General features: G+C 38.4%; 2 protein-coding genes across 5 annotated transcripts; both read left to right on the forward strand.

Annotated features, from left to right (window-relative positions):
- The first annotated feature begins 2,999 nt into the window (after positions 1-2,999).
- LOC106931207 (myocyte-specific enhancer factor 2A-like) lies at positions 3,000-59,164 on the forward strand. Of its 3 annotated transcripts, XM_015009193.2 has the most exons (11): positions 3,000-3,163; positions 12,389-12,474; positions 26,130-26,319; positions 31,832-32,035; positions 46,635-46,766; positions 47,052-47,262; positions 48,079-48,132; positions 53,367-53,512; positions 56,220-56,352; positions 56,868-56,970; positions 58,241-59,164. In XM_015009193.2, exons 3-11 carry the CDS (start codon positions 26,266-26,268, stop codon positions 58,596-58,598), a joined length of 1,395 nt encoding a protein of 464 aa, XP_014864679.2. In that variant the 5' UTR covers positions 3,000-3,163; positions 12,389-12,474; positions 26,130-26,265; the 3' UTR covers positions 58,599-59,164. The 3 variants fall into 3 exon arrangements, with proteins under 3 accessions (XP_014864679.2, XP_087860250.1, XP_014864681.2); XM_088004124.1 differs by lacking the exon at positions 12,389-12,474; XM_015009195.2 differs by lacking the exons at positions 3,000-3,163; positions 12,389-12,474 and adding an exon at positions 21,593-21,802.
- Positions 59,165-61,860: 2,696 nt separating this feature from the next.
- mctp2b (multiple C2 domains, transmembrane 2b) lies at positions 61,861-108,473 on the forward strand. 2 transcript variants are annotated; one of them, XM_015009188.2, is made up of 22 exons: positions 61,861-62,027; positions 75,454-75,987; positions 81,933-82,050; positions 84,696-84,838; positions 85,127-85,203; positions 85,962-86,076; positions 86,544-86,570; positions 88,744-88,911; positions 89,091-89,221; positions 89,911-90,097; positions 92,616-92,709; positions 92,792-92,894; positions 92,984-93,086; positions 93,263-93,364; positions 93,471-93,545; positions 96,286-96,405; positions 101,875-101,988; positions 103,800-103,841; positions 105,631-105,740; positions 105,836-105,945; positions 106,740-106,837; positions 107,711-108,473. In XM_015009188.2, exons 2-22 carry the CDS (start codon positions 75,463-75,465, stop codon positions 107,756-107,758), a joined length of 2,610 nt encoding a protein of 869 aa, XP_014864674.2. In that variant the 5' UTR covers positions 61,861-62,027; positions 75,454-75,462; the 3' UTR covers positions 107,759-108,473. The 2 variants fall into 2 exon arrangements, with proteins under 2 accessions (XP_014864674.2, XP_014864675.2); XM_015009189.2 differs by lacking the exon at positions 86,544-86,570.
- The last annotated feature ends 258 nt before the right edge of the window (positions 108,474-108,731 follow it).

Genomic DNA, 108,731 nt, shown 5'->3' on the forward strand with positions numbered 1-108,731 from the left:
TTGAGTTCCAAAAGTAGAAAATTTTCAACTTTTGTCAATTTTCTGAGTTTCAAAAGTCAAAAAGTTTTGACTTTTGAAACTCAAAATTTTCAACATTTTTATTTTTCTAAAAAAACTTCTGAGGTTAGTTTCAAATTTCAGATTTTTTTGTAGCAAATTTTCCACTTTTGTTACTCTGACATTTAGAGTTTTTTCTGGAAAACTTCAGAGACTCAAAATTTCTGAGATTTTTGGCAGAAATCTACCCTTTTTGTTCTCAATTTCTATCTGTGAGGGCCCTGATATGTGCATCTTTACACCAGAGACGTAAAAACTCGACAATACAAAAGAAAATGGTGAACAGAAAAGAAAACTACTGGTTTCTGAAAATGAAAAGTCTGTTTTCATCTTTCTTAGCGCCACACGATGGCGCTATAACCTTCTATATTCTGAAGGTGCTATTGGAGGAAATAACTATAAACTCCACAAAGGCACATCACTCCACTGAATTACAAAAACTACTTTAAACCATTAAAATGATTCTAATAAACTGAATCGCTCTCTAATCCGTTTTGACTCTCATGACTGCATTTCTACTTTTGTGTGAACTCTCCCGATGAACTTCTGATGGTTTGGTGTTGGAAGACAGATGCTCCCTTTGTTCCTCTTTACACCCCGCCAAAAAAAAAGAAAAAGAAAATAAAAGATTAACTTGTCATGCTTTTCCAGCTGAAGCATCAAAGCAAATAAAATTAAAGAACCAAGATTTTAAAAAAAGGGAGAGAAAAAAAAGAGCCACTGCGAAAATAAGAACATTAAGATGGTCACGGCAACTCAGACAAGACACAAGTTCTGCTTATACATATTGGAGTTGAATCTCCCCTGCAGCTCCTCTGGAACAACGAGGAGCTCAGTGATGTGCCTGGAACGTTCCCGGCGGCGTGGCCCACACTGAGCCCGCTGCTGCTGCCTCTCGATTTGCTCTGGTGCACAGTCACAAGCTTCTCCTGCAGGCTGAGGCTGGATAAAATTATCAATAGATCAGTTATTACCCTTGGTGTCTGCATGCTATCATGCTGAGGGGTGTATTGTCCCAAAAAAGAAAAAAAGGGAACAACTTTCCAAACATATTCTTTTTTTTTTGTACTTCTCATTTTCTCCTTGGTGCTACTTTGTGATTATTTTATCGTTTCTGTAAGTCGCTTGCGAGGATTTTTCTTCCTCGGCTGTGTGACTCTTTCGAATGGAAATAACGTCCTTATTTAAACTCCCTTTGTTGTGATTGTTCTCATTCTGAAATGAGGGAGGAGAAAAAAGACAAAACTGGGAAAGGTTTTCCAGAACAATGCTGATGGTGCAGACCTATCAATCAATCAAGTTTATTTGTACGGCACATTTCAGCAACAAGGCAGTTCAAAGCGCTTTACATCATAAAAACAGAAAGACAAAGTCATAGAATGCACTCAACAAACAAGAAAACCAGTAAACATTGCATTTATGTCAAGTGCCATTATTACACATCAAAATGTTTCAAAAGCAACTCTGAACAGCTGGGTCTGTAGTCCAGATTTAAAGGAACTCAGAGAAGAAGAAGAGTCGTGACAGCAACCATTTAGTTTCACGCAGAGAAACGGAGCAGCAAATGTTCTGCTTGTTCGGTGAGTACTAATAGAAATACTCAGAATCAGTGTTTTGTAGACCCAGCGAGAGTATACTGTAGGTACCAAGAGAGGAACTGTGCGCTGGATGAGGAACTAAGTTGTCCAAGTTGTCCGGCGAAGGCCTCACGGGTTTCTTAGAGAACATTAGCGAACAAACTGCAAAAAGAAGACAGAGGAACTGAGCAGGTAGAAGAAGAGGGACAAAGTTGTGGAGGAGTTTCAAATCAAGATGAGCTTTGTAGCAAAAACCTACCAAGACACGGCTGCCTAAAGCAAAGGGAAGCTAGAAAAAGCTCTCAGACTGTTGTGGAGGATCAACTTTCAGCAGGATGACCGAAAACGCAGAGGTGACATCATCAAGATTCAAGCGTATTCATGTTGACCCAGTCAAAGTCCAGACATAAATTCAGGAATATTAAAGCTTGACAATGACTTTTTACAGATCTTCTCCATGCATTTAGCCTGAGTTTGTGCCTTCAGAGTAGAGTTGGGCATTTATTGTAGCGTTTATTATTTATCATGATAAACTTCTACTCGTGATTTTGATTTATCACTCTCACAATAAATCCAAATTATGTTTAAAAGCCCATAAAACTCTCCGTACCGTCAGGATTGTTAGTTTTACTACTTTCCTCCACTTTTTGTTCAATAAGGGTGTATCAATAAATATCAATACATTTGAGTTTGAGAATAAGATTAAAAGCAATCTCTGTGTGCATTACAGTGATATACATCATGCTCCTTTAAGTGACTGGTGTCCTAAAGAAGTTTATTGCACATTATTTGTTTTTCAAGAACAGCATTTGGGTTTGTGAAACTATGAGTTTCCTAAAAAAAAAGTAATAAATAACTTGTATCGTCACTTTTATCGTTATCATAATCGTACCACAAAATGTCTGTTAGTCTGTTGATACATTCCAATTAATAATGAGACAGCATCAATTAATATCACTCAAATGAAAAAGTATGATTAAATGCAGTTAACTTACTATGTGCTGCTGTTTAGTAATTTGAAATCACACTTTATGTAAGGGGTACGTTTATTAAAAGTAGTTTTTGTACTGAATACTGAAAATACTTAACTTCTTATCGTCCACTCTCAAAAATAACAATAAAATACTTCTAAGATTCTGGCTGTAGCAGCATGATAAAGTGTGAAATTGAGTGTCAAGACGTTAAGTGCGCAGATGTGGATGCGGATGGATGAAGGAAGGTGTCTCCAGATATTTTCATACACATTTTGTTTTTTAAATAGTTCAGGCTTTATTTTGTCCCTTTTATTTAATTTTCTCACGTGTAATTTTCAGACCCACTCTTACATGATAAATTCATGTTGGACGTCTGTGTGCGGACGTAGCTGCACGCTGGCTGCGAGTGGGCGGAGCTAAGCGCGTAGCTGCTCGGAGTTTGTCAGTTTCCTAAATATAGCGGACGGACATTGTCAGTGTGTCTGTCTTTCTGCCGGGAACGCTTAGAGATAAAGACGGCATTTATACAAGCTGCTTTTGGAGGGGGGCAAATTGGTAAGTGGAGCAAAACGCCGTTTTTTCCCCTTTTTTCTTTCTTCTATTTTTAATAAGTGAAAGTCCGTTTACAGGGCTGCTTTCTGTGCTGTAGGGAGTGCAGGGGAGGGGACCGCTACACTTCATCCACCGCTCCGATACAAGTCTTGGTTCAAATATGTCACTGAGTTTCTAACACTCACCTTAACTCGCTTTAATGTGAGTATCGCATGGTCGGTGCTGTCGCGTGCCGGAGGATGAGTTTCTGTACATGCTGTGATCAGCCGATACATCAACAGGATCAAACACTAACTTATTACTGACACGCGCTAAAGTAGCCAGTCAAACACTGCTTCACACCAAGGGAATCACTATGACGACCTGACGAAACGGGTTAGAGCTCCGGGGAATAGTTGTTCAACTCACTGAGAGAAAATAAATAAATAAATATGTATATTCTCTCTCTCTCTCTCTCTGTCTCTCTCTCTCTCTCTCTTTATGTGATGCATCGGACCAATCTAATAATAAATTAAAATTTCCATGCATTGCGACTTGAGAGTTAAGATAAAATGCAGCCCAATTGCCTAATTTAGTTTATAATATCAAAAAAGCAATGCAATAAATAGAAATTAAATAAATTATAAAGAAAAAAGTAATCATACAATGAATGGAAATCCAATAGGGAATTGCTTTTCTGCCTTTTGGATAAGATCAAGCATGGAAATCCAGTGAGGAGATATTTTTCCCCAGTTGTAATGTATTGAATCAGTTGTTTTATCATAGTTTTTATGGTAGCATAAAACTAGCATAGTAGTAGTACACTAATATGCCACCTGCTAGTAGTATACTGCTACTAGGACACTATTCAAATATGGTAGTTTCATACTAGTATATTCTACAAGGTAAAGGGCAACTACGTGTCACTTTTAGGGTTAAAATTTAAAGGCAGTGGAAGCAAAAATGTGTCGCATCAATTGAAAAATCATCCTTAAAACTTATTTACTGAAATTCGTAATAATAATTATATATTAGCTTTTATTATGTAACCATGTGTACTCCTGATGTATAAGGTTGGGTGATGTGACAATGTTTCACCATGAGGGATTGGAACAGGATGATTAGTTGCCAGATTAGAGAGATTGTGTTGCTGTCCCTGCAACACATTCATGGTCATCCTTTTCTGCTTTTCTTTTTTTAAATATATGTTTATAATAAAGCAAGACTGCAAATAATGTCGTCATTGTCAATATTCTTTTCCTTTTCCATGGCTATACAAGGTTACGTTTCTTTTTTTCCTTTTTCTTTTTTTATTAAAGTTTGTCCTATCACTTCTGTTTTGGGAATGACTCTGTTTTTAATATGTAAAGGAGAAGATGTGCTGACACTTTGGAGTTGTTTTAATGAGATGTATGTGAATGAACCGTCTGAGACAATAGTATCAGTTGCATCTCATGTGCTGCGCAGCGTTTTGGGCTGGTTGACTGCTGCAGGCAGTTGGATTTGGACTTTATCAGATTTTTTCCCCAGTGATGTTTACATTCAGCTTGTTGTTCCAGGGTAGTAATTGAGCTAAGTTCAGAGTGAGCTACATACCTCACTGCTAGTGAAAAATGTGAGCGCTGACATAATGCTTTGGTTTGGTCCACCTTTCTTTCTGCACTGGAGTTGCTTGAGAAATCCTGATCATAAATAGCAGAGTTTAGCGATAGCTTTAAATTCTCTCTGTTTTCTTCTGGTGTCACTTTATAAATTTGCTCTTTTAAAAGTTTCATTGAGCACTCAGTTCCACGTGTAAACAATTTGCATATGTTCTGCTATAAAACAATCTGTATTTGTTCGTTCCTGATTAGAATTAAAATTAAATGGTATTAAAATCTGTTCAAAGATGTTCCTTCAGCTTAGCCCTCTGTTTGTTTTTTCACATTGGGAAATTGTAGTAAAGGACTGCTCATGATTATTCTAAAATCATATGTTTTTTCATACTGCTAAAACGCACTCATAGATGAACCAACTACACATAGCGTAGCATATGACAATATATTCATTTACCACAACAAAAACAAGAAAGTCTTGTTGACCACAAACCTGTAAATCATAAGCCACAATAATAACTTTTGCTGGATGATAAATTGCCTCAGTAAGTATTGTGTTAAATGATAATATTGTTGCTTTGAGACCATTTTCAAGTAATGTTAATAATGGCATAATAATACAAGTTCGCCCTGTCATATAAACTTTAACTCAGTAAAGACATTGGAACTGGAGGACACTTAAAATCTCCAGAATAAAACTCAACAATCAAAACCAATAAATAATATGGAAATAAAAAAGTACTTACAACCGAAAAAATAAAATCTCTGCAAACAAAATTTACCTTCAAAAAATATTAATCGTCAGAGTGGAAATTATTGCGCTCATTTTAATTTTGCATACGATTAACTGATTAGTTTTTTACTGCGACAGGCAAACGCCAAATCAACGTACTTTTTTTTTTTTTTTGCACAAAGAAAATGTTCATTTGGTTTTAGTCTAGATGAAACCAGAACTGGTGCTTCTCAGCAGTGTTTTACTTAGAGCGCCGGTTGTTCTCCTCTCCAAACGCTCCGGTTGTTGCATCATTTACAGTGTTACATCGGCTCTCCAGTACACAGTTCCTCTCATGTTCTTGAAGCAACAGTGCAAAGAGTTTAGACTAAATTGTCCAGATGTTCCCCAAAACATCTGCGTCGTTCATGTGTGAAAACTGCTTAGCCCTGTTTGCAGATCTGTGGTTGGAGCTGACAGACTAATAAAAACAGAGGGAAAACTTTACCATCAAAGGGAAAATGAGTCAATTACCGTAGTTGGGCAGTATATGCCGCTGCTGTTTAAGGGCTTTAATTTAGCCCTTTGTGATGGATTTTCTGCACAGAATGGAACCCATGAATCCCCCATCTGCAATATATTTTACGACCAATTAGAACGAGGCATAATGCTTACTAAGGGCTTTTTTCAAAAGTATAGTTATAATACAAATTTGAGGGATTTGTGTAACTTAAGTTGATCTGAATGTCCTGCCAGCTAACGGTACGTAGTTGGTATTTTAAGATGATCTCCAATTCCCCACCACGCTCTTAATTTCATCCCCTTTCCACAACATCGACTAACAAAAAAAAAAAAAATCATTACATGCTAGCACAACCGCTATGGCTCCATGTTCCATGTTAGAGCTATTTTTTCCCCTACGTAATCTGCTGAATTGTGACAAGCCTTTGAGAGCATTGCAAAAAAAAAAATGATTCTGAGCTCTAGCAGCTTGATGTGGGTCTGAGAGCTATATATTGCCATTTTCTGATTACAGTGGTCAGAAGAATGAATATCTGTAACAACTGATTGTAGTGAATTCAGTCAACTCTATGAAAACATTTGATGAAATTACTTTGCTCTGATTTTTTTTTCTTTTAGAAGTTTCCGACAAAGTATGAAATTAAAACACAATATTTTTGAGCTTTGGTTCTAGAGGTGAAGCCACAATATTTATCTAGGAAAGTATTATTTGTTCCTGTCCGTATGACTTTGCTTGACTTTGATTCTTATCCTGAAGTAACAAGCTAACATTTCCTGAATTGGAAAGCTAACTTTTCGAGGGCGTTGACTATAAAGTCTTCTACTTGGTCACATAAACACTGAAGAAGCTACCGTCACTTTTAAATCTCAGGTGTGGCTGAGTTTTTATGCCAGGTAGAGATACAAAGACAAAATACAAACAATTTGTTAAGCTCTGTAAGAAAATATTGCCATACATTTTGCCTGGTTAGCAACACTGAAGCTAGCATCTGAGGTTTCTTCAAGTGATAAAGGATTATTTCAATGGGTTTTTTTTTTTTTAAAGGGTACATATAATTTTTTACAATTTTTTTCTTTTCGGCCTGGCTCAGGACTCTAGTTAATATTTAAATTCCCTTCCAGGACGTCAAATAAAGAAATATGCAATGAGTAACAGTAAGACCAAAGCAGTCGTGAAAGGATGTTAGCAGTGTAACATTAGCCGTTAGTAGTTACATTTGGATCGCAGAACATTGGCTGTATTAAAATCAGTCACGCCTTTTCGGGTCATAGTATTGACATTCCTGAAATCTAAGATTCCAGCTGTTTCATAATCTGGTGGGAAAAGGGGTTTCCAGCAGATTTTGTCCTCAGGTTTTGTGGATAAGTAGAAATCCATCTATCTTATGTGCATTTACTTTTCGCAGAACTCCCCCAGATTTCCCGAATAAGTGATATCTATAAAAAGTGTTCACTTTTTTCTTTTTCTGTCACTAATAAGCAGCCACGCATCCGCTCGACATATTCAGTTTATTTTTTAAACATAAAAACAGTCCAGGTCATCTTTACAGGAATGGTGCAACAAATAATGCAGATGGAGACACATCATCCAGATATAGTACTCACCTAATTTTTTTAAAGATTTTGTGTGGGACTAGTTTTGTTTATTCACACAAATCAGGATTGGGGAGACAAAAATGCACTAAAGGTCCCCGGGCGGGAAATCGAACCCTAAATGGTTATGTTGAGGGCTAAAATCCTCCTTAAGTGTGGCATCCATGCCTCACACTCCCTCTCTTACTTCCTGTTAAAAAGTTCTGCTAAAATTACTACGATCATAATGCTTATGTTTTATTTTTGTATCATACATTGAAGTTCATGTCTCTAAAATATGACAGTGGCCCTTTAAATGAATCTGGACTGTTTTTGATCAGCTCTTGTACAAAATGTTAAATGACTGGTCAAACCTGTACAGCTGGACCAGACTTTAGAAAGGAGGCCCAAATCTTGCTAGTTGAATTAGTTTAATTTTTTTTATAAATATAAGCAATATTCAAGTATTTCAAAATGTTGTTTCTTTGGGAACAACATTGCATCAATTAATACCGGCTGATATTTGGATTAGGGCTGAAACAATTCATCGGATTAATCAGGTTAATCATGATTAACTGAGTATTGAAATAATCACCAACTAATTTAGGAATCAAATAATAGCATAGAGACTGAAAAAAGTAAATTTGCTGAAAAGACAATGTATTCAGAGCAGGAATTAAGCCAAAACTGTACAAAATAAATATGGATTTTGCATGTAATGTATTTCATAAAAAAAAAAAAACAAACAAAAAAAAAATCGGTTAAGAGGTTAAATAAAAATAGCTGTAGAATTTGCATTTTTTTTTTATCTGAACAATTGAGTAATCATCAGAATAATCGATTACTAAAATAATCGTTAGCTGCAGCCCTAATTTGCATTAGTAAAATAATTTTTTCACCAGTCCAAAGGCCCACATTCTTGTAAATCCAGCCCTGCTAATCTGCAACTTACAAATTCTTTGAACACTCAATTTATGATTTGAGAAGCTTTTAAACCACTTGTGAAATTTTTTAAAAGTGTCAATATGAGCTATAATCTCTTCATAATGAAGCACATGAAATCACTGATAGTTAAAAATTGCTGGTCTTACAGTAAAAGAAGGAAGAGTTCAGTGCCCAAGGAATTATATTACATCATTTTTGATGAGACATGAATGCCCAAGTAAAAAAAATAAATAAATAAAAAATCTCCATTCTAAAACATGGTGCATCTTCCGGTCTATCCAAAAAAACTGCAAACTGTTGGAACGGTTAACATTTATTGCACTCAAGTCAAATTTATTGTTAAAAATTTCCTCTCCTTATGAGAATTTTGAGTTATCGTCATAAATTAAAATTTTTTAGGGTAAATATAAGAAAAAAACAAAACTGACAGTATGGTCGGAAGTGTTATATTTACCATTTTCTCCACTTTTTGTTCCATGAGAATTTAAAACATATGAAGTGCAGTTAATGTGTGAGGCTTTTTTAAGTGAGTGGTGTCTAAAAGGTGCCTGTTTAAATTGGAAAAGTTTTTCAAGAACAATATTTGTGTTTGTGGCACTACATAGTCACGGCCATACAGTTACCTACGGTAAAAAAAAAAGAGAAAGAAATGTGTTTTTTAATAATAATTTTCAATGTTATCACAATAGTACTGCAAAAATATCAGGATAAAATCTTAAGTCCATATCGTCCTTCGCTAGTGAGAACGCATTTTCAAAAAAATGTGCAACTGCGAGTGAAGGCTTCCGTCTTTATCACTTCTTCTTCTTCTGCTTCTGCTTCTGCTTCTTCTTCTTCTTGTTCTTCTTCACTGCTTTTAGTTTTCATATTTCATTGGCTGGGCTGGCAGCATGTTCCATCAGCTTCAATTATCCTCGCTGTCAGCCGACCGCCGTCGCCTGTCTGCTGGCTTTAGTGATTACAGGCTTCAGGGGACAGGTAATCAGGTCATGGTTACTCTGTCACCGTGACGATCCGCTGAGACAATAAGGAGCATGTGGGATGAAAGAGCGCTTCCGTCTTCAGCCACTAATGTCACGGCAACCGAATACATCTCTGCCATGAGTCGTGCCGAGGTACAGATGTTAGCGGAGGCTTGTTTTCTGACAGTGTTCGGACTCTGACCGGACTGCTATGTAGCACCAATGCACAACATTTCCCGATGCAAGGGCGGGTGGAGAGTTTCTAGCTCGGTCCGTTTGGCATTGTGTCTCTGCTTTTCGTAAATGATGCAGTCCTGTTGGATTCACTCGATGGAAATCCGACGCATGCAGACAGGCTCTTTGCAGAAGAGTGCGAAGCAGTCACACCTTGAACTTGGTCACCAAGGTTTTGAGCCTTTCAGAGTTTTAAACCGCTGAGGCTGTGATGTCATGGTAGGTGGTAAAATGTACTGACACCACTTGAACAGTATCACATTTTGTTGCATCCAACAGTGTGTTTCTCTGGTAATTTACGTGACAACCAACGAAAAGCTCAAGTTTTGTCTACTGAACGAGAGCATGTATAAACAGCTCTCAGTCTTCAGATTTTTATATATATGTATGGGAAAATACCTTAACAGGAAGTCTCACATAAACAGAACATGTAGGTGTGAATCTGTGACTCATGCCTTTTTGGATAACAGTGTTCTTCATTCAGTGAAGTTACACACAGTGGGTAGATTATCTGGAAAATTTACTCTAGTAACATTAGCAATGCTTCATAATAATAATAATGCTCAAGTCAAATTAACTATTATGGTGTAGTAAAAATAATCTTAAAAGTATTTTTTCCCCTCAAAAAAGTTACTCAATCACATATAACCGAGTCACTATAACTGCCTCTGACTAAAGCATCTTGTGTTGTTTTCTGTGTTCCTTGACTAACAGGTCTACTGAGGTACTTGTGGTTTTCTTTCAGCAATAGGGTTCTTCTTACCACTCTACCAAGTTGAGTACTTTTGCAAGAGACCGTAGCAGGTTTTGGTGTTAGTTGTTCCTTACACTAACTATTTCTATAGAACATGTAAATTAATAAATAAATCTTTTTTTTTTTTGCCCAGATTTAAAATTGTTTGTTAATCCCAATTGATGGAATGGGGATGTCCAACTTCAGCTGCTCTTTGTTCTGCCAACACTCCATTCGTTTGATTTAACAAGACATATCTCAATTTTAATATTTTGTTTTAGATATGATTATGGTGTTCCAATCAGGATTTACCCTGATGAAATAAACCAGTGGTGCATTCACACCATTAGTCTGCTTTAATCAAACTCCAGTTTGTTTACCTAGAAAGTGGAGGTGTGAAAGCATAATCAAACTCTGATGTGGACCAAAAAATGTAAACCCTGGTTCGCCTACAAACTTCAGTCTCGGGTCAGCTAAAGTGAACTTTGCAGCAGTTTAAATTCATAAAATGCTAAGCGGAATGGAGATCACTCTAAAAGCAGGAAGTGGACTATGGTGCATGGCATTCTGGGTAAATACAGCCAAAACAAACACACGAGTCTAACTCTGGTGAGAGAAATAAATGGCTTGTGGTCTTTTACCAAAGACAAAAGAGAAATGCTACTACCACTAAAATCTCACACCACTCCATTTTTCTTTACGTTTTGTGAAGAAGGAAGTCACGGTCTGTGTCGTCTTCTGAGGTTTTCGTGTTGTTTCCTTCAGTGGTTCTTGCTGAAGCACCGCACCAAATGAAGGGTGTGGGCAGGTTTTTAAAGGGTTTGTTTTGTTTGACACAGTGCAGTGAGAAAGTGAACTGTCCCAGCTGAAAATAACACAAATGTTGCAATTTTGATCCCCAGTCCAACAGAGTCTAGTGAACTATCAGGTATGAAGACATCCTGACTCTCCAGCTGGTTACCGTCTAAGACGGCAGACAGTAAACTGATGTGACGGTTCCTTTTCAGACATGATGGAACTGCTGACAGACTTCCTGTAGATGGAAAGACCAACTTTTAAAAGCAAAGCTGTTGCATATATATTGAACCTGTTCCTGGTTATGAGAACTATTTTCTCTATTCAAAGCATTTTATTCATTTCTTTGCTGTTTTATTGAATAGAAATATCATTTCTGTAACTTGCCCTGCAACAGACTGGCGACCTGTCCAGGGTGTGCCCCACCTCTCGCCCGAAACGTTAGCTGGAGAGGCACCAGCAACCCTTCTGACCCCAAGGGTGTACAGAAAATGGATGGATGGATGGATGGATGGATTTCTCTAGCTTGCTGTCTCATATTCTACCTTACCATCATGGTTCATTTTATCACCTAGAGTTAAAATGAGGTGATATTCTATGGCAACAATATTGCCATGGAAGTAGAAGTTTTGTTTCTTTCCCCCCCCTTTTTTTCTCTCATCATAGGCTATTCGGGGCCATGTGGTTAACAGTAAATAGCAACACTTTGGAAGGAAAGGCTTAACTGTTTTTAACCAAAGTCAGAGAAAACAGAGGCTCCACTGTTGGTGTCTGCTTGTCTTAAGTATTTTCATTGAGGGACTAAATTGACTCTTCAAAACCAGTTTTTCTAGTCAACTATATGGTCTCCTACTGCAAATTCAAGCTCATTCGGGCTGATTACTGGTGTTTACAGCTGAACTATTCTGCATCACTCCCAGCAGAAGTGATTCAAAGGTCTCTTCCTGATCTGAATGTCTGGACTGGCGCTGAAGTTCAGATCAGTCTTTGTATATTATTAGAGTTGGTTCTTTCTCTCTCAAGTTCCCAGTTGAGAGCTGCTTATGAGATTTCTCCTTCACTCCAATTAAGAATCAAGTCTGTTCCTTTCTGGTTGCAAAAGCTTATAGTTTCATTACTTGGCAATCAAAAGTTAGAAAGACATGGACCTAATCTCTTTCTGCCTCTCCTCTCTTTCAGAATCACATTGTTCTGAGGAAGTTTCTGTGCAGTTTCTTCACAGTCCTCTTTCCGTTTTCACTCCAGTCCAGCTGCCTCTGGCCAAGGTAAAAAAAAACTTTAATGCGAGTGTTTCACTTTAAACTGTTATATTTTTCTCCACCAGGATTGAAATGCATTTCTAGGTGGTCTGTCCCCCTCTTTGCTCCTAAGGTCATGGATGTTAAACGTCCTACATATCTTGGAAATGTTTTCAAAGCTTTCATGGTGGAACAATAGTAACCTTTTGGGGCCATCCAGTTTGGGGTCAGTCTCACTGCAGTCATTTGCAGTGAGATTTCAAAATGTCTTGCCAATTATTCACCAAACAAACTCTTATTTCCCCCTTGAAACTAATGCACACAATCATAAGCTCAGGAAGGTTTTTATCATTGTTCATGGTCCACAGTGTCTTAAAATGTGTCTTATTTGCAGAATAATTTGTAAAGCTTATATGAAATATTTGAATAAAAAAAATACAGTTTATGAAGTTGAAATACTTAGCAGAATAATATTTCATGTTCTAGACTTTGGTACTGTTTTTATTTTTGTGAATAATTTTGTGAATCCCTGAGTCTAATCACTTTCTAAGAGATTTTTTATGGTGTCATTGCAAAATATGATTTCTTTTGGCCAACTTCGATTATGATTGCTTGATTGTTACTAATCCAAAGATTAGTAACGATCCTTGGATTGTTACATAAGAAACATGATTTGTTTCTCATGTTGGCAGGCAACAGAAAATACCACAATGGAGTATAGAAAATAAAGCAAAATAGAAACGCAACAAAGAGGTGACGAAGAACATTTCCAAGCTGGCAGGCTTTGTTAAACCACTTAGTTGGGTTGGAACGGAACCAGTATCCCTCTCTCCTTATCCAAACATTAAGTCTTGCTAACATGGGTGCCGACGCAACATGGTGCTGTGAGTAAATCGGTGGCAAATGAAAACATCATGGAAAAATAGACAGGCTTAGCAACAACCTGATGGCTGTCAAAATACAGACATTGATTTTAAAGCATTGGACAGTGCTTTAATATCAACGTAAAATAAACGCACAAATGGTGTGTACATCCCAATACTGTGGATGCTTTGCTCTCCATCTACTGGAGCTGCTGTGTTTGGATTTGCATGTTGCATTTACAGCTATGCTAAAAGTCAGCAATGCCTTAAAACGGATTTCAGTGATTATAGAAGCCCACCACAGAATGCATGAAGGAGCATGAAAACTTCAAACATCACAGAAAAACAATGCTGACATTACACTATGTTAAGAATATTAATTACACTGCGCTATACTTTAGAGTAGGGGCCAATCTCTTCTTCTTTGCACCGTGCCCTACTGTGTACTTCCTTCCTCTTCCTTGTGTTTAATGGAAATGTTCTGGTCTGTTGGAAATGAAGACTCTTCCTGTTCCAGTTGAGATGCTCTTTCCACACTCGGCAGACCACTGACTGCGTCTGACCGCTGGGCCTCACACCCAGACCTGGATGCTAAAAATGCAACAGAGCGGCTTAGAAATGACACTCAACAAATACAGAAATCAAACAAGACAATGTCCAAATATTAGCCTTGCCGTCCACTTTGAGGCAGTCGCATAAACCCGCCTTTGTCAATTGCCGTAAATAGGTCGTCGTTTGCTCTGCCAGTTGAAACAGCAGTGCCCGGTCTAGGGGTAGATGACTTGGCTCGGTAAACGTTCTGTTGATTTGAAAGGCTTAGGTCCAGACCAGAGTGTGGTCACTGCCCGCTTTGGGCTTTTGCACTGGTCTTCATGATTCAAGTGCTTCATTACTTCAGGTTCTGCTTCTAGAAACCCTTCTTTGGTACTCTGCTGACGACTGATTTGTTGCAGCAGCGCCCCCTTCTCAATCCACTTTGAGTGTGTTTGACTTTTAGGAGTTTTCCTCTGATCCCTGCTTTGCCACATTGTGTGAACACAAGATTCTACACTGCTGCATGGCTGCTCCAAACCCCTGCGTCTGTTGTCTTGCTTTGCAGCTACACTCAGGTAGGGTAATCAAGCTCAAAACTCACCGTTCTGATGATATTAAAACCTCTAAACTCTTTTTGCCCTGTGCGTGAACTTTAAGAATCCCTCTACTGTGTGACTCTGTAATCTAGGAGAAAGCAAAGCAAAGTTGTAAAAGATGTGAGGGTGTACGGGGGTGGAGTGGTTGAGACAGAGGGGAATAGTTTGAAGATCCCTGATGATGACGCTTCAGAACTGCTTAAGATTCGCTTTACAGCATTAAAAGGAAGTTTTTACTTTGCTGAAAGCACTGAATTTTAATGAGATCAAGAACAAACATAAAAAATAAAAATAAAAAATTCATTATAATATGTAGCAGATCAAAAGCTGGGGTTAGGGCTAAAGATACTTCATATTGTACGTCTCTTTGAGCATCTCCACTGAGTGGTGCAAATCTTACAATAGAAATGTACAAGAAGACTTCAGAATCTTCTCTGTGCTGGGTGACTAGAAGCCTTCAGTCTTTATTTCTGCGTTGTACTACTTACTGGATAGTTGGACTGAAACTTTGTTCGGGCAGCATGCAGCAGCATGGAAAAGTATTCCTATTTCTTTGTCAGCCACAAGCTTCAATGTATTTCATTGGAATGTTATCCTATAGATTGGGAGTTTACTGGTAAATCGGCTCCCATTTCCTTAATTTTGGGTGATTGGTGATTGGCCGATACTTACACAAGAAAAAGGTCTTTTAGAACCAACTTATCTATTTGCAAAGGTCTGAAAACCAGTCACTATCCCCTTTTTTGTTTGTGATAGAGAATTGAATAATGAATTAACTAAATAATGTTAACTATTGCTAATGTCCGCTGTTAACAATAGTCACCCCACTTTTGCCAACTTATCAACTTTGTTGCAATATTTAGTGACTTTTCAGACAAAAATATCAGTATCGGCTAAAATCGGATTCAGCAGGTCGGACTTTTTAAAGATTGATGATCGGTCAGAAAACTGCAATTGGTGCTTCCTATATAGACCAACACAAAGTACCACACAATTGTGACATGGATTTCAAAAGGTTTTGCAAGTGAAAATGTAAAAAGTGTGGGAGACCTTACATGTTCAACCTCCTTTCATTCTAAGGCAACTGAATAAAATCCAATGCCATCAATCACCTTCAGAAATCACCAGAAGAGAAATGTGTATTTAAAGTTGAGCAAAAATACCTCAAAGTTTGTTGGCATGACAGCTACCCAGACCTCTTAGAAGAATAGCAAGGGGAAAGGCATTGATAAAAGAAAGCCATAAAAAAATTAATTTACATTTTGTCATTAGGTATAAAGGAGCGGGGAGTGCAGAAAAAGTTTTTGGGGTATGAATACTTTTGCCAGATGCAGTAGGAGACAAACAAACCTTAGTTTGAATTCTTTCCATATGATTTTAGTAAAATCGTGTCTGTTTGGAAGCAAAACATAGCAATTAAATATAAATAGCTCCCTTAAACCAAAGGCCTCGTCTAGAAAAAATAAGGTCACTCTTCTGTATACCTAGAAATCGTTGCTTCTTTGCAACTAGAACTGGACTAAAATCCAGTATAAATCCAATTTAAACTAGTTTTATCCTTTCTTTATGTGTGTTAATCTGAAATGTCTGAAATAGTTTACTCAATGGGCCAAACTCCAGTTCAACAAGTGGAAGCTGGATTTCTTGGTTTGTTTTGGATAAATAAAAAGAACGAAAGCCTCGCCACATTTAAAATGGCAGCTTGAGTTTTAATCTTTGTTACAGGCATGACATCAGTGTCTCTGTGTTGAGACAGGAAAATCTTAGCACACTGCTGCTGCCATAAAAGCAACACAATAATGAAATGACATCACAGTGGGCCAGTAATTAAATGAGCAGACTGCTGTCTTGGAGGTTTTACTGGGTTGGAAGATTGTGAGTAACACTGTGGTGTACAGGAACACGGTGGAGCCCTGGAGCAATTGACTGAAATTCACAGATGCATTTTCCTCTTTCAATTTTTCTCCAAATTTAAACAGGAAGATGCGTAAATATTTTTTGTATCCTTATTAATTAAAGTTAACATTAAGATCTGAAAAATGGTTGTCTAAGAGTCAAAAGGCGTAGCAATATCAAGTCATGTTATACTTAGTAAATGTTCATAAACCAATCTATAATAATTACTCTGAATGAGGAATTATTTACTTTTTGACTCTTCAAAGAGTCAAAAAATATGTAATATTTTTTCAATATTACATATTGAAAAAAAGAACCTGGAGTTTTCTCTCTTCAGGCATAGAATTTATTTTAAATCAAGACTCAAATACATGTCGTCCTTAGTGGTGTAAGAAAACAGAGTCTTCAGAAACTTCACTGATACAATGTTGGCAAACAGAAAGTTCAATGGCGCTCTTAATGTTTCATATTAGAAACATGATGACTGACTGTGACAATTCTCTCTTTTTTGGAGTAAACCAATCAAATGAACCCTTGATGCTCATGCGACTCTCCCAATGCTAACCCATGGTTGACCTTGCTGCCATTATCCATTAGGTTCAGTCTAAAAGTCTCCACAAATGCTTATTCTGGCCATAATAAGTACGTCATGACTGATCGCCTGTAATCTCAACTATGTAATCAAGTCATTGTGAACACATGTATGTAAACACATTCTTCACACTATCAGATTTTATGGAATCAATAAAATTTAGCTACAACAAATCATAGAATATTTCAAAGCTTTGTCAATTTATACATGGGAAAAACATAATTATTTATTTAGGAAGAGCTTTAATATGTATTGACAGAAACAACAAAGACCTGCGCTCCATGGACCCAATCTAAGATTTGGGCATTAGGTGCCATGACGGTCAGTGTGACCAGTCAAATACATTACTGACATACAAACAGTGAAGGAATATTATTTGAAACAAAACAGCAAGTCAAATACACATACATGCAGTACTGTAATCCATTGTGATGGTTGCATTGGGTGGTTATTTACAGTCAACCAACATTACTTACACAGGAAACAGTGGTAGGAGGCACAGAGCCACCATTTATCTTCCTGTGTGAAACATGTACCGAGAAGTGGAACATATACAGTGTTTCTTGTACGTACCTGCTAGATAAGTGAGGCAGTATTAAGATAAATGGAATACTGCCTGTATGTTTGCTTTTTCTGATCATTTTGTATCAGAGACTTATCCTGATTTTCAGTACACGTTTCAAGGAGGAAGACCATTGATGATGGCCTCCCATCATCAGTGATAGATGGATGGACCTCCAACTCTCACTTACACATCCACCCTGTGCAACATGATGGTTTCCTTAAACTGCAGTGACATTTTTGAGATTAAATTCAGTTCAATTCAAAAATACTTTATATTATCCGAACGGGAAATCAAATATTGTTGTAACTTACATCATCCAAGTGTCTTCAAAGAGTCATTGTGGACGGTGATGCTGTGGGCAGCAAGGATCTATGGTAGCAGTCAGTTTGACAATGAATCTGACTGTTTGCTGTATGACTGCCTCATGACAGCTTAATTTCTAGGCAGCACAGATGATATTTCACAGCAATAGCTGACACCATCAGTTCCTGATAAGTACTGCTAATCCACCTCCTTTGCTTTTGCCTCCCCTCTTTAGATCTTCCGTATGGTTAGAAAGTTGGGCAGAGAGACAATGGGAGTCGGGGAGACCTAGGGTCGTAGTTCAGGTATTATTTGAACTTTTGAGATGTTGGTTAGCTGCTCCCAGTTGTTCAAAAAACCCAAAAACCTTGTCACTGCATGTACTGCGGTTATGCATTATAACAACTGTACAGATAAAAGTAAGTGCGAAAAATCCTTCCAGCTGCAAAGCATCCAAAACCAGAAGGAATAATCGTAAAACATGCAACAACTCAACCCAAAAAATGAAGAAAAGCCTACAAAAATCAGAACAAACATATCAGAGCCACTCCTACATAATGCTACAATTTAAGAATTCATTAGAGGGATTGGATCTGTTTGAGATCTTAGAAGTCCACTTTGGCTTGTCTTGTACTAGCCATTAGCTTTAGTTTCTAGGACCAACTAATCAGGACTTATACTAAACGAAGACACAAGAGAGTCATTTATTGGAGGTAAGATTAGCTTTACTGGGTCTCAGAAAACAGTGTAGCCGAATGTTTTCAGATCAGTTTTACTAAACGTTCTGCTCTGTCATTGGGTAGATTTATATGGAACCACATTTGCCGCTTCAAACTGGTGACACATGTGCTGCTGTGTTCCCTTTTAGCCTTGCTCATATTGAGAATCATTTGCATAAACAAATGCTAATTTCATTGTTGCCTCCTCTAAGTAGGTCTAACGCTGTCATGTTTAGCATAAATTGTCATTTTCCTTCCTTACATCAAAGGAAACTCAGATTAACAAGTGGGCATGTGGAGAGAGTAGCAACATAAACAAGGACGTGTTAAACACTTCAACCAGTAAACAAGCCGGCTCTCCCTCTGCCTCCCTCAGGGATCTGGTCCACCACATAGACTTGCCTGTTTACTATCTAGAAGTTCCTCCAAGAACTTCCACAAAAAACTCCATTTATGGGAACTTCAAAGCTCGTCCAGGCTCGGTGAGTGTGTGTGTGTGGGGGAAACTTTTATCAACCCACGTCTTTATGCCCTGAGCTAAAAACTTCTCTTTGCCTGCTTCTCTCGTGGATACAATGCAAATAAGCCGCTGCAAGAAGGAAGGACGAGCCTGAGCCTAAAGGGAAGGAGAAGAGAGCAAGACGGTGAGCAAGAGCTGCAGGGAAGGTGAAGCTGCAAATAAAGAAAGCAATCTCAGTCAGTATGTACTAGTTCAGCAGTAAAAAGTAAAGGGTGGATTATTTTTTTGTATATTACTAAGGCTTTTTCCACTTTGACAGTCGGGCTCACCTCCATAATTTACAGAAAACAAAACACTGTACTGTCCCTCAAATACTGGAGACAGAGATGTCTTTATTCTGCTGCAAGCAGAGGATTTGAAGTTGGGGGGGCAGTGTTTGTGTTAACTAGTGGTGTGTGCTGGATAGCACCCACTTCAAGCTTCATTGATTCACTGTTGGAGAGACCCGGTGCACAGATCATGTTTGGGTCATCCCAATTAGAGACGAACTCAAGGTCTTTAATGAGGAGAGGGGATGAAAGGGCTTGCCAATTACTCTCTGGCACTTTGTTCTGAAAACAACCTGGTGCTGTCAAGACCCAACTTGATTAACCTTCAACGGGTCTAACATTGTTTATTCTTTACGTGAAGAAAAACTTGAAAGGGGGTGGAGGGTAGTAATTAGTGCGCATGATGCGTCAACTGCCTTTTCAGAAAATGCTATTTTTACGCTTCAAGTGATACCCTTTTGATTGGGGTTTATTGGGATCAACAGTCCAGTGTCACAGACGTCTTGCTATGTAGGGCTGCTTTGACACTGACTGAATGCTAAATGAACGTACATGGTGTCCTTGAGTGTCTGGTTCACAGAATGTAATGCAAGTGCTAACATTGAAACCCCTCTTACTTGGAATCCCACATGACAACAAAAAAATCATAGATGCAACAGGTCTGGTCGTTCATTGTGTGGCGTACAGCCATGTAGAAAAGGCAATGCATCACACACAGACAGGTTTAACTCACCAACTTTCAGATGTCGGGGGGGGGGGGGGGGGAAATCTGTCAAAACCTCTGAAAATCAAACATGAGCCAAATATGGCCGGCTTGACAGAATGGAAGAATGATTATCAGAGAAAATGGTAAATGGCTTGTACTTTTATTTCATTTTATGAAGTCCAGAGGACCCCAAAGCACTTCACACTACATTCAGTGATTCACCCATTCACACACTGATGGTAGCAAGCTACTGAATTGTAGCCATGGAGCAGTCTGACAGAAGAGAGGCTGCCATTAATCGGCGCCACTGGGCCCTCTGACCACCACCAGGAGGCAAAGCAGGTGAAATGTCTTTCCCAAGGATTCAACAACAGAGGTTGACGGAGTGGGGATCAAACTGGCAGCCCTTGGATTGTGGAACAAACTTTTACCACTGTCACCACCTTCTTCCCACGAAAAGATGATGATGGCAACAAATAGAAAATACAAAAAAAATGTCTCGGGCCTAGAGCAACATGCTGAAATATCAGGCCAAGACAATCCAACATGTCAGATATCTCCCGATGTCCTTCTGGGCGGAGCAGGTCACTCTTCACACCCCACAAACAGCAGGAACATCTCATAAGATTATCTTTAGAGCCATCATGATAATCATAGCATCTTCAAGATTGTAAGAAATTGGCATTATTATCTTGCCATGTGAACCAGGCAGAACTTCCTTTCTGGTTCAATGAAGTTGTTCAATCTGTGGTCTCTAGATATGTGGTCCACTAGACCACACAAGCTTTTTACTCTGTGCGCAATCCGGCGGTGTTGCACCAACCCCTCATGCAACCACCCCACGTCTCCGCTGTCCGACCGTGACATTTGCTGCTCTCCTCTTGAACGACGTGCTAAGACCGAGGAAGAGGTAAAAAGCAACAATCAGGTGAAATCCATTGAAGTACCAATTACAAGTTGATTTCATGCCTTATGAATGCAGGGTTAGTCATTATGAAGGCTTCTACAATGTATTTGAATCTTGACATGCTAACAGCTTGCAGGAAGCACTACTAGCCCACCAGCATCTCTGTTTTCATCCTTATTTCTCAGGGAAGGTTTTCAGATAAAATCATCTGGTAACTTTGTGTAAAAAAAAAATGCAGCATATTTCACACATGCAGGTGCAGTCTGTGTGACTGCAGCAATGATAAACGAGACATTGCCTGATGTAGAAACTGACTGACTGAATGTTTATTGCAGCTTTACCGTACTGCGGCCTTAAATGGAAGAATTTCTCTAGCATGAATCTAAAGCCAGTGGAGGGTTTGGCATAACTATGTTAATGAATTATCACCGTTATTTATTGATGCCGCTGTGAATGTTCAGGATGTCATCTGTTGCTTCTGGCTGGTTTGATGTGCTGCCTCCACGCACAGTGTCACAATGATGCACAGCTGAGCCAGAAAATGTTATCTGCGTGGTGTGTGTGTGTGTGTGTGGGGGGGCTGCGGTCGGACAGATGATATCAGCACTCCCCCTCTGAGAGTCATACAGTTCACAGCACAGGAAGTGATGTAGTAGACAGTGTTAACAGGAAGCTGGCTGTTTGGAGGAGTTTACATTGGGTTCTCTCCACGTCTCGTAGATTTGTCATTATTAAATCAACTGTTCCTTCCTTTCGATTACGGCACGGCGAGACTGTGAGGCAGTCATCATTTGATTTGTTTCTCGTACGTCTTTGTTTCTTCTGCTGGAAACTTACTGAGGAAAGAAGAACACACTGAAGATTAGAAAACTCATCCAACAGGTGGTATGTGACTGCACTTTGTAATCGGTACTCTTCACCTAACCTGACCTCATGACAAACAACTAAATTAGCAACAGTGATACACATTGCATGTTGACATTATTAAATGCCATTGATATGGGTGTAATGATACGCTCTGCTCTTAAGACGAGGCAGTGTATGGATCCGGATTCATAAAAACAAGATGAGATGGCGGTTTCAGCAATGTTCATGGGGAAATTAAGAATCCCCAGTATTTGTTGTTACAAACAGAGTAAACATCTCACTGATTTTGAATTGTGTTTTGAACCTTCTGCAGTCAGCATAGAGTGTTTCAGTCAGTGACAAACCTGCTAATTGTGCTAAAGGCAGAGAAGCAATTCACCGTTCCAGGAAAACCGTTTTATATGCCGTCATCATTGGCGATGCTGACTAGCTTAGCATTCATGGCAGCCTGTTTTGTGGGAAACTAGCTGTTGCATAGATGAGAGTGTGAGCAGCGCATACTTGAGAGTGATTGACAGCGGTAAGACTCTCCTCCTGGCTCTGATCGGTTGTTTCTGACGGAGCAGTGTTTCGTTTACTGTTTCCGAAGAAGAGCATTGGGAGAATACAAAGAAGCTCTTTTTGTTTTTCACTGATTGTCTCATGTTCCACTGTCACGACATAATTACAATTTTAACAAATGTGTAAAAAAAACAACATATTTTTATATAAAAGTTTTCTACAGCAGTTTTAAATTTAAATTCAAGTAAGATTCAGAAAATTATGTTGGATGTATAAGGTTATCTCTACAAACGTTTTACATGTTTAATTATAAGATCTGCAAATCAATTTGACCAGAAACAATGGGGTTACGGTAATTACATAAAAATAATATTGTCAAACTTACCAGCATAAAATAGTGCCTGTGTGATTCTTCATTGTAAAAGATGCAACTTTACTAATGGTTTTAGTATTATCATAGGTCTTAGTAGAGCTCAGTTTAGCAGATGTTTATGTGAGTGTTGGTTGTCTTCCAGTGTTCTGGGTCGATTTTTGCATCAGCCGGATAGAGTTTCTGCCATAGTAACAAATTGCATCCACATTGATCAGGACACGCTGTCTGGGAGGTGAATGTAAAAAGAGTTGTGGGACACACCTCAGTTTTGACTCTCAGGCTGAACCCGATTTATAGTCGCTGGGTTCTGTTCATGTTTAAAATACTTTATTCACAGTTCCAGAAACAACTTACCATCCCAGTTATTTTTTCAAACTAAGTATGTCTTTTTATGGACTTAATAATAATAGAGACATACATTAGTTAGACAAGTTACAAAATTAGTCTTTAAAACATGACAGTGTCTTAAACAATGGAGACACTTTTTTCCCTACAGCTTCCTGTAGCGCATTTTCATAAGAACAGTGTGGTTTTACACAATGAATCACCGATAACATTTCTTGGTATTTATTGTCATTGATAAACCGTTGCAGCCCTGCGTGTCTTTGGACCATATGAGTTTGTGCCAGCCCACAAAAAGCAGAGCATGATCTCCTTAGACAAGAACCGATTTAGCTTGAACATATTCAGTGGAACATCATTTAAAAGTTCCACCTATCCACTATGTATAGAAATTAACTTATTATTCTTGTACAGTGACAGGAAGCTGGAGTACCTGGAGAGAATCATGCAAACTCTATGCAAAAAGTTTGTGGCGCGACAATCCCACATTAATATCTGTGTCGGTCCTGATATTGGAAAGAATTCTGTATCAGTGACAATTTGCCTGACCCATAAAGGCAAATCTATTCAGTCTAATTCTATGCTTTTTGGTCTGACTGACGTCATGCTTTATTATTTATTTGACATTATATTTAGAATTCCTAACTACACTTTCTGAGGCATTTCAATAATGTTTGTTGTAGTTCATTTTCTAAATTTTTATCAGTTTCAGTTTCTTTATTTATTCTACATTAGCTTGTTATGCTCTTAATTGCACTGGCTGAACAAATTAAAGTTGTTTTTACATGTTTGACCAAATTTGTGAAGCTCTTGGTGTAAGTGTGCTGTACTGGCGTAGAGTTATCAAATAAATTTGTAATTCACTAAATGTATGTGTTTTAAAAAGAGAAACATTTTAAGTCAATTCAGCACTGATTTTCTGTATCGGATCAGTATCTGTCGACACTTTACCTCAGATATCAGTATTGTAAATGAAAAAAGTGGATCAGTGCTTCCCCTGGTGGAAACAAGATTCAAGGAATACAAATACTTTGGCAAGGCGCTGCGTCCCACAATCCATTTACTTACCAAAGACAAACTCGAATGTCTAATATTTAGCAGAGTCCTGCTATCATATCAATGCAGTAACTCAGTTACTGTGGCCCTTGAAAGGGCCTTTTGTGTTTCACGGACTATCATACTTGATCAAAGTGATACAAAGTGTTCTTTTTCACCACTACAGCGACTCTAAGATGTCATCCCGTCGAGCACGTTGAGGAAGAAACACAGCAGTGTTTGAAGATAAAACAGATTTGTTTTTTATCTTCTCCCTCAAAATATTTAGGTTTTTCCATCCAATCATCCAGACTGTAAAAAGGATGAATCTAAATCCCTAATATGTAAGGAGCATTTGTCTGTTAGGGGAAATAGCAGAGAGAATGGGAGATGCATTATAAATATTCTCTTCATTTCTGTTTATTTTTCATTTTGTGGCATTAAGTGACTGTCACTCTGCTATATTGTCTTTCATGGAACACAAACCATGTAAATCAGCAAATAGTGGCCAAACATGTTGATGTGATGAAGGCCCATCACATTAGTCCAATCTCAGGAGGGGCATGAGGAGGGGCCTCGAAGGTCTGCAGACGTCCAGGGAGGTTTTCAGTCTAAGCCTGGCTTCGTTTCGCTCTCTGCCTCCTCCCAGATCAGGTAAGATTAGGGAAAGTGCGAAGGAGCTCTGCAGGGACAAGGCAGAACGCAGAAACACTGAAGCTGAGGAGAGGAGGGACGCAGCAGAGCAGGTGGGCACCAGTGCAGCTAGGGAAAAGAAATGAGCAGAGAGCATGCTGGTGCATCCTAGATGGCTCCTGCAGACGGAGGAGCATTTGGAGCCCGCTGTCTGAGGTTTGAAATGGAGTAGACAAGCAAATGTTTGGTTATTTTTTGTTTAGCTGTTTGCTATGTTTAACGCAACATCCAGCGATTACAGATTCGTCGGAAAACAAAAAAAGACTGAAGTTTTCAATATAGTATGCTCTGTTTTCTGCTGCTAAAGCAGGGTATGCACACACCCTTAAAAAAATCTTAAATTCATGCATCTAAAACTTAAGGCCTTGAAATGTCCTAAATTAATTGAAAAACAATGTTGATCTTAAATGTTAATCAGAGGGCTGACTTTTTATTTTGTGGCAGGACTATTTAATCATATGTATTTTTATGCAGCTTTCTTTTTTCTTGTGGGACTTTATTGTTACGCAAAAACTTTGAGTAACATCCTCATTGCGTTCTGTGACTCAAAGTGGTTGTGGCTACTGAAATGAAGTGAAAGATTTTATTGTCATTGAACTGAAAATTCAGGATTGAATTGAAGATGGTACAAATGATAAGAATCAAAGTAGAACAAAACTAGCTGCTTATATACTCCTGCTAGTTAGCTAGCTCTTACCCTTGATGAATGTAAAAAAAGCTTGCTAGCTTTACCCTCATTAGCTAACTAGCACTTACCCATGATGGTAAGTGGTTTTTTACGTCCGAGCTAAAAGGACATAGCTAATTAGTTTTTACCTCTGCTAGTCGGATAGCTAACAAGAGTAAAGCTAGCTAGCTTTTTTACATTCCTAATGGGCAAGTGCCAGTTTATTGCCAACTGGCTGGGCGATGTCCGTCTTAAATGGGTCACTTCTGTCGCCAACTCGTATTATTTGTTTATTTGTGATTTTCTTTTGTGCATTTCTGTCATGATACAAATACCAAATTTTATTCTTATTAGTCTTAAAGAGGTCTTAAAGGTTTTAAATGTGAGTTGCTGAAACTTACAGAAACCCTGTAAAAACTCTGTGTCTGTTGACAAGAAGCTGGTAACATTTCCATTGTTTTACTTTGATGTTAAAGTGACGCATGAGGATGGAGTTGGGGGGGGGGAATGTCTGAAGTTGTTTTGCTAATGCTTAGTGTTTATTCAACGTCGAGGAAATCACAATTTTCTCCCGTAAATGGCATTAATCACAAAGGTAAATGCAGTTGATCTTCCAAACTCCCATCATGTCTGGTTAAAAAAAAAAAAAGCATCTAAAAGCATTATAAGCTGAAGACGGGCTGTGATGGAGTGAAAATAGGACTTGTTTGACTCTGTGTGTGTCTCTCTTTCAGCAGGCCGATGGTGAGCTGATGCCGGTGTAACAGCAGCTGACGTTGGGACTATGTGTTAAGGATTGCCTTTTGAATTTTTAACCACCTTGAGCCCGCTGGTATACCTCTTCGGCTGTTAGTGGAGTTTGTGTCGGCCATGGGGAGGAAGAAGATTCAGATCAGTCGGATCCTGGATGAGAGGAACAGACAGGTCGGTGCCTCCTTCCCTGTCTGTCTTCTTACGTCATTTCTTCTGATTACATGTTGTTTTCTGGAATATAGAACGTGACAGCATCATCTGTGCTTCTGAACATCTGTGCAAAACTGTAATTTTACTGAGAAAACCAAGAAAAAAAAAACAACCCATCCAGCTTTGAAACGGTCTGATGCATGATGTGGTGGAAGGAAAGTTCTCCTGAAAACATCCGATTTACATCTGTAGAAGAGCAACTGGAACAGGTGGAGCTGGTGTTTTAGAAGAGTCTCAGCAGGTTTGGTGATGATGTGCTACAGACTGAGTTGAAATCCAACATCTAGAGCTGAGAGGATTAGAATAGAAAAACAAATCTTTACTCGTGTACAGTAATATGGATAACTAACATCATGTGCAGTGATGCTAATCTGTGTAAAAATTAATTTACTGGCATACCTCGAGCTACAGTACCTAATCCAATTTATACAGAAATACAAGAAATACCCAGATTTTTTCACTCATTCCCAACTTTTACAGTTGTCACATTTTGTTGCATTACAGCCATACATTTTAGTGTATTTCATTGGGATTTTGTCACAAACCAATGCGAAGTAGCATACCTGCAAACTGGAAGGAAAACAATGATTTTCAAAGAGTTTTAATCATTAAAATCATTTAAAAAAATAAATCTATAAACAAATGTGGCATTACTCTGACACTCATTCATTAAAATTCAGCAATCAGTTGGTCAAAACCAATGTATCTAGTAAATGGAATCGATCTGTATAGTATAAGCTTAGTTGAAGGTTTCAGAGGTTTTTTTTAGAGAACCTTAGGGAACAAACATCTTAACATAGAGCAGACAGGTCAGGGTGGATGATGTGGAGAAGTTGAAAGCAGAGTTAGGTTAAAAAACAAGAAGGCTTTGATTGTCTCACAGAACAGTTAAATCCATCATCTAAAAATAAAAGAACTGTGAGACAGCTGTCGACTTGTTAAGTTGTAGTTGTTTAATTATAATGACTGGCTGGTTAAGGAGAGCATTAAATGGAAAAGCTGGAGGAGCTGCAGATTAGGCTAAATAATCTGTTGACAAGACGATCACAAATTCTGCCCTCTGCAAATCTGGTCTTCATAAAAGAGTAGTGAGAAAAAAAAAAAACGTTGTTGAAAGAAAGTCAAAAGAAAATTTGATTACGGTTTGCCACGAGCCATGTATAGAAAATGGTCATTTTTTTGGTTTGGTCAGATGAGGGAGAATTTAAACTCTTTGGTAGCGGTCCACTGATACATTCACCCTTATTCCCTTAATTTTGGACGATCAGCTATTGGCCGATACTTCCATGAAAAGCCGATCTTATCCAAAGATCTGAAAATCAGCAACTCTTCCCTTTTGCTCTGCTGTGAGACAGACCCGCCCTCCAGGTCATGTCTTCATGACAATAGTCACCCCACTGCTGCTATACTTATTAACTTTTAAGACAAAAATAATCGATATTAGCCAAAAATGGAATCAGGAGTTAAAGACCAGTGATCAGCCAGAAAACTACAGTCTGATTGCCCCGGGTTTCTGATCTACAAGCCAAGCTAATAACTTTCTGCACATCATCATGCTGTGCTGATGCTTTTCTTCTGCTCAGAGTCTATAGGGAAAAATAAATGAAGCTCAATGCAGGAGAAATTGGAAGAAAACCCATATATGTTAGAAGGGCCTAGTCAAAGTCCAGACCTAAATTATTTGAAAATCAGCGTCGAGACTTGACATTTGCAAAACTGTGACATTTCTAAAAATACTCGCTGGTGTATTTGCAACTAAAGGCAGTTGAGTGAAGAATGGATGAGGAGGACTTGAAAGAAATGCACTCCGCACTTTTCAGCTTATGATGGGGAAAAAAACCCCATTGAAAACATGCTTTATTTTTCTTCTGTTTCACAATTATGATTTGTGTTCTTCCATCACATTAAATCCCAATAAAAGTTGTTGAAACTGATGAAATGTGGGGGAAGAAAAAAGTTGGAGAATTGCGTGTCATTTAGCAAATCACCGCAGATCAGATCTCCTGTTACAAAAACAGCATTAGGCCTCTGTCCCGAGGAGCTCCTGGGCCTTTCTCTACTCTTACCCTTCTGAGACAGCAGTGTGCGCAGCTGCTGGGCGGTGAGGGCAGTAATTTCTGGTTAGCAGCGTTCGGACAGCACCCTGTCATTAGCAGGGCGGGTCAGCGTCGGGGACACACAGTGGCCCTCTCTCCTCACGTCTCCTTACGTCGCCACGCGGCTGGCCGCTGGAATCCTTCACTGTCTGACTCCTCTATATATACTTATAAATATATCTGTATATATGTATCACCCCCCCCTCAACAGTACAACAAATACCAGCCTGTCTGGAAGGATTGCACAGGCTCTGGAAATATGGATGTGGCTGGAAAATAAATATCTGGGAAGATTGTTTACATTTGATGTTTGGTTGTCTCGGCCTGAGCTGTTTGAGAACGGACACTGCTGCAGTTGTCTGGCACGCGCTATCGGCCCCGAGTCTTATATTTAGATCCTTGGCTCTATTTTAGGAAGCTGGCTTGCGGTTTTGTTTTATCTGTCAAGCACATCATCTGTTTTTAGCCATTTTTTCTGCTTTCTCATTTTATCTTTCTGGTACACATTTTGCTTCATATATATATATATATATATATATATAAATTTCACATTTTATCTAAGATGTTGAAGCACTAGATGTTCCAATTGAATGATGGTGAAACGCTGCCAAAACACAAAATCTTACCAAGTATTTTTTTGTTTGCTTTCTAGTGCAAATATAGTAAACCTGAAATACGAAAAAACAAACTTATAATTAACTTTTCAGGAAGATATAAGAGCTTTTTTAAATAAATAATTCTTTAATATTGATGAAAAAGTACTAGTTCCATTGGCAGATTATTTCACTTATAACTTGGGAAAAATGTTTTGTTATAAGTGAAAACATCTGCCAATGGAAATAGTATTTTTTCATCAATATTAAAGAATTATGGACTTAAAACAAGCTTCCCAAAAAATTACTTTTAAGTTTGTTTCGTCTTATTTCAACTTTTCTATATTTGCATTAGAAACTAGACCAAAATTACTAGGTAAGATTTTGTGTTTGCGCAGTGAAAACCACCATCACTTATCTACCAACAACGAAGAGATGGTTATTTATTTAGTTGTGCTTTCTAACCTGAACATATTAGAGCCTAAACAGAGTCCTTAAGCTCCCCTCACCTCTGCAGTCAGTGGTCATCCTTGGTGCTCCAGTCCCAGGTGAGGTGCAGGAGGATTGGTCCCACTCAGCACTCTGCACAGCGCGTTCTGGGCCGGTCGGGCCAGTATGCAAATATGCTCTGATCCCCACCGAGAACCGTCTGCTCAACTGACTGGCTTTCAGGTGGTGGAAAACAACAACATGTTAAGCAAATCCCAGTGCAGTGAGGGGGCGTCTGGTACCAGAGCTCAGTCAAATGCATTTGTTGGATCAGCCTGTCGTCAAAGTGGGATTATGGGTAATTTTGTGCTGCTACTAACAATTAATTGCCACGTTTTATGTTGAAGTGATTAGTCTACATCTCAAATGAAATGATTTTGATTTTTTTTTATAGTAAACTAAATTTGTTTTGTATACAAATTACAATATAAACAAAGTCTGAATTTTAAAAGCTTAATCAAGTTAATTTCAGGGTATGAAATTAACCCTGAAATTTCATAATCCCAGTCAGTCGCATTTTAGTTCAAAATCATATGTCGAGAAAATTAGCAAAGTGTTCAATTCAAAACCCCTTTTTGCTGCTAAATAATTGAATAGACAGGTGAGCTCAGCAAGAAAATGTATTTATTATTTTCAATCTGTTAGGTTATTGAAGCATCAGATTGGTGCTCTTATACCAATTCAGCTGTCAAGGCTTCCAGGAACCCCTGATGACTCATGGGAGTTCTGTAGAAATAACTACTTCTTTAGAAATGTGGCCTGTGAAAAAAATGCTGATATCAGGATTTTTTTGCATTGAGATGCTATTTTAGGCTCCTTTTAAACTCTATTTAATTTCACTCTAGCACAATTTGAACACAACAACAGTCTGTTCCAGCGTCCAATCAGATCATATTTTTAAAAGTAAAAAATGAAGCCCCAGTTGGCCAGGAGAAGCGACTTTGTCATCCGTTGTTGTTGTTTGTCGATGTCGTTTGTGAGTCAGATTTATCGGTGCACCACGACCAGAAACTCACAAATAGAAAGGCTGTGTTTATAAAGTTCATAACCATGTTCATTCTGAAACATCAGAATCAGGGATTTCATCAGACACACATGAGGAATGAAAAAAAAAATCTAAATATAACGTATGATCAGACCTTTGGTGTCAGGATCCCAGAAGGTATGATCACAGAAACATTTACCGCTGTCTGATTCACAGCAGGGAGTGAGCTGCTCACTGTGACAGGGATGAGAAAGAACGTCACCTGGTGCTCACTGTCAGCTGTAAAACAGACCCTCCATACATGAAGGCGTTGAGAATATGAGTCATCTTTCCATATGATTCTGTACAGTTTATCAGTTGAAGAAGTGGGGGAGAAGTTGTTACAATAAAGCTGGGATTGATTCAGTCAACACATTAGCAAAAGGTGACCTAATGAACAGGTTAGGACAGGTCGATGAGCTATAAAAAAATGCTCATTACATTTTTTTACACAAAATCATTCTTAGAAAATGAGATTTCAGTCTGCTCTGTCCTGCTGACTTTGAGTTCCTGCTTTAGGACCGCTTGTCACCTTAAATTCAAGTAAACTGCTGCTGGCCACGCCCTCCAACTCAACACTTACTCTCACATGTGAAAATGGCTACAAACAGATGCACAATTATACAACCAAACATCTTTGAAAAGCAGAAGTGGCGCCTCCCAGTCAACCAACAAGAATGCAGAAGGTGGTCTCTGGATAGTAAGTCAACAATAAGTCTTTTCGAGGTTGCTGTGGTGATGCATGGGTTAAGCACAACCCACAAAAAGAGGCCTTATGATTCATGGAAGTTCTGTAGAAAAAATACTTCTTGAGAAATGTGGGCAGGTTTGATTCCCAGCCTGGTGGCCTTTGACCCCTGTCTTCTCTCTCTCTCATTACTCTACTTTCCTGTCACTTTCAAATAAAGGCCACCAGAGCCAAAAAAACAATAAGTCTTTTCCAGCAGCCATTGTACAGCAAATACAGTGGCAAAACCAGCTGACCAAACATGCTGGAGCTCCACAGTTTTGCTAATCTGCACTTGGCTGGGGGGGGTGAGATGGGTATCGATTGTGAAACAACAATTGGGAGGTTTTTGAAAAAACTCACTTTCCAGACACCAACAAACCCAGTGGAAGGATGAAACGCTGCAAAAAGTGAGTTTGCAAAGTGAGTTTCAAATATGAGAGGACATCACAGGTGCCGGTGGTATTCAGTCATGGATTAGGCCACCAACAGAGCAGTTGACACAAATCCATTTGGTTAATTTGGGTTTGCTTTGCTCCTCCAGGTGACTTTCATGAAGAGGAAGTTCGGCCTGATGAAGAAGGCCTACGAGCTGAGCGTTCTCTGCGACTGTGAAATAGCCCTCATCATCTTCAACAGCTCCAACAAGCTGTTCCAGTATGCCAGCACAGACATGGACAAAGTCCTGCTGAAGTACACCGAGTACAACGAGCCCCACGAGAGCAGAACCAACACCGACATTTTAGAGGTAAGGAGTCGACGGCGCCGTCTTCAGAGGATTCGCTTTGCCTGCCGTTCGTCTCATTTACTCCGTGTGCGTTCTGTTTAGAGAGAGGATATTAGTTTTGATTAAAAGGCGTGACATGCAAATACGCCTCATGTACAACACGGCTTGTTTTGCATCAGCCGCCATGAAGCGTGTGAATGTACAGTTAGTGAGAGGAGGAATCTGTCTGACCGACGTTTTCTTCGTCCATGTCAAGAAAAGGGAAGGAAGTGACAAAAAGGATGTATTTTAAAAAGGGGAATTTTGTGCTACAGTGTAGAGCTCAGAATTTCATCTTGATGTCTTCTTACTTCACTGTTTTTCTTTGAAAATGTAAGGAAGTGAAATGTTCATAAATTAAAAAAGAGCCTAAGCTTTTGTGTGACAGAGACGAAAATATGAATAACAGACAGGCAGATCGGTTTCATTTCTCAAATTCTAACTATTTAATCAGATATTGTAATGTCCACTTTTAGGCCTTTAGAGATGCTCTCACTGTGGTGTATACAGTACACACGTCACTATTTATCCTGTGAGAAGCATACAGTATTTAATGTGGCTCTAAATGTGAGAAAATAAACAAATACTGTGAAAGCTCAAGTCCTGCTCGATGTAAAGTATGTATGGTTTTTATTTGCCTTCTGTTTTTTATTATGTGTATACTGGAATGAAAGGTGCTCTACATGTGGTATATTACAATCTTGTTTTATATTTATATTTTTAAAAATATATTAAGAATTGCCATATGAAAGTTAAATGTCCATCATGCAGCCTGCTGAGTGAACGACTTCGTTCCTGATGCTCGATTCCAATTTATTTTTTGCAGAAAAAGTTTTGTTTTCACATGGGCAACGTTGCCAAAAAATGATATCTCGATATATATTTTTAAAATACCTCAATCACAATATCACAGATGACATCCCACATTTTCTGCTTCCTCTATTTTATTTTTTCTTTGGCTAAACAAATATGTAACATCAAAACATAGTTGTTGTTGTCTTTTGCTTTTCTTTATAAACAGTCACAAAAAGTAAATAATTTATTGATAAGTATTGATACAAAATCACAGAATATGTTTAGTGCATCAACGAAAACATAAAGTAGATACATATAAATGCAAACTAATTCTGGCCATAAGTAACAAAACTTAAAAACTCAAAAGAAACGGAGAGAACATTTGTTTTTCTAGTTGTTAAAAAGTGTTTGTTTTTTTAAAGAAGTGAAAAAAGTATGTGGACAAGTAAAATTCTCTTTAATATAAAAGGAAATCTGGTGCCATTGCGAGTTATTGTCGAGCATCGTCACATCAACGACGTAAAAAACTGCAGACGAATTGAAAACTATTAGACACGTATCTGATTTAGAACAACATATGGAAGCTGCAATATTCAAAAGATATTTTTTTGAGTGAAAAGATTGGAATTGATCTGTTCAGACTGCCTTGAAAAAATTCGATATGTCAAAAAGTGGTCAAATATTCACCAGCTAAATTAATCAAAAAGTAGGTGGGGCTGCCATCAGTTGGAGCCGCTCCAAACGTTCGGCAAACATTTGGTATCAAATTCTCCTGCACTAGCGCACATCCTTGGTCTACATGGCGTCTAGAAGTCGTGTTCAAATTACAGATGTTGCCATAAAATGAGCGGCAGTCTGACTCGACTTATACGGTGGCCGACAGGTGCAAATGCGCAGCAAAAGAGAAAACATGCAAACAAAAGAAAAGACACACCCCCGAATCAAATGCAGCAAACAAAAAAGAAAACACCCCCGAATCAAATGCAGCAAACAAAAAAGAGAACACCCCCGAATTAGAAAACACCCCCGAATTAAATGCAGCAAACAAAAAAGAAAACACCCCCGAATTAGAAAACACCCCCGAATTAAATGCAGCAAACAAAAAAGAAGACACCCCCAAATTAAATGCAGCAAACAAAAAAGAAAACACCCCCGAATTAGAAAACACCCCCGAATTAAATGCAGCAAACAAAAAAGAAAACACCCCCGAATTAGAAAACACCCCCGAATTAAATGCAGCAAACAAAAAAGAAAACACCCCCGAATGAAATGCAGCAAACAAAAAAGAAGACACCCCCGAATGAAATGCAGCAAACAAAAAGTGTTGAAAACGGAAGTGCTCCAGACCACTATGGGGAGTCTAACAAAAAATAGCTGTGTCCGAATTCAGGCTCTGCATCCTTTAAAGCGGGTGTTCAGAAAAGCAGCAATGGCGACAAAATAATTTTTGCTGTATTACACTTAAAATTACACAAAATTATTTTTTACAATGTTTTTAGGCGAGAATGTAGATGTGTAGATCTGAAATATCTGCTCGGTTCATTAATAAATCACCTACTTCCAATATTGCTCCGACGTTTTCGGAGATGTCTTCTCCCGCTGCATTAACAGCCAGCTTCACTCGCAAGCTGTCAGCTGGCCGGGCGCTCCATGTAGATATTAATAAAGTATTTAATTTATTCCTGAGCAAATGGGTTTGACTGATTAAAGTTAAGCCTTCAAACATAGTTTATTTAACTGTAATGTCTTACTACCTGAGATCTGGAGAGTATTTGAAAATGAATAATATCCCTTGTATACATTAAACATTTTAGAATCAGACAGATTTTCTTTTTACTATGGAACAACCTTTATTACAAAAGGTGAAGAATAATACAGAAATAAAGAGTAAAAAACAACTGAGTCCGTTTTTTTTCCTTCGCTGCTCTGTGCTTCACGTTGTCACTGTTGCTAAGCAACATAACGCCGAGATGGAGGCTAGGCAGCTAGCCGGAGGCTACAGCTTCTCTCTTCTGGTCGTCCATATTCGTGGCCTTCGAAGGACCCGTCTTCTGTAGATCGGGCCGTTTCTCACATAGACATAATAAAAGGACAGACGCCTAATGGACCGCTCTCGTCTTATCAATACATACTTATATAAGTATACAAACATAAATAAATAATCATTAATACTGAATAATATACATTAGGCTATGCATGATTATGCACGCACACACACACACACACACACACACACACATATATATATATATATATATATATATATATATATATATATATATATATATATATATATATATATATATATATATATATATATATATATATATATATATATATATATAATGTTTTCCAGCCTACGAGTTCTGGTTTAAGAGTGATTCAGCAGCTGAGATTGGGTACAAAATCCGATACGAGATTCATCCGTGCTGTGCAGTGAATCTGTCTCTCCCTTCTTCCTCACGTCGTAGGAAACCTTCAAAACAAAAACGGGACATTTTCGAGTTATCCTACGTTGACTGAGTTAAATAATTAAATAATAGCCATTGTCATCTGTGTAAACTTTGCTGGTGAATGTTATGATTTTTATAATATTGTTTCATTTCTATAGTAGGCTCTTGTATCAGATAATCTAAATGTTGGAGAATGACTGAAACATTTTAAGATTTACGGAATCTCGGTTAGCTGTCAGAGCGGGGGCTGAACACCAAGCACTATAGCTAGCATTAGCTGGTATTTCGCCAGTGGACATAAATACAGTATAGTAATATTCTAATCACAAAAATACACAGTAATATGTCCATCTTACTTGCGAAAAGTCTGTCGAGCCCTCACGTCAGTAGTCCGTCGATCCGATCAACAATATTCCGCAGTGCTGAAGGCATCTTCTGCTGTTTTGGTTGAGCAAAGCAAAGTGTATTTGCGCCGGAGCAGCCAATCGTGGGGGGGAGGGTGTACTCTTTTATTATGTCTATGCTTCGAAGGATCAGTTTCTCAGGGCCCTTGAAAGGATGCAGAGCCTGAATTCGGACACAGCTATTTTTTGTTAGACTCCCCATAGTGGTCTGGAGCACTTCCGTTTTCAACACTTTTTGTTTGCTGCATTTCATTCGGGGGTGTCTTCTTTTTTGTTTGCTGCATTTCATTCGGGGGTGTCTTCTTTTTTGTTTGCTGCATTTAATTCGGGGGTGTTTTCTAATTCGGGGGTGTTTTCTTTTTTGTTTGCTGCATTTGATTCGGGGGTGTTTTCTAATTCGGGGGTGTTTTCTTTTTTGTTTGCTGCATTTGATTCGGGGGTGTTTTCTAATTCGGGGGTGTTTTCTTTTTTGTTTGCTGCATTTGATTCGGGGGTGTTTTCTAATTCGGGGGTGTTTTCTTTTTTGTTTGCTGCATTTGATTCGGGGGTGTTTTCTAATTCGGGGGTGTTTTCTTTTTTGTTTGCTGCATTTGATTCGGGGGTGTTTTCTAATTCGGGGGTGTTTTCTTTTTTGTTTGCTGCATTTAATTCGGGGGTGTTTTCTAATTCGGGGGTGTTTTCTTTTTTGTTTGCTGCATTTGATTCGGGGGTGTTTTCTTTTTTGTTTGCTGCATTTGATTCGGGGGTGTTTTCTTTTTTGTTTGCTGCATTTGATTCGGGGGTGTGTCTTTTCTTTTGTTTGCATGTTTTCTCTTTTGCTGCGCATTTGCACCTGTCGGCCACCGTAGACTTAGGACAAAATCTCAGCAGCATCAAAGTTTGTTCTCGCCGTTTTCGAAGCACACGCCAGCAAACACCCCCTTTCCTGAAACGCAGGTGTTTCAGTGAGATGCTTGTCCTGTTTCAGAGTCTCTACTCATTGGCTCTGCTGCTAGAAACGAATGGCCACCATAACTCGTGTTCTGTTTATTTAAACTTCCACTGTGTGTTTGCCTTTCTTGGAGCCTGACTCTCACACTTGCACTAAGTTGTGATTTTACTCCTTCAGAGGAAATTAGATACATTTACTTCCTCAAAATGTACAATTAAGGCTCCACTTTGTGGGAGCCTGCAATGTGGAAAAGCCTTCAAGCTTCAAAAAAGTCCCTACTTGCCCAACCTCTCATGTCCAAAGCCAGTAACATAATCCGTAAAGTCTCTTCGAGTGATTGAACAATTTCTAAATGAAAACCAGTTGCAGTAAAGATGATCAATATGCACAATTCAAATATTGATACTAAAGAGTGTCTGTGTAAACTCTCTTGCTGTGAAACCACAACTGGACACCTGGGGAGGCTCCGACAGCCATTAGCCGTGCAGAATTTGCCTTCTCTCCACCTCATTTTGTTTATTTCCACAAATGTCATGCAGACAGACGAGCCGGCTAAGGCAGCGCCTGATGAATTGAAAGGCTGCTTGTTTACATATTGGTCTGTCTATTTGCAACATTTAAGCATGAAATTTGACTATATTTAAAGGACGGGCCCCTCTTGCTACAGCAGGCGTCCCGTGTCGGAGAGGTCCCACAAGAAGCTCAGTTGGATCAAATGATTATGATCAGGCAGGAAAATAAAACACCCAAATTTTTTTTTCCACACAGAACAAACGTATGTACAAATATTGTTTAATGTATATAAAAATGACCAAACATGATCATTTCATTTTCATTTAAATGACAACAAAACGTCTTGTAGATGTCGACAGCGTGTTTGGAAACAGCTGCTTCAAAGGAATGTTTTGCCGCCACTATTGCATCATCTTCTCTTCAAGTGTGGGAGCTGAAGTCACCAGTAACTGTTTAACACACAAACAGTGGCACTTTTTTGCCATACTGAGCATTTAATGTACCTTTTGGATTGGTAATGGGAATGACGGGCACAGCCTGCCGTGAAAGCGTTTTTAAGACAATGCCACCACTTTTAAATCATTCGTTTTGCATCTTTTTCATGCGGCGGTGCAAAAACAAGCTGGCAGACTGTCAAAGGAGGCACAAATAATTATTAAGTACAGTCAAAATTAAGATTGCTGACTGAAGGGGTGTGCTGTGGTGGCGCAAGGGTCAACCAAAGTCCACATATGGAGGCCTCAGTCCTCGATGTGGCCGTCACAGGTTCGATTCACGGCCTGGCGACCTTTGCCGCATGTCCTCCCCTTCTCTCATTACCCACTTTCCTGTCAACTAACTATCAAACAAAGGCCACTAGATAAAACCTTAAGAAAAAAGATTGTTGACTGAAACTGGCTAATGATGCCAATTTATTTGCAGTTAGAACCACCATAGATTGAGAATCACAAAACCCACTCTGTTTGAAGAACAGACTAACATCATACTCAGATGAGCCTATTGAAGAAATTAAAATTTATTAACTTGAGCAAATGACCTTTTTTTTTTAACAACAAAAAAAAAAAAACCCTAAAGGAAGAAAACCCACATTTGTACTTGTTTGTCATGGTTCATCATTGTTTGTGGTTTTCTATCGGCTCATCTTATCTCTGTGTTTTTAAAATAGCTTTGTTTAGGGCTTAATCACAATTAGAAATCACTGGTAACGGCAACTGTGGTGACGGAGCAGCTTTTAATCTTTAGTAATTTTTCTGAGAAGGGCCTGTTCAGTTTAGGGTTATATTTTTGGAAACGGCAACCTAATTGTGACATCTCTTTTGCTCAACTAGCTGTGAACAGTGCTGTATTGTTGTGAGATAAATGAGAAATAACTAGTGCTGTTCTCACTGTTTGTTTGGTCTGATCCCTCCAAAAGAGCCTCTAGACCTTTTATAAATTAGTGTGTCTTATATTGTTGCACTCCTGCACTCCAGCACTCAGCGTAGGATAAAACTGCACTATGTCCCCACGGTCGCCGGTGTTGAATCGACTGGCTCTGTTTATTGCGGTGCTACATTAAACCGACTCCCTTTTCAGTCTGGCATTCTGGACAGGCTTCTAATAAATAATACACAGGAAAACATTGTGATGGAGCCTTAAGAAAGCTGGTGTGTGTGTGTGTGTGTGTGTGTGTGTGTGTGTGTGTGTGTGTGCGTGTGCATGTTTGTGTGTGTGTGTGCGCGTGTGTGTGTGTGCGTTTGTTTGTAATACCTTGTGGGGATGATTTTCCTGACATATATTACGTTGTGGGGACCAATTGCTCCTCGTGGGGACCGGAACCTGGTCCCCACGAGGGGAAACCCTGTTTTTGGGTCAGGGGTCAGACTTAGGGCTAAGGTATGAATTGAGTTTTGGTTAGGGTTAGGTATGTGATGGTTAGGGTTAGGAAAAGGGTAAAGGTAAGGTTTAGGCTGTAGAAATGAATGGAAGTCAATGGAAAGTCCCCACAAAGATAGCAACACAAACGTGTGTGTGTGTGTGCGTGTGTGTGTGTGTGTGTGTGTGTGCGTGCGCGTGCGCGTGTGTGTGTGGGTGCGCATAAACAACTGCCCACAAACCTCAATGAAGGCTGATCCAACATAAGTTCAGAAGTGTAGGTCAAAGGTTATCCACCACAACACCAACAACTGAATGTTACTACATGTTACTGCAGTCACACGTGTCTCTGCAGGCTGTTGAATCATTGAGTTTTTCACACAAAAACTTCTGCTTTTGGGTCCGTTTGTCTTCACTTTTGGTCAAATCATTGTTGATGTAGTTTAACGTGCCGAACTGTCTCGCTGCAGCTGCCTCTGCCCGATTTCAAGAACCAGAAAAGATTGGATGACTTTTTTTTGTGATTTTTGTTTTCTATACGTAAACCTCACATGATTTAGGATTACGTGCGTTTGACTTTAACCATAAGGAGATGCAGTCTTAGTCATTAAATGTTACAACAGTCAAAGTCTACAAAAATGTTTAAAACAAAATCTGTAATCTATTTAAAGCAGTAGCAAGTTATATTTTCTATAACATTTACATCTGAAACAAAATATTTACACACATTAAAATAAAAACATACCTTGCTTTTCTTTCTTCCTTTCTTTCCCCACTGTTTGACGATAAAAAAAGACTAAACTTCTCCTGCTATAGGTCATGTAGGATTTTCAAAACATTTCTGTTTATTAGAGGCCAGAATGATCTAGCCTAATATCAGCTCCTACTCTTTATGCTCCTCTACTGCTGCCTACATAGCAACTTGTTATATTTTGCACCTTTTCAGACAAAAAAATGATATCAGCCTTACTCAGAGTTGGCAGGTCGGGCTTTTTAAAGATCGGTGATCAGCCAGGAAACTGCAATCGGTGCACTCCTAGTTAATAATATTGTAATTGTTCTAAATGTTGTTGTAACAGCAGAATAATTGTTGCTTTGCTGTTTTGAATTGAAACAGTTACACAGCAAAAACACAAACTCTTACCAAATATTTTTAATCTATTTTCTAGTGCAAATATTTCAGTACACTTTAAATAAGACAAAACTAACTCATGAGTAACTTTTCAGCAAGATATAGGAGCTTGCTTTGATTCAACAACTCCTTAATATTGATAAAAAAGTGCTAGTTCCACTGGCAGATCATTTAATTTATTACAAGGCATTTTTCCCATGTTATGAATGAAATAATCTGCCAGTGGAACTAGTGTTTTTTCAGTGATATTAAGGCATTATTAACTTAAAACAATCTCGTATTTCTTGCTGAAAAGTTAATTGTGAGTTAGTTTTGTCTGCAATGTTTGCACTAGAAACTAGATGAAAAATACTGGGTAGGACTTTGCAGGGTAAAACGTGCAGACATGCACACCACAAGGCCATGAAACCGTGGCGCTTTTTACCAAAGGTTACCATTTCGTGACAATGTCCTATTCCCAATGCAGCGCTGTAAATGTTTAAAAGCTTGCTTTCTTACTGATCCCAACAGCAAAACCAGTCAAATGCTTCACAGATCGAAACAGAGAAGACTCCTGGCCATGTAAAATAGCCCGAGAGCCCTTCCTGGTCACTTCATCTTCCTGACAGTTTGCTTTTGTCACTATAATTGACCTAGGCTCGCGTCCAGCAGAGTGAAGTTTCAACAACAACAGAGACTCTGTCCAAGGTATGCAGTTCAGTCATGTCAGCCTGCGGAGATGAATGAGAAGTTCAGCGGAAAGAGAAGAACTACGACAGAGTGGAAGCTGAAAGCGCGGCGCGGGGCTCAGCCGTTATTCGGGTCCAATCCTTCAGAACGACCGCACATTTCCTATAGGACGCGTTATCAGGGAGTCTGCTTTTTCCTTCTTTTTTTTTAACTCCCAGCGATTTGTCGGATCAAATCTCAAGCATTGTACCCTATTCTTAGCCCCGCGGGGCAGGAGTCCCTTGCCTGAAAAAGGCTCTGGGGGTGGGGGGGCAACGAGGGGCTTTATTTTATCTTTGATGCTGCCCCAACAGCTACAAGACATCACCCTCACAAGCTGTGATTCTTAACAGTGCAGCTCATGCCTCTTGGTGGCAACCGGCCAGATGCCTTTGGAGATCCACTAAAGCCCGCTTTGACATTTGAGATGATAAGAAGGCACACACCCTCAGATCCTGTAACAGACACTTAGAGATAGTCCTCAGAGGCCAGACATGATGCAGTGCTTTAAACCCCCCTACACACACACACACACGCACGCACGCACACACACACACACACACACGCACACACACACACACACACACACACACATATCTATGGAGACTTATCTCACTGTGCGAGTCTTAGGACTAAATCCTGCTCGACCCACATGCCCTTGTTCTGCTCTGCTCCTCTCTGTCCTGGTGTCATCCAGTATTATTAGCCTCTTAGTGCATTTTTCAGGAAAAGACATGCATTATAAAGATGGACACAGATGCTATAGACCCGTGGCGTCCAATTTGGTCTCCATCAGGTTGGCAGGAGAGCTGCAAGAAGAGCAAAAAAATATACATGTCTTAGTATTTAATTTAAGAAGCTAAGAATGGACCGATCTACTTTTTTTCACTCCTAACATCGATGCTGATACCGATATCTGAGGTTCGGCATCAATGCGAAACATAAAAATGGTGCTGACTAAAAATATTTCCTTTTTTTTCCAAACACAGACATAAATGTACTGAATTAAACATCTATTAGATAACTCTGCACCGGTACAGCACACTTAAATACATCATTAACTTCAGAAGCTTGAAAACAAATAAAAATAACTTCAGTCAGTGCAATTAGGACTATAACAGCCAGTGTAAAATAAATAATAAAGAAACTGAAACTGATAGAAACAATAGGTTGACTACATTGGTAAAACATGTAAAAGATAAACTACAACAAACCTACTTTCAAATGGTTCAGAAAGTGTAATTAGGAATTTTAAAAATAAACAAAAATAGTGTCACCAAGAGCACAAAGCCTGAATAGATCTACATTTATATGTTGGGCACATTGTCACCAGATCTAGAATCTTTTTCAATTTCGGGGCCGATACTGGTATTAATATTGGATCGGTGCATCTGTTTGTCTTTTTAAAAAATATAATTGGTTAGTAGATTCAGTAATGTTTAGTCTGCTTTTTCCCCCTAATAGAGTCAATATTTACTTTCCCGTATTTTGCTCCCTATTTTTAATTATAGTGTTAACTTTCTGAGTGGACCCTTTGCCATGGCAACAGCCCTCATTATGAAACAGTAAGCGCTGAGCCTGTCTGTCCTGGTCTCTGTGGGAAATTCAGAAAGTAAACATTAGCTTGCAATGGCTCTAAATGTTATACAAAAACTCTGGAGAAAGGTCTGGATTATTAGAGCTACAGCATGCAAGTTTTATGGCAAAAAAATGAAACAATCTTGTTTTTTTTTTACATATTTGGGACTTCTTTGATAGTATGAGACAGATATTCTCATATTGGCTCGTGATATTGTCTGTCTCGTGTTATACTGTCAGAACAAATATGTAAAAATTATATATATATATATATATATATATATATATATATATATATATATATTTATTTTTATTTTTTTTATGAGTTCCCTACTCCTACGACAGCTAAGGTAAGGGTGTGTTTCAGCTGTCTCATAGTGAAGTAAATACTAATGTCACTATTTCATCCAGATGAGCTGCAATGTTGAGTCAGTTTACTTTAAACCATTAAAAGCAGCTAATTAACCCGTTGCTGTTCAACTTGTTGTCTCCTCTGAAAAGGTAGGATAGGCACTGACTGACTAAGCACTTTAGCTTAAATATGCTTAGGTTGTGTATCAAGGACCTGCTGTTGGAGGGGAAAAGCAAAGTTTGCTGTTTTGTTTCTTTTTGTTGAAACACTAAACAGAATTGATGGACAGGTTTGTGTCATCCAGTTCTTTACAACAGCAGTCACAGCTTTTAAAGTTTTCCACTTTGTTTTAAACTACAACCACAAACTTTTATGTATTTCTTGGAGGTTTTTTACGGGATGTAACAGCACAAATTGTGAAGTGGAAGGAAAATGATGTATGACTTTTAATTTCATTTATTTTTTTGTTTTTTTATTTAGAGAAAAAACTGAAAAGGGGATTCTTACTCACAACGACAAAAACAGTTACAACAAGTCTCCCGTTTTATCGTTCCTGTCCTCACGTGCAGCTGGAGGAGAAAAACACAGCGCTCCGTGATGAATCATGGATCCTGTGGCTCACTCTTCACTGTCCACTGTAGTCCATCGTCTAAAAAGAAAAGAAGAAAGTGGGACAACTGCAAGCTTACCGAGACGATGGTCGTGGTAGAAGAATCTAATTTAATCTAGTTGATTTGATTAGGACAGTGCACATTAATCAATATCGCCACATGGCTTTGTAAATATGCAGAAATTAGCACAGTGGCTAAATTTATCCTAGGAGAAGTGAGCAGAAAAAACTAAGCACCTCACTATACAATTCCCAGGACAGGACACATAGTTCTATTAGAAAAGTACAAAATAATAATGATAATAATAACATCATTAATAGAAAACAATTACACAAGAAACAACTAACCAACAGACAGGAACAGTACAAGATCTGGACAGATGTTGCATTTGTTGTGCACTCAAGAAATCTTGGAGGCACCCATCTACATTTTTTTCTCTTCCGATAAAATACCGGTAGTTGAGGTCAAGTATCGACCGACACAGAAAAACACCTGACTTAAAATGTTTCTTTTTTTAAACACAGACATAAATTAACTGAATTACAAATGTATTTGCTAACTCTCCACAAGTTAGCAAATAACTAACTCGCTATTTGGTCACTATTTGGTGTATTTTTATTTTTAAATACATCAGTAGCGTCACAGGTTTTGTCAAACTTGTAAAAACAGCTTTAATTAGTTCAGTCAGTGCAATTAGGAGCAAAACAGCCAACGTGAAATAGTGTAATTAGGAATAGATACAATGTAAAATAATAAGAAAGCATGACGTCGCTCAGAGTACAAACCATAGAGTTAGACTGAATAGATCTGACCTTATGGACTGTGCACATGGTCACAGATACCTGATCTAGAATTTTCTTCAGCATCGGGACCGATACAGATATTTACATCATATCATTGCATCTTTACCATCTGGCTGCGAGGGAAAAGAAAAAGAAAGAAAACTATGAGAAGTCCCAGCCGCTTTTTGCCACAACACATTTAGTGGTCGCGTCAATTATCTGGAAGAAGGTGCTCTGGTGAGCGCAGCTCTTAAAAGGTTCTGCAGTTCCTCTGTCCGACTCATGTCGCTGTCAGGATCAGAGAAGACGCAGCACATCTGCGTTCGTTTCAGGAGTTTACGAGGGCGTTGAAATGCTCTGCTGCTTTACGAGAGCTCGAGTGTGTGACCCCTCGAGAGGTCGCCCGGCTGCGAAAGTGGCGTTCAAGGTCTGTGGTGAAAAATAGACGTGTCAGAGTGTTTTTAAAGCTTTGGGGTAACTACCAGTGTCTGGGAATGCAGCAGCGGCCGTGTGCCGGTCGGCCAGTCCGTCCCGTTCACGCTGTGACCTTATAATGAGAGGAGCAGAGAGGAGGGAGACCGCAGAGCTCATGTCACGCTCCAGGCTCGTCTGCTAGTGCAGGTGCAGTTAAATCCCATCCACTCCTCCACTCCGCTGTGCTGTTTTCAAGGTTCGGCATCTTTCCCAGTGTTTCGCTAACAACCCTACAGCTAACTTCAAGCTGTAAAAACAACACAGGTTCAGCACTGAGCCACCTCTGTTTGATGAAGGGATTATGTAACCTTCAAGATTCATATCTTGCTCCAGTAAGGTGGAGCCAAGGATGTTTTCTGTGTGAAATCATCCACAACTGATAAAGTCAAGCTGAGCTCTAAAAACAGCTGTTTTTTTTGTTTGTTTGGTTTTTGTTTTTAAATCTGAATGCTTTTTACCACAGACTTTTTAAATTAATGGTAGCAACTGGCTTTTGATAGAATATTTATATATAGGTGACACGCTGCGTTTCCATTACAAATATGTGTAAAACTTTGTTGATATTCCATTAATGTTGAAAAAACCATCCATTCATTTTCTTTACACCCTTGTAAGGGACACCCTTGTCCCTTAGTGGGGTCAGGAGGGTTGCTGGTGCTTATCTCCAGCTAACGTTCCGGGCGAGAGGTGGGGTCACCCTGGACAGGTCACCAGACTGTTGCAGGACAACACAGAGACACACAGGACAAACAACCATGCACTCACACACTCACACCTAGGGACAATTTGAAGAGGCGAAACCGGAGTACCCGGAGAAAACCCACCATGCAAACTCCATGCAGAAAGGTCCAGGCCGGGAATCGAACGCAGAGGCAACAGCTCTACCAACTGCGCCACTGTGCAGCCTGTTGAAAAAACACAATTTCGCAAACAAGGGTTTTCCATTAAATCAGGAATTAGAACAAACTTAGAATGTAGAGGAACTCTGCATTCTTGTTCTGAAATTAACATTATCAGAACAAGAATCTGATATAAATTACGGACTACTTATGGGGAACTAATATGTATTTTTATTTATTTATTTATTTATTTTTTACTTTTTCTTCTTTTGCTCTTTTCTTTGGTTTGTTAATTTGTTTATATTTCATTCCTGTAAAGCACTTTGAATTGCCTTGTTGCTGAAAATGTGCTATATAAATAAAATTACCTTAATTACCTTAAATAAGAACCGCATTTAAAAATCACAATGCGTTTGATCACGCGAAAAGTCATTGAAAACACACCGCGTCGTGGTTCTCCTACCATACTTCCTGTGGTCTCCTTCTTTGTGGTTTGCGTCAGTAGTGACATCCGATTGTTGATCATGTGACTTGCATGATTGGGGAACAAGTGTTTCTGTGGCAGTTTTGCAAAATAAACCAGTGTGTGTCCTAATAAAACACAGGTAGTTTGTAGCATTCACATTCATTGTCATGTTCAGTTCATGAACTCGTTGCCATTGAAATGTGCAACAACTGAGAAAATCGCAGAATGTCTTACTGGGAATGTTTTATTCTTACTGTTATTAATAGTATTATTAATAATTATTTTATTAATTAAAATAATTGAAATGTGGACAGAGAGAAGGACTTTTTTGTTGTAACATTTAGTGGTGAAATATTTAGTAAATATACATTTTATTTCTTTTTTAAAATTGTTTTTACATGAAAAGTGTTTTTGATTATATTGGATTTTTTTTTTATTTCTATTTTGCCCCCAAAGGGAATACAACTAGTCATGTCTTTCTGTAACAGTGATGCTATTCTATTCAGAGAGCTCACCTTTGACCTCATGTTAAAATATGAAAAACAACAAAAATAAGTTTCCTTAAACTCTTTTAGCACGTCTGTTCCATCCCCTCCGTCTACCGCCTCGCTTGCATGGTAAAAAAAAAAGTTGTTTTCCGCCGATCTTTAATTGACTTTGTGCTTTTGCGTGCTGCCTTTTACCCACAGGCGCTGCGTAAGAAGGAGCACAGAGGCTGCGACAGCCCAGACGAGTCGTCCTATGTCCTCACCCCCAGCACCGAGGAGAAATACAAAAAGATAAACGAAGAGTTCGACAACATGATGAAAAGTCATAAAATAGTAAGCAACATTTTGGTAGGCTTTTTTTTATTATTGTCACATTGGAACAGAAGAATAAATTCTGAAATGTTGGATTTTGTCAAGGAGACGCATTTTTCACATCTGAAAGACAAATGAGAAAATGTCAGAGCCTCTGGTTCATGTTCTGTTTAATTATTACAGACATTAAGCTCATGCAGTGTTTATTGCCCGTTTTCATAATTGGTGACTGTAAAGCACTTTGAACAGCCTTGTTGCTGAAACGTGCCATACAAATAAACTTGTCTGGACTTTTGTTCCCACTAGTCCACAGGTCAGCCGCAGCAGCATTTCATGCATGCAGCATCAGGCAGCACCACCTATTGCCATGGAGCAGGAGGAGGAGGAGGAGTGACTTCCCAGGCTCTAGCTGCAGCCACAGCAGTGCTGTCTGACAGCGGGATCCTCTGCTCGCCTCACACACACACCCACAGAAACACAAACTCCTCACAAAGACCTCCCAGCACCGCAAACACAGGTTAGTGTCACAGCATTAACACTTTTAAGGAATGAACCAGAGTGATATATATATATATATACACACACACACACACACACACACACACACACACACACAGACACAGGTCTGGAAAGAATTAAGAGACCACTTAAAACGATCAGTTTCTCTGATCTTACTTTTTATAGGTATATGTTTGAGGAAAATGAACAAAATGAACATTGTTCTTTTATTCTATGAGCTACATGTCTCCAAAACTCCAAGCAAAAATTTAGTATTTATTTGCAGAAAATGAAAAATGGTCAAAATAGCAAAAAACAAAAATGATGCAGTGCTTTCAGACCTCAAATAATGCAAAGAAAACAAGTTCATATTCAATTGGTTCAGTACAGTGGTCTGTACCACTGTACTGGTGTGTGTTTGTGTGTGAGCGTGTGTGTGGGTGCGTGTGTGTGTATGTGTCCGTGTGTGTGTGTGCGTGGACTGAATTAAATAAAAAAGATGCATGCAATGTCTGACAACAATACTGAGCATGCTTGGTGTGTTTGTGTGTGTCTGAATATGTTTTCATGAATAATCGTTTGTGAATGTATTTAACTGTAAGGGCAGTTTGATAACAGCTGAGTTTTACTGAAGTAACCAGCTTCCACTTTGTGCACCTTAGAAGTGAAACATTTGACTGAACTTGAAATTTCTCTAAAGAAATGAAACGTTTCAAGGAAGCACGAAGGTTTGCGAAAAAGATTATATGTGGCTTATGAATAAAAATCATGAAAAAAGTCTCTAAAAATACATTTCTCTGTGTGTGTGCGTGTGTGTGTGTGTGCTCACCATTAGGTGGCCTGCAGGGCAGCTCAGATCTGGCTCTGCACAATGGCTCTGGAGCAGCTGGTATGTATCTTATAAACATGCTCTGACACACACAGCGCTTTCACACACGGACACTTTGTTTTCCTGTGATCCGTTGAAGTCGAAGCGTGTAGGATTTAGGTCTGTTGTCTTTGGGTTGTGTCCTGCCGATGACGTCATCAGGCCTCCGGTTTATCACATCTCAGCTTCAGGGTGGGACCACTGAGTCAGTGTGTATTGGCTTCCTAAATGCTTTCTGCTTCACTCTGTCGCTCTGATTTAGGCTGCACTGCGCCCTCCAGGAGAAGAACTTAATAGCCTCCATTTTGTGAAATCAACAATAGCCTTTACTTGGCACAACTCTGTGATCACATCAGGATTTAGCTATGAGGTACAAGACAAAGCTGTGCTACCATGAGCTACTGCCTTAAATCTGGTTTCAGGCTGCAGAGCTGTTCTAAATATAAGGAGTACCAAACCGTTCAACAGTTTCATACGGAAGCGCATTGCTATCATGCAGTAAAAAAAAATTTTCGATCGCTATCTCGTTATAACGAGTTACGTATCTCGTTTTAACGAGTTACGTATCTCGTTATAACGAGTTACGTATCTCGTTTTAACGACTTACGTATCTCGTTTTAACGACTTACGTATCTCGTTATAACGACTTACGTATCTCGTTTTAACGAGTTACGTATCTCGTTTTAACGAGTTAAGTATCTCGTTTTAACGAGTTACGTATCTCGTTTTAACGACTTACGTATCTCGTTATAACGACTTACGTATCTCGTTTTAACCACTTACGTATCTCGTTTTAACGACTTACGTATCTCGTTTTAACGAGTTACGTATCTCGTTATAACGAGATACGTAACTCGTTAAAACGAGATAATTTTAGGTCCAGGAAGTGGCGGTATTATGCTAGGCTAGTACAGTGACTAACATGAATTGGTCAGGTTTCCCTTCATGTTTGGTCTACAACATGTAGAGATACGGATGCTGCTTTGCACTGTGGTTAAAACCATTAACAGCATGCCTACTCTGACAAGATCCTAAACAGAACGGGACTGCACAGAAGGAGACGTCAGTCCGGTCCTCTAGCTGTAGCGGCGTTCCTGACTGGATCGAAGCTGAAGTTGGCTTTCGATTGTAGCTTCTGATTCGGGAAATGGCTAAAGGGAGATTATAACGGAGGCTCAGATGTATTTGATGAACATTTTCTGGTCAGATTTTTTATTAGAACAGTAGACTTGCTGAACAACGGCAACGGCTGTTCGTAACCAAGCAACCGAAATCAACAGAAGGCTAGGTAGTGGCAAAAGACAAAACTAGATCCTGTTAAGCATTCTTCAAAATAAAAGACTTCCTCTCTCCAAAATAAATCATAAATCAGCAAAAGCTGAATGGCCTCCTTTAAGCGTCTTGAGAAACAATCACCTAATGATCCTGATTCATAAATCTCTACTCGGCTTGGCTCCAGCATCCTTAAACTTTCTTTAACATAGATCTGTTAATTCCCATTCTTTACGTTTTTACAATATTTTTCTTTTGCATGTTCCACGTTTCCAAACTGAAAAAGGGAAGCAAGCTTTAGTGTGATGGCTCCTACAGCCTGGAATCAGCTCCAGTCTGAAATAAAGATGTCAAAACTGGTTCCACTGGACTTATTTCGAGCAATTCTTAAAAACAGACGAGATTCTCTTAAACGGTGTCACTGTTTTTAAATTCTTTTCTACTGTTTTACACTTCTGCATATAATTAATTTTATTTTGTAACCAGGTTGCTGTGTGTTGCAGACTTCTACCCTGGTCCCTCTTGAAAATAAGATAAGATGTGTATCTCAACGGGGTTTACCTGATAAAATAAAAAAAATAAAATAAAAAATAAATTATAATATTTGTCAAATATTGGTCAAAGATTTTTAATATTTGTCGACAAACAAGGAGCAAAGAAGAGACACCTCTCCTTTACCATATAGGTGACTTACAATAATGTCTTCTAATGAAGACAAAGAGGGTAGAAAGAGATTATTGTGTTGCTTTGATAAAATAAAACTCTGAACTTGAAGATAGTTATAGAAATATTTTGTAGGAATATCATGTTTGTTTTTAATTTCTTCAAGTTACATAAATACCTTCCCAGGAAAAAGATCAGACACTTTAGCTATATCCTTAGCAGTTTAAATCCTGCTCTACATGGATGAACATTATATCGGATAGTTGTTGCATTTCTCCCAAATAATCAAGTGTTTTTAGCCAGATCATCATTGTATTTTTCAGAAATGGGTATTTTGTTTGCTTAATTAACCTTTTCCTGCCTGATGAGTACATGTACAAGTCTATAGCAATAGAGATCCAGTGGGACACAATAGTAACCCATGCTGGGGGCTGTCTGGCAGTAAAGTAAAACATTGCTGCCCTGATCTGGGTTGAAATAACATAATAGGTTTGATAATTGTTAACACCCTCTGTCATATGGCAGATATAAGAGAAACAGTTTCATTATTGGGCGTTTACCATTTAAGTGAAGTTGGAAAAAGTTATATTTAGCTCCTTAAAGAAGAAGGGGAGTGAGGAAATTGAAACTGATTGGAAAACATATAAGAATTTTGGCAATATTGTAATTTTTATAATATTGATGTGACCAATTAAGGAGATGGGTAGCATCTTTAACTATTAAACTTTTAAAGCTAACATACTTAGACACTTCCGACCTAGAATAGATTATTCATCTCTGATGCTATGTTGCATCACTATAAATCGGAATCTGAAAAGTTGTTGGCATTATTATCCCAGCTGATGGATCCTTGTAAGCCACACAAAAAGGCAGGTGCTCTAGGACAAAAAAGTGAAAGAAAACAGAAGGTTAAAATAATAACAAATATTGTAAATGTGATAGGAGTTTATTTCTAATGCACTCCAGATGCAAAAATATTTTTAAATCTCTCATTACTGAGGTTTCAATTCAGATAAAGATTTCACAAATCACAAACTAGGTTTGAAATATTCTGCCATTAGCGTAGATTAGAATAATCTACTCCAGATTTGAAGTGTCGATATATGTTCGTTTTTAAAGCATAACAAATGATTTCTTAACATTTATATGTTAAATATAATTTCCAGTTACTTATTTACAGTCATATGTCAAGTCATATGTTAAGTATAATTTACATGATAATTATTATTCACCGAATTTAACTTGATTGTACACAATTCCAAAAGGTGACGTGAAAAATAATTAAATTCAAAGCTTTGTGTATGATTTATTTTGGAGAGAGGAAGTCTTTTATTTTGAAGAATGCTTAACAGGATCTAGTTTTGTCTTTTGCCACTACCTAGCCTTCTGTTGATTTCGGTTGCTTGGTTACGAACAGCCGTTGCCGTTGTTCAGCAAGTGTACTGTTCTAATAAAAAATCTGACCAGAAAATGTTCATCAAATACATCTGAGCCTCCGTTATAATCTCCCTTTAGCCATTTCCCGAATCAGAAGCTACAATCGGAAGCCAACTTGAGCTTCGATCCAGACAGTCAGGAACGCCGCTACAGCTAGAGGACCGGACTGACGTCTCCTTCTGTGCAGTCCCGTTCTGTTTAGGATCTTGTCAGAGTAGGCATGCTGTTAATGGTTTTAACCACAGTGCAAAGCAGCATCCGTATCTCTACATGTTGTAGACCAAACATGAAGGGAAACCTGACCAATTCATGTTAGTCACTGTACTAGCCTAGCATAATACCGCCACTTCCTGGACCTAAAATTATCTCGTTTTAACGAGTTACGTATCTCGTTATAACGAGATACGTAACTCGTTAAAACGAGATACGTAAGTCGTTAAAACGAGATACGTAAGTGGTTAAAACGAGATACGTAAGTCGTTATAACGAGATACGTAAGTCTAAAACGAGATACGTAACTCGTTAAAACGAGATACGTAACTCGTTATAACGAGATACGTAACTCGTTAAAACGAGATACGTAAGTCGTTAAAACGAGATACGTAAGTCGTTAAAACGAGATACGTAACTCGTTATAACGAGATACGTAAGTCGTTAAAACGAGATACGTAACTCGTTAAAACGAGATACGTAACTCGTTATAACGAGATAGCGATCGAAAATTTTTTTTTACTGCATGATAGCAATGCGCTTCCGTAGTTTCAGTCTTGTTGAGAAAAAGAAATATTTCCCTTTTTTGTAATTTTTATGGGATTATTAGTGCCTTTAAATAATACAAGAAAATGTTTTATGGGCTATTGCAATAAGCAATGAATCAATACGTCACATGACAAATTAAAACACCTTTGATTATTTTCAGTTCCATGATTTATTGCTTTTCTTTTTTTTCCTTCTCTCTTTCTACCAAAAACTGGGTTCTAAAAGTCTTCAGTCTGGCTCATTGGTCTTAACTAGACCATCTTTTTGAAGGACAGTTTTGTTAACAGAGACTTCATAATGTATTTTATTTCTTGTTTCTGTTGTTTTGTTTATTTATTTTGAATATTTAAAACGTCTTCCTGTGTTAAATGATCGTTAGTGTTTAAAGTTTATTCATCTTTGAGAATGTGTTCTTGCATTACCGTTATATTACTTCAAAATGGTCTCAAAGCAACAATATTATTGTTTATCGCAATAACTTCTGAGGCAAATTATACGCAACAAGCTAGTCACGTGGTTATGGTTCGGATAAATAAATATGAATTAAATGCATACTTTCTATGAGCCTTTCTCGTAAACAAGTCCTGATTCTCGCTGCAGTCAAACTCTGTGCAGAGCAACCGTGCAATTTGGAGGTGTGTGCCCTCCTCACTACTCATACATAGATTCCTGTGTGCCAGCAGCCGGAGAAGCTGGACTGATTTTGGGATGCTGCGGTGCCAAAAGAATCGCATTAATTTACCCAGAGTGCTGCTGGAGTGTGATAAGCTGTTATGAGGTCCAGGGTCTTTATGAACAACTCTTTTTCACATGCATAAATATTGTGTTTGTTCAAACCTTGCAACAATTTTACCAGAGCTGAATCCTGGAAACGTTATTACATAATGTTAGGAGAAAGAGAGAGAGAATGAATTATTAATTATCTCTTGTATAATGTATAGCTGCTCTCTCTCCATTCAGGATTAGCTCTGCCGTGGACAGGATGACTCCAATACATATGATCTTAAAGTCTTTCTTTCCTGATTCCTGAACCAATCGAGTCTTTTAAGAACCGACAAACGGGATGTTTTAACAAGACCGTTCGGATTCTGCTTTCCGCCACTGATCAGACGTCTCTTTCTCAGTGAACGGATTCATGGGCTCCAGCGGTGGAGGCATCCTGGGGAAGACCGGACCCGCCAAATCTCCTCCTTCTCTTCCGCACCATGCCAGCGGTGGCCACAAAGGCGACCTGCGGGTGGTCATCCCTCACTGCAAAGGAATGATGCTGGTATGGATTCCCCTGAGTCCCAAACGTTCCCACCCACACCTGAGGTCACATCAGGTGACCCTCGAGCAAAAGGGCGTTCCGATCGCTCTCCTCGTTCCTGGTTGATTTGGATTACCATGGCTTTCCGCTTATGAAAACCCCAAGACTGTGTATATTATGAGTAAAAAGAAAATACTGCACATTCACGAGGAAGATTCCAGAGTCTAGAGCCGTCCATCAGACGCTCTCCACAGAGCAAACCACAAAAAGTCATAAGCTGGCTGTGTCCAGGCATATTAATGGAAAGTCGAGTGGGAGGGGGGAAAAAAGTGGTTGAAAAAGACCCAAAGCAACAGGGGAAACTGCAGCCTTGATGGGTTTGTGAAATAAAACCCATTCAAGAGTTTGGGGGAAAATTCACAAGGCATGGAGACATTAGACATAGCTACATCCAGGACATGGGTTACGACTGAGCATTCGTTTTTTTATTATTTCTATTTAATCTGTCTCATTTAGCATTCTAATTGTCTGTCATTTTTATTCCATCATTGACTGTAAGCCAAAATGAACAGAAACAAAAGCTGGAGATAATTCACTTCATGTGTCATGAATCTATGAAGCATCTTGAATTTTAAACTGGCATAAATATATAAATATTCAGTTTCCTTTGGTTGCCTTTCTCTTTCTTATTACATTCTAAGACAACATAAAAATCGGAATAAACTGAGTTATATAACGTACTTCTTTGAGGAATGTAAGATTTTCTCTTGTTAAACAATCCTAAAGTCTGTTGTTATCATAGGAAATTGCATATAAGATCCACATTTAGCCTGAAGAGTTTCTCCAGTATTAGTCATTAATGTCAGCATTTTGTTTTAAACTTAGAAGGAATCAACACCCATGACTCCACATTAGCAGCCGTCACTCACACTTAGCCATCAAGTTCTGTCATCAGGTTTTAAATATGGGATCAGAAAATGGCTTCCCAATATTATTAAAAATTCTCCAGCGATATGTTGCATTTCAAGACAATAAAGCTATTTCATTGATTAGAAATTTAAGGGTCTGTAATTAATTAGTCACTATTAATCGTGATCAGGTTTTTTAATTAATTGAAAATGTACATTTACAAGGGAAGCAACATTTTCAGTTCAAAAACCCTTTTTGCTGTGAAATTACTGAATTTTAGAGACATGAGCTCAACGTTACTGTTGTTTCCAGATGTTGCTTGTGCGTCAGATTTACTGGTGTACCGGAAACGTGCAAATAAAATGGTCCTGGCCAGAACCTTTTTAATGTAAAAAAAAAAAAAAAAAAATCAAATTAATTAACTCAAATTAACACATTAAAGTCCCAGCTCTAGTTTATACTTCATCTCATGGTACTGAGAGAATCATATACCAGCTTCTGTCCACATAAAGTACTGAATATGTTTTCAATGTGATAGCTTCAGTTTTAAAGCCTTCTCCGACAGATACTTTTCCAGAGTCAAATGTAACCATTGGAATGATTGGTCAGTATTGTAAATGCTAAAGTAAGGCTGCAATAAGTTTGGATTATCTGGAAACCTTGCATCTTCAGACATAATGCTGGTAACTCCTCCGACACGGCTCTCCTGGCCATAATTCACACAGCATTGAGCTTTATTGGGTTTACTGTGGTGTGAAGCAACAACCGTAAACAAAATGGAAGTCTCTACTGTTTTAAGAAGCAGCCCTCTTGATTAGATCATTTCCAAAGCCGCCTTTCACTTCCCCCCTTCATGCATGCATGCTCGGCTGTTCTGCACGGACCAGGACCGCCTTGGATTCAGCAAAGCGATGCACAGGAGGAACTGAGCATGTCTGGTTGTGTCAGATTCATTACTGCAATAGCTAAACTGGAGATTCTCCAGCAGTAGAGTCGGACACATCGCGGACAAAGCAGAGAGATCCATTTTAGAACATTGTAGCTTCCTATTTTTATTTTTGTTGTTTTTAATCCTCTACACACACGTGTGTGTGTGCGCGTGTGTGCGCGTATGTGTGTGTGTGTGTGTGTGTGTGTGTGTGTGTGTTTATTCAGCAGTGACATCGTTTGGAATTATGTCATCACTCACTTTATCAGCCCAGAACGCCAACAACAGCTCACGGGGGAACAGCACGAAACTTTTAGTGCTCTGTAACAGAGTTAGCTTTGTGCTATGTGTAGCATTAAGCTAGCAAAAGCTTTACTTTATAAACTTATGCTGTAAAGTAAATCATGACGTGATTCTAAGAACAAAATTCAACAAAAAATGTATATATTTTTTTCTTCCTAGAATCTTTTTTACAAACCTCACTAGTCTGCATTTAGTAGTTGCTCAATAAGCATAATCAGTTTCTTGTGTTAAAAAGGGAACATGTAGCTACATTCATGGTACAAAGCTACATTCAAAGCTACAAATAATTAAGAAAATGATAAGTCATCAATTTATTTTCAACAAGCATGAAAAACATGAAGGCAAAACTAATTAAACTATAAGTATGTTTTTGGGTCAATAACAGATGCACCAAAGGCCAAGCCTGTTTCTTTAAAAAAACAACAACAAACAAACAAAAAAAAGGTTTATACTGACACCATGTGGTTGAAACGGGGTATTGCATACTCTGTGACTGCATTGCAAAGGGTTACAGAAAAAAAATCTTAAATCTCATCATAAACATACTCTTCTTCTACTTAATAATGTCATTATTGTTGTTATTTTCAGAGCAACCAGCGGCTGAGTGGCGGTCAGTCCGCTCAGCCTCTCTCCACCCCAGTGGTCTCCATCGCCACACCCAGCCTGACTCACCAGGGTCTGGGTTACTCCAGCATCAGCTCAGCCTACAGCAGCGCTGCAGGTTTGTTTTGGGTTCTTTCTGACCAGAATAGTTTCCATTATTAATCATTTCTATACAGTTTCTTGAACTTTATCCCTTTTTTTGTCAGTTTACAACACACTTTATGTTTATATTTTTGTGGATTTTAGCTGATAGATCCATCCAAAGTAGCATAAAAGTGTGAAGTGGAAGACAAATGATAATGTTCTCTAATAAACCTCTGAGACAGACAACAGCTGGATTTATATTGGATTTATATTAATAATACACCTGAATGTTGCAGACTGCAGTGGGTTTTGTTAATACAGTCTTGCAGAAACGCCTTTTACAGATTTGTATTTGTAAAACACACGGACACCATCCTCTCACCTTCCTTCCACTTAACATCTTTCACATAAATTCCCAACAGAGCACATTGAGGTTTGTGGTTGTAACGTGACAAAAACGAGGATTTCAGACAGTAGGAATGCTTCTGTTTTCACTCTGACTCTCATTGAGAGCCGTCGCTGAACGCATCCTGTCTCTCTGTTGCCCAGATTACTCCCTGAACAGCGCCGACATGACGGGCTTCGGCTCGGCCGCGGACCACTCTCTGGGCTCCATGACGCCCTGGGAGCAGCACCAGCTCAGCTCCTTGGGGTAAGCGCCTGGAGGCTTTTGATACCGGAATGGGTCTTGGTTCTAACGGATCTGTGTTAGTGGAGAAACAGTGTTCAGTTTTTGCGCTCCGCTAATCTGGAACAAAATTCCAGAAAAATGCAAGACTGCAGAAACACTGAATTCCATTAAACTAAGGCTAATCAGTTTAGAGCTGGCTGTGATTAGTAATGACATATCAATATATTTGATGTGTATTTGTTTGATGATTTTGATGACGGCATTTGACAAAATGTTTATTGCTTGTTCCAGAATTGGTGACTTTTTGATGTTTTTATGATGTAAAGCAGTGTTTTACATTATAGGCCACCAGGGGGCGGTAGGGAGACCTAAAACTTGAAGGAAGATGAGAAAAGAATGTAAAAAAAAAAAAAAAATGACAATAATACAATATGTATTTCAATCAAACAATATAATTTTTTAAATTCTAAAATCATATCTAGTTTTCAATAATTATTATGAAATATAGGTTAAAATAAATGAGTGCATATTTTGGAAGGTTTTAAGCAATGACGGCAAAAGGTGATGCTCTAAATTGTTTGTAAAAAAAAAAAAATCATAATTATTGTGACCTCATCTGCTTTCAGGTTAATGATTTTGGCCCTCATGGCAAAAAGTTTGGACTCATTTAAAGCATTAAAAAAAAACAAGCTCTTTGTGCCTTTTTATTTCATCTGCTCAATGACATGCTAAAAAAATGACAATTTTATTGAAATTGACAAAATGGTCTGATTTTTGTAGAAAACAGATTAATAAACTACTGTAACATGTATCTAGTTTCTAAAGTGCCGGGTGGTGTGTTCTTGTGTGTGTTGTGATATTCTCCTCTCAGTAAAAGCAGGTAAATGTTTGTGGTTCTAGTTCCTCCAAAATTAAGATGAACAGAAAAATTTTGGTTATAAATTAGATTATATTTGTTGCACTTAATGTTGTTTTGATTGCATTATTTCCCAGTAAAAAAAAATTACCCTGAGTGAGGAAAAAGGTTCCTGATTCTAAAATTTAGGTCAGACGGGCCACAAAGAATCCGCCGGAGAGCTACAAATGTTGCTGCATGTTGGACAACCCTGGTTCAGAGCTTTTGAGAGTCGGATTAAAATTCCATCTTCAATTGATGAGCATAAGAATGCATTCAGGGATTAAAGCAAACAAAAATCGAATGAGTGTTTTAGAAAGTTCAGCTTTTTTGCCACCAGATGGCGCTTTCACTCAACTCTCCTGGTTGTCTCTGTGTGTTTTTTATATTTTGCAGGTCTGCCAACTCCAACCTCTCCATCAGCACCAGCCACAACATCAACATCAAAGCGGAGCCCATCTCCCCACCACGTGACCACCTCTCCCAGCCCCGGTACATGACCCATCACCCTGCCCCCCCTCGCCCCACTCCTCCCCCTCCTCCTGGCTCTCTGTCCTCCCAGGCGGACCTGGGCAGGTCCCCCACCAGCAGCGTCGGCTCGTCCTGCAGCTCCCATGAGGATGGCAGCGACCGCGAGGAGCAGCAGCAGCAGCAGAAGCGACGGTCGGACCTCCACCCGCTCCCCGCGGCCCGGTCGGACGGCGCCGAGAGCCCGACTGTGAAACAGATGAGAATGGACAGCTGGGTGACGTAGAAAGCCCGGCGTTTACACGGGAAATGACGTGGACATCAGGACGAAACACAGCAGGGACACTTGCTATGCAAATAAAGTCACGGATCTCATCCACGCTTTCTGTTGATTAACTTTTATTTTCTCTCTTTGTTTCTCCTGCTTTTCTTTTCTTTTTTTAATCTGGACAATCTGCGGAAAATTAGATCGATAAATCCCCAGCTGCGGTGCAATCAGTCTGTTTTTGTCTGACGGTGTCGTGACAAAAGCATCGCCGTCAGAACCGAAAAATGTCTGAACTTCTCAGGGCGAGAAACATTTGAAGCAATACTCCCTTCATGTCCCACATCTGTAATCCTTCCTTTAAAAAAATAAAATAAATATTTATATCTCTGCCAAAGCACCATACCGTCCCCACAGCAACACAACGTCTCATCAGCGTTATCGCCGTCCGGCTCCATCTGAACCACGTCTTTGTTGTTTTGTACATAACATCTCCATCATGTATCACATGTATTGTAGCAACACAGAATTGTCTGTATTGTCTCACACTCCCACCAGGTTTTGCAAAAATATACCTTTACATGTGGCTCCTGTGTCCGTTTTATGATTGTCACGTAAAGAGTTCTAATGTTTCATAAAGTTTACATATTCCCTCTTAATCTGCGTAGTGAAGTGCAGCAACAGCCAGTTTTATTGGCAGGAAGTAGTCGGGGTGCACTGATAAATCGGCCCACATGTTCCCAGTTTTGGGTGATAAGCCCAAAACTGGGAACCACTGAAACATGTGCAACCACCTATCTAATCGGTGTTGCCTCAGCTACTGTCCCCATTAGCTCTGCTGGTGCAGAGGAACGACTAACAGACCCGCCCAAAAAGTCACGTCTGCATGTGTGAGGTTCTAACGTTGCCAACTCAGTGACTTTATTGATTTATTTAGCGACTTTTCAGACAAAAAAAAAAAAAACGGGACTGCTGATATAGAACCACTGCTCTATATCATGTCACAAATGACTAATTATTGACCCATAAAAACTCAGATCCACTTAAATATAATAATAACAATGAAAAGTAATTCATACCTTTATGTCATCAACTGTGTTGCCAGTGGTTTAGTTGAAAGCAGTCACGTCTTACCATGGGATTTATTCTCTTTATGGAAAAAGTTTAAGTTAAAACTTTGACTTTTAGCGTTTTTGCAGTGTACGGTTATGCCGTTGCCATAAATGATGCATTTATTTTAAGACTTTTTACACATTTTTAGCAACAACATGAATAAATGTGACATTGCACTGTGCATAAAGGTAAAGTCTAAATGAAGTAAATCAGCTTTTATTTTCTCTGAGATGTTTGGATGTGCAAAGAGACATTCTGTAATGAACTAGAAGCAGCAGATAAAGCTAAAACATTGATATAATCTGACACAATATGTCATCGGGTTTTATCTGATAATGTGGTAGAAACTGGACACGCACTAAGGTGAATTCCATGGATGGAACCATGAAAATAACTCGCCTAAAATACACTAACAATGAAAGTAAAGCACAGCTTTTATTTGTAAAAACTGTTCTGGAATTATGCTTTAAAAGTGAGTCCTCCAGTCTACCGGTGTTACTCTTTAAGATTATTTTTATTTTATTTTATTCCATCTGTTAAAAAGAAAGCCAAAACACACAAGAGCACGAGCGGAACAGCGAAAAATTGGGGCAGTGTGGGCTGGTGCACAGCGGTAAATGTGGTAAATGGTGCAAATGCTGCAAAGGAGTCGACCACAACATTTGCTCTGGTTATTCTACAGCAACTATTTTCCCAATGACAAGGTTTCACTGTTTGGATGTGCCGAAAAATGTGAGTGCAAAAGCAGTTAAAGAAGCAAGTATGATGCACTAAAGAGTGTAAAGGGGGCTGGGTGACTGCACACTTTCCAGATTTCCGTTAGAGCTGGTCTAAGATTAAATGTGCAAAGGAAATGATGAGAATAGTGTTAAATGCCACAAAACATTTCCACATGTAAATCATGTTCTATGTTCTACTGAAGGTATGTTTTATATTTAGCTTGCAGGATTGTTTTGCCCTCTATGCATCGCCTCAGATAGACCAAAAAGATGCCCTCTACAGATAAAAATATGGACACCATTTCCCCTCAAAACCACTAATAATTATCTCGGTCTTATTCTAGTGCCACACTGATCAAACATCTACATACGCAGGCAGCTGGCGGTGCTAGCTTAGCTCTTGCTGACATTCATATTCCTTACACTGTTTCATATTGTCACATTAAAACCACATTTTTTACATTTTATTTAGATTATTAAGTGATAGCTCAACACAAAATGGAGAATAATTTGTAAAGTGGAAGGAAAATAATCAATGGTTTTCAAGATGTAAGACAAACTTACCAAGACGTGGCCCTCCACCTAAACAAGGGGTGTCCAAAGTGTGGCGCGGGGGCCGTTTGCAGCCCTCTGACTAATTTTATGTTGCCCCGGACTTCAGTTGCCCCGGACTTCCATATGTTAACTTCAGTTAACATATGGAAAGACTTGAAACTTTCTGTTCACAGATACTCTATCTCAAAACTGATTGAGTTTGAAGTATTTAGAGAAGATGAATAGACCAACTTTTCAGTCTGTAGATGCACAAAACTGAGTGAGACAGAAGTGACTTACAGCCACTGTAAAACTGTTCCACAAAGTATTGACAATCGCTGACTAATATACCATTTTTCATATGTTTTGTTTGAAAATAAAACTAATAACAATAATAATAAATTGAACATCACATATCTCCTCCACCTCAAAATGATGCATTGCTTTTTCGTGGTTTGTCACATAAATCCCGACAAATTACATCAAAGGTTAAAAGGTTAAATGCATGATAATGCTTTTCAAGGCACCATATTGACTTTAAAATCAAACTGAAACTGTTTTTTTTTATGACTGAGTTGAATTACTCTTGGAGCTGATTTGTCATACTGTACAGATAAGTTAATTGTGAGAATGAAATTCTTTACTATCACTATGAACAACAAAGGTTAGTCGGAGTTTACCAGAAGTCATGGATTTTATTTTGAAAAGATAAAACGCCCGACCGTAGTCGGAATGTTGGGAGAATTATATATTGATTAAAACTTTTTTTTTTTAAATTAGATAAGTCGCATAAATACACACAAATAATTCCTAAATATTATTTTTGCCGTGAGTGCTCACCAGGAAGTGCTTTTACTTTTTCAGAAGCTCGCGCTTCTGAAGCGCGAGCTTCAGAAGCGCTTCAGAGTCGCGTGCTTGACTCCTGTTGCTCCGGGGCAGAGAGGAGGAAGTCCCTGCGTCAGACACTCAGCCTACCGCCGATGTTCTGACCTGTAGCTGTTCGTCCTGACAGAGAAACGATGCTCGCCAGGCGCTATGTGAGCCAGGAACTGCTGTCGGAGGCTTTACGGAGCTGCGTTACGAGGTAAACTATTAAAATATTAGGACTTTTCTCCATACTTCCTCTTGAGTAGAAAGTTACCTGTGAGGGTCGTCGAGGTGAGGCTGGCCAGGTGAGCACTTTCCTTCTTTTCCTGAAATGCCTCGCCTAGAGGGCGGCTGACTCATAAAAGATGAAAGCATTTCTCCGTGAGAGTATTCTTCTTTTTTTTCTTTTTTTTCTTTTTATATATGTATACCAAAATAGCTAAGCCTTGCTACATAGTTTCTAGCAGGCTGTATGTATTTTTTTCTCTTCTCAAATCACTAATATACATTATATATTGCTTCGCTTTTATTACTGTTGCCCTCCTGAGACTTCACTGAGACTTGACTGATCTACAATTTAGCATTTTGTATGACAAGGTCGATGCTTTTTAGTAAAAACCATTAAGCATATAAGAAGACGTGTAACTTTTCAATGGCAAACTAGAATATATAAATATTTAATATAAACAGCACTCACACACACTCCTGTTTGAGACAAAGAATGTGTTTGCATGTAAGACGCCGTGGCTTCGTAGTTTGGGTGTAATTATTTAGTTGCTCAGGCTTTGCTGTGAACATGTCTTGCCTCATATCAGTGTGAAGGAACCACAGACTTTGAAACTGTTTCAGGAAATCGTTTCATCTCTTGCTCTGACAACACCGAGCACTAACGCAGTTTCTCAACCCCACCGGCCGAGAAACAAGCAGATGCAAGGTTTTACATTTTGCATGACAGCTTTATTAACATCAGGGGGTCAAATTACAGTTAAGAAATTCAGATCCATTGCCCCTAATTCAATATGTCTAAGATTTAGAGAATGTAGTGAACAGAAGTGCTTTGGCGTTTAGCAAGGGATTAACCCAGTACTCATCCTGGGAAGCTGCTGTGCATTCTTTTGTGGTCTGTGGCCTTTTTTTTTTTTTTTTTTAACTCTTTTTATTTTTTTTATTTTTATCCAATAACAGTGACCTGATTTGGGAATGAGAGCAGTACATGCTCAAGCTTTGTTGCAGATACATGTGTCTGCATGCTCCATGGTTAGTAATAACAAAATGCTCAGGATTGCTTTGCCAGATTGCCTTGCCAGAGTAGAAAAGCACAACTTGAACATCAGTAGGATTATTGTCATCGCATTGATTCCATTGCCAAAGCCGCCTCACGTGGAAATCTCCTGATGAAAGAAAAACACAACCATAGCTGACGGCTTTTAGATCTGTGTATTCCAAATAAAGTTTCCCAAAGTTGACCAAAAGATAATATTAATGTTGGGGCACACTGACAAATCAGCTCTCATTTCTTTATAGGGACAGTGTTATGTTTTCCAGGCACATTGTCCCACTTTATACTTTGTAGCACAATCATCACCTTCAGTTGTCATAAAAATCCTATCTATATCCAATTTGACTTTGCAATGTAATGCCTTAAAATTGGGCCTCTGTCTCTTTAAAAACTCCCACTCTTTCTGAAACTCCGCCTTCAGGAAGTCATCACAACATGGCTCCTCTATTAACACTTTAGCAACTTTTTTTTTTTAAATCCAGCATTTCACTCATAAGTAGCTCATATGATGAGCTCAGCCGAATGCGCAGTTCCGCCAGTGTTTGCTAATAGCTGCTGGCTAGTCTGAAGGAGCTGAGTGAGGGAGTTCTGGGGGAGAGCTGCTCTGTGAGGCAGAAGTTTTGGGAACTGCAGCTTGAAGGAGGAGCTATGTCCTTGAAGGCGGGATGAGGTCCATCCAGACTTTTTGCACAGCTGAATGGTTGCCGTGGGAGATTAAACTATTTCACAAACATGCATGAAAAAAATTAAGGCGACACTCCAGGTATGTTTTTGATGAAGGAATAACATAACATTATGTAAAGCTCAAAAACATAAAAGTTACATAACACTGCATGTTTAATTTTGGGAGGTTGGTAATCAACCAATACTTACATTGTAACAATTGTTTTCCACTTCTGCAAAGGTCTGAAAATGAGCTGCTAAGGTAAAATAGCATATTTGTCTGGATGAAATTTTACATATGGAGCATTGAGAAAGTATCGATCAGTAGCATCATTATGCCACTGCCGTGTTTCACCTTCTGAATAGTGTGTTCTCTATGTTGCTTGTGGTAAACCTGCAAATTGGACTTTTTATGTTCATCTTTGAACGTTGGATCTCTGCTGCTCTTGCTTTATTAACGTTCTTGTTGCCTAGCAAACAGCTGAACTCCACTAGTAACAGATGTGACTTTTGGCGCAGATGTTTTCATCGCATTTTATTTAGTATTGGCACAGTAGAAATGACTGAATACAAATGCATGCTAGAATTTTTAGATTTTTCTTTAAAAAAATAAATAGGGAAACTTGTATCCTTCCATTGTTTCATTTAATTGTTTCATTCTTCCATTCATTCCAACATTGTCATGCTGTATTAAGTGTTGATCAATCACATAAAGTCCCAATAAAATGATCAGACATTTTCTTTTTAATTTTAAACGTTCATTTTCTCACTTTTGATGTGAATAGTTTTGAAATTTTCAACATTTAGGACCAAACCTGTTCTTTGTCTGACCTTGTTGTTTCATCACTCTGTAATATTCTAAACTTTCATGTCTCTTTATTTATCATGACCATATTGACTCGTCCTTGCTTTTTGTTGTTGCTGTTTTTCTTTTCTGAATCCTCGTTTTTTTTTTATAAGAGAATCTGATAAGAGCTGAGATTTCCAGGGCCAGGCTGACCTCAGGCAGCTCCTTGACCTTTCTGACTGCAGCCTTCACATGCAAACGAGAACATTTTTCTTTCAATGCGTCTAACTCTCTGATTATTGCAGCTGCAGGTCTCAACATGTGTTTGCTGCAAGTCACACCAATTCAAAACCCTGCAGAAATACCACAGACCTCATTTGTAAAGGGGGAAATGTATAGCAAATTTCCACAATAATGGCAGTTTGTTCGTTCTTCATTGTAAAGACATAAATAAATATAACATAACAGTGGCAAAGTAAAGAGAAGTAATGACTTGTAATCTGGATTAGATTTAATCTGTTTCTCAGCTATTATTAATCAAAGGCAGCTCTAAAAAAGTGACTTTTTAGTCTTGATTTAAACGAACTCGATATTTAAGCAGTTTTACAGTTTTCTGGAAGTTTGTTCCAGATTAGAGGAGCATAGAATCTGAATGCTGCTTCACCATGTTTGGTTCCAGTTCTGGGTTTGGTGAGTAGACTTTAACCAGAAGACCTGAGAGGTCTGGAAGGTTGATACGACAACAGATCTTTAATGTGTTGTGTTTCTAAGCCATTCAGTGAATCAGAAGTATTTGAAAATCTCTGAGCTACAGGGAACCAGGAGAAGGACCTGTGAAGACACTGTTGCAGTAATCAATGCTGTGAAAGATAAATGTTCCACTGAACATTTGATAAGGGCAGTCATCAGTACTGTGGTGAGCACAGAAAAGAAAAAAATGTAATCGTTTCAGTCTCTCTCTCTTTGTAACTTGCTAAAACTCAAACACACTCAGTCATGGTTCAGCCAACCATGATAGCACAATAGTTTGAAATTAACAGAAGGAAATACATTTTGTTTTGCCCAATAAGTTAAAATTAGAATATATGCAAGTCATATGATTTCATCTGTTATTGTGTTAGTGCCAAACAAAGATTCAAAACACTATGTCCGTATTTTGAAAAATAATTTCTTCTCCATAAAATCTGAATGCTCCCGTTTCTGTCCTTGACAACACCATGTGAGATCAAGGAGAAAAATGCAGATACTGTAAAAACATTGCATGTTGTTTCATCCCTGATTAATGCATCTGTTGTTTCAGCTGTAGTGGGACCGGTGCTGGTTTCGCAGAACTCGTATCATTTGTCACATCTGGAGTATTTGAATATCCTTGTAGCCTTCGCCACTACGAGAACAGCAGCAGGTTTATCTGTGTTTCAGGGGCAAACAGGAACAGTTATTTATCTGCAGTGGACTGTTACTAAAGGTGTTTGGAGCAACACTCGATCTCCACAATGCTTCAATCTGTGCCTTACGGCTGTGGTGGTGGTTAGCGACCGAGCTGATGGCATCATCAGGATGGCCAGAGTTAATCATTGACCTTTATGGTCTCTGTCTAAAGACAGCAGGTGACTGTGTTTGTGTAAGGTGGGAGGGACAGGCTAGAAATGATCGCAGGAACGATCAGCTACTAATCGGCGGCACTTAGATACCGTCAAATGTTTGTACGTCGAGGATGTTTACCTTTGATTCCTACACATGCTGATTGGTTGTGGTTTTAGTCCGACATAAAAAACAAAAACCTTTGTCTGGTTTATTTTATAGGTAGTAAAACACAATGAAGTGAAAGGAGTGCCTGCTGTCTGCAGTCCTCCATTGTACATCCTGATAGTGCGTCTTCACAGGGTAATTAAACGGACGTCATCCAACCATGAATCCATTGCTTCTAGGTCAGCTAACATGCTTTCTGTGGCTTATTGTTGGCCATCTTAAATGTGAACTTAAGTCAGATTAGGATCAAGACTTCTTTGCAGTTATGTCACTCCATAAGGAGCACACTTTGATGTTTGCTTGGTGGTTACTCCATGTCTTTTTGCAGCTATTTTTGCTGCAAAGGCTGACCTCAAATGCATCCATCATACACCTTTTCTCACAAAGTAAGTCCGTCAAAATACTGAAAACACTGGCCTCTCTTTTCTGTTCACAAATCAGAACACATGTGAGATTCAAAAATCAAACCGGCATCGCAGAGCAACAGGAGGCATGAAGTGGTGTTATAAGTGTTAGATGAAGGTTAAATATATCTGCAACACATTTTGGTTTTGTTCTATTTTTAAAGAGTAAAAGAGACTGAATGAACTGTTCCTGGCTCAAGCTCACATTGGCAGGTTGACTTGAGCAAAAGCACTGGTGGTAGAAATGTGTGTCAGCCGACTCCTCCCGTGGTTTTATATCAAAAGGGGGTTTAAGCATGTTTTATTCTAAAATATGGGCTCAGTCTGATTCAAACATTTCTAAACATCCAACACTTTTCGAGTAACTGTATATTTTTTATAATCTATCCACACTTAAATCTCCCGTAAGGTTTTTTTTTTAAAGCATTATTAGAACATAATAAAAAATATGTTTATTGTAGAAATAAAATATGAATCTTTATGTACTGCTAACCAAATAATAAAAAGTCATATATTTTTATTTTGGCATGATCTAATCATGAGATTTCATAACTCCAATACTGAAAGATGATTTTTGTGTTTGGTTTCTGCTGTACTTGTTGCTCACACAGAAATTCTGAAGCTTTCTGATGTAGACATTTTGATTAGGAATATTTAGAAAATTGAGAGTACTGCTGTTTAATTCACAAGCCACATTGTTATCACAATATATTAATATCCCAATATTATGGAGTCATTTTCTTGTTCTCTTTTTTCACCGACTCTGGCACTGAACAAAGAAACAAAACCAATCTGTAAACACAAGTAAATGATCGCTTTATCATAGATCCAGAAATACGATTTAAGAAGAAATCTGCAAATGAAAATATAAGGGGATATAAAGATTGTTAAAAATCTGAATATTTTTTTAGAGATAAAGCTTATGTATTTTGGCATAATACCTCAAGAAGTTTCAAAAAGAAACAAATATTTGATGAATATTTTATTAAGAGGAAGTAAAAAGAGCATTACAAGAAAATGGACAAACCAACCTTAGATCACTTAATGGATATAACATTCAACATGTATAAAATGGGAAAAAATAACCACCTCTCTCAATCACAATTTTGTCTTTGGTGGCAGATTTGAAACCTTAAACGGTCAGATTTTATTTTCAGAGACCAAACTTGATGAAACCACCCTGATAATTCACTCTCCTGTAATAGATACACATTATAATTACTTAATATCGTGCTTTTGGTTGGTGTATTTGGTTTGTTTTTTACATTTCTAGATTTCAGTTTTTTCTTCTTTTACATTTTATTTTTTACTCCCACAGTCAAAATCTTTCTCGGGGAAGTGGAGTTGTATCTTTGTTTAATTTATCACAAGGTAATGATTTACTTATCCTCCTGTTGAAGTTGGCTTTGTGAGGTTGAAGTCAAATGTAATGTAAAATTTGCTTCTTTGGGAATCAATAAAGATAAAATAATAAAAATGTTGAAAATCTGTAGATAAAAACAGAAGTGACAGGACAACAGCACTTGGTGTGCACAAGGAGAGGTTTATGTACAGAAGGTGGTGCAAGATGATGTTATTCACTTACTGATGTTGAATGTTTTTGCTTTGAACCTGGAAGGTTTAGTTAGTAGGTCGTAACTGGATACATTAGTGCTGCAAATATAGTTTTAAATCAGTTTTACATATGTACCAAAAAACTACAGAACCTACTCAACCTTTCAGGTATTTTGTAGATACCAGCAGGTTACAGACTGAAAGGTGTTTATTTCTGTAAATTCCATACTGTCAGACTTAATGATTGCTATCTTTCCAACATTGTTGCACTTTCGAAACCAAAGTGTTTGAAGGTAGTGTTGGAGCAGCGCCTATTGTTGTTTAGTCAGCAGGATATACTGCTTTATTTTAGAGTATGAGGAAACTGAATACTTAAATATGTTTGGCAGAAAGATATTTCCTTAAATATCCCTCCCTGCACCAGGTCTTGTTTTCTTTTTTTTTTTACTACTCTATGATTGCACTTAGCTAGAGATGTACTAACAATTATCTTATCGATTAATTGTTAACTTATTCTGATGATAAATCGGAAAAAAAATGGCACATTTTGCAGATTTTGCATTTAAGCCTTTTTTTATACAATATTAGAAAGTACATTAATATAAACAAATGATGCAATTCTTTTAGTGCACATATGATTATTTATAGCATAAGAAGCGTCTGCAGTTAAAACAACATCATCATGTAAAAAACTCAGCCCTTTCTGCTCCACTTAGCATCACTGTAGGACTGATGTTTTGATAATGTTTTTATTTATCTGATTGCTAATTGGATAGCAAAATGTGCCTTGTAGATTTTTTATTTTTATATTTTACAGAATTTGAACCAGGTGAAGCTAAAATTACAACACTTGTGGAGTTTTGGGTAGAACATATTAACAGATGGGGTTTTTGTGTGGGTCTTGTCTTTCTTTTATTTTCTGTTTTCGATGTGAGCGTTAACCCCACAACAGCGAGTGAATAACCTAAAAAAGTGTCTGCATATTGGCTGGCCAATTGATTATTGGTTGAATTTCTAAAGAAATAGACAGTCACTGTGACGTTATGATGCAGATGGTAGTCTGCGATAGGTTGAACTGTTGCTGAGACACCATGACGTGTTGTAACTTAGAATCAGCCAGCGTTAATTTCTACCGGATTTTAAAAGGAAGCTGCAGATGAGCGCTTTCCCAATTTTTCTCAAATAAAGATTGAAGAAGAGTTGTTAAAACTCTCCTTTTTGAAATCGCTAAAAGCGATGGGAGAAATAGGAATACTTTGGATTGTTATGTGATCAAATTTAATTTTGTGAAAACCTTTTATTTGCCATGCCAAGCAGAAAATATGCCTCTTTATTTGGAGCAGTTGTTGGACTCATGTTGCAACAAACATGCGTCACAGAGTAAAAATAATCATTAAATCCTGCTGCATCTGTAAGTCTCCATCTGTCTGTTGGTAGTTGTGTTTTACGGGTTTTCTATTGAGATAAGGGGCCACATTTTTCCAGACAATGGTCTCAACAGAAAGTAATACCTGCTGTGTGAGCTGTCAGGATTCATGTTTGTCACGTTCCTTGACCCACCTTCACACCCAGCTACAGACTGATGACTTTGCAGTTCATTGGCTGCCTTATGAGATAATACATAGTGCTGTAAAAGACTGATGCGGGCTGGGCCGATGGTTGCACTCTGTGACGTTTGGTCACACCAAGTGGATGGACACAGAGAGATCTGAGCTCTTAAAGCTGACTCCTCTAGGCAGGCTTTACCTGTTTTGGTCCCTTTGATTTCCTTTTGAAAAGCAGGAAGTTTGTTGTGTGTAGCCTTTGAATTGCACTAACTGGAGCTGTGACTGACATGAAAGAATGAGGTTGAACTTAAGTGTCACTGTTTACTACAAGATACTCAGACATTCATAAGCTAGGCAAAAGAATGCAAAGCACTTTATCAAATGCTTCCTTTTCATTTCTTTTAGTTTCACTTTTTAAGGCCTTACAAGTTCAATTAGGCAACTTTCCTAAGGCTTTAAACCAGCAAGCAGTGAGATGCGAGACGCAGTCTGTATGCACACACTGTAAGGGCAGCATGAAGACTCTCAGCTACAGTGGAATATAATAACAAACATCTGGACATCTTCACATCTGTTTGAGAAAACATCGGAGATCAGAATTACAGAAAAGGTAAAAACACGTTATTATCTAATGCTAACTTTTAATATATGTCTTAGTGATGCAAAAACATGTAGGAATGAAAACTTGCGACAAAAATTAAAACGCAACATGTAATTGTGTATTGTAGTACAAATTAATGTGAAGTAGGGCTGAAGCGATTAATCGTGACGAATCGATCATTGAAATAATCGTCAATTAAATTAGTAATCAATTGTTAAATGGAGTGTAAAGACTCAAAACAGGTAATTTGCTGAAAAACCCCCCAACATATTCAGAGCTGTAGCTAAGCATAAACTGTACAGTTTGTGTACAATTTGCATTTAAGATAAAAACATCTGTGTCTGTAAGTATGTTCTACCACTTCTAATTCTCCAAAGGGATCCTAGACAATAAAAAAATATTTTCTTATTTAAAACAGGAATGTAATTACTTGTTTATTTGCATCTTTTAATGTATTTCTAATATTGTATAAAAAATGCTTACTAGATTAAATGAAAAATGTGTAGTGTGCCAATTTTTTATCCGACTAATGGTCAGAATAATCAATAGAATAATCAAGTTACTAAAATAATTATTAGTTGCATATATAATGTAAAGTCTTTTAGTCCTGTAAGATATAGTTTGTAGAAATGAATCAAACACACATATTTATGTACTTTCACAACTGTCAGTAGAAATTGTACAGAACTCTAAAAGTCAGTAAAATTGAGAATCACCAGTTAGTATATCTGGTTTTATTGCTTTGTTGTTTATTTCTCATATGAAAAATTGTATCATTGTAAAGCGACATCATTGATGACATTAGAAATTTACCACTGGGTCAAGTTTTAGCAAAGTTTTACATAGTGAGTTTTAAAATTACTCAAGTTTCAAACAGTTTAAAATCCCTTAATAAAAACTTTGTTGCAGTGTGAAATCACAGAGCAACAGTGGTGAAATTTAGCCTTTTCAGAAGCTTAAATGCATTTTGACCGTCTCTGTTATAAACTACTCCGTCTGGAGCAGAATAGCAAGAGGAGATTATCTTCTCCCAGCAGAGGCCTGATGGCCTCCAGACCTCAGCTGGTTTGTTCTCAACATTTTGCTCATGATCGTGAGGCTCTAGCAGCTCTCTGACCACTTTGACCTCATGTGTGACTCGCTGCTGCCGATGTTAGCTGCAGTAAACTCTGATCTCCTTAGCCTGCTGCTGTTTTTCTGTCTAGTTGTGCATTTTATTCCAGAGATTTTCAGCTTCTGGTTGCTATCTTATACTTTACTTTAATACATTTTTTAATCCAATTTATGTGGTTTTGTTTAGAAGCCGCATTGCTTACTGAGGAACGGTGTCATTCATATAGCAGAAAACAAGGCCACAACTATACTGACCTATTTATTTTGCAGAATTGCTTCTGCTTGAAATATAAGCGATTAGATCATAGATTATAATTTTTCTTTTTTCACTATGATGAAACACCCTTTCTTACTGAAGGTTATCATACTGTGGGAATCTCACAGTGACATGCGCTCAGCTGACTGATGCACTAGAAGATAGTCGGGAGGGAAGAAGTAGAAACCTCTCCGGCATCGCCATCGCCATCGGGTTGTTGCTCTGGAGCTTCAGGACAAGTGACAGTTTTTAGTTTCCTGACTGAGGCCTGAGGCCGGTGGTAATATTTGGGATTTTTTAAGCTGTTTACAAGAAGCAAATATATAAAAACAATTTCTTATAGGTTTTAGAGTTTGCCTCTTAACTTTTAGGTATTTAATCTCAGAGAGGAGATGGATTTAATACGTCTTGGGTGGAATGCAGACCTTAATTGAGGCTGAAGATCTTCTTGTAGATTGCAGAGTTTTTCCTTTCCTTCCTCTCTCTCGGCTCTTCGGCTTCTGTTTGGTAAAAAGCAAAGTGAACAGAGTAAATCCTGCTCCTTACCCTTGTGCATCGCATTACACTGACTAATGTAATGTAGTTCATGGATGTTTATGGAGTTGGAACAGTATTTACTGGATTTCTAAATACACTTATTAGATGCATAAACGCTGCTGTGTGTTTTGTAAGACAAAGGGAGTCGATTCTGGGCAATACGCACAAATCCATGAATCGATCGCTGCGTTTTGAAATGAGCTGAGTCAGAGGGACTCTGTCATGTTGTTTAGTTTTCAACCTTCTTCCTTGTAAATAAAAACAGATTTTGCTGATCATAATCACACCTCAGGCTCGCTTCCTGCTGCTTTCCTCACATCCTGACCCAGGAAACAGAAACTCAGACATACAGTCTAGTGATTGTGCTAAATATTAACTTCTTCTTTTTTCTTTTTTTTTTTTTGGCTTTAGCATGTTTTATTGATGCGTTGGTGGACTGCAGTGTAAACCAAACAAAAACCCCCCTGAAAAACAAGAGACATGCCAGAGGACGGGAGAAGTATTTTATTTGAACAAGAATTAAACTCCTCTTTCAGCAAATCACTCAAACAATTGTTCATAAATGAATAAAATATTTTACTTATGCAGACGTCTGCTCTGGAATGAGGATGCAGATATTTGCTTCAGACCACTAATAGTTTGTTGAATCTTTTTCTTTCCTTCCTTCTTCCTCATTTTCCACTCCTTTGTTTTTGTTTCCTGCCAATCAACATTGTGAAAGTTGATGCAGAATGAAAGCTGTCGGCACAGCAATCTTATCTGATTCCTGAACAATATGTTGTGCTTTTTGTAAAATCTCACTGTTGTCTGAGGCAAGAGTTGATCTTCTAGTTTAGTTAGAACATCAGATGTCTGTCACTAACGTCTTAATTAAAAGAAAGCGATTTAAAAACAGTAGCAGCAAAAAGGTTTGATCGGTGCCTACATTACATTTCCAACATACTTTAATGATCTGCAAGGCAAATGAAAGGGATTCATGTTGGCTGTAAACTAAATGCTTTATGAGAAAATAATCAGCAACTAATTATTAATCTGTGATGGATTCAATGCAAAGGATTTCATCTTAAGTTGAGAAAGCAAACTGCTGATTTATTCTTTAACACACATCATGTTGCACATTTACTCTGATCAGACGTTTTTGAAAGGCTTTCTTTGTGAAATGGTCCTTTATCCTGCAGGTGATGCTGCTCAGGCTGTTGAACCCTGTCCAAGGTTTATGACCCTGCAGCTGGAGCGCTGGCTTAGTTAGATGGCTGTCAGTAAAAACCTGTTTAAAGGGAAGGACTATGATGCTGACTGAGAACTCACTTTTGACGGCTTATGAAAGGAATGCATTCTTGGAGTATTCTCAGTATTATAGTACATTATTTCAGAGCTTAAATTGGACTTCTGCTTTTAGCTAGAAAGATGCTGGCTAGTGTTTTGGAACCATGAGAAAACTTTAACAATAGGGGTGTATGAAAAAAAACAAAGCATCAGTTCCTATTTTGGTCTTGATATCGTGATGGAAACACAAAGTGGTTAAAATGCCAACACTGTGATTGTTAAATATATTTTTCATATTTATTTTCTCTGATTTCAGAAAAATAGTTTAAATATTTTTGAATGATAATAAACTAATCGATTTTATTTCCTGAGATTATTAATGAATAATTTGATGAATAAATTAAATTAAACATTTTTATTAACCCCTAACATAAACTGTCCGTCGTCTCTGTCATGTCAAACAGTCAAACAGGTGCATATCCAGTTTTTATGGGTTAGTAAGTATTTTAATGCTTCCAGGAACAGTATTATTCTGAAAATGACTGGTTTCAAACGTTGTGCATGTCTTTGTGGGTTTTTAAATGTTTTTATTGACTTTTTTATATATAAATGGGGATACTTGTTTACTTGTTTACAAAACTAACAAACGACAGTGAATGAACAATAAATGAAACTTGTTTCCAAAAATATATTTTTTTAATGCAGATTGCTTGTTTTAAGCAATAAAATTAGTATTTTCTGTCACATTTAAAATCCATACTGCAGAGTCTTTATTTTTAAAGGCCTTATTACCATATTGGTAATAAATGTTTATGCACACTGCTCTCTTACATGCAGCGAGGAAATGGTTTTGGGCAGTACAAATCTTTGTTACCACCTTCAAAAGAACCTTAGATGCATTTTGACTCTGAATTCTTGAAACATGAATTTCCCCAGGCTGATTTTTCTTTCCTTTTCTACGTGACCCTTCCCATTCTGGGGTCTGAAACTTTTTGTATTTTTCTATCTCAGCTGAAAGTGGAATTCTTTTCTTCTCTTGAAATATTTCCACAGGACTTTGTCAGCATATTTGAATGTATTTTCTGTCAAACACCTTGATATTCAGCAATAGTTTGCTGCATTTAAATCTTGATTGAAATTAAAAATACAAAAGAGGACATAATTATAAATAAGAGGCCAAGGATTAGGTTGATTCTAGAAGTCCCACCTCACGAGTAGAGATGCTTTCAGGCAGATATCTTCCTTCTTCTGTTAGAGATGTGAATATATCAGTGTCTTTAGGGTCCCGATTCGATTCAAAGACGATTTTTGAGTCGGAAACCATTTTTTTTCTATTGATGGTCCAGAGATTCTGTGTAATTTATGTGATTGATAGAAGGAAAAAATAGATTTGTGCATACAATTCTCTAACCCAAGTTACCAGGATGAAGTCGGCCAGATGCCTGGATTTAAAAAAAATAAAAAATACCAAAGAATTACTCCAAATACATACAGTGAAAGAGGCGGCCTCCTACGATGGCAGAAGAAGCGTAAAGCAAGATAAAGCACACTTGCAAATATTAGCATAGAAGACAAACATTAACGCATTTTAAAATTAATTTCTGAGCGTTTCAAATCAATTCAGAATTCTTAAGACTTGGATCTGTGCTTTTCTACAGAATCTGTTTTCTATCTTCCATGTGGTTTTGTTTCCTTAAATGGAATCACAAAAATGACCCAAGTTCCTGCAGTGGAAACTTACCTTCTGTCGTCTGTTTGTGTGGCAGCTGTTTCTGTTGCAGCTCCAATCTCTGTTCAAGTGTGAAATGGCTTGAGGATCACGTTGAAAGTCGTTTTGGCTGTTGGCTTAAACCTAATGCTCCTCCGTGTTTCTGTTTCTCACTCCAGCTGTTATTGATGCCCACACCTCTGCCCACGATGGAATCCAAGAAGCGGAGCAAGCTGGACATTTTCCGGAAGAAAGTCCTGCCTCGTCTGCGCCGGGGCAAGACGAGTCCCACCAAGCATGTCCTCCAACCCAACCACATCATGGACAACCGGATGAGCACATCCGTCCCGGACATAAGGGACATGAGGCAGGAGTACGAGCGCGTCGCCTCCAGCACGCAGCCCCACCTCTACAACTCTCAGAACCACAACACCATCTCGTCACAGCTGGACAGGCGTGCGGGTGGGAGTGGCCTGCAGGTGCCCAGTGCAGCCAACAAGAGCGTCTACAGGCGGAGCATGCCTGCAGACACCACAGACTGGGATTTCTCCCAGGAGGCAGTGAATGGTTTCTCTGGAGAAGAGACGATCTCGATGGAGACGCAGCAGAGAGCCGTTTCAGGCATGGAGCCCGAGGAGCTGGCCCTGCCAGAGATAATGACTGTTTACTCACCAGACGGGCCTGCAGAGGACTCTTCACCAGACAACACACAGGTATGCTAACTGCTCTTTAATTAAAACACACTGATACGAATCAGCTCTTCAGAGATAAGTGAGAGTTTGTGTACTGAGTGATAATGGTTTAAACTTCTTTGTTTTCAGAAAGCAGCAAATTAAAAACTGCTAGCTTGTTCATTTAAAAGTAGACTAATAATAAACATATGAAAAAACTAAATATTAAATATCCTATACAGACCAGGGCTGTCATGGTAACAAGTTTTGTTGGACAACAAAGTGTCCCAGAAGTTATTGCAATAATATTGTTTTGTTAGTAACATAACGATATAATAATTCAATAACACATGATCAGAGATCAATAAACTTTATATTCTAATTAACATTTTAAATATCCAGAATAAATAAACAAAATAGAAACAATAAATAAAGTGAATGATGAAGTTTCAGGTTTTTATAGAAACAGAAAAAACGTAAATCGTGCAAGTGGAAGTTATTGAATTAGTTTTAATTTATTATGCAATTAATTGATGTATTGCTTATTGCAACAGGCCTAAAATAAACTGCATTTAAATTACAAACAACGAATTAAATCTGAAACATATTTGAAGACAAGCTTTAAAAAACAGTGAATATAAACGTTACAATGAAGAACTTTACAGCTAGACTTTCAGGATGAAGGTAATAAGATACTTTAATGAAATAAGACTTTGTTGTGTACATTGGTGTGGGGGAAGATATCAGCTGTATTTGCATAAAAATGAGAGTTTAACTTGGAGGCGCTGGATAAGCTGCAGGATCTCCACCCAAAACCAACAGTCCACAGCAGCTCTGTGTAAACTGTGGCTGTGTGACTGATGGCTTCATTCTTAATTGGTTTTCCTTTAAACAGGGACAAGAAATGTTGTGCAAGTTTTCTCTTCACAAAAACAGGCTTCAAGTTTTAGCTACAAAATATTAAAACTGAGGTGTTTTATGTTCGCAGTTCCCTTTTTATGAAAAGAGGGGGGCTTTGATTTACAGAGAGCTTAAATGTAAATCCACCCTCTCAAAATGAAGTAGTTCACTTTTATTTATTAATTTTCCTCGTTCTCTCCGGACCAGCTTTCCCTAAACTATGTTTGTCATTTTTTTAAATAGTTAATCATGAATGCTGAATTGTTTCTAGAGCTACACACACTGAGCGGATGTGCTGACATGTTTTGGGCTGAAGGTCTGGTTTAAGTAGGGCTTTACAACAGAGCAAGGATAACAACCGGGGATATATATTTTTTAGTGTTTTTGGTGTACAGTTTCTGCAGCCGATACAATGAAACATGTTTGCGTTTACAGTTATTGACTCATATCCAAATGTAGTCTTTAAGCTTGTGGTCAGAAAGTTCAAATTTGACTCCTCAAGTCGTCTTTATGTCATGCTTCACATTTTATCAGACCAACTCTTGGAGAGTGTGTAAACGCTGGACGTGGACGACTTGGGTAGTTTTTTGTTGTAGGAAGTGATGGTAAGTCTGTTTTTCAATTACATGGAGATGCAGGCATTTAAAGAAAATGAAAGTCTCCATTGATAATTGATTACCTAATTTTGATGAGTGGCAAAAGTGGAAGTGCTTTGGTCACCTTACTTGGTTGTTGTTAAGCATGACGTAAATTAATAAATAAATCAAAGAGTGGAAAGGAATTAGAAATGGTTCAGAGAAAGCCAAAAGCCACCTCCTGTAGGAATGCAGCAAACATTTGGAGGAAAACTGATGCTGCTTGTTACCATCCCTATAGTTAAACATGGTAGTAGCAGCATCATTCTGTGGGAACGCTTTTCTCTAGCTGGTAGAGTTGATGGAATAATGGATGGAGCTGGAAAGAGTACGGAGCTTCCTGTCTCCAGCGGTCATTGGGCAGGAGGCCTGCAGAAAGACCCCAGACTGGGATTTGAACCGAAGATTGTTTTGCTGCATGACAGCAGTGTTACCAACAACTCCACTGTGCATCCACCGCAAAAACACAAAACATTATTAAGTATTGTCTGCCTAGTTGCTAGTGCAAATATCTTAGTTATCTTAAAATAAGACAAAACTAATTTTTCAGAAGGATTTAGGAGCTTTGTTTAATTCAGTAACTCCTTACTATTGATTTTAAAAAGCACTTGTTCCACTGGCAGATTATTTCAAGACATTTTTCACATGTTATAAGTGAAATAATCTGCCAGTGGAACTAGAACTTTTTCATCAACATTAGGGAATTATTGATCTAAGATGAGTTCTGATATCTTGCAGAAAAAGTTATCTGTAAGTTAGTTTTGTCTTATTTCATGTGTACCAATATTTTGCACTACATTATACTAGAAACTAAACCAAAAACATGTGGTACGATTTTGTGCTGATTTTATTTCCTCAGTAAATATTTTGATAAAACAATCTTTTTCTTGTTTTCAGACAATTTTCAAGAAATATACTGATAATGGCATAATAATGCAAGTGCATTATTGCATTAATACCCTCTCAAATACCAATAAACGTTAACTTTGTAAAGGACACTTAACACTGGAACTGGAAAATGTTTTAAATATCCAGAATAAAAAATTACAACCAAAAACAATCAACAGAAAGGAAATGAAATCCACATACAACTAAAAATAAAAAATTAAATTTATCATGAACTCTCTGTAAACAAAATTGCCATTCAGAAACGATTAATCATCAGAAAGGAAATGACTGATCTCATTCTAATTCATCATATGATCAGCTGATTGACATCACACAATGTGAACAGGTTGGAGTGACTGAATGCCTTGTTAAGGTGCTGTTTGTTACACGGATGTGTGTTTAACTAGATCCTGTCCTCATTATCGGAGAGTCCTTTCTGCACGAAGCAGCCAACGTGGGTCCTGAACTTCTTTCCCAGTTTGCAGCAGCCTGAATATACAGTTGCCTAAATGTTTATTGCAAATTCACAGGAAATGACAACGCACTTATGGGCATACTGTAAACACATTCCCTCACAACAATAGTGAAAAAAGTGATCTCAGGGATCCTCTCTTTCTTATGATTTCTTTCTTTTCGTTGTACGTTTTTAGGGTTAAGTCTGTTTGCTCCCTGGGACTCAGGAATTTTTAATAACTTGCTCAGAGGATTTGTGTCCATGGCAGAAATGCCAAACAGGAATCAATACCTGACCCAGTAGTTGTTAAACTACCTCAGTCCTTTATTACCTATAACTATATGTATTTTAAAAAACACTTTCCTTTAGTGTCATATGACTTCGAAAGGATGTCTCGTCTTTATCTGTACAATATAAAACTCCTGATTTCTGCAGCCTCTTATCAAAGGACAAGGCCATGTGGAATGTAAGTGTAACTTTGCTGTTGAGCAACTTAAGCTTTTGATGTTTGGCTAATGGATGCAATACGTATTGTGAAATGTTTTTCTTTGAAAGATTGTGAAAATAGTGTGATTCTTTTTCCTTTTTAAATGGTTTCATTTTTGGTGTTTATATGAAGTATGGAGGTCTTTGCACACTGACGAATAGCAGATGATTTTAAGTTGGATGACTGAGGTCAGAAGATCTCAGTTGAAATATAGATTATTTAGAAAGTGATATTTTGTTTATATTTTGGCTGTTATGGTTTTAGATTATAGATCATATTTCGGCTTGTGTTCAGTTTTTGAAGCCGTATGTTCATCGTTCTGCTTAGTCATTGAACCAGTTTATTGAAGACAACTGAATTCTTGGTCACGACGCAAAAATTAGTTTTTTGTTTTATAGAGAAAAGTTATGCAAAACTGCTTAAAGCAACCATTGGAGTGAGTTTACGGAACATCAAATAGCCATAAAAATGCAAAAACAAAGCAAGTGGTGAGACTCCTGACTAGCAGGTTCTGTTTTGTGGTGCAAATCTGTCTGTAAAATACAAAGTTTTAAGGAGGGCTCTCTGGCCTCTTTGAGAAATGAGGCCAGTGCAATTCTTTAGAATTATTCAATTTATTACATCTTTTCAATGATTTATAAGTCAATACTCAGTTAAAAATGACTAAAATGCAAGAGCGATCGGGCAGAGAGTGAATAAGACTGAAAGTACGGCTGGGTTACATAATCGCAAAAGGTAATAAAGAAATCAAGAGCACAAAACAAGAGCATAGTGCAAAACGGCACAAACTCTTGTGCCGAAAAGCAGAAAGCACGACTAACTGGAAGCAGCAAAGGAGACGAGTTCACAGTCTGACAGGAAGCAAAGATGAAGAGGGGGTCATATAACAAGAACCAGAGGGGATTTTCCGGTCATGACCATTGATGTAAGTTTCACAAAAAGAAAAACAGCAACACAATTTTCCCAACCGTGGTATTAGTCATGGTTGGTTAATCCTGAGTCATTTTTTAAAAATTCATAGTCAGAAATCGCTCTAAAAGTGTGCTATTGTCTTCAATAACTAAGAACTATTTTCTCTTTAACTACCCACTAGCTAAATTATTAGCTACCTTTGAGACTGGAGATCAGGCTTGTGTTTAAATTATATTCAGGATTTAAGTCACTGACTTGGTAACCAAGTAAAAATGAAAAAGACTCATTTGAGAACAAACCTAAACTGACCAATGCAACACATAGAAAACAAATCGGGCTGTGACCTTTGTACCTTGGTCTCTGTGACCTTTGTTGCCTTTCCTGATTAATGATTGTTAATTTATTAACCTACTGATAAGCAAACACAGACGAATATTATTCCATTCACATTTCAGTGGTTTAATGTTGTAGTTATCCAGTGACTGTGCATGTTTTATCTGTTCACGTCTATAAAATATGAACCCAAATGCCATCAAAAATGAGACATAAAAGACTTTAGATGACTTACTAGGCCAAGTTTTGTCAGTGGTTTTATCCAGTACTGCTATTTTTATTTTTCAATTTTAGAATCTTATTTAAACGTGTATTTTATTCACGCAGCTGTTCACTTTGATTTTTGCTTATGGGCCTGCTCCTGATTGAAATCAACATTTCAAAACTTTTGAGTCCAAACTCATTTCTAATGCGTCATTTTCCAGGAGCTGAAAGTCTTCCAACATTTTGAAGTTGTTCACATGCTTGTTAAATAACTTCCTTTTGGCTTCCGTTAAAGAAAAACAATCCTAAACTCATGGAGTCAACCTGGATACCAACAATTCTGGCCTCTTGTAAAAATACTTAAATGATCTCTGAAGGGGCTTTACTTGTCACAAAGACTCAGTGAGTCCTAATTTCTTTTAGTTTAATCTGTTAAAGACTTAAAGTAAAGCAAATATACCACACAGGCAGACTGAAAATGGTATTTTAGAGAAGCAACAAAATGAATCCCAGAAGGCTTCTCTTTGAAAATTTGGCATATTTTGTCCTGTTAAAGACAAACAGTCTTTGTCACAAGACTGTTTACACACTGCAAAAACACAACATCTAACCAAGTATTTTGGTCTAGTTTATTGTGCCAATATCTTGGTACACTTGAAACGAGACAAAACTAATTCACAAGTAACTTTTTATCAAGTTAGATGATCTTGTTTTGAGTAAATCATGTAGCATTGATTTAAATAAAGTACCAGTTACACCAGTAGATTATTTCACTTCTAACAAAACATTTTCCTCTTGTTATAATGGAAATAATCCACCATTGGAAATAGAACTTTATCATCAGCATTGAGAAATTATTGACATTTGCACTAGAAACCAGACCGAAAATACCTAGCATGATTTTGTTTTTGCAGTGTCCCTATTGATTTATTTGGTTAGTTTTATTTATTTTATTTTTTTCAACCAGGTATCATTTTTCCTTCCATTCTGTAATATTTTGTGTAGTTGAGGCATGTTTGTTCTCCACTAAGTTTCCTCATTTGTTTTTCATACATTATACAACATGCTGTTATGATCGACTCTGAAAAAGATGAAAACAGCAACCTGAGACACTGTTTTCAAAGCTAAAGCTACTTTTCTGTTTTTTAAGAAATGCCTTGCTTTCTCTGTCCAGACCGAGTTGGTGATGGAGCCCGAAAGTCCGTCGAACAACGTCCAAGATCTTCCGCGCTCCTATCTGCTGTCCATCACCCTAAAGGAAGGACACAACCTGGTTGTCAGAGACCGCTGTGGTAATGACTTTGTCCTGCTGCTAATAAACAAACTGAAGCGGACGGTGCCGTGACCCGCTCAACCGTTCCCCGTTTTAAACTTTGTCCTTCTGCAGAATAATGACACACATTTCACGAGACGTTAGGGAGAAAGAGTTAGTGCTCGGTTTGGTATTTGCATACATTTTGGAGGTGAAAATATTTCGAAAAAGCAGAAAAAACCCTAGATAATCTTTTAAACAGCCGTCTGAGCCAGAGTGTGATGCCTTTATCTTTTCAACAAGGAAACTGGGTTGAAAAGGAAGCAAACGAAGATAAATGGAGAAGTTTGATGGTGGAAATATGAAGTGTTTAGTTCCTCACGAGAGTGCATAGAATGGGACCTACTCATTCTCATATATGCCTATATTGCATCTATGCCACATATCAGTCACTTCCAGTTGACGCCAGTCTGTTTTTGAGCTGCGTTGACACTTGCATGTCTGGACCGGTGAGTAGGAGCAAATATTGACTATTTATTCTTCCAGCCTGTTTGCTTTTCGTGTGACATGAGCCGATCGTCTGAATCCACTGTACGGGACATTCGAACCTCTCTGAGTATACCGGCTCCCCTCGCGGTTGGTGCGCCTTTTCTGCTTCCACCGCTTAGTATACTCAACCTCGTTTCCTTCATAGGGGCCAGGAATGCTCGTTTGAATACAGGTGCCACTGAGTCGAGGGACAACAAATACACCTGGGTGTTAGGCACGCTGCATGGTTTCTGCTGCGCCTTGGCAGATCTGCATACCGCTCAAACATACAAGAACCTGTTTGAGCCACACCCAGCACCGAATACCTGAGGCTCCTGGGACGCATTTGAATTCATTTTCCCTTGGTTGCCCGGGTGTTTGTTTACACGTGAACACACAGGGTGAAGGTAGCGCAGGAAATGAAGATGGGTTTGTTTCTATACAACGTTGGTAAAAAAAGAAAAGTTTTCCTTTTTTTTTAAAGCATTAAAGATATTTTTTCTATTTTGATCAGATTACAGACACAAACATTTGAGTCGTTTGCTGCTGATTTTAAGATGCACGTTAACCAGAGCCAGACGTGATCAAGCCTAAACACCAGATAAGCCGTCGAGTTAAATAAGTCCGACAAATCCTGGGTGTTGCTATTTCAAGACAAACACCCGTTACAATAGACAATGTCTGGCAAACCTGTTGCTATCAATGCTCCACAAAAGGCCAAATTCGATCCGTAAACAGCTCCATCTATTATTACTTCCATAATCAGTTCGCTGCTGCATGACGTCTGCGTTCTTCTTCTGCACATGCGGGTCGCTTTGCGGACGTAAACCGTTCACACAAACGTCTGATTGCAGTTGGGATTCAGTTAGTAGTTACAAAAAAAATCATAATTGATAAAATACCAATAAAATCTGCTCACTTTTGTGTAAATGCATTGAAAAACATAAAAATAAATAAAAGTTGTTGCTAATGATGGAAATCATTCTTTAAGGTGTTTGACAACAAATGTCATCTGGGAACTGATGCATCTGCTCTCAGAGGATTGACTAAGCAACAGATAGTTGCATAACACTCCTTATACGACCTCACTAACATCAGCTGTTGCTGAACTTTGAGTCCATCATTGTGTTAGCACTGAGCAACAGGAGGCAGCATGGCAGGTTTTAGGCCAAACGCATTTTTTGTACAAACCAACTTTTCTATTGGCACTTGCTGATCTGTGAAAGGTTCTCCAACTATGATTGGTTGGCGGCAGCCCCCACTCTTTCTCACATAGCTGACAGAGTCTTCACGATTAGCTTGGAGGAACTTCTGAAGTGAAAGTATCATAAAACAACGAGGAAATACTACATCCGTACAAATGTTGGCATGAACTCCAAGGTTGGCTTCCTGCATGTGAAACCGAGTTCAAAACGAGCGATGGCACATGATTAGCGTTTTGAACTGCCATCAGGTTTCATGCGGCTGAAGTTTAGTTGGCTTTTAAAGCAGGAAGTTGTGGTCCTGCTGCCTGGGGAGGAAAGAAAAAACCCCACATGCTCCACATACACATGAGAAATAAAGTGAGCAGCCCAGGCCTCCTCTTTACTTGAAATCGGTACATTTCCTTGTAAGTCAGGGTAGACAACAGTATAGACAATAGAACTGTGAATAACTTTATATAGACATAATGAAACAAAAGCAGGCCTGTATTTGGTGGGGTTTCTGTGTTTTTAGGTCAAGTCTGTTTTTAACTTCATAATGAAAAGTAGATTTATGAAGCCAAAGCAGCTGGATGAAAGCACCGAGTCTGATTGTAATTGTTAATTTCAGATTCTCAAATATCGCAGACAGCAAAAAACACAAAATCTTACTAAGGATTTTTGGTCTACTTTATAGTCAAATATCTTAGTTTTGCCTTATTTCAAATGTACTAACTTTCACATAACTTTTCATCAAGATAGAGCGGCTTGTTTAAAATCAATAATTCCTTGATGTTGATGGAAAAAGTGCTTGTTCCATTGGTTGATTATTTCATTTCTAACAGAATATTTGCATTAGAAACTTGACCAAAAATACCTTATAAGATTTTGTGTTGCAGCTTTAATTTACAATTTCAAAAATGTCTCCTCTCACCCTTTCTATTTTTTTTTGTGTGTGCCCTAAAATGCTCTTTAGGTACCAGCGACCCTTACGTGAAGTTCAAGTTTGATGGGAAAAGCATCTTTAAGAGCAAAGTGATCCAGAAAAACCTGAACCCTGTATGGAACGAGTCCTTCGCCGTGCCAGTAAAGGATCTGAACCAGAAGATTTACGTCAAGGTAACGCCTCGTTCGCAAGTCAGTCGTAGGGGTCAGCTGGAACTCGTTCGTAAAGCTCAACACGCTGCTTGGCCTCTGTTGAGTTATGCCACTTTTAGCTGTGTGGGAATTAAATGTTTCAATAAGCAAACAGAATAAGACACATTATGAAAAAGCAGTGCTTGGTTAGCACATTAGCTCTGCAGACTAACAATTGTTTCCACAGTCAGTGTTGTGGGTGAAGTTCAGCAACTGTGACTTCCCCTGTTGTTCTCCGGGGTTAACACTTTGTTTTCTGATATGACACAGGTGTATGACAGCGATCTGACGTCAGATGATTTTATGGGCTCAGCCTCCGTTCTCCTGAGTGATTTAGAACTTGACAAGTAAGTGTCATGAATTATGAGTGCAGTGAATGTCTGAGGGGAGTAGTCTTGGTGTGAACTTGGTAGAAACTGATCTTTCATTCATAACAGCATTTGCCAGTAAAAACGGGGAAACACCTTTGGCAGTTTCAGTGTATTTGCCTGTGTAGTTAGAATCCAGATAAATGGTGCCCCCTGGTGGGCATTTCTGAGGATGTTCCATCATGTGTTACCATTTATTACCACTTCTTTGTAGATATGGTACCTCACAGTTGTGAATTATCTTTGCGTTAAGATGTTTTAACCTGTTACGTTTACTCAAATAGCCTCAGAAGTTTATTGGCAGAAACAAAGAGAAAGTCAGTTTTTCTTCTTTAAGGGAACTACAATTCCTATAATGTTATATTTTACACTATAAAATGAGTAAATGTAAAATCAAAAATACATTTAAACATGATCTTTTATGATGGAGTAGATCAAATCAAATTTTTTACCCCTGTAAATTCCTTCTAACTTTTGACATAGGGTACAGAGCCAAACCTTAAGGTATTTTTATTGTTGCTTTTATCTGACAGATGAACACAAATAGTCCACATTTTTAAAGTGGAAGGAAAAGGATGCAGAGTTTTCAAAATGCTACATATTGTATATGTAGCATCATGAATATTGTAAATAGCAAACCTACATTTTCCAGCAGGACAACTATTGGTTTTGTACTCTTGGTTTTATTTGTTTGTACGTCTCTTAAACTGTTTAACCTTTTATTGACCTTTCCTTAGGTCCAATGAACTGTCGCTCACGCTGAATGACCCAAACACTCTGGAGGAAGATATGGGCTACCTGCTGGTCAACATGACAATCACTTACAGAAACGGAAGCAGCAAGAAAGGCATTGTATGGCAAGCCCTTCATGTATTTACTGCATGTGTTCTGGAAGTAGAAATGTCTGTTTACGTTCGATTTACCACAAATCAGGCATGGTGGAAAAAAAGCACAACTATTCTCTGTAGTTGATTTTGTTTCTTAATGTTTAAAAAAGCAATCCTTAATAAAGGTTTAGTCTATCATTAAAGTTTTTATCAATAGACTTTGAAGCAATGTTTGTTTGACAGAAGTAACCCAAGTGGAAATATTACATTATGTACAAAGACACAGTGGTAAAAAACCAAACCTCTAATAAGAACTAATTAGTTTTGTAAACTGTCCTGATACATAAAACCTTAGATTTGGGAGAAAAGGTGCTTTTTTAAAAATTGTGTCTGTTTGAATGTGTTTTTATTTTATTTTAAATGTTTTCTGTATGGCCCACTAACCTCAGTGCCATTTTGTTTTGCACTTAACATGCATGCTCCTGTCAGCAGAAGTGGCCCAGAAAACGAAGTAGTAGGGTAAGGCATGGTGGAGGGAACACACTGGACAGACAATAAGCAACAATCAACTTGGTCAGCTTTATGACGGGTATCTGCCAAAAAAAAAAAAAAAAAAAAAAAAAAAAAACACAAATCAGCTGTAAAAAGCTCAAGAGAACAATCATGTTTGGCTTTACCTCATTCTAATCAGACATGCTCGAAATTAAAGAAACAGTGTCAGCTACTGTGTATTTTGGCAGATATCTTTTAATGTAAAATGTCTTTCTGTCACAAGAGGGCAGCAAATTGCCATAATTTAGGGCATCTGTCTCTTTAGCTAAGATGTGACAGATATATGCAATCACACCTTTTTGTACCAATTTTAATTCGGTTTTCTCTTTTAATCTGTGTGTGTGTTTGAAATACAAGTCTGCAAATTGATCAATAATCTTTCTTCCATATTAACCTTTAGCCAATAGATTTTCTTGTGCATTCAACGTTCCACTTTTAAGAACAAAACATTGTCACCCATTATATGCTCTGTAGTTTATTAGCACAAGAGACAATTACAAACTTTCCCCTGACCATAGTGGAGAAGAAGTCTGACCGTTGTGTTCTGAATTCACCGTGACAAAGGGGTATTAAACTCTCAGCAGTTTCTAAATGCATGTCTTGTAGCTTCTCTTGCTGCTGGCTTAGCATAGTGCATGAATCTGTTGTTGCAGCATGAGACGGTCTTCTTGTGGTCTTCTTGAGACTATGTGCATGCACATTAACTACACTCTTGTTTATGTAACTTGTGTAACTGAACAGGTGTACATGATGCAGTGTGGAAGATTTTCTGCTTTAGCCAGTGTCAGAACAGTAACATCAGCTGTTCATCACCTGGCAGACAGAGAGGGTTTGTGATCGTCATCAAGCACGGTGTTTGATGACTTTTACTTTTAAAAAATACTTTCACAGTGTCATGATGTCAATGTGACGGTGTAATGTTATCTGATTCAGGGATGTCCAAAGTGTGGCTCATTAGCCATTTGTGGCAATAGAGACCACATTTTTCATGGTGTTTTCCCACCTCATAGACTTGGATTGATTTCACACTCCTCTGTGTCAAACGATCCAAACCAGTTGAAAACCCTGTTCCCCTCCTCACCTGTGGTGGCACTGCACCAAAAACCACTGAAGGAAACAACAGAAAAACCTCTAAAGAAGACATGAGTGCAACTTCGTCCTTCACAAAATGTAAACAACATAGAAGTGGTGTCAGTTGCAGGAAGAGTCATTTTTCCAGCCAGCGCTATATTCACACGTTTGGTTTGGTTGTTTTTACCCAGAATGCCCTGCACTGTAGTCCACTTCCTGCTTTTGGAGCGGGCTCTGGTCCACATGCATCCACATATGCATTCGAACTGCACCAAACTTCACTTTAATGGGAGGTTTTTAGGCGGACCAGAGTTTGATTTTACATCGGTGCCTTTTCCAACAAACCGGACTTTCTAGGCCAACAAATTAGAGTTTGATTAAAATTGACTAAGCAGTGACTCCTTCCTTACGATGTTATTTTCACACTCAGAAACATTCTTAAGATAAAAAAGTAGTAGGTGCAACATGTGAATTTAATGAGTAAATTTTAGTTGGTCTATGTGATTAGTTAACCAGGTAATGCGGCATGCTGCTTATAGCTCACTGCCTGTCATTTTTAAAACACTGTTATGTTCTTAACAGTGACGGGTGATGCTTCTTTGGTTTCCACACTGTGACTATTTGTGTTTTTCATGACTGATAGTAAAAATCCATCTGTGAGGAAGAAATCTAGAAGAGAATAGAGGTAAACTTTTGTTCGGGTAATCAGCTCTGGTTCGGCTCATGACTTTTTCTGTTAGGTGTCAGGGATAATAAAATTAATTAAGCTTACCTTAATGATGGATTCTTTAAAACCCAAAATGTGAATCAACATCCACAAAAATTTGACAGTTTTTATATATATATTTTTGCGAGGTGTTCACAATAAGGATATAATTTTCAGTAATCTGGTTTCTCATTTGTTTCTGTCTTTTCTGATCCCATCTGTGCTGCTTATGTGCCTTTCTTGAATATTTAATTTAGCTTGATTTTTTTTTTATTTATATCTTTTGTTCTCTTTCCTGATTTCCATCCTTCTTCAAACACGTTCCCCCATTTTTCTCATTCGGATGCCGACCTCCTCTTACAGGTAGGGCCTTCCCAGAACTCTCAGTTATCGGATTTGATGAAGAAGAGTCAGATCTGGACGTCGCTTGTCTCGGTGACGCTGGTTGAAGGTCGGGGGTTGAATTTGGACAATCAGACTGGTGATGTGTTTGTTCGCTTCAAACTCGGAGAGCAGCAGTTTAAAAGCAAGGTACAAAAAAAACATCTCTTCCATAAACATCTTTCTCCTTGTTTGTTTTGTTTCTCCTTTCTAGTAGTCTTTATTTCCCCTTCTTGCAAATCCATACACTATCGCTAAGTGCTTTTCTAATGTAATTTGTTAGAAATTAAAGTGTTTTCCTTTATGTTTTATGTTCTTTTTTTATTCAGAATCACTGCAAAGTGACCAATCCTCAGTGGAGAGAGAGATTCACTATGAGACAGTTCCTGCAAGGCCCACAAATCCTGGAGGTGGAGCTCTGGTCCAGAGAATCACGAAGGAGCGAGGAGCGTTTGGCAATGTAAGGCTCTACTCCCCAAGTTACTATTGTTATTATTCCAAAAACTATTAATTCAGCTGCCTTTCCTCTGATACCCTAAAATGAAATGGAGCGTAAACTGTAGCCTTTGGGATTCAGGAACACAGGCAGGGAGGAAGTCATTGAAGTTAAAGACGGTTTAGGTTAAAAAGCAGAATCCTACATTTTGAACACCTCTGTTCACTCTATTGTCTGAAAATGGAAAGATATTGTAAAAAAAAAATGCTATCAACTTATATAGTTGTTCTATATGGATCAGATAAAAAACAGTTTAATATAAAATACTTTATCAAAAATAATGAATTTCTCAGAACATTTAAATTTTTCCCCAGTTTTTCTCTGCTCTTTTCTTGCTCATTTCCCTTTGCCTTTATTTCTATTGTGTTCTTCTGAATTTGTATTAACACGATTGTTGTTAAAAATCTGGGTGCACATGTCCACAAGGAGTGCTATAATATAGATTTTGGAAAATTAATTGTACAGGATTAGGATCAGTTGGGGTAGTTAGAAATTAAACACTATAACACTAATTAATTTAAAATAAATCCAAAATAATTATTTATGCCTCTATTTTTTGGAATAATTAGCTCACACTGCTGAACCTTTGCTTCTTTAATCACCCTAACTTTTCACTTCTGTAATCAAACTGCTCCGTGTGTGTGCCCGTCCAGGTGTGAAGTGGACCTGACCCAGATCCCTTTGAACACGCGGGCGTTGTTTAAGGAGTCCCTGAGTCCCAACAAAGGAACCTTGGTCTTCCTGATCACACGAAACACATGCAGCGGCGTCTCCATCTCAGACCTGAGCGCCGCGCCGCTCGATGAGCCGCAGGAACTGAAGAACCAGAAGGAGAACTACGTCAGTATCCAGACTGTGCACTTCACCACCCACCTACTCCTCTGCTGTTCACACTCTAAACACTTCATTTAAAACACCTCCGTTTGTTGCCTGAACACTGTTGTTCTTTTGGCCTGAAAACATGACTGGTTGAATCTATCAGTCAATCAATCAACCAAATTTTATTTGTTTAGCACATTTCAAAGGGCTTTACATCATAAAAGCACAATGTCATGCAACATAAAATCAACAGTTCAAACATTACATTTAGTCAATGTTTCAGTTCAGCTGATGGATGCAGCTTTAGGAAAAGGTGATGGTCATCACAGGTTGCAGTTTTTTGGGATTCAGTTGTTGCTTTTTCCAGACTTGATCAGAGTTTTGGGGAATTTCAGGGGTTCTTTGTAAATACATTTAACAGAATCCTATTTCTTGAAGAACTATAATCAACAATATTACAAACATATTTCCTCCTGTATGGTTTTATTACTATTTAAACAAGGAGCAGAGGCAACGTCAGGCCGAGTCAAACCTGTTTAAACTCTTTGACACATTAGCGGTTAGCCACTAGCGGTAAATAGCAGCCTCTGTTTTGTTTTTGTTTGTTTTATTTTTTTCTGAGAGAAGGTGAATCACTACCTTTAAATTGAAATGGATTTATTTATTTGTATACAGGAAAATGTTAAATATTAACAAATATCAAACACTTTAACATTTATAGCCAGAGTTCATTTGCAATGTGTGTCCCTCCCTGAATGCTTGGTCACATAAAACAATAAAAACATGATGCAAAATGTGAAATGCAAATAAAGATATAAAAACTTAGAAATTAATTAGAGCAGTAATGGAAAAACACTATCAAGGAGTTGAAATTTGGCAGTCATTCCTTTTTGTTCAGTTCGGTTTTCGTTGTGCAGGAAGGGAAGTCCACACGTTGACCCCACCATTACCCAGAATGTTTGGCCAGTTGAACCAATAGTTTCAGGAGGAATCAAAAGGTCACTGAACAACATTGGAGACTTTCCAATTATTTTTATATTTATTTTTTGAAAACAGCACAGTGATGATCACAGGCATCTCATCCAAACTAAGAAACCAGGGACACTTAATCGATTTCTTAAAATGGGTTTAAAAAAGATTCAATAAATAAATGATGGAGGTGAAAACTTGAAGGAATTGTTCTGTAGATGGCAGTACATGTTCAGAAAAGATCTGAAAAGAATCATCTGTTTCATTTCAAATGAAAAAAGTGGGTTAAATGGTTTTTCATGCAGTTTTAAACAGCAGTAAGTCAATCATAAAGTGAACTCAGAATAACAACATTTAATAAAGTCCAACCTGGAGTCAGAATGATGTCCCTTTGTAGAAATCAGGAGTATACAACAGGCAGAGAGTCCAGGTTTGTCGTCTGGGTAAACTATACTTGCTCGTGTTTAAAGACAAGAAGGGGGTAACTACTGTTTTGGAGAAAGCACCCTATTGCAATCTGCTTAAACGTTGTTGAGAGAAGCTTTCACGTCAACTATTATAGGCGTTTGTGAGTGTCAGATTTGCAAGGCTAGTTACACTTAATGCCTAAAAGTATGAATTTAATTGCAGGGACTTGAATGTTGCTTGTAATCTGTCACAGGGAGGATTTATTTGGGTTGACTGTCAGCTCCATGTATGGAAATGTTGTGAAAACTTTGTCCTGACTGAAGGTTTGGTGGGAGAAGAGAGACGCAGAAGAAGAAGAGAGAACTCACTAATGTTGCATTACCAAGATGTCTTTGGTTATAGAAACAAAAAGGGTTTTTTTCTTATTATTGTATGTAATAATACACCAAAACCATTCACTGCAAAAAAAAAAAACAAAAAAAAACCCAACAACAACAAAAACCTGACTGAGTATTGTTGGTGTAGTTTTTAGTGCAAATATCTTGGTTCACTTGAAAGAAGACAAAACTAACTTACAAGTAACTTTTCATCAAGACAAGTAAATAAACCTTAATATTGATGAAAAGGTCCCTCTTCTACTGCCAGGTTATTTTACTGATAACAAGACATGTTTTCCATTTATGGAATTAGCATTTTTCATCAATATTAAGGAATTATGTACTTAACACCAGCTCTTATATATTTGCTGGAAAGTTACCTGTGCGTTAGTTTAGTCTTTTTTCCAGTATTTGCACTATAAACTAGACAAAAAAGACTTGGTAAGACTTTGTGTTTTTGTAGTGTTGGTAAATCTCTATTAATAACACATTACGATTTAAAGTTTGCTGAGTTTCTTTTCCTTAAATCATTATTAGGATGCATGGATCCACTATTTTCACTTCTGATGCCGATGCGATATAGAAAACTACTACTGCATTTACTTAAAACCTTTCTGTTTTATGAACACAGACATAAATAAACTTCCAAATTAATTTGATAATTGCACGATACCCGATGCAGAATCTTTTTCAATATGGGGAGTGATACAGATATTATCGGATCGGTGCATGTCTCTAATCATTATGCTTCTACAGCTCACTCCGTCTGCTTATCGTCTCTGTAGAGTTTGCAAAGATCTCTGACGAACCTGCGGGATATCGGTCTACTTCAAGTAAAAGTCATCAAGGCCGCAGACCTGATCGCTGCTGATTTAAACGGTATTTACATATTTAGACTTAATTTTATCATTTGCAGCTAGTTTTGTTGCTGTCCCTCTTCAGTGTTTGCTCTTGTCCTCAGGAAAGAGTGATCCTTTCTGCGTGTTGGAACTGGGCAACGACCGGCTGCAGACCCACACAGTCTACAAGAACCTCAATCCGGAGTGGAACCAAGTCTTCACTCTGTTAGTTTGAGTCTCAGTTTTAAATAATGACAAACATGACTCTGATTCCTGCTCCGTCTGTCCCTGACCTCCTTGTTCCGCTCCCACAGGCCTGTCAGGGACATTCATGAGGTCCTCATGGTGTCCGTGTTTGATGACGACGGCGACAAGGCGCCAGACTTTCTAGGAAAAGTCGCCATTCCGCTCCTCTCGGTATGTGTTCGACTCTGACGCAGACAATAGGCCAATCTATTTACACTTTGGGCTTAAATTAAAGTGAAGCGGGTGATAACACCTCAGCGGACAGGAGACTCTGAGATCTAATCCAGCGTGACTGCTGTTCGGGTTCATGGCTGAGTTCATCACCTCGTGGCCTTTCTGTCCTGCAGATCCAGAATAGACGACGGGTTGTCTACATGCTGAAGAAGGAGGACTTGGGCCGACTGTTAAAGGGGAGCATCACTCTAGAGCTGGAGGTTATTTTTAACCCTGTAAGTGAAAGTTCAGCCTCTACTTGTGACACAATGAAACGTGAAGGAAGCCTTTGAAACACAAGCTTGATGCCATCCAATCCTCTGCTGTTTTCTTTCTCGTCAGGTCAAAGCAAGTATAAGAACTTTCCAGCCCAAGGAGAGGGCTTTCCTGGAGGATAATCTGAAATTTTCCAAAAAGGTTCGTCCCAGCTTTGACCAAATATTAAAATTATCATTTCCCATACAGACACAGTGCTTGCTAGTGGTTTTTAAAAAAAGGTTTGCAAATAAAAATCTGACAAGTATGTCCTGTAGTTGTATTCAGTCCTCCCAACGTTAACTTTGTGTAGAACACTTCATACTGGACCTGCAGTGTATTTTAAAAATCCAAAATAAAACACAACAACCAAAAAACAATAAATAAAAGGGAGGAAAAACACAGAAACCATAAACAAAAGGTATTATGATCTCTCTGTAAACAACATTGCTCTTCAAAAAACATAATTATGATCAGAATGGATTTTATCAAGATATTTTTAATTCATCATGCAATTGATTGATTAACTGCTTATTGCAGCAGGCTTCAGAATGTCTTCTTTAATCTGAACACAACACAACCAGCATTTCCTGTTGTGTTCATGTGAACAGAAAGGGAACTGCAAGCGGTTTGCACTAGGGTTTTATTGTGAAGGTTTGCCGTATTCATGGAGACACGGACCCTCACATTATCGTTTCAGCCGCTCTGCCGAGTGTAATCACACCCTTGGGGAAAAAAAAAAATGTTGGTTAGTCCAATAAAAATTTGAGCTGGTAATTAGTTAAACAGACCAACCAGAACATTCTGAAGAGCACAAAAATCCAGCTAAATGTTTACCCACTCTGCAGCTGATAGCAGCAGCAGGAGGAGAGGGCTCTGGTTTCTCTCTCCTGCCCGTCTGCTGCAACACTGGTCTTCATTCAGAATATTGAAAAACCATAATAACTTTGCAATGTTGTCAAATATTGTATAACGGTATTGATTATTTATTTTCCATCATCACAATGTCCCCAAAACTCTCACTAAGATCATCTGTTTTCATAAAAGGACGGTGAAAATCCATCTAAGTAGTTCCAATATTAACTGGGAAGCAAATTATATACAAGAGCTGTTCATCTTTTCATACATTGGAGTTTAATGTATTTCTTAAATGTGTGTTTGTGTTTTTAAGTGTCCATTTTATCTGATATTTACTCTGTATTTGAAAACTTTTGCTGTTCTCAAGTTGAAAAAACTTGAAAATTCAAATGTGCTTATACCATAATGTATCTATTCCATTCTATTCTATATGATCATTTATATATAGATATATTTTATGTACTTCAACAAACCTCAAACCTTCACAGAACAGCTGAACTTGCACTGAGATTAAATTACACACAATTTTTGATGCAACTATTTGCATTTAATTTAATTTAAAGGAAATGATGCATGATTTTATTTTAAGTTATTTGTTTCCAAGTTTTTATTGCAGAGTGTAACTATACTCTGCTTTGTGTTGTCAAATCACATAAAATCTCAACAAAGCACAAAATGACTTTAGTTCTGTCATCAGGAAGGGATCACTTCAATCACTAACAAATCTCGATATAAACAGATTTCAGTCTTTTGTTCTTTGATTAACTTTGAATCACTGCAGACATTTGTCTAAATTAGCTGCTCTCTGCGTTTTAATTGAGCCCAACGTGGAGTGAATTCTTGCTTGCTGTTCTGCTACATTAGCTTGATATACAGTGTGTAAGACAGGGTGCGAGACTGGGTGCCTGACTGTCTGCACTTCCCACAACGACTCATTGTTGTCAGACAATACGTTGCTCACTAGCACCACAGAACTGGCTTCTGAACTGCAGACTGGGCTCGCACCATGCAGGTCTGCTGTCGCTTTTGATGTTCAAAGTCTCGTTTGCCAAAATCAGGTCAGATTACTGACATTTCTTTACCGACGCTGCAGAAACACAACTTCTTAACACGTTCTTTTTTGGCTAGTTGCTAGTGCAAATATCAGGTTGCTGCCTGAATAAAGACCTAGATATTCATAAATACAACAACTAATATTGGTGAAGAAGTTTCAAAAGAACTGGCTGGTATGCATAGTTCATACCAGCCAGAATTTATGTTTTCACAATGAAATTTCAAATCTTTAATTTGTGAAATTGTAGATTTTTTTCTCATTATCATGAAGGTATTTTTACTCCTATTTGGACAATCTGAAATAACATCATAAAACACACATTTTATATTATTTAAATTCAAGCTGAATTTTTATGTTTAATGTCGGTGATAATGTACTTTTAGATCATTTACTTTTTTTATTATTATTATTATTATTTGGAACCATTTAAAACGTTGAAATAACTTTCCATAAAATTATGTTGAATTCTGTATTTGAAGTAAAATAAATTATTTTAGTCAGACTGTCTTAAATTAGTCAAGCTAATCAAATGTAATAAATCAAGTTTAAAAAACTTAATTGAAATGTTACCAATTGAAGCATTTCAGTTCTCCTTTAAGGCAAACTAAATAGTTCTTGAATATAGATTTTAAAAAGTACCAGTTCCACTGACAGATTTTGTTTCACTTAACATTGTTTTTATTACAAGTGAAAAAATCTGCAAGTGGAGTTATTTACTTACAGGAAGCTTTTATATCGTATGTAACATAAAAGAGTTACATTTATGTTAATTTTGCCTTATGTCAAAAGTAATGAGATATTTACTATTTAAAGAAAACCAGTTTGACGTTTCTCTGATGTTTTCTTGCTGATTGCAAGTCAAATATATCTCACAAAGTCCCACATTAACCAAAGAAAACCAGACCCTCGGATGTATTTTTTGTTATTATTTTTTTACTCCAACTTAATGTGTTTGTCTTCTGTGTGCGTTTTATTATCCGTGTCTTTCAGGCTCTGGCCAGGAATGTGGCGCGCGTGAAGGTGTTTTACACGGCTATCAGGTCCACTCTGCAGTACATCAAAAGCTGCTTCCAGTGGGAGAGCGTTCAGAGGAGCCTGATGGCCTTCATGGTGAGGAGCTTCAGCTGCTGATCAACAACACTATCTGCATTTCTTTCTCTCTCTCTTGTTTTCCCTGCGAGGCTGCGGAAGACGACCGCAGCCCCGGCCAACCCTTACTTGAACTCTCCCCGAGAGATTCTTAATCAATGCAGCACAAGAAAAAACAAGGAAGAAAAAAGAAAACCCTGCTAGCTAGCTCCTTGTCTGAGCGGTCGGCTTTCGGTTTCCTCCTGGATGCAGAGTTAAGCCTCAGCTGTGAGAGAGCCGGGTCCCAGCGGAGTCGGGATGGCCTATTTTCTTCCTGACAACTCATTAACCCCTCTGTCCGTTCTGCGCCCCATTTTGATTCGGACCCCACGTTATTCAGCTGGAGTCTCGATTAGAAAGCTCTTCAGAGATATGACCACCTCTCCATTCTGTGTAACATAAATGTGAAGACAGAAACACAGAAAGTAACCTTTTCCATCTTTTTCTTGTCGGCCATACAGTTTCAACTTTGAAATTCGAGCGTGGGCAGATGTTTTGTCGTTGCCTTCCGTCCCACATCGCAGTCGATGGAAATAGCATAGAGCGCGTTTTTCATTAACAATTCAAGCAATCAGGGTCATTGAAAGGTCTTTTTGTTTTTACTTTCCCCATCCCAGAGATGGCGCTAAAGTTTTGCTCTCAGTCGGAGGTTGGAGGGCGGGAGGTGGTGGGGGAAGCCTTCTGCAGGGCTAATGAGGAGACAGTTTGCTTGCCAGTAGCACAGTTTGCTCAGTTTACTGTGAAAAACAGAAGCTGTAGTGGAGCTGTAATCTGATTTGAGTCATGCATTTAGTCTTTTATGGCCATAAAATGCATCAAACGGGGAGGGATCAGAGGTCGGCGCGGGCTTTAATCAGCAGCCTCTTGCAAGTGAAACGTCTAAGCCGTATTAAAACGCGAGATTTAATGGGAAAACAATGCACTTTAGCTGCGAAGAGAAAGCGTTCCCTCTTCCACACTGCCGACTTTCCACCATGGCATTCCAGTTTTAACTGACAGCTATTCGGGCAAAAAATCGGGGCGATGTACAGCAACACGCACGTCCTCCGTTTGAAAGACAGCACCATCTGTAGTCATGTTTTCACACTGATGCCCACTGCCTTGTCAAGCCTCAGTGAGAAGAAATAAATGGCTGCCCAGTAATACCACCACATAAGCATAATGAATCAAAGCTTCGCTCTGCGTGACAGCCTGCGCTGACGAACCACCTGCACCATCTGCCGGCTGTCACACAGGGAGCTGAAACGCACTGTAAATCGGCGCGACGCCTTAACCCCGGCAGCCGCCGTCCTCCTCCTCCAAACTGCTGAGCTAAAAAAAATAATAATAATAATTAAAAAAACGATTCATAAAAACGATTTGCCTTTTTTTGTTTTTCATAATTTACTGAGAATCGGAAACGAAACGGGCCGTCTGTTACCAAACGGTAACCCCTCGACACTTCCTCGGTTTCCCCTGCCTCCTGTCTGCGATGGTGTTCACTGTGAATCTGTCACTTTTTAAATGTGTTCCTCATTATGCAAACACTGTTGTCAGTGTTTAATTCCTGCATTTGGTTTCCCAACTATTTTTCCACCTTTTGCTTACCGGGAGGATCTCTATGGTTCTTGAAGGATCTGAGAATAATTAGCAGTGGTGTGCGGCAGAGCCGAGGCGGAAAACACATGAACTCTAATGCTCATCTCGTCTAGCCATACTTTTATTCCTTATGCGTTGCATAGTGAGCCAGAAAAACATGCATTTCTTGTGAAAACACGCTGTGAATACTGTAAACTGAATGTTTTTGGTGAAAATTACAGGAGCATTAAAATGACTTAAGTGGTGAAAAAAACCGACAATCTGTAAAACATGTATAGACAAACTGTTGAAGAGGAGTGAAATCTTTCAGGCAATGAAAAATACACAGCTAAGAAGAACACTGCTTACAATGCTATAGTGTAAATTATTTCTTCTTAACATAGGAAAATGTTGTTATAAGTGAAATGATGTTGGCGTGGATCTAGAACTTATTCATCAATATTAAGGGATTTTTGACATAAATAAGCTCTTACATCTTAAACTTGCTTGTAAGTTAGTTTAGTCTTATTTCAAGTCAGCTAATACATTTGCACTAGAAACTAGACAAAAATACTTGGTAAGATTTTGTGTTTTTGCAGTGTCACAGCAGCTTAAGAGCTAAAATGAGCTAAAAAGCTAAAGCTTTTTTTTTAGCTGAAAAACTAGTGATAATGTAGATGAAATGAGATGTAAGGATAGGACTGTCATAAAGTCTTGAGAAGTACATGGAATATAATATATCATTATATATCCTTTTTACATATTTTTTCTTTGTTATGACAACTAACTTCTGTGGATTTATGTAGCACTTTACCTGATAGCATCACAAAGTGCAACACAATTGTGAAATGAGGGAAAATAGTACAATTCATAGTTTTTCCAAATAAAAATCTGACGCTTACTTTTATGCGCCAATACTTTACAGAACCACCTGTCACAACAATTACAGCTGCTTTTATTGTGTGTTTCTACCAACTCTGCACATCTAGACTCAAAATTTTATCCTCAAACCCAGTCCAACTGGATGTATGCCTTCTGTAAACATCAATTTTCTTGTCTTACCTCAGATTCTCAACTGGGTTTACATCTGCGCTTTGATTAGACCATTCTAACACATCGAATACGCATTTATCTAAGCCGCCGTAGCTCTGGCGGTGGGTTTAGTGTAATTGTCCTGCTGGAAGATGGACCTTCAAATCACTCTCAGGTGTTTTGCAGCTTTTTTCAGGTATTTCTCCAATTTTCTTGTAGTTACACCATAAACTTGGTTGAACAGTGCGCAGCAACATGTTATCACAGTTGAAACCAGATGTTTACATACACTGAATAAAAACACACATACGCATTTTTTCCTCGTTGTCTAAGGTTAAATCAGACCAAAGTTCTCTTGTTTAAAGTTAGTTAAAATTACCAAAGTGATTTCTATTTGCTGAATGCCAGAAAACATAAAATGCTGAAGAGATTTTTTTGGTAACTTTTTCAAACTCAGAGGTTCAGATACATTTGGTATTTAAACTGAATGATGTGAGTCAAACCATTTGGATTTCCTTCCACGAGCTTCTCACAATAGTTTGCTGGAGTTCTGGCGCGTTCCTTCTGACCAAACTGAGTCACAAGCTGCGTTTCCTTTGACTATATAATTGCGCAATTTCACATTTTGAAAATAAATTTGCTTAATGGAAACACGGCAATTTCCAAAACACGTTTTGTTTTTCGAAATTGGTTTATTTTGTAAAACTGCAATAGAAACGCTTTTTTTGAATCACATGTTGCCGCTGGCACAAACCACAAAGAAGACGACGGGTGTTTTTTATTGACTTATCATGTGAACAAACTTATTCACATGTGATTGTAATTGCATTTCTTATTTAATGCAAACACCACAATTTGTAGTGGAAATGCAGCCATAAGTTACAAACGCAGACCTGCAGCACATTTCTTCAGAACTTCCTTCCTGACCTGCATGATGCGTCCTTTGGTCTTCATGATGGAGACATAAGACCAATTAAGAAGGAATACTCTAAAATGATTACTGTATAAAGAACATTTTTTAAAAATATACCTAAAAATATTGTACTAAAATAAATCTTAGATTTCTTCATTGTTTTTAAATTATTTTTGACAGTTTTTTGAGGCAGTTCTTGAAGTTATGCTATTTTGTACTTCATTGCTGAATAACATGAATGTTCTTCATGTAGGAAAATAAGGCTGTGAACTCTAATAGTGACTGTATAACAACCTGCATGTGGATGTACAGAAAAAGATTCCCAACACATGCAAACTCTTTTCACAAACATTCATCTGGAACTCTTTCTACCAATCTCTACCAACCTTTTCCTTTTTCACTCCTAAAGTTTTTCCTGTGATGTGCATAATATTCCCACATCCTTTTATTTAATTATTTATTTTTACAGCTGAAGTCTGTGTAATGCCTCTCAAGTTGAAATGAGCTACAATTACCCCGATCTTTATGGTCTGAGTATACATTTCCACTAAAGCGTGACTTGGTTTTTTCCCTCCAAGCCCTCAGTCATTACAAAGTCCTTCCTAATAAAACATAACCCTGGCAGCGTGAAACCACATCCACCTCGTCTCCCAGGCTCCGCTTTGGCTCGTGATAACACGGAGGAGCGTGCGCTTGGCACTCGGCACGTTGAGGCTGATGCTGGTGTTGGCGGCTGTGGACGGGAGCGGTCTGATCTGATAAGCTTTAAGTCCAGGAGAGCGATGTCTTTAGCAGATGTTCACCTATTTTTTTTTTTATTAGCTTTATAAAAAAAAAAAAAAAACAGAATTGTAAGCCTCACTCAAACATTTTAACTCACTGCTGCTTTTTGGCCGAGGTTGCTTCTCTGGCAGGATTATTCCAGTTTGATTCAGATCTTCAACTCAAACAATAACATCCAGATTACATTGTTATCATTTTATCTGCTTCATGCAGTGCCTTGCAACACTTGGCCACTACAGACTTCAGTGGAGTTTGAGGGAGATTTTATGTGATGAATCACAAAGTGTTGCTCGTCTGTGGGGAGGAAGGGAAATCAAACAAGTTTGTTGGAGCTTTTGCTAAAAGAAAAACAAGAGCATTCTGTTTTCCAGAGTCAGTAATGTGTAAAATTGACCCTTTTTTATTTTTGCAGTGTGTAAACATTTTTAAGTCTTGCCCCAAATTTTCAATTGAATTTAATTTGAATTTATAGATTTTTTTTTTCTCTTTCTTAAAGTTCTCTGGACTTTGGCTAGGACACTTGTAACACATGCCTGTCCTCTGATCTAAACTAAAGCTGTATGTTTAAGTGCTCTTGCCACTCTTCCAAATAGATCACAAGTTGCCCTGTAAACAGATTCACTTGTGTTTGCTGTGGGTATAAAACATCTTGCTATTTGCTTATCAATCTGGTGGTTTCTGCAGGTAATTGATTTACCATTGGTTTGAATCTAGGAGTATCACTGTAGAAGAAGTTCAGTACATTCTCTTAGGTTCTTATTCGTAAATAATTGTGAAAGCCATGCTATATTTCCCTTCCACTGTACCCTACTTTGTGTTGGTGTATATCATAAATTGCCCATATCTGTGCTCTGGATGACATAATGGATGGTATTGACATTTCCACACAGCTTCCCCATGGCTGCTCTGAAGCGATTTCCTTCAATGTGCTCGATTGTGCTCAGGATGAGTAACGGCAATTAGGTTTCTATATCTATGGTCAATGCGTAAGCGAGGGGTTGAGTTGGTCCAACTGAGCACCTCATGAACGTCGGGGCTGAGGTAATACCAGAATCCTCTTTATCAGTGGGACCGGAGCGGGTCAGATCAGCCGTTGGCTTCTGGGTGTCACATCCAGATTCCTCCCCCTTCTCTGTGCCTCCGCTAACGTTCGGTTCCTCCTGCAGATTTTTCTCCTCACGGTGTGGTACTGGGATTTTTACATGCTGCCCTTCTTCCTGGTTCTGCTCATCACCTGGAACTACTTCCAGGTTCGCTCCGGACGACTCAGTCAAGATGTGGTGAGTCAGTACATATGTAGAGAGAAAGAGGGAGAGCCTGATGACTTCTTTTCTCTGCTCTCTTTTTTTTTTCTTCATTATGTGCAAAAAAAAAAAAAAAAGGCCACCCAAACCGTGTTTTGTGCTCGTAATTAGAAGCTCATACGTTGCCATAGCAACAGTTTGAATATGGCTTTCCTACAAAAGCTTAGAAATCTGACTAAATAGGCTAATATAACAGCGCATTATAGTCAAAGCTCATTTACAGAGCTTGCCCTTTACTAACTCGGCTTTCCCCGTCCCGAGTTTTTGTCCTTCCTCTAGTTCGCTGTAATCGGACTGCAGCTCAGCTTTTGTTTTGGAAAGTCAGCTTGGCAAAAAGAGAGGGTTGTGTGTTTTTATTTTGTTTTTTGTTTTTTTCTGGATTTGGATCTCAGTTTCACTGATGCGAGTCCAGAGACAGCAGGAAAAATTATTGAGTCACAAGTCAGAGAAGGATGTTCTCACTGTGATTAGCTGTGACTTGTAAAAATGTTTACGATTTTGAAGCTAAATAGGGTTTGTAAATATTCCATGTAAGAAAATAGTCAATGAATAACGTAGCATCTTTAATTTAGTTTTCTGACCAAGAAATACAAAAATTATTACAAATTAAGTAAATACTTTGTCAGCTAATGTGTTTTGTTTGTATTTACTTCATTTTTCTATACATATCAAAGCAAAACAGTTACAACAATCCATCTCTCATGAAGGAATTAATCTTTTTCTGATCAAAAATAGGAAAATAATAGAATATCTAAAAGAATGTCGGGCTAAATGTGACTCAGCTAGGAGCAGAGTTTAACTACAGAAACTATGGTGGAAACGTATCATTTTTAAAAATTATTTGGCTTCACTGAGGCGTATTATTCTAATTGGCTTTAAAAGAACAATGGCATCTGGCAGTAAAGTCACAGAAAACCAACTGGATACGTGCTGCTGTTCCTCTTCCCACCAGATGTGAGCTCACCTAACGCAGTCAGACTCCATGTTTCATAAAACAGGAAGTAAGCTGTCTGTAGACACCACTTTGGTGAACATTGCTCTGAATTTCTATCTTGACATTAATTAACTGTAACCTGTAATTCATTTTAAAGTTTCTCAACAAAAAGTATTAACTCACTGCTATTGGCAGATGTTCAATTGACTTTTCTTTATTGTTCTTTTTGTATTATTATTATAATGTTAAATCAGAATGAGATCGAGACGTATGATTGGTCACCATCACAACAAAATCATTCTGAAATATTCATTGAGAAAAGCAGAAGTCACCCATTAATCTGCTTTAGGGGTCATCACTCACATCCTTTTAAGTGAAATATAATTTATTCCAATCATCCGTAATCTATCACAGCTGTTTTATTTTGATCATTTATATATTCATATATTCTCAGAACCTTTTTTTAGAAGCTTTTGGCTGAGAACCATTTTTCTCCACTTTCTGATGCACTGTCAGGTCTCCGTTTTAGTTTTAACCTAAAATCCATTGGTTCAGTTCAGTTAATGGATTGAATTTTATGAGCAGCGCTGATGTTAAAACCATGATTATGGGTTGTTGATATATTCTGGTATGTGAGGCTGAGCCTGAGAAAAATCCAGCGCGTCCCGTCGGTCGATGACCCCGCAGGGCCCAGCGTTTCAGGGGGCTAATCTCAGGGTCAGCGCTCAGCTGCAGGAGTTAGTCCAGGCTTCCAGTGTTACACCAACACCATGTTAGTTTTGTTGTTGTTTTTTTTTATCCTGATCTATGAATCCTTTGAATCTCACCTTTCAGTGTTTGTTTTGTCTTCCAGGACGGCATGGATTTGGCGGATGAGGACGAGGATGATGAAAAGGTATCGTACCTTTTGAGTCGGGTGTATTTTTAGCAGCTCAGCATCGACTTGTGTATGAATAGAAAAGAATTATGATTTTCTCCCCCCACCCCATGTTGACAGAGGTATCTCCCTCTCTGATCTATGGCTGTGTGTTGCTAAGCTTTTTATTCGGCACTAAATCTTCCGCGGCGTTTTGATTCCTGCCAACCACCAGTTGTACTCCTTTTGAAACCAAAAGACGTTTAGGCCTAATGAAGATCTCACCAACCTGTTTCCACTTGTCACAACACATTCATATGGAAATGGAGGGGCGGGGGAAAAGGTCTGCTGCATTTGGGAAAGTCCCTGAGCTTAACAAACTACATAATACCATCAATATAGAACTAATGACAGCACTTAGACATGCCTCTATAGAGCTCTTTCTGAAAGTTAGTGTTGACTGTGCTGAAATGCTTTTAGGCGGTGGAATATGTCTTCAGAGTGACAGCGGTTTATTGTTGATGTTGTGAATGGCCTGCGTGGCTCTGATTCATGGCGGTTCTCATCAGGATTCCACTGGGAACCCGACCCTGAAGCGGCCTGAGCGTTTCAGTGCGCTGACGGATATTTTGCTGAGGCAAAGCGCCGTTTGTCTTAACTTGTGGTTTTTGGAGAACATCCTTCCTGCGTCGGCCCATGTCCTTTCTTTAGATGTTTAACCATCTGTTAGTCTCATTGCTTTTGATGTGGACATGTTTCGCTCCGAACAAAGATCTTCCAAGAGCCCCGTCTCTCCTGTTTACTTTGAAACCGTTCTTCAGAGTGTGGAGTGGCTTCTCGACAATACTTCATCTCTTTTCGTAATTCAGTGTCCTCCTGCGCTCTGGAGAGGCTACACCTTCAAACCTACTCACACGGATCACATATCACCCTGAAAGCTAAAGCTTAAATAAATCATCTTCATTTACAACCAATATTACTTTAATTGTGTTAGGATGTGGCATTATTTTAGACTTTGGAAGCAGTTCAGTTTGCATCAACATTTAAAGAGGCATGGAAAATACTATTACATCAGTTTCATTCTTGGTTCAGATTTAAACTCATTGTTTAGCTCTGAATGTATTCAGCTTTAATTTCTATTACTTTTGCTACTCAAATATATTGAAGAGGCTACAGAAGATTAGAAAGAAGGCAGTGCAGAGAATCATTTGAGAGGCTTTGGGATACAATTAATCATTTTGATATTATAACCTTATTGTTGGAAGTGCTGTTCATTAGTGGTTATTTGGAAAACAAAAACAGCTTAACTCCAATATTAAAGAAATTAAATGTGGCGTTCCACCAGGCTCAGAGTCGGGACCTAATCTTTTTAATCAAAAAAACTTCAACTTATTTAGTTTTACAGATGAAAACAATACATTTCCTTTGTGATGACTGATAATGAACTTGTTATGATCTAATGGATGAATATTTTTGATTAAAAAAAAACATGTTTTAGGCTATTTTACTTTAGGTTGTTTTTGACCTTCATGTAAGAAAACTCTATTTTCTCAAACTGTAATATGAGAGAAGCAGCTTATGTGATTTCTTCCTGCTTGTTTTTTACTCAAAATTTCGTAAATTCTGGATTGAATGTTAGCTCTTTAGTTGGGGAGTTAATTTTAACACATGTATCGTAAAATGAATGAAAAGAAAGCAAATCAAAACCTTTTTTAAAGTTAATTATCATCAGTAGCATCATAATAACAAGTCTTGGAGCCTTTGTTCAGTTTTCATTACAGTTTTATTTCTTGACCTTTTTTAAGCATGGTGTTGTTTTCTACCACAGGAGTCGGAGAAGAAGGGGCTACTGGATAAAATCCACATGGTCCAAGACATCATCATCACGGTCCAGACCGTGATGGATGAGGTCGCCTGCCTGGGAGAGAGGATTAAAAAGTAAGAAGTTCTCAGATCCGTCAGAAATTGCAACGCTGCTGTGAATTTTCTGTAGTGCTTTTAATTTTAAAAATCATTTTAACTTCAACTTTCAGCACGTTTAACTGGTCAGTGCCGTTCCTGTCTGGCCTGGCTCTCGTGGTCTTCATCACCGCTGCAGTCATCACATACTTCGTCCCCATTCGCTACATAGTCCTGTTATGGGGTAAGTTTCAGATGTGTTGATGCATCTTTATCCTCTCGTTTTACAGAACGTCTGTCCAGGGCTTTACAGAAGTATTCATATCCCTTAACCTTTTTCCCATTTCATCATTTTCCAACCACAACCTTCAGTGTATGTTATTATGATTAACACTGGACAGACATACAGCCAGAGCCAAGACTGAAGCATATGCAGTGTTTAAAATGGCCCAGTCAAAGTCCAGACCTAAGAATCTCTAGCTATAGTTGCAGTGAATCCTGGTTATGCAGAGTGTAAAACAAATGGAAGCAACAGTTCTCAGATTTTTGTGTTTGGTTTGCTTCCTGTTATACATAAGTTGTTCTGTTGTTTAACCCAAATAAAATACGATTATATATGATTATATATGATTATAACCTGAAAACTGTAAAAACTCTAAAAGTTGTTTGTATTTTCGGTGAGCATTCTCACTTTAAACTGCACAGACAAATTAAATTCATTCTCTTGTCACTTTTATTTCCCATTTAAGTTCCATTTGAGTCTTTCTCTGCTTGTTTTCTATCATTTAAATATTATGACTCAAAAGAATAAATAATTTACTTATTTTAATTGTCTGAAACTTTGGAAATCTTGCCGTCCTAAAGCGAGCGCATCCCCAGTAAAAAAAAATAAAAATAAAAAAACAGTGTTCATGCGGCGCTGAGAGCAGCAGTTCTTGGACGGCCTCTCCTCCGAGCGTTTTCTGTTTGTGTGGAAACAAAGCGTGCAGCCACCAGAGACTAGTCCTAATGATATGCTGGTGTGACTTTTTGTTTTAGGTATCAATAAATTCACCAAGAAGCTGCGGAACCCGTACTGCATCGACAACAATGAGCTGCTTGATTTCCTGTCGAGGGTGCCTTCAGATGTGCAGAAGGTAAGCTCGGCGGGATCAGCCAGCCAGGAAGCCTGAAATCCCAGAGGCTGCCGGCTCTCCCTCCAAGCACGACGACTCCCAGGCTTTTCCTTTCCCCCTCTTGTCTGTATAATTAGCTCTGTTTCTGTGTAATTATGCAGCCCTGTGTAATTTCACCCGTGTTTTGGTCGCGATACATCCCTGGTGGCGGTCTTCTGCTGTAAACCCTGCTCGCGCTTTTAGCCGCACAAGTTAGCTGTGAGCGACTCAAGGTCCTGGTTAGCCGTGCGAAAGCAATATTATCACTTTTTGTTCATTTGCTGCTAACGAGAAACATACAGGCTTCTATTTTATTTTTTATTTCTGGACTTTTATCCTCTCTGCTCTCTGTTTTTCTCTTGCTCCTTCCCTCTAAGCTGTTAAACTCTGTTTGTCTCCTTCCTCGCCGCCCTTGGGTCACATAGTTGAGTGAAAGAGACACTCTATGTAGCAAAGAGATGCTCCAGTGTCATTGTGCGCGCATACAACCATGATGGGCGTCTCACTCATTAGCAATGCCGTTCCTCATTGAGCAAGCTTGCTTACTTTTTTTGTAATAACATCAGAATGCTTTTATATCGCCCTGCATTGCTGAGTAAGAAATATATATATTGTGCTACTCAGTTTCGAGAAGAAAGAAGCTTCATGTTTTTAATTAGCATTCATGGAAATGATGAATACTTTCCCTGCTTTGGTAATATTTCCCCTCAGGTTATGGCTGAACTCAGGAGAACCGCTTTGAATTCATTACAGCTTTGAATCTATTTACTCATGTCTCTGGTGCTTTTTTTTTCTTTGCTTGTTTTGTTCATTTAACACATAACTAAAGATAATTTATGTTCCGACTTCCTGCAGGTTCAGTACAGCGAGCTGAAAACTACTCGGAAGAAGAAGATCCTATAGAAGAAGACGGTCATTTTCCATGGCGGTCCTGATGCTGCCGTTGCCAGGTGTCGTCGTGCAGAAAGCCACCATACGAAGGATTGTGTCTCCGTCTGAGAAAATAAAAGAAGGGAGGCTCACCTTTCGTCTTGCTCGCAAGTTGTTTGTTAATCTCCCCAGCTCAACTCGGCCGGCGTTTCTCTACCAAAGAAAGTCGAATTAATAAATGCACCCGTTTGTGCATTTCTCAAGCAGTTTATGGTCATACTTGTCATGAATCTAGGTGTTTTACAATGTGTACAGTTTTACTTTTAAATACTGATCAGTTAGTGACTGCTGTATGTTTCATTGTAGGTGCATTATGACACTTGTAAGTTTTTTTTTTCTCTATCTGGGAAGAAAAACACAAAACTATGCAACTTTTGGGACGAATGTGAATGTCTTTGTGTTTTAGAAAAGAATAAGTCATTTTCTAAATCATAGTTTTCATATAGAAGTCAGCAGTTATGTATTAGATCTTTACATTTAATGCAAAAATGTAATCACTAAAGTTTATTTAATTGTGTCAATATGAATGTTTTGCATGCAAAGAAAAGTGCCTGCGTTCAGTTTACGGTTTCTGTCACTCTTTGTTTTGTCCTTCGATTCTGTGCTGCAGCACCTTATTTATTACCAGTAATACTCATAAACACGCTGTGTCCTTCTGGTTACAGTAGCAATAAATGCATGCATCAGAGCTGTGTGTTTCTCTGAAAGTGCTTCCTGCTTGCCGTTTCTCGTTTCTCCTGTGTTGCAGCATTGTGGGCGTCTAGCGGCTCACTTTCAGAAGCCCACCTCTTTTTCCTCCTCCCCCAAGTGCTCCCCTTCCTCCCTCCAACTCTTCATTAGGCTTTCATGAAGCGAAGCGCAGCTCTGCGCGAGACCTCGCTGGCACCCCGGGATCCCCGCTGAGCCGACGGCCCTTGGGCGTCGCCACAAGCGGGAGGACCCCGGC

The sequence above is a fragment of the Poecilia mexicana genome, unplaced genomic scaffold (assembly GCF_051168715.1).
Source record: "Poecilia mexicana isolate PSO_F unplaced genomic scaffold, ASM5116871v1 scaffold_3, whole genome shotgun sequence".
Taxonomy (NCBI): Eukaryota; Metazoa; Chordata; class Actinopteri; order Cyprinodontiformes; family Poeciliidae; genus Poecilia; species Poecilia mexicana.

Bases quoted from the DNA above. Each gene is read 5' to 3' on its own strand.
- LOC106931207 (XM_015009193.2), top strand. From the start codon at position 26,266: ATGGGGAGGAAGAAGATTCAGATCAGTCGGATCCTGGATGAGAGGAAC. The intron at 26,320-31,831 runs GTCGGTGCCTCC...TTGCTCCTCCAG, and splicing joins TGGATGAGAGGAACAGACAG to GTGACTTTCATGAAGAGGAA. The intron at 53,513-56,219 runs GTATGGATTCCC...TGTTATTTTCAG, and splicing joins ACTGCAAAGGAATGATGCTG to AGCAACCAGCGGCTGAGTGG.
- mctp2b (XM_015009188.2), top strand. From the start codon at position 75,463: ATGCCCACACCTCTGCCCACGATGGAATCCAAGAAGCGGAGCAAGCTG. The intron at 86,571-88,743 runs GTAAGGCATGGT...CTCCTCTTACAG, and splicing joins CCAGAAAACGAAGTAGTAGG to GTAGGGCCTTCCCAGAACTC. The intron at 105,741-105,835 runs GTAAGAAGTTCT...TTCAACTTTCAG, and splicing joins CTGGGAGAGAGGATTAAAAA to CACGTTTAACTGGTCAGTGC.